This window comes from Enoplosus armatus, chromosome 3, assembly GCF_043641665.1.
Source record: "Enoplosus armatus isolate fEnoArm2 chromosome 3, fEnoArm2.hap1, whole genome shotgun sequence".
Classification (NCBI taxonomy): domain Eukaryota; kingdom Metazoa; phylum Chordata; class Actinopteri; order Centrarchiformes; family Enoplosidae; genus Enoplosus; species Enoplosus armatus.
The window spans coordinates 12,881,558-13,024,167 of NC_092182.1; the positions used below are offsets into that span (position 1 = coordinate 12,881,558).

Consider the following 142,610-nt stretch of genomic DNA (forward strand, 5'->3'; position numbering starts at 1 on the left):
AATCACGTCTTTACAAATAAGGAGTCAGGGAGTTTAAATTAAGATGTTAAAGAAGTACATAATTATTTAAATATTCTATTAGATAAATTATCAATGTAATACGAGAATATGGTTACCTATAAGATGCTACAGTTCTGAATTTCTCCATGGACAATTTTATATTTGTTTTATTTTGCATTCATTCATTTATCAACAGAAATTAAGAACAATAAATTAGTTAGCTTATATATATATCTGTCTGGCCAGAAAAATAAAATAACAGCATTTCTTATATATATATAAGACATCATAAATATCATGCACAAGATAGTTTTTAATTTAGCTGCATCTGAAAGAAATTTGAACGCATTAAGGGCGAGTATTTTCTTATTATAACTCAAATTTACATTTTATGTGTAGTTGAGAAAAAGGATTTCTGTAAATTTAAGGCATGTAGTGATGTGATTGTATTACTTGACAGATGTGCAACAGTTGTGACATTTAAAAGTTTTATGTTATTATAATGGCACAAAATTAGCTGTTATTATATAGCAATTATGGTATGTTATGGTAATCTAAAAATATTTTATACAAACACAAATGTGTTTCATTAGACAGGTGAACAGACATAAACTTTCTGTCATATCTGTCAAAAATGCATTTTCAAGATTTCCCATGAAGGAAACGTTTCTACTAGCCCTCCCACCAACTACACACACACACACACACACACACACACACACACACACCAGCAGAAATACATTTTCTCTCATGGACTAGCAGTCTGCAGACAGGCTGTAAAGACTGACCTGTTTTCACATCTTACCACTGTGTTTTAGTGTTTAGGGGACAATTACAGCATTTCAAGTATCACAGAAGCAGATCACTCACCCACCTTAACTCAGCACAATGTCAACACCACAGAGTGCTACATTGCTCTACAGCGGTCCAAAAACATAACTGTAGGCTCACAGTTCACTTGGTCCATTCACTAAAAGCAAGTTGACGCTGTCCTCTAGTGGTGGATCATCACAGCTCTCCATTTTGACTATAATTCACAATAATTAACCACACTGAAACATCACTATCATCTCTAACATGTCATCTTGATGATATAAAGATGAAAAGGCATCACTGGTGGGGGAAGTGATTAAACTAAGTCAGAGTGGTGAAGTGGTATGCACACACAAGACATCCAAACGGTCTGGAGTAAGGGACATCAGAGACAGATGGATGCTGAAAACTATGATCAAAAGCTCCAGAAAAGCTACTTAATGGACCTTGAGACACTTTTCTCAACTGTGCTTTCCATGGTCAAGAGTGAACTTGTGAACCTCAGCTTTTAAAGGGACACGCCACCGATTTTACACATGAAGTTGAGTTTACTGGTCATGTGGAGTAGTATATAACCCAGATGATGTCGTCAGGTCAAGACATAAACCTTTTAACAGAAAACTTGCGTTTCAAACTGGGGCTGTGGGGTTTGAAAGAAGTGGGCCTTTAGGAGGCAGTTGCATTATGGGAATTGTAGATACCAGCGTTTTCAGAGTTGGACCCATAGAGACTAAAAACCTGGATATCAGCCTCTGCTGCTTCGAGCTTGACCATTCTTTTTGTTTTAGTGAGTCCCCCAACTATACTGGAGTGAAATACTGGATCGCTGCAGTAGCCCTTGAACACCCACATGTACAGGAATCCAAGCTGATCCCATATATCAATACTAATATTAAAAACACGACATATCTCTCTTAATTCTTCTCAAACGGTGGCACTGATGACAAACCCCTGAAAACTGCAGCTGAGCCTGAACATATAAACCAAGACCAAAATAGCTATTATTTCGGCAGAGATAAAGCAGGATATTTAGTCTACGATAAATATTAATGAAAGAAGTCATAAATGGGCTGGGATTATTAGTTAGCTGCGTCTGACGTAGGACGCAGGCGTTGTTTTGGAGGAGGAAGTGAAAGGGGAACAGAGAAGCTGAGGGCTGCAGATAGTTAGCTCGCTGGCAGGCAACACTTCAAGCAAAGTGCCAAATTTACGTACCAGTTGTAGATAATCTGCCTCGGCAATTTACGACACGGTGTTCACGCAAAGGGCAACACATTTCTTTACGATTTTGAAACGAGGTATTGCCAAATTAACGCAAGCTAACCGAGTTCAGTGCCAGCGAGCTAACGTTAGCTAGCTAACCAACGTAACGCCTAGTTAGCCACTAACGCTAACTGTCCTGAACAATAACAGCTAGTTAGCTCGCAGACAGCTCGGTTCCCGACAAGAAGTCGCTGCTCCGGTGTGTTACAAGTTGAAAGTAAGTTCTTGAGACAACAACAGTCTGTTCATGTGCATAATATTTGCTCAGTCATCAATTGGTTTAGTGTCCTATTAACGCCGACGCTATAACGTTAACTGCTAATGGTGGTGCAATGTTTTTCGAGAAGCTGCTTGGCAAAAACAAGGCCGGCCTGTGGCTCCTTTGGGTCGACTCCAATAAGGAAGGAGAGCCGAGGAGGCAAGGTCGGTCGGTCGGTCGAACACAGGTTTGATGAAGATGCCCCCTTTGTTTGTTGTTGACAGAGGGATAGTGATTTCTCTAAATACTTTATTTTTTGTTTGGTGTTTATGCAAAACGGTGTCGTAAAGGAGGGGGCGCGGGGCACACTCAGCCTTTCACCGCAAAACTACCAATTTCTGTATGGTTGATTAATCATGTGTCGAGGTGGGTTTTGGTAACATGTCTTGATGCTGACAAGTATCGAGTTTTATTCATGTCTTCTGTCAACAGGCTGTGTGAGAGAAATGTCCCGTGTCTCTTCCTCAGTGTTGCTAGGCAGACGGGACTTGTCCTTTTTGTTTTTGTGTGCTGAATAGTTTTTGTTTCTGTTGTGACTCACAGATCACGCAGGTACACGTTTATCTGTTCTGTCACATGTACTTAATATAATGATCTGATGTGGCTACAACGCCCATTACTTTGTGCCAAAAAGTTTGCTGGGATGAAGTGTAACCTGAAATCTATTGCCATCCAAATATAAAAGTCCTGTATTTCTTTGATATTCAAGTACCAATGTTGTCGGTGATCTAACTTTTTTCCTTTTCCTTTTTCTTCATCACTTTTCAAAATCATACTTTGAATCGTATATAATAAGTATGAAGACTGAGACTGCTGTTACTGCTCTCTGAGTTTGTTTTTAATTAATAATTGCAGTAGTTGGCAACTGTTCCTACAGCGCAAACAGCTCTTCTCAGGTTACTTGATACTGGAGATTGACATTGAAGTACCTGTTTGGATCAGCCCTACTTTGAGATTTACTTGTATCCCTCAAGTTGACAAGAATTGGTTGATTCTTTGAGTATAGTTGTTCTGTCATGGTTAAAATGCCTGACATTTCTTTTCACAGTTGAGATTGTAGCTTACACAGCTGCGTCTCATTTTACGTTGCGCAGTGTACCTTCCAGTTTGTTACGCTCTACTGGAGTGCTTCAGTGTTTATAGTTGGACGTCTAGATTTGTCTGTAGGCTCATGTGGGAAAAGCAATCTTTTTCTTCAAAAGATTTGTTTTTCCATTTGATACGATCCTGGTTTACGACCACCACAGGGTTAAAACGATGTATTACTGTGTAAATATAGGGAAAACATTCCTTTTGAAAGTATTATTTTGTAGAAATCTTTTGCTGCATGTGATATTGTATACTACTTTCTAACGCTGTAGTACAGTGCTTTAATCACATTATTTTAGAATGATTTGTTTATTGCCTTCTATACTGTTGATACGCTTGATTTTGACCATACTGACTGTAACCCCAGGCCGCTGGACCATCTGCTTATCACATGGGCACTAACCAACCAGGAAACATAAAGATGGCCCAACTTTATGACGTGTGGAGATGGGTTTGAGCTTTGAGAAACATCTGAACTCAGCCTTCCAAATCTATATTTAGTCCGGAGTTTGTTTGTGTCTGTGGGTGTGCATGCATAATCCATATTAGAGGTGATCTGTGAATTCCAGCTGCTTGTGCCAGTGGTTTACGGACAGAGGGGGAAATGTGTGGGGACTTTTACTTTAGTCCAACATGTGACAGTTTTGAACACACACTTCTCAATATGAATCCATGAACAGTTAGAGTCTAATATTTGCTAGTGCAGTGACAGTTGCCACTATAAAAACAATTGTTTAACTTTCTTTGTTGACACAGTAATTTATATTTGTGTCATTTTAAGGAACTCATGGAGTAGTTATGCACCAAACTCATAATAGTAGACAGGATATAAAAAACTACCTGAAAGGAGAAAAGCACATTTTAGTACCAGTGCTCTGTGCAACACTACTCTAAACTATCTGACTTTTTGGCTATTTTAATGCAAAATGAAAAAAACGCACAATTACAATTACAGAGCTACATTGCAAATGGCATGAAAATTGACTAAACAGCCTATGAGACATGGGCTACTTTTAAACCAGCAAAACACATTTCTTAGCACAGAATAAAGGCAAATGTATACATACAGACACAACAAATAATTTCATATACATAGTGCATTTTTTTTCTTTATCTGTATGAAGATTCATTCACTTTGTCACACAATGCTTACACTAGTATCAATGAAATCTGCCAGTTAATGTTGGTGTATTATTGTCTTTTTTCAATACTGACGGGATGAATTCGATTTGTTTTTATTGAGAGGCATTCACATGACTTCCGACTGAACCTCCTGTCAGAGATGATAGTCGGCATTTAGCAATCAATGTCTAACGCTCTGCTCTTTGTCAAAGGGTAAAGATCTGAGTTGAGTTTCTTCTGTAATCATGTGACTGTGGTCTGAGTATGCCCAGACTTCAGTGTTGTGCTGTTGTTTCATGCAGCTAACCTGCGGTTCACAGTATGGTAGACATTGGAGTGCTGTGCTTGTTCCATTCAGAAATAACACAAGTGTACTTTCCAGCTCCTGATGGGAACTGAAGTATGGCGTTGTTTCAGAATTTGGATTTTCTCTAAGGGCTCATGATTCCTTTGAATCAAAGTTGTGGTTTTTCATCTTTTTTTTGTCTTTAAAATTGTAAGTATTGCTTCAGTTCTATAATTGATTTACACCAAAAACCTGTTTGGGTTGGTGGATCGGCACGTCTAATATGTCCTCTGTTCTTTGCGCATAATGTATGTTGACTTACGTGAAAAGCTGATGGACAGTGGTCAAGTTTTCTGTTAAACCGTTGTCATGTCAGGTTATTGTGCTTCACTGCCAAAAAGGCTTTTTGGTTTCCCCAAAATAAGGGACAGAGTTGTTCATTAAAGACATTTGTTTACAAATTGCAAACAAATATCACACACGTATCACAAATACATCGGTATTGTTTTGTATATTATGTACTGTACATACCCATTTGGCCTAAGCCACAGGTCAGATCATCTTCAGGAAATGCTGTATCATAGGCTACATATTCCCATCAGACAGCTGCTATTGTTGCCATTCACACTGAGAGTATGCACACACTTACAGTAGACTTTCTGAGTTGCATTGTGCTGGACTGTTTACTTGTCACAGATAACACACGTGTGAAAAAAGATAAAGCAGCCTCTTATGAAATCAAGGTTTATTTTAGTCTGTTTAGCCTATTTGCTCATGGATAAGGTTTACAGATAACCCTTTAAGACTGGAGCGTAAACATTTTTAGTTTATTGTCTCACAGTTCATTTTGTAATATGAGTTTCCTCCATGACAAGCAAAGTCAAATTTTTGAAAGATAGAGGGAATACTGTAGATAGATAGAAGGCTGAATTAATAACAGTAGGAGGAACTAAAGATGAGCCTCCGTCATGTTCCATATCTCAGAGACCAAGGATCAAGATCGTACCTTTTTAGTGAAGAATTTGCTTTATTCCAGCAATGTTAAGAACACAGTAATTGACCTAATGTCATATATGATATCTTGGGAACCATCAGCTTCTACAATTGCACTGTTAACTTTATCACTGAATCACCACTGCTAGAGGGGGACAATACAGACTTTGCTCACTCATTCATGTGCTGGGCAATATCTTCATTTTGACGAGACGCGGAGGAAATGATACACTTCACTGCTCATCGCTGCTTTTGAGTGTTCAGAAATTACACATTTTGCCTAACGGTGAATTACAGTTCTTGCTGAAAGTAAGGTCACATACTGTATCTATAAGTTTATTGTTGCTCTGTTGGGAACACCAGAATTTCTGAATTATTTGCACACAAAAGTGCCTGAGTTTTGCATATTCAGGTTATTAAAAAAATATATTTTAAGGTGTTACATAGAGTGTTCACTTCATAGTTTTAGATTTGTATTAATAAAAATTGTCACGTGTGAAACAATTAAGCTTTAGATAAATATATATACAATGTACAGGGTCTCTCATTTCATGTTGTATATGCTGGTAATAATCATCCTATATTATCAGACAGACGCAGTGTTTGGTGGTGTACTGAGATCAAGCTGTTGTAGGTTGTCTGCTTAGTGATAGCGATATCAGAAAAAAGTGCCAGATGTGTCACTTCATTTGTGTTGTACAGGAAAGGAGTTGGTCCTCTTGGAGGTAACTTCTTGTGTTGCGTGAGAGAAAAAGAATGATGTGTTCCTCGTGATTTACCCAACAGCTTAGAAAGCACATGACTGGTATGAATGGTATTCGAACCTGATTGGTCCAGGAACTCTACTCGCAAATTTTTAGACTAATGTTTTCCAAAGGGCCTGTCTCCATAGAAACAGATTTACTTTTGCATTGATTTTATTGTCCCTGAGCAATAGGAAACTGGCGATTAGGTTGTAACTTGCAATGAAGAGTTTAGGAAGGCATTGTTGAGTGCCTCTGTACACTAAACATTTTGCTGTTTGTTTTTTGTCATTTTGCAGCTGTGGAAATATGACATCCAGGAAGAAAGTGCTCTTGAAAGTCATCATCCTGGGAGATTCTGGGTGAGTCTCAACGTGGCATTTTTCTGTCCTACATGTCAAAACCAGCAGTGCAGGGGAGGAAAGCATCAGTCAGGTCTGTTCTAAAAATAGTTTGGTGGGAAAAAAACTTCAATGCCAAGGTATTATTTTTGTTTGTGAGTAGAATCATTGAAGATTATATATCTGCGTGTTTGATCAATTTGTGTTACTTCCTTGTTGGCAGGAGTCATAACACTGCCATAAGATGTCTCCAGGCAGACCTCTGCTCCTTACAAATGCACCTACTGTTTTTCAACCATACTTTTTATCTGCAGACTTGGCATTCATTTTCATGCCAAGTACTGCACGGGATTGTCTGTGGAAAAGTAACGCATTGTGATGCAAATACTATTTTTAAGGACACTTGATGGTTAAATAAAGATTGTGATATTGGATACTATTTTTAATTTGATTCTCTCTACTGATTATGTGACAATGTTTTGTCTGTGGCTGTTGGTGGTTCCCTACATTAGGTACCATATTCTAAACTATGGCCATTTCAAGTGGCCCATATTTGGATAAAATCCAGATGTGATGTTTGCTACATACAAATCAGTGTCAGCATTATTCCAGCCCAGTGTGTCAGAAGAAGAATAACATGCACTTTAGCAATTACGTTACAACAAAAAGCGGTTTAGCTAGGGAGCTAACAGTTATCCTTAAAGTAACACAAACACATGGGTGAATGCCATGAGTGGACCACCAGAGAGACAAACATTTTGCTCGTCTCCACAGATACTCACACACTTCTCTCCCTCACCCATACAGGTCAATGCTCTCTCACCCACACAGATCATACAGTGGTTGCGCTGATAAGAGATCAGATTGAATTTGACATTTTTCTTCCTGTTGCTCTATGTGAGACAAGAATAATGATGGGTAATCTCATTACAGTACAGTTGCCATTATCACAGACTGCTTACTAAAGTAGTTACACCTGGGAGGTGGTGTGAGCAATCAGATTTCAATCCATCTGTAATACTTCTGTATGCATTAAGTGGCAAAGTCTAAATGGGGTCTTGATTACATCCATTTATCACCCAGCTCTAAATGAATCTAATTACTCCATATTTCATATTAGCTATCAGTCAGCCTGTACCACCTTGTGTTTTTGCTCTTGGTCTGCCATCTTCTGTTATGCTGCTGTCTGTTCTCTTGTACTCTCAGTGTTGGAAAGACCTCCCTAATGAACCAGTATGTGAACAAGAAGTTCAGTAACCAGTACAAAGCCACAATAGGAGCAGACTTTCTGACCAAGGAGGTGATGGTGGACGACCGGCTCGTTACAATGCAGGTACAGCACAATGACAACTGGAAAAGTTGCATCTTGGTGTTTTGCATTATCTCCCCGGTTGTTGATATTTGTTGCAGTCTTCTCATTTGTTCTGTCCATCTTGTCCAGTAGACACTAAACTTTTTGTCTGCTTGTGGTTGTCTAGATCTGGGACACAGCTGGCCAGGAGAGGTTCCAGTCTTTGGGTGTGGCGTTCTACCGTGGAGCAGACTGCTGTGTGCTGGTGTTTGATGTGACTGCACCCAACACCTTCAAAACACTCGACAGCTGGAGGGATGAGTTTCTGATCCAGGCCAGCCCTCGAGATCCTGAGAACTTCCCCTTTGTGGTGCTAGGCAACAAGATTGACTTGGAGAATAGACAGGTTGGTGTCAGTGGATAACGATGACCTGATTTTAAATCAGTCATTCCCCATCCTGCATTCAAATGTCAGATGCCTCAAACACCAAGGACCGTTTCCAATGTCCACCTTAATAGATGGTCTTCACCAGACATGTTTCAGCTGCGTTATTTATTCGGACATGTTTCACTACATGAATGGGCTGTGAGTGCTGTTGAAATGCTTCTGGCAACACAGCAGTACTATGACTGCTGTTGTGTTATTTTTGTTGGCTGGTGTACACAAGGTCTGATGCCTCAAACATCATAATCAGCACAAGTACCTGAGTGCTAGCGTAGGATTGGCAGAGCGCTTGGTGAAAACGAAAGATTCACTTCACCTGAGCAATAATAATTATAATATTAATAATAGCATATTATTCATTTTTGATCAGATCAGATGCAAACAAATCATACCTTTTTGTAGAACAAAGACCTTGCCACAGTGCTTGCTGCAAGGTACATTTAAATTTGTTCTTGCCAGCTTTTTTCTTGATAAAGTGTGCAGACAGATGATGACAGAATGTTAGATGTCTTTGTCTTTCTGCACTATGTTGACCTTATTTCTTTTATGGCATATGATTATCTTAACCCACTTAACTCAAAGAAGAATTACGTGAAATAACATTTAGTTTAACATTCCTGACTTAAATAGGATTTTTCTTTTGGAGACAACCTTGAACCCAGCCATATGCATTTCAACTCGTCATATTGATTAATGTCTTCCTCTTCATACACACAGGTAACCACCAAAAGGGCTCAGGCTTGGTGTCAGAGTAAGAACAACATCCCCTACTTTGAGACCAGCGCCAAAGAAGCCATAAATGTAGAACAGGCATTCCAGACAATTGCACGTAACGCCCTCAAACAAGTGAGTAACAGTTGCTCGAAATACAAAAATGAAAGCCAGCTGACATGTGAGCTTTTTTATTAGCATATCTTAATGCAATGTCAGCAGTAATAGATGAAATCACATTGTATTACTTTCTCATTTGAGTTTTCTCCTGTGCTGATTGTTTTCTCTCTTCTGATGCCTGTCAGGAGACAGAGGTGGAGTTGTATAACGAATTCCCGGAGCCCATAAAACTGGATAGGAATGACGGAGCTAAACCTTCAGCAGAAAGCTGCAGCTGCTAAAGGACAACTTGGACCATCTTCTCTCTTGGCTTTCTGAAACACCCTGACACCGGTTACATCACCCGCACCTCGCTCCCAGGGAAAGGACTTCCCTACTGGTCTTCCTCCTTCACGCCACTGTTCATTCCGTCGGCACAACCCCTCACGCAGTACGCTGCACATGGATGTACCCCCCCTCCTTACTTAGTACACAAATTAATACACTAGCGTACTCATAAAATACGCTGACACATCCAGTGCCCAAAGATCACACAAGAGAAGAATGACACCCCTTCTGACCTCACAGCCCTGACTCAATAGTGAGTGATCTCCTGCCCCGCCCACCCGTTTTTCTGACTGTGGCCCCTGACTCTCACACTAAGGGGGCAAGATGGAGCCATGTTCAAAGAGTGCAATTGGGAACTCTAGATGGACTGGCTGATGCTCTGTAATGTGAGATGATGTTGGCTAATGTCAGCATCCCAAGTATCTTATTCTCTCTTTCTGTTTCCTCTTTGCTTTCTAACGCCTATCTGTCATATATATATATATATATGTATATGTGTGTATATATATATATATATATATATATATATATATATATATATGTATATGTATATATTTTAATTGGCTAATGTTATTTCTGAAGCCAATCTGAAACGCATACTTTTTTTTTGCACTTTCTTTTTATGTTTTTGCCTTTAAATGTTCTAGAGGGATGACTGATTTTGGGCAACGTCTGCTACCACACGCCTTTTGGTAAGCTTCAAATCACTTCTTTTCCCTGTCAAATATCCCCCGAGAATCTGTTTAACACTTTGGTGATTGTACTGCCTTTCCCCTTCAAGGTTGTGTGTTAATGGGTTTATAAATGCCTCACACTGCAGAAGAAAGGTTCCTAAGTAGACATTAAGTAAAGGCTGATAACACAGTCACGGTGTAAAACATGGATTAATTCCTTGATATATTAATATTTGCCTTTTATGTAACATTACTTGTACTGCTACTATTACTGCTCTATGGGTTATGTCCTTCATCAGACATCTTTCAATGCTATGGAATTACAATATGTGTCACCAACACAGCATACACCTGTCTTCTGTCATGTCTTTGTTATTGCTGTTCTATCTGCTTGTAGCTCAGGTTGGCTAAGTACTTAATATTTTTAACGGATTGTGCATTACAGTGTATAGATGGTAAAGGTAAATGGCTGATGGATTGAACTGAAATGGATGTTCTCTCTTTCCATTTAAAGAAAAGATCCAACATTTTGCCCTGGTATTACTCCTCTTCCTTATAGAAAAAAAAATCACTGCGATGCCAATGATGTTGTCAAAGAAAATTGGGACGTCAAATAATAAAACTCTTGAATATATCAATGGTCTAACATTATGTGTCTCAATTTCTGTTTGATTGTTTGGTTTATTTCTGAGGTAAACAAGGTGCTTGATTGGCAGCTCCCTGACTGTCCTATTAGTCCAGCTACCTTCACCTGTACACCTTTTTATGGTTCTGTTAATTATATGTATTTGGATGACCTCGGAAAACTCAAAGACTGTTTAAACTCACTCCTTGTTCACCTATTCCATATTTCCTATGTAGTAATCACTCAATAGTTCACTCTATGGTGCCTTGAAGAGCACAGCCATGCATCCAATGCATTTTGACTTGCCATAATGGGAAAAGCACAAGTATTTGTAATTACATAAGTGAATCATGACAGTAAGCCAGCATGCACAATGCTAGGACTCTGAAATTGAAGGAGCTAAATGGAATTCAGCCATCATTCATCTTATTCCTCCTGTGTTGTTCCTACTGTGAGATATCTTCTGTGTCAAAGGCACTGCAGACATTTTGGATTATCAGCAGGAAAAAGCATTGATAACATTAAAAATGGCTGCATTCCATTGAGGTGAGCCAGTTCAAGGGCCCTGGGTTTTTGTCTTCTTATTCACTGTCATGGCTGACTGGGGTGTTTCCTAATCAAATGTTTTATCTCCTTCCATTATGGGTAAAATAGCTTTAAAAGCTTTTCTACATGGTACATTGTGGTGGAGAATTCTAAATCCATTTTTTGTGCCTTGTCACATTTAAGATATTTAGTCTATAAAATATCAGAGACATCCTTAAAAAGCATGTGTAATATGTGTGTAATCATAGGATAACCCCCTAGATAGCTAAGAGGGTTAGGGTTAAATTCTAAATGAAAACTTGGCTCACATCTCAACATCATTCAGTTGTTCATTTTATAAGAATTTGACTTTGGGCAAGACTAGTACAGAAACTCAAACTGAAAAATGAAAAAACAAATGTTAAACAAATATTTGATTATAGCACGTTTGTCTCCAATGAGCTTGTTATTCTGTGGTTAGGAAAAAACGAATTATTCTGCTTTTTCTTTCATTATATTGCAGAAAAACAGGTTAATTACATTTATTATAGATTCATAATATTTACTGCTAAATGGTAATCATATAACCTCGGTAATATATATTTTTTTAATTTCCCCTCTTCATAATTTGCCTAAAACCACAGTTGCTTTACACCAGAAGCAGCTCGGGGGCAGAGTTGAGTTCCGGTATGTTCACGGAAAAGCCCTGACAAGTGTAGCTACTTCCGCCTTTAGCCGCCTGTCATCACACAGAGAAATGGTAAGAGAAATTAGACATATGTGCTGATAAACCGACGTAGTTTAACGATTACATATATCAGAAATGGTCGATATTAAGTCGTTACCGCTCCTCGACTAACTGCATGCATAAGGAAGGTGTAGCTTCCTCTGCTCTTATTTGGGCTAGCTAAGCAGGTAGTTAGCTAACAGGCTAACGTTAGCTGGTCTTTCCTAGCTAAAAGAGAAAATATCCGAGATTAATTCGTCATAGTGCAGATCCCAGATAGAACGTTACCATTATGATGACGCGTCAGGTTGTTTTAGCTCTGTAGTAATACTTTGTTGCTAAGTAACGTAGAAGGACAGAAGAGGGCACATCTGGTGAACTAGCTCACTTTATTGTGTTGAACCCAGTGGAGCTTCTTTGTACATTAGCTTTAAAAAAAAAAAAAAAAACCTCGCTGTTAAATGAACATTTGTTTGCATTGGTCAACACTTTTTAAACTTCTACCAGTGTTTCCTGCCATTCTCAACACCAACACCTGGTGAACTAGCCGACTCTGCTTTGCTGGTACCAGCTGTCCAGATGATGATGATGTTGATAGACCAACAATCAACACCAGTTGCATATTCCCTCAGCTTTTAAAAATATCGCTGCTAAATCAACATTTGTTGATATTGGCCACCACATTTTTAAAATGGCACCTGTCCTTCTCAACAGCTTGTGGCTTATGTTCCTACTCATGGTATTGGCTTCTAGTATAAGTATTGTGTTTTTGTTTGCTGAGCTACAGTGAGGACAGATATGAGGGTCAGCTAAAAAAACATCATAGCTTGGTTGTCGCTGGATTTGTGAGGGCAATATCTGTGATTGACAAAAAAATCAGTTACAATATATTGTCTGATATTACATCTTTTACAGAAACATTTCACTTTAAATCTGGTTATTAAAGAGTTGTGACAAAGATATGAACTAAGCATTTCAGAGTTGATAAGTAATGTAAAGGAGACAATGTTTATAATTGAATTCACCTCAGTCATATGTTTGGCATTTCAGGTTTGCATTTTGTTACATATTGGCTGACATATATAGCAATAATAATGTAATTGATTACCTATTGCTGGTTGATAATATCGGCCATTGATTTACCCATCGGGCTCAGCAGAATGTTCTGCTCAGGGTTACTTCAGCATAGTGTGACAACATAACACTTTATATTCTAGTAGTTGCAGTAATAGTATTAATGTCTACTTTTGGCTTATGGTTGTTTTAGCTCTGAGGAAGCAATTAAGCAGTTGTATGTTGCAAAATGCCTAACTAGACAAAAACAATACAAATAGTTCACTCTGTGACTCTAATGTGATACAACCAAGTGCAATAGTGGACAGAATCCCACACATGTGATAGTCACACTTGAAATAAGATGTAGGTTATTTCTATCAATGTCAGCAACTTTTGCACAAGTCCAAGTGTCTAAGTAAGCCCTTTTATATTTTAAGTAAACATCTACACATTTGAACACCTGTCCACTTAGCCAGTTTTACATTTCACCCACGGCAATCATTTGGATGCCACTTTATTTCTTCAGAAATTGCACAGATGTGACATAATGTGACTTCTTTGTACATGTATCTTTAAAAAATTGGGTCATGCCATTATAACTTGTAAGGTCATTTGAGTAAAATCTTCAAATGTATAAACTGTTCAATTAAATCCTATGTGACATGTTGTGATACTGTAGACATAGAGTGAGGCTATCTAAAAAACAAAAATCATGTCAAGAGTACTTTCCTGGCACCGTAGAGTCCAGGCTCAGTAAGATGAAGTGCTAGTGTGTCACAAAGAATAGAAACAACCAGCTGCCCACTCTAGGTCGAGAGTCAGGCCAGTCAATGACTGTGTACTGTACACTGTTATCAGGTGAAGTGAAACCGGGGGAAGACTGTGTATTTGAAACTTGTTGATCCACAGGAGCTCTCACAAGTCAGTCTTAGTTGCACCTGCCTGTAGATTCAGACATTCTTCTTTAGGAATGATTGTCATCTATTCTTTCTGGCCTTCCTCCCTCAGACGGCAACCTTGCGCCCATATCTCAATGCGGTGCGTGCAACTCTGCAGGCCGCCCTCTGCCTGGAGAGTTTCTCCTCGCAGGTGGTGGAGAGACACAACAAGCCAGAGGTGGAAGTACGGTGAGTCTGTCACCACAACTTTGAGTGTGATTGTGTGAGTTTCACCTCCTAATGACTTATTGTGCGACAGAAAATGAATTGTGTGTGTGTGTGTTTCTTCCACTTTTAGGAGCAGTAAAGAGTTGCTCCTCCAGCCTGTGATCATCAGCCGTAACGAGAAGGAGAAAGTCCTGATCGAGGGCTCCATCAACTCCGTCAGAGTCAGCATTGCTGTCAAGCAGGTCAGTCAGTCCGGGTGCCAATGTGTTTAGACCTTGATACAAAACGCATTGTTGCTCAGCAATTAGTGACTAATATGAATGATATAAAGGTAAGAACTGTATCTGTAATCCTGACTCTTCCTTTTAAATAATCTGCTGCTGCAGGCAGATGAGATTGAGAAGATTCTGTGCCATAAGTTCATGCGTTTCATGATGATGAGAGCTGAGAACTTCTTCATCCTGAGGAGGAAACCAGTGGAGGTAAGTGGCCAGTCACATTTATACACATACTTATTATTTATGGAACATTGCCCAAATAGCCTGATACACAATGAGTTGATCTGTAGAAGATAATGTGGAAAAAACATTTAAATTATTTTGTTATATGAACTATTGTAATTACATTATAAACACCATCATTTAGTTCAGTTAATGTAGTCAGGGACAAGATAGGCAGGGGTACGAATGACAATTGCCATTTTATCTTTTAAGCTACAAATGTCTTCCACAAATATCCAGGAATAGTCCTGGAATGTGATAACGGGATTGTTGAGACTCCTCTTTTGTCATCCATTTTCATTCAACAGGGCTATGACATCAGTTTCCTCATCACCAACTTCCACACAGAGCAGATGTACAAACACAAACTGGTGGACTTTGTCATTCATTTCATGGAGGAAATTGACAAGGAGATAAGTGAAATGAAGCTGTCCGTCAACGCCAGGGCTCGCATTGTCGCCGAGGAGTTCCTCAAAAATGTAAGTTTTAGTTTTTTATTTTTCTTTGTCTCACTGCTCACTATTCATGCAGCATTATTTGGCATAAGTGGTTTAGTTTTTGCATTGTTTTTTTACAATCGGCTGTCTGACTTTTGTATGGTCATGTATTATGCTGTTATTTTAGTGCTAGAATGTCATTGATTTTATAGATGATTTAAGTTACATTATGATAGGGGAAAAAGTAATAATTCTTCTTTGTGTTTTAGATTTACTGTAGCTTAGACATTGTTTTTGTTTTATTCTTGCAGTTCTGAGAGAGAAAATCCGGGAATACATTCCTTTTGCGATCTTTGCCGTCACTGTGGAGCGCCCACATCGCAGGACATATCAGCCGAGAGAAGTTGCGAAACATAAGACGTACAGTAAAGACATACAGGCCGATGTGGTTTTGCCCTTTAACCTTAAAATGCCCCTTTGCTCAAAAATATTGATCTTTGTACATAATGAATATTGACACCACACATTCATTTCTGCCTTTAGAACATAAGTCAGGGCAGGTCCTTAAAAAAGATATTTGTAATCAATATTAGTGAGCACAGGGTAATATGACATTTTTAAAATAATTTAAATGTTTTTTAAAATATATTTATATTATATGCAAATAAATTAAATTTTGCTGTTTTGTCATGACAGACCTTAAACCACGAGGGCAATCAATTGGTGCGCGTTTCTTGTCACAAGTACACAGAGTTAACCCTACTGTAAATGGAAATAATTAAAATAAATGTACTTGCTGGCAGTGAACATAAATAAATAAAAACGTTATCCTTTGTATTTTAGTGATTTTCTTTTTTTTTTAATCTGCTGTGTTGTTATGAAGCACGAACAGCAGCTCTGTCTTTACTCCAAACATTGACGGTTTATTGAGATTTTGACAGCTGGAGACAAACAAGGCATTTGGAATTATATTCCCAGTACAGTAATATACAATATCAAATGTATAATATTACAGAAATTGTACAGAGTTTTCTCCAAAAAATGACATAACGTATAATACATGTTGATTTACACATAAAACTTTCATCAAACAAACATGCGTGTACAGTTTGCAAAGTACCTTTATAACAGGCATCCATTTGAACAATAAAATCATTTGTCAATCAAACGCAGCCTTTTTAAGTGACAGACTTACAAATGAAGATTTGTCATAGCATTTCACCTTAAAAACTTGGACCCCTGTCGGACCCAAGTCCATCCCAAAAATCCTTTTGGCTGTACCATAATAATTTCAGATTAAGGGCCTCATCTCAAGATTTTGGATCACAGAACATAAGCGACACCTTAGTGAAAAAGTTGCATTTATGATGCTATTTCTGTCCTTTGTGGTGTAAGAATTTGATCATTACATCTGGAATGTGTCAGATTGATCTTAATTGTAGATTCACCGAGCACACCTGTCTGCTTTAGGAATATAATTCAGCAAATATCAAAGAAAAACTGTTTTAAAAGTTTCTGCTCAACAGTCAGGGATTAAGGACGTTGATTAACCAAAGTAGTTACAGTCTCCTCACTGTTTTTTTGTGGGGTCATAATTTTTGTTTTCATACAATAAAAACATCTTCAGAAACACTGGAATCACATGGCAGTATGCAGAGTACATACTGTAATATACAGTAGATATTAAATATTATCATGGAACAAGATGCTGAAAGTTAAGGGAATATTATCATTGCAACAATAACAGTAAAGTCACATATAAAAATATTGGCATTTAGTGTTCCTCACTGGGAGTCGAGCTACAGTAGCCATACAGTTCACAACAGAACAGATGTATAAAAATGGGTTACATTAACTGAAAGTGCTTTACAGTCTGGGAAAATACTCATTTCTCCGTATCAGTGAAGAAGCTGCCGAGGCGGGCAGTTGAACAGCACCGTTCCCATAATGCTGTTCAGAGGTCCGAACAGGAACTCGGACGAGGTCTCAGTTGGAACAGGAAGTGCTGGGGATTAGAAGTGAGCCGGGACCGTTTGCAGAGCGTCGTCTGTGGTGCGCTGCACATTCACATTCTGAAACAGGGACGAGAGGAAAGGACTGAGTTATAATCCTACATGATTTACAAGTTGACTTGTCTTCCTTCATATTCATGTCTTCATTAACAGTAAAATGACACAGATACTTTTAGTCTCATGAAAGTATTTGAATGAACCTTGTGGGTGCCGTTACAATAGTTTCAAAATAGTTTGTGTAAAAAAAAAAACATTATGGTAGATTCTTAATACATCTAAATTATTCATTTCAAACAGAAAAGACTGTCAGTGTTAAGATGCACTTTACTGTTGATAACTATTCATACGTTACTTACTAATCATTCAGTGTCCTATTCAAACCCACTGACGTGTCACATATAGATAACTGCACTTACAGACACATTATAGGCAGCGTCGACAAAATAACTGATTGCTGATGTTTTCACCAGAACAAAGTAACAGGAGAAAGAGAATGAGGTGTTTTTCAATTTGGATTTTTATATTTACAATAATTAAACCTTGACAAACACGAAAAATGTGAAAAAAAGTTACATTTGATGAAATAATTTAAGCATGTGTGTTATCCAACAAGCGATTTTAGAGTAAACAGCGTAGATCTTGATTGGAGTGGAGGTCTAGTCAAACTTTTAGATGTTGGTATTCCAGATTAACACTTCACATTTAAACAGTAAACAAATGTTAAAATAGAGACAAAGTTTATCAAAACTAAAATATTACTGTAATGAAAAAGAATATTGTTCATCAATTAATATGCAGCAAAAATGTATTTGTATATAAGTATGAAAAAACAGCTAGGTCATATAACATACATGTAAATGGGTTCATATTAATACAAAACACAATCTGGGTAACATTCATTATTTAAAAAATGCCCTATGTTAAATTCTACATGGTCTTCAAAGACAGATTTAAAAACAATATTAATGTAATGTGCTTTTTCTCTCATTCATTCACTATATTTATTCCACCACACACACACACACACACACGTTTGTACTTCTATACTTGTGAGGAACCCCACTGACATTGCGTTCCCTAGTCCCTTACACTAAACTGAACTTAAACATTAGTCTAACCTTATTAACTCTAAGACCACGTATGAACCCTCAAACAGCCATTTGAAGGTCCAGCCCAAACGTCCCTCACTCCTATGGTATAAAAGTCAAAATTGGTCCTCACAAATATAGACATATAAGTACAGACACACAGCTGAGTGATTTGTCCTGTAACTGGATTCCTGTTATGTGGTTCCTACAAAGATGTAAAACTGAGGAAAATGCGGTGGCCCTGAAAGCTCAACACACTGCAACTTAAGAAAACACGCAAATAATCAAAACACATGGAGGAAACATCTTCACATATTTGACAACACAAAGTTTCCACTAAAAAGTGATGAACACGCCCTGGCACACTTGGGACAAGTTATTTGTTGCCATGGTTACTTGTTTTGCCATGGTTTGAAGTCAATTACCTATGTCAGTTGTGTTGGAAAATGAGCAAACAATTTTTTTTCCATTTTTAACATTCTGATGCATTAATCAGATATTATTTCAGGTATTAGCTGTTAATTGTAGCATTAACCTTTTGCTGTAGCTCACCAATTCAGTTCTGAATTGTGTAATCAGAATGTTCAAACTACAAAAGGTTTATATTAGTTTAATAAAAACAGTTTTTTTCTCTTAGTTGTGTTCTGTGTGACTTGCAGTTTATTTCTGAATTTGGTTATTTTTGCAGCATGTTTCTCTACTTTGTGTTTCCTAACTGTGCTTTTTACTCTAAATGTGTTGTCAAATTGATGTTTTCTTCATAATCTTGTGTTTTCTTAAGTTGCAGTGCATTGAGCTTTCAGGGCCAACATAGGAAAAGAACAGCATGATGAGAGAAAAAGTGATTGCTGACAGGATGGAGGTAGGAGTGTCAATGCTAAGTGTTGTCACAGTTGTCTTGGTTACTGTCAGGGGTCACCACTGGACGGAGACTGAACACGGCTTCTCCTGCCATGCGTGAAAGATTTACATTCTCTGTGCAATAAGAAGAGAGGGACAGATCAGCGCTGACTGCTGTTCGGCCTGCTTCAGGAGGGAGATGCAGACTAAATGCGATGGAAGACAATGCGCCTCTCCAGAAATCATCAAAAGAAAGTCACACGCAGATTTTACAGTTACACTGAGAGACATCCTCCTGATTCAGACCCTCGTCACAGATGAGTTGGATGGAAAACGCAGGGAGGTGAGTCACCCTTGAAGTGGATTCAAGTTGTCTACGTCGTCTCCTGAGAGACATTTCTGTGTGCTGCCTGGGATACCTACCTCTGGTCTGTCTCTGTGTGTGTTCACAGAGTCCACACCTAAATAGACAGACTCCACTTTACATCCTGAGTAAAGAGAAAACAAAATAATCAGAATAGTTAGTAAGTGGAGAGAACTCAATTTATCGTTGGTCAACATAACACAATTTTATCCTTTAAATGTTTCAGACTAAATGGTGCTACAAAAAAACTTAATGTGGAAGAGTAATAATAGTCAATATTATATGTCAATATAAGCCTAAAGAAAAGACAGAACCCACCATAAGCCATGGGGGTCAACTTCAACACAGCGTGCAAAGGACACTTAAGATAAGGCAACTCATCTGTGGAGGCAGAGACAGAAAGTTTCAGGGTCAAGGTGTACAGCATGTTTTTATTTAAGGCTGCAAATGAAGCTCAATACTTTGATGTATGTCATAAATCGGCAAAAGATCAGAAAATGTTCATATACTTTAAAACTTTGTCCATATCACCTCCTGTAAGTGCTTCATACCTGCAGTCTTGTCCAGGAAATATGCAAGAAGACAGCGCATGACGGCCTGGTGACAAACGACCAGAACGTTCTCCTGTCTCTCCAACTCCATCATCACAGGCTCCAACCGCTGCACCAGGTCTTCATAAGACTGACGGAGAATCATAGACCCGTCAGAAACACACACTTTTGAGGACACAAACAAATCCATTCAACATTTCAAAGAATCCCACTCTCACCTCTCCTTTAGGATAGCGGTAGCGGTACTTGTCTTGGTCTCTCAGTGCGAACTCCAGAGGGTAGTGCTCCTGGATCTCCTCATACATCATCTCCTCACACACACCCTTTGTAAAGAGGGGAGAAGATTAGTTTAGCCCGAGTGCGCGAACTCCTTAAAAAGGCTGTTGTATTCATGTTGATGAATGCAGGAATCGACATACAGCATCTATTTCGTTGAGAGACTTCCACTGTTCGTACGGCACTCCGAGGCACTCTGCCGTCTGGATCGTTCTCTTCATCTGGCTCGTCCACACTTTTAGATCTTTAATGTTCTGGTCCTGGATGAACTTCCTCAGGCTTTTGGCAAACTATAGGGTAAGTGAATTTATTTTAAATCCATCGCTTTTTAGACTGCATTTAAACTCACACGTGACGCAGTTATACACAAACACACACCTCTTTTCCTCTGGCAGACAAGCCAGAGTCTCCTCCGATCCGCCCCTTGATGTTGAGGTCACTCTCACCGTGGCGACACAGGTAGATGGAGCGTGGCGTAATGTGGATGTTCATCAGGTAGTAGACGATTCGGCTTTGGATGTGGTCCAGGACACGGTTCACCAGGTAACGGCGGCCCACATCCACGATCTTTATGTAGGACAGATCTCTGAAGAAAGAGAGTCAAGTCAACTGTCTGCGACAACGAGGAGGCAGTTTAATCTGATCCAAGTCACGTTTGTTTGTTTGTGTATCCTCACCTGTCCAGAACCTCGTCCAGAGGCTGGTAGGAGGACTCGTAACACTTGATCCTCTCCATGAAGTCCTCAATGGCCTCGTCTGTGTTGCAGTGTATGTAGTCTGGGCTGCCCAACTTCACTTGCTGCAGAGAGAGGAAACACAGGGAGAGGATGTGAGCAGAGAGAAGAGGAAGTTAGCTGTCTGACACAGCTTTAGGCCTTTTTCACGCTGAGTTTGGTGTTTGGTTTACACCTTTTTACCCAAACACTCAGATTTTTTGCAATATCACATGATCATATGTAAGGAGTAAATATATACAGTATATTGTTTGCTTATTGTAATTAATTAAACTGGATAGAATAAAAAGAGACAAAACTTACCACTATATTTTGTGCAATGACATCTGGGTCCTCACACACAGACTCCACAAAAAATACCTGGATTGACAAGACAACACAGTAAACCCGGAGGTCACCAAGTGATAGGTGGTTTTTACATGATGACACAATGTTATCACAGTTAATATGGTTTTGTATCCTTAGAATCATTTAATATCAACGTTTATATCTTGTATATATCATTTATAAGTTGTGTGACTGTGGCTGCATTTCTCTTCTATGTGGTGAAGTACAGAGAGGGACCAGGAGGGTCCCAGGGTTTGCTGTAGAACCATACAAAGAACATCTGGTATCACTTAGCCTATGTTTGTCCATATAATGGAAGAGAGTATGGACTCAAGCCATGTATTGTATGAATGTGCATTGTAGCCTGCATAGACTTGTATACTTGCACACTATAAAAAGGGTTGGTTTTCTTTGTTCTGTTATACTCTTGGTCTGACCACCTGGGTGAATAAACAGCCTGAACTGAGAATCAACTTGTGGCTTGATAAATTAAATTTATCGTCTCATCCAAAACAAAAGAATGTGCCTTCATCAAGTCACTGATTGTGACTGATTGAACTGGATAAAACCCTGCCTTGGTTAACACACCTTAAACCCATTCTGCTCAGCGAACTTGACGATGGTCCCTCTTCTTTCTCTTGTTGTATTTGTGGCATCAAAGACCTGAAACAGCAGGAAAAAAACACTCATTATGCAACCCTGATGTACAGTGCTGTGAAAAAGTATTTGCCCCCTTCCTGATTTCTTATATTTTTGCATATTTGTCACACTTAAATGTTTCAGATCATCAAACAAATTTTAATATTAGACAAAGATAACCCGAATAAATACAAAATGCAGTTTTTAAATGATGATTTCATATATTAAGGGAAAAAAGCTATCCAAACCTACCTGGCCCTATGTGGGAAAGTAATTGCCCCCCCTTGTTCAACTATACACACACACAATCATGAACTGTGATCAACCACATTTTTTGGAAAGCTGAGTTCAATTTCACCAGCCACACCCAGGCCTGATTACTGCCAGACCTGTTGAATCAAGAAATCACTTAAATAGAACCTGTCTGACCAAATGAAGCAGGCTGAAAGATCTCAAAAAGCAAAACATCATGCCGAGGTCTAAAGAAATTCAAGAATAGATGAGAAACAAAGTCATTGACGTCTATCAGTCTGGAAAGGGTTACAAAGCCATTTCTAAGGCTTTGGGACTCCAGCGAACCACGGTGAGAGCCATTATCCACAAATGGAGAAAACTTGGAACAGTGGTGAACCTTCCCAGGCATGGCCGGCCTACCAAAATTACTCCAAGAGCGCATCGACGACTCATCCAGGAGGTCACAAAAGAACCAAGAACAGCATCTAAAGAACTGCATGCCTCACTTGCCCCAGTTAAGGTCAGTGTCCATGATTCAACAATAAGAAAGAGACTGGGCAAAAATGGCATCCATGGGAGAGCTCCAAGGCGAAAACCACTGCTGACCAAAAAGAACACAAAGGCTCGTCTCACATTTGCCAAAAAACATCTTGATGATCCCCGAGACTTTTGGGAAAATATTCTGTGGACTGACGAGACAAAAGTTGAACTTTTTGGAAGGTGTGCGTCCCATTACATCTGTGATGGTCTGGGGCTGCTTTCCTGCTTCAGGACCTGGACGACTTGCTGTAATTGATGGAACCATGAATTCTGCTCTCTACCAGAAAATCCTGAAGGCAAATGTCCGGCCATCAGTTCGAGACCTCAAGCTCAAGCGCACTTGGGTTATGCAGCAGGACAATGATCCGAAACACACCAGCAAGTCCACCTCTGAATGGCTTAAAAAAACAAAATGAAGGTTTTGGAGTGGCGTTGTCAAAGTCCCGACTTAAATCCAATTGAGATGCTGTGGCATGACCTTAAACAGGCCGTTCATGCTCGAAAACCCTCCAATGTGGATGAATTAAAACAATTCTGCAAAGAAGAGTGGGCGAAAATTCCTCCACAGCGATGTAAAAGACTCATTTCCAGTTATCGCAAATGCTTGATTGCAGTTGTTGCCGCCAAGGGTGGCACAACCAGTTATTAGGTCTAGGGGGCAATTACTTTTTCACATAGGGCCAGGTAGGTTTGGATAGCTTTTTTTCCCTTAATAAAATGAAATCATAATTTAAAAACTGCATTTTGTATTTACTCGGGTTATCTTTGTCTAATATTAAAATGTTTGATCTGAAACATTTAAGCGTGACAAATATGCAAAAAAATAAGAAATCAGGAAGGGGCGAATACTTTTTCACAGCACTATATATGTATTGATATTCTGATCATTTGCCATGGAGAACTTAGGGACAGCATCAAGGACTCACCGCCACCTGTCCTCCTTCAACACTCAGGTACTGCCGAACATCATTAAGTGCTGCCATCGCACACTGACTGTGGAACGACAGCAGACACAGAGTCAGTGTACTGCCAAGATTTGTAACGCAGTGTTTGTTCACCAACTAGCTGGATTTTCATTTTGGCAGACACTGTGTAAAGACTTTAACCCTATCTTCTGACAGTGTGTGTTGTAGAAATGTGTCACATCACATGTGAAAAACAATATGAGATAACCTTGGTTTATAACAATGGTTTATCTACTATGAATAATTAGAAGGGTTTTGTTTTTCTAAAGATGGAAACATCTTGCACCCAACAAGCTCAAGTCAAAAAGAAGACAGTAAAAAGGCTTTCACTGATAGAAAATGACCCCTCACTTTAAAATAATAACAAAGAAGAATTAATTAAAAAGCAGTGTGTGTGCCCAACATAGGTAAGTACAATAAGTCAAAGTTAAAGCAGAAAGAAACTTTGGGTAGTTATCAGAGGGAGGAGTCTTTGGGTGGAGTCATGGTTGGCCAACCCTGCATGCTGTATAGGCTGACAGCCAGTGAAGTCAGTGTAGACTTACCGTCTGATTTTTAAGCCCTCTTCATTATCTGGACGGAAGAACTCAAAGGACTTGTAGATCTTCAGACACTCCCTCCGGTACTGGCCAACATTGAACTCTGTTACAGATGAAGATTTTGTATTTTTAAAAAGATGTAATTAGAGCTGGTTTCTACTGTAAATATATATGTGTGTGTATGTATGTGTGTCTGGGGGTGTACAGTAGCTGGTACCTTTGGTTGGCACACCGATCCAGTTTAAGTAGCGCGTGAGCTTCTTTGAAATGTAAGTCTTCCCTCTGGCAGGAAGTCCCACAGTCACAATGAGGGTCGGGCAGTTTGTCATACATACTGTGAGAGAGGGAGAGAAAGAGAAACAGACTTTTAATGCATTTAACTCCTCACACTTCTAATTTCCGGAGCGTGGGTTGTCAAAATATTGTTCCATTCAGCGCGAGTTGAATTAGTCTTGAAGGTTGTTCTCATAATTACACCAGACACTGTGTGTGATAGTGACACACATTACTACAGAACCCCCCCCCCCCCCCCCCCCCCCAGAGAGCAGAGATATCATCACTACAACAGCAGAAACACTGAACTGACTGAAAAAACATGCTGAAACGTCTTACAGCAGTTATGCTATGCTTTTATGTGAGAGCTCTTTCAGGAATTTTATTTATTTATTTATTTTTATATTTTTATAAAAACTGTAATTTTTAATACACTAGCTGAAAAGTATTGGCTCAAAGTGACAAACCCCTGCCTATAGAAAAAGATTATAAACAGTCAGAACCCTGAGCACTTCTCCCTGCAGGACAGTGTCCTCCTCATCTTCACTGAGACACTCGCTCATGTCACAGACAATGATGTCTTGGATTGATGTGGTGTATTGTAAACCAGGCACACAATGATGAGAGGTAACGTTGAAGAGGATAAAGTGTTTTAGTGCCAGACACAGAGTGCAGGACTGGACAAGCTGCAGCCTGTTTTAAAAGAAAAGCAGCTCTGAAGAAGGCAGAGCTTGACTCAGCAAAAACAAGCCACCTGCAGAGAGAGATAAAAAAAAAGCTGCTCTCTCTCACATCCAGACTACAGTGCTAACACCATCAGACATGTTGGCTGTTGGTTACGGTCCTGGGTAAATTGATGCATTTGAGTCATGTGTGTGTCATATGGCCAAATTAATTTCAGCTGGCTTGCAATTATTCCCTTATTCCCCCAAGCGCGTTTCAAATGTAGCTCCATGCATGTGCTATTAGGGGGACATCAACTATAAACTGAACATGATACAACATTGCCAAGCGCTAAAAAGGCACGGATATTCAGCACTTTATTAGTGCGCAACATCTCAAACAACCGAGCGTAAATGCCACATAACGGAATATCTACACGTTCAAAGACAGACTGGGCTCAGGAAAACACGCCTATAATAAAATATAAGGGAAGAAATCCCCAAAAAGAGAGAGTATTAGCCCCCACATCACCCCCAGTCCCATCCTTTGCAGCACTTGCCGGCCAGCTGCATCTTACCCCGTCTCTGAGCTATGTGCCCGTTCTTGCACGGCATCCAGATCTTCCTGAGCGGGTTCTGGGTGAGCTCCCGCGGGGAAGTCTCCACCATGAACTCTTCGTTGTCTAACATCCTGGATGTTGGATCATTGATGTTTCCCTCCTGGTGTGATACTGAGGCGGTGGGCTCTAGTCCTGGCAGTCTGATTCAGCAGGCTGCAGGGGGGGGGTGGATGTCACACATCAGCTGAGAAACAGCAGTTTCTCATTACCGTAACGACTGGAGACTGAGCGCGAGAGAGCGACAACAAGGATCCACGTACAGGATGTAACTTGGATTTGCCAGCGTTTCAGAGATGTTATTTCACCTCTGCCAAATGCCTCGAATAGTATTATTAATTATTTAATAATGTCATGTTACAGACATGTCATGACAGACTTGTTTCCAATTTAATTTATCAGCACACACTTTGTATCATTGATGAAAAATGTACTCAAAAGATGAATAGAAATATAATGTTTGACAAAATAATCCTACTTACTAGCTTTTCCAGATCTTAGAAATATAATAAAAATTGTCAAATCAGTCCATGATTTGTTAAAATTTTTAAATCCCAGATGAAGATATCGCTAAATTCACAAATGTTATCTTTTTATTGCACGTGTTGTTTTTGTTGTCTTTTCAGTCCTTTACTGAACTCTCTGTTCGGTAAATGCAACGAATTCCTTGAATCCTTTCCACAAATACTTCCAGACTATGAGCAGACACTCCTTTCTTAGAAAACTCCTTTTCAAATGTTACCGTAATTATGCGGGGAGGGAGCAAGAGGAGCGTGGGGAGGGGGGGGGCAGAAGTGAGGAGAAAAACAAGCGCTCAGCTGTTCACATGCAGCGCACATGGGCAGTGAATGCAGCGCAGAACTGAGCCAATCAGAAAAAAGACGAGAGAAACAGCAGCCAATAGGAGAGGCCGGTCGGGGATAAGGAGGGCGTGCTGACAGCAGGGCAGCCTCAGGTTTTACACGACCCAGTCACGGGCCCCTCAGAATCCAGATCACACAGTCTTCTTGTGGTAAAAGTCATCAACAACTTCAACTATACACACACACACACACACACACACACACACACACAAAGTGCAGGATGTCCTGTATGTGACTATGTCAATATGTTGTCAACCAACGATGTTAATCAGCTGCTATCACACTTAAAACATGTTTACTATTATTATTATTATTATTATTATTAATAACAATACTATTTAAAAGTGAGCCACACGACAAAACAGTTAAATCTATTGTAGGGCTGCAACTAACGATTATTATATTAATCCGCGTATCATTTTCCTGTTTATTGATTCATTGGTTGGTCTATATTGTCACCTTCCTAAAATAATGGCCTATGTCATTTTTTGACAAAAATGATTTTTTTGCCTAAATCATCTCCTCATGATGCTGGCCACCTCTGGTAAAATCACCTACATCCTCAGTTGAACAGATCATGCGAGTCTACCCCTGTAGTATAATGGCCTATGTCAAGAATGTGACTTAGGCCGTTTTATTTTGCCTATGTCAAAAGACAATGTGACTTAGGCCGTTTTATTTTGCCTATGTCAAAAGACAATGTGACTTAGGCAATTTTACAAGCTTTTCAAGATGGCGGCTGCTCCAAGAAGAACGAAAATCTACCTAGCCACTGAAGTTATTTCCATGATTCAGGGCTCGTCCCCTATTAGTAAGTGAGTAATGAGTGATGAGGTTTACTGTAATATAGGCTAGACTATAAATATTGCATAGTTATTTAGTCTTTTTATTCAGTCTTTTTAGTCAGCAAAATAGCTAAGTCCATGAAGCTAGCATTTAGCAAAGAGTGGAAAGGCTCCAGAATCTGTGGCTGTTACAAGCTTTCTGTTAACTCTTTTCATCTACAGTTTTTGTCTTATTTTTTCCACATTACATGATCTAATTAAGAAAGATTTGAATACCGTATTGTAATCTAACAGCTAGAAATGATGTGTATAACTAAAGAATTACAAAGGATCCTCTTTACTTTTGTGTTTTTATTTAATGAAAATCTCACTTAAACATAATATCAGTAATCAGAGTTGAAGGTTTAAAATTGCTTAAGTCACAAAGGCATGTTCAAAAAATTGCCATCATTTGCAGTCATTTATTCCTCTTATGTTACATAATTGAAATTATTAATAAATATCATATATTCAATATTTGGTTCAGTTTTTTGTGTTTTCTGAAAAACCTGAAAAAATGACGTAGGCCATTATTTTAAGAGGGTGTCAATATAATTAATAAAATGCTGAGAGGATTAGTTGACTAACCAACTACGTACAGAATATTAATCAACAATTATTTTGATAATGGATTTTTAAAAAGAAGCAAAATGCTGGTTTCAGCTTCTCAAATGTGAGGATTAGCTGCTTTTCTATATTTAATATATTTGTAAATTTAATATATTTGGGGTGCTGGACTGTTTGTTGGACAAAACAAACAATTTGAAGACTTCACATTGGTTTCTGAGAAATGATAATGGGAATACTGTATTTCCTGACATTAAGAAAAAGATTAGTTGAGAAAATAATGTGACCAACAGTCCAAGTTTCAGTTTGCAAAGATATAAAAACACAGAAAAGTAGCAGATCTTCACATAGAGAGACTTGAATTCATTTTTGTCCCTTTACAGCAGTGTCGTCGTCCTAAGCCAAAATATGTGCGATTAACATTTTTACAACCAAAACAATAGATGAAACTGAGAAAAAAAGTCCTGCGCAACACAAGAAAAAAGACACTCATCAGAAACTCTCTATATTCAACTGGTTCAAGTTTCACTTTCAAGCAATGACAATGACTGAAACATCCTGACTCTGATTAATCTGGAAACCTGCACTGTGGGGTTCTTTGTTTGTTCTCTGTCTAATGAGACTTAATGTGGTGTCAACGTTGTAACAGCAGGTGGCACTGTGTACTCACTTTAAAAGGCCACAGTGAAGTAGACAATGTACTACTACAGATATATCTCACTGGCAGCTGTGTTATCAGTTCAGCATCTTATGTGACAGTAAACACATACAGAGGTCAGAGGTCACTGCTGTCAGGGCCAGTCAGCATGTCAGCAGGGCTAATCCCATCAGCAAGAAACTCCACCTCAGAGCTTGTAGCAATAATTCCCTTTCTGGCACATACATCCTTGCTGTCTGTGTATTCCACGACGCTAACATACATTATCCAGTTCATAACTTTTATTCGCCCTCACTCATCTATTCCCAGACTTTAACCAGCAGTTACACAACACAGATTCCTTCAGCCGCCATTAAAACTTTAAACCTCAACATCTAATGTGGGCTGGAGGGCACCAACAAAAGTTCACATCACAAACAAGGACTCTTTCATTTTGTAAAGTAACTTATGTAATGATGGCAGACACTGCTACAAAAGGTGGGTTACATTAGGCTGAGGGCCAAATTGCAGCATCAACCTCCTGTCACGTTCACTCTTTGTCAGGTTTTTTTTTTTTATTTATTGTGTACAAAGGTTTTCAGTATATGCTCCATATATTAAATCCATTCCTCTTCAAAACATAAGGGGTACGAGAGACCCCTTATTTACCCGATCTTTCTACCCTCCTGCCCTTACTGTACCGACCTCTGGCATTCGTTCGTCCAGTCAGTATTCAGTCTGTGTTATGCTCCAAAACCATTGACACTTCCTGTTCGACCAGTCCAGCCTGCTCTCCTGCTAATTGAATCTGTTCTGTGTTTAGCTTGTTGATTTGTATTAGATTTACAACTGGTGATTATTTTCATTATAGATTAATTCATCACTGATTTGAAGTGAAAATCGTGAAAAATAATGATTACAATTTCCCAAATGTCAAGGTGATGATTTAAAATAGTTGTACCTAATCAACAGCCCAAAACCCAGAGATATTCATTTTACAATGATAAAAGCCAAAGAAAACCAGCAAACCCCCACAGTGGAGAAGCTTCGAACAGAGAATTTTTAAATGATTACATGATTACTTGATTATCAAATATGCAATTAATTTTGTGTCGATCATCTATGATTAATGGACTAATCTTGCCAGCGCTAATTTGTATCTGGTGTGATCCAGAGATAGGATCCTATTGTGTTACATGCAACAGAGGATGAGAGAGAAGGCGGTGTCATCTGAGCCGGAACAAGCGATTAATGTCTCCATTGTACAGGAATGTTACTACATTTGCAAGCATACCAAAATAACAACTAACAATCCTTAACTGAATGGTCCCTGATGCAAAAACATCAGCCGAATCGCCGTACTGAGCAAGCGTACGACTACTGCATAGGCATCACACACACACACGTACAGTAGGCTGCAGCTCTGCCTGGAGCCTATAATGAGATTCTGAGTGAGCGGGTGAACTTTCCCCCAGATAGAGAGCAGACACAGGGAGGGAGGGAGCTGCAGAGAGTGAGGGAGCGAATCCCTGAACAAGGATGAGAGGGAGTGATTTATTGTGAATATTGAGGATCTGGCAGAGAGAGAAAAAATAAGGATTATTGAGTATAATAGAAAGGTGGACAGAGAGGGAGAGAGAAGGCAGATTTACTGCAGCTGGCAGCGTCTGAGGCAGCCTCTCAGGCATGGAGATGAATATCCTGTGCGGTACAAAGCCACCGTGGAGTGCATGTAGGGATATAATATGTGTTGTTGGGTCTGCTGCACCCACTAAAAGCATATTTCACTCCGTCTGCAGTTATAAACAAATATGGGCAATGTGGGAACTCTTGAGAGGAAGCTAACTTGATGCTTTCACAACCAAATGTCTTCATAACATCATATTTACATCACTGTTAAGAGCAGGGCGGCTTAATATACACTGTTAACTGTTGTCACCGTACTGAAAAGCTAAAATACAACATGGATGTTTGTATTGTTCTTAAAATAAATACACCAGTGTCTGCAAACACACAAGTTTGTCAATTTCTAGCATGTTTTTCCAGTTTCTTTTGCTCAGCCCCACCTCTCTGTGTGTTGGCACACAGACAGCCAGCAGGGCACATCTCCTACTCACCAGCACAGCCTGAGCTCTGTTCATCCCTCGTACATCTGCCACAACAGCTCGGGCTACGGGCATTTAAACCACTGTGACCATAAGGAACAGCAGCGAATCCCTCCCTTTAGGATACAAAGTCTATCAGAGACTTTCATAGAGTTTGTCCTCTCTGCATGGCAGCACAGTAACACAATGTTGAACAGGCCCTCCGGGCTACATGACCAACAGCATTACGTAATAGACTATTCTTATAATAACCGAGTCATTGGATTATATAGGCCATAGTATTAGCATTGGTTCAGACGCCATTCATATGCACATAATCCTTTGTAGTATGTGAAGTAGGCCTATTTATCGAGGACCCTCAACAACTGGGAAAATGTAGTTGGGTGGGTTTGGCAGCATGCAAAAGTAAACACACAGAAGTTCAGACTGAAGTGAAGCAACATTCAGGTACCTTTAACACAAGGCAGCACCTGTGAGACCAGGAGCTTGGATCCAAATTAACACTGAAATGTCTTCTCCATCTGTCCCATCCACTGCTACACATGTTGTGAGAGAATGAAGCAGACTTTACAGTAGGTGTTTGCAGTAAGCAATTGATTAAAACTAATCTTTGTGATACACGTGTGGCTACAAGACTCACTAGAACAACCAAATAAAAGCCCAGATAATAAAAAATAAAAGCAAGTCAAATCTACAATTTCCATTGAAAACAAAGCTGTTGTGGAGTTTCATTTACAACAATTGTGTGAGCCATATGGGAGAGCTGCTGAAAATGTTGTGATAATGTTTAAAGACCTGCAGGGATCACTGGAAATAGTTAGGTAAAGTGTAGTTAAGTAAAATGAGCCTGGAGGTCAGAGTATGCAAAGATGACTGTCTGATTATCAGTTTTACTCTCTCCTGCTGCACAGGTCAGACAGTATTTCCTAACAGTAACCCTTCTGTAGTATGAGGACTACACATAAGTGACATGATGTTTGCAAACCTTTTTGAAAGCCAGTGTTTACCTCTGGTTGACACTCTCATAACTGTCAGCCCACCAGCTAGCTTACTGACTAGCTAACCAGCAGCTGCAGCCAGGCTTAGCAGCAGTCAGGAAGGTGCTAGCTATCAAAATATTATCTAAACTATTTCTTTGCCACGTGAAACCTGAAATACAAAGTCTTTCCCACGTTTCACGGCTGTGTGCCGCAGTCTGTTCCGCCTCTCCTCGGTAGAAAGCCCTGTCAGCTCTGAAGCATGCCTACGTGACACAGACTTGTTTACTTCATCCGCTTGCTAGCCCAGCTGCTCTGTAGCACTCACTGCACACAAATGTCGACTGACGGAGAGTGTCCAAAACAACACAAGACAACGAGAAGTGAGAGGTCAGGTGGTAGTTTGCACCCTACCTGTCCTGTCCCGCGTGTTTCTCGGGCGGCAGGAGCCCCTCATGGTCCTGGTTTAAAGCCTCTTCTCCCCAGCGTGGTGAGCAGTGTGAGTCCCGACAGCAGCACAGGCAGCAATGAATGAAGCGAGTGAGCGACGGCAGAAAGGCGCGCGCTCATTATCGCGTCCATACGCACTCGCGCACACCCACTTGTTATTGTTTAGCTGTACTCATGTACCTCCATCTTTACCTCTGTAGCCTGTCTTAAGATGTTCTAAGCCTTTTTGCGTCTGAACCATAAGCAGTCACACATGCACCAGACAGCATGCAGCTGCCCCTGGCAACCAAAAAGCCTCGGGTTCACCTTGTCAGTTGGTTTTGGTAATTTCATTAATTGCACATTTGTAAGAGAATTTGCACCACTTAAGTACAATAGCAACTAAGCTGAGTCCTGCATTAACATCTTGAGACCCTGTCTTGAAGGGGCTCATGTGTCAAAATGCAGCTACAATGCGCTGAGATGTGAGAACGGTAACTTTTGCCCACAGCAGGTTAATCTGGTCATGATGTTTTTGTGTGAGAATCGGATACAAAAAGCAGCATCTCAGGTGTATCACACATTTTTAATGAGTGTATCATGCACAACACAGATAAAACCATCTTTAAAGGTGCCCTTCGCTGTCACGGTCCGACTCTGTTTGACTCTCATCTGCACTTGTGGTTCTCTGGAGCAGCTTCTTTTGTCTGAATACTTCTCTCAGGGCAGTCAGGAGAAGGTCACTGTTGTCTGCAGCTGTTGAGGAGCCCACCTAATACAGCAGAGACAGGATAAGATCATTCAGTCCACACAGTTTACATATTCAAATGGGTGTTTACAGAGCTGTAACAGCGTGCGTCCCAGTCCTCTTACATGTTTGAAACTTGCAGTCTTTCCAAATCTCTCTGGGACAACTGGAGCAGGAGTCACTGGGGGAGGAGGAATCCAAGGGGGAATCGGACTCTGGGCTAGTGTGTCTGTGCTGCATTTGATGGAGGGAACAGGAGGCAAAGGCCCTTTCTTCAGAGCGAGGGAGATGGACGCCCCTGCAGATCTTGGCAATGTCTGAGATACTGGGCCTGTAAAATATACCAGAGCACTGTCTCAAAATGTCCTGTATTACGTTAGCATAAGTTAAACTTTTTTTTAAAAACAACATAAAAGGAGCATACACTGCACAACATTTTTCCAGATATAGTACCTCTGTTCCTCAGCTCTCTCTGCACAGCCTTTAGTCCTCCAAATTGGTTGATGATGCAGTCGACAGCTTCAGCAATGTCTTTGTCTTTCAGGTCTTCCTCAGTGAGTCTTGCCTGCATCAATAGCCTCCCCATCACGGGGTCCTGATCACTAAACTTCACCAAGCAGGCACGTCAGGGAACAGACAGATTTAGTATGTTATTTCCACATGGACTAATTACAATTTGACAGTGTCATGATTTGAATTTCTGCCTGTTTGACACTGTTTGGCTCACGCAGTCTGTTTGCATATCACTGTATAATTTGACTTACAGAACTGGTGGTTGGTGTAGCTGTCGTGGAGGGGCCGTCCATAGGGAAATTTTGCTCTCCGTCCAAAAGGTCAAGTGGTTTAACTCTATAGAGAACAGAAAGAAGAAGTAAAGAATCACTTTATTCTTATGTGTTCTTCTCCTCTTTACGTCGATGAAGTCGTAACATTTCGTCACCCTGAATCAGGTGGGTCACTTGATGAGCTGTCCTCTTTTTCAGCCTTTGTGGTTTCAGTCATCCCGGTCATCCTTTCTGATAAGCAGAAGAGGTAAGATGAGAGGAAACACATCTTTGAAATTAGTTGATATACATGAGGCATCTATCTGTTGTTATTATAAACCTTGTTTTTTTTGGATGGCCTCCACAGCGAGATGAAATTCCTCTGCCTCTGTCTCACTTGCAAAGTTGAGACCGACCTGGTGGCCCTGTGCAAACACAGTAAATCCACCTTAAACCAACTCAGTACACTTGATACTCTGACGAGCATGTTGCATACACTGATGCTTTAAAAACAGGGACACTCACCTCTGCAGGGAAAGTGTGGAAGAAAGTGTGAGTTGCAGTGTACTTGAATGGGATGTACAGCTCCTGCTCCCACAGTAACTTTGCACGCTGTGTTAAAGGAAAGATAAAGGGAGGATGAAAGGACAGGAGGAAAGGAAATGGGTTAGGAGCAGCCATTACAGTAGGTACGTAAGGAAAAGTACAGGCAAACCCATCAAGATAAGTCTCATTATTGTGACTGAAGGAAATTGCAATTCAAAGGAACACTTCATGCTGTCCCAAGCGTGCGACTGAACTCATACACACAAAATGAATCTAAAACGTGACTCTATTGAGGGAAGTGGTGTGTTAGTGGACGTGAGCAGCTCTGCAGTTCCTCTTACCTTGACACAGTAGAGACGCAGGAAGTAGGAGTGAATGGCCTCGTCCTCCATGAGACACAACGCACCACAACCCAAACAACTCCAGCCTGGACTCTCACCCTGGGTCTCTTTGGCCTCTAGTAGCTGTGCTACTGTAGTTTTGATCAGCTGAAATACACCACTAACCATGAAAATCACGACAATGGAATACACATGTTCAAACGTGTGCGGATATATTAAGAAGACTGTGCACAAGCCTCTCATCAGCAGCGTTTAGAAGTTCAAAAATGTCAAGGAAATTCTTGCCTTTCTGCCAATTTCCTTTTTAGTTTCAACCAGTTTCCAAAAGCCCTGCTTTTTTAATGCATGAGATTTTAAACTACGTGATGTCTTTTGTGACTCAGAGTAACCTTTGAGGCATTCTGGTTTAGTTTCAGAGTCTGTCCTCAGAGAGACTGTGACCTCATTTTAGAGGCTGATGATGCTGAAAAAAAATGATCCATTTAACTTGTGAGCTTCAGGAGAACAAACCACTTCTTTGCATCCTGCCCAGGGCTCCTCACTCAGGTCCTACATCAGCGCCTAGTTTTCAGTAACCACAGGCATATCATCATCATTATCCATAGTACACTGCACATGTGGGGTCGCAGGATTAAGGTCTCATATTTTCTGTCTGGTGATGTCACTGTAATGTTGATGTCTGTAAAACAACTGAAATCTCTTCTTTCATTTAGGAGTATTTTCAAGTAGTTTTTGTTCTGTTTTTTTTTTTTTTTTAAATGAGTGCAACTCTCTGTAGTCCTTAAGAGTCAACTTTGATACGTCATCTTCTTTATCAAAGACAGCAGTCTGAAGAAGTCCTGAGGCTGGCTAAATCTACATTGCTGCTGTTAATTTTAATGGACTTGCAGTTGCTTTGTTTTTATTGATTTCATTATGTACTTCTTTGGTCTGTTTAAAAGCTGTAAAAAAGTGTCACATGGAAAAAGATGATTATTGTACATTTTTACACCTTGCAGCATCTGCTCCGGTTACATGGTTACCATGCTATACAAACAGAAGATACTAACTGTAAACAAAACAGCCCCCACAGAAAGCCCATTCATCCACCAGGCCTCATCTGATAGAAGTTACTGATAACATGAAAACAAACCCCAGTAAATAAAGTAAGAATTAAAGTGACCAGGTGCAGAGGACTGTGATTTAGAGAGACAGGCGGCAGATTAGAGATTAGAGATTGTAGACTAAAACAAAACTACATTCATATCATCCACATGTTCAGTTTAACAGATGAAAGTATTACTTTTGACTTTCTACCTTCATAACACACATAAAATGTTCATTTATGACAATAACAAGTATATATCAGTCTCAGATGTCCATTTAATCTGGCTGTTACACTGGTTCAAATGTTAAAATGTTAGAAAACCTTGAGGTAAATTACTGTTAAGTTGTATTTTACGGACATGAATTTGAAGTGACAGAAATGAACTGACCTTACACTGAGGTTCGACCAGAGTGAAGAGGACACCTTTCTCACGGATGGTCAGGAGATCACTCATTACATGACACCCAGGAATCAGATTTGACGCCATCACAAGACTCTTATTTTCACCTTCAACTCACCACCACTGTCATTACCTCGTCCTTTCATTCTCTCCAAATATATCCACTCAGCCTGAGCACATGCAGTCCTGACCCTAACCGTAACTGGTTTGAATGGAAATGTTTCCAGTACGGCTCGTAATCATGCAAATTTATTTGACGTAGTGTACATTGTGTATGCACCGTGGCTTTCCTTCCCTAACTAAACAATCGTATAAACAGATAGCAAGAAGACATGTATTAATCAATCAAAGTACATGATGTTAAAGGTAGGACGTGTCACCTCTGAGCTTGCATGTTCATACACAGATTGTTTTTAACTCGACTTAGTTTCTCTTGTATTTCTCAATTACAGATGAACTGCGAATAAAATCAGCTGTAAAGGGAAACTTCTAATCACGTATACGTCACCCTGTCACTGTTTTGTCCCAGCATGAAACTCTTAAAGATAAACAGACATAATCTGCAACCAGTAGTGGAAAATTACTATCTACATCTACTGAAGTACTGTACTTAAGTTCAGTATTGAGGTACTTGTACTTTAGTTCAATATTTTCATTTTATGCTACTTTATACTTCTACATTATATATAAATTACTTTTGAGATTCATGTTTGACATACAAATCCTATGATGAGTTAATAAAATATAATACATTATTATAGATTAAACTACCCAATAGTATGTAAAGTAATTATAATTAGCACCACCCCAACATGCAACATTAAAATGATGCTTACATGTTAATATACTGTGAATAATATATAATAATGTAACAATGACAGGGGCCACGTTATGACATTGGGGTGCTTTTATCCTGCTATTATGCTGTGCACTTGAAAAGTTAACAGTGGGTGTTGGGTTTGCGGGTTCAGTGCCACACGTCCTGCTCACTGAAGCACTTAAGTTTTCATTTTCCTCAGTTTACTCAACATTTTACTAAAAAAGTGAACATTTATCTTGCAGTCAAACACCCAACAAGATGAAGAGGAAGACATTTCAAGTGAGCAGAAATGTTTGGTACAGTTGATGGATCACAATGTGCAAGAGGCATGTTAACACCTTGAACTCTCTAAATTTCCTTTGATTGTACATGTTACAATACCCATATAATTAACCATCTTAAAAGTCCCCTGGACTTATCAGCTGGAAGTAATCGTGCCTAATAAATATCTTTTACGACTTCCACATACAGTCTTTCTTTGTTTACAACATGCAGAACCACTTTCTCACACTGCCACAAAATCTCTTCCTGATTCAACTCTCTCTCTGTTTTCCACCTGACAGCGAGTTTTTATAATTCTCTGTGTCAAACAAACTGTGTAAAACGATGTTTCCTGCACAAAGGTGACAGAACACAGCTGTAAAACATAAAAAACAAACTTTTATTTGAAATGTTAGAGTAGTAACAATCAAAATAAATGACATTTATTAGACGTTTGAGTGCAGTGATACAAAGGAGGAAAAGTGAGTCAAATACTGCAAGTGACATATAGATGGGAAAATATTGCTCACGCTTCAATAGTTTTATACTACTTTTGTCAAATAATCATTTCCCCGGGCTCTTCAGAAAATGTAACTTCTCTGTGACTATTACACACCACTCCTCCATCTCCTCCTGAGTCGGCTCCTTCAGGCATGGGCCTCTTCCGTCTCTTATTGAGGAGAGGGTTGTTGGACATGTCCAGGTCTTTGATCTTCACCTGGTCGTAGTCAACACGCATGGTGGCCAGGGCGCTGGTCATTTCCTCCTGTTGGGAGACGGAGACATTTTGTGCTCTAAACCTGATGCTTTACTGCCACCTTGTGGTCATATTCTGAAAGTAAACACGTCTAAACAGAGTGGGTCCCACCTTCACGTCGTCCCACAACTCCTTGTCCTCTGTCAAAACACGAGAGGTGTGGAGGGGCGTTGGAGGGACCACCATTGACTGCTGCAGTATAAAAAACACAAACATCTTCTGAATAAAAGGGGGAACAACATACAGGTCTACAGACTCACGGCATGCAAATTAACTTACACTGATCCAGGGATGGTTCACGAACTGTCCAATGGTCATCCTCTCACTGGGGTCTGTCTTCAGTAACTGAATGATGAGCTGCTTGGCTACAGAGGACATACATAAAACACAGTTAAACAACATCAAGCATTTAACCCAATACGTCCTCTGTGCATTGTTGACCTATAATGATAACTGCAGAGGCAAGTTGTTCAGAAATGTTCAAACATGCGATTGAGTCAGTGGAATAAAGCTGTAAACACAACACTGACATATTATCCCATTTTAAGTTCTTATGGTTCACTTTTTAGCACACAGTTGCTTATTTACACATCTAGCAGATACAGAACAATATTATCATTCATTCAGAGTTGTGTTTCTAGCCACCTGATGAGTAAAATGTAAGTTTCTCCATTTTCTCCATGTTTCTCTTTAGCTGCTAAATGCTGCACTATGTCCACCAGCTAGTCTCTGACTTTGTCTGTCTGTCGTGTGGTGCTGGGCAGGTAGTGTACAGTCGATTTATCTGAGCTTTTTTTTTTTTCCTGAAAACAGCTGCTTGTGCCTGGAAACAAGGTGAAAGAGAGAAATCAGACTGAACCAGAACAGCAAAGTAAAACCAAAACAATGAGCTGAAAGTCACTAAAACGCTCTGTTAATCTGAGGGGAACTGCATTTGGAATATTAATTTGCACAACCCAGTTACAGTTTTGAAATCTTTTCCTTGTTATATATGAATCTTATATCTAAAGCCTGACCTTCCTCAGAAACGTCTGCCCACTCGGGGTTGGGGAACTCATATTGGCCCAACCTGATCCTCTGCTTCATGCCTGGAGAGATGGCCTGACCTGTGTTTGAGTAGAACGGAGGAAACCCGCACAGACTAGAAAGAGAGAGAAGACATTTTTACCAGAGTAGCTATACATTTTATAGAATTAAAGTTTCATTAAGTTGAATCCGCTGCAGACGCACATGATACTCACAGAATGTACATGATTACGCCCAGAGACCACATGTCACATGATTTGTCATATTTCTCTGGCCCAAGCACTTCTGGGGCTGAATGGACAAATAGATACAGGAAAAAAACAACACAATGAAGTGGAGAATGAAAGACACACTCACACAAAAGCAGCTCAATATGCAGACACACACATGGATAACACGAGAGTGAAAGACAGCAACCATTTCCAAAAACTACGCCTGTAGTAGCACATTTAGAATACTGGCACAAATGCAGTGTGATTTCACTAAAACTCCTACTGTCGCATGACAGTAAACACTCACCAACATAATATGGAGTGTAACATGGAGTTTGAAGGGAGTTGTGCAGTGTCGTCTCCTTAGCAAAGCCAAAGTCGGTCAGTTTTAGTGTCGCGTTGCTCTCCTTGGTGGTATAGAGCAGGTTTTCAGGCTGTGAATAAGAAAAATAAAACAATTAGAGAGTCAAAAGCTAGAAACTGACGTTCTTACATCCTCTGTGAAGAATTTGACAGCTGCAGTACCTTTACATCCCTGTGAGCAATGTCCATGTGGTGCAGGTACTCTATGGCCGTGCCGATGTCGTGCATGATCTCCGACGCCTCTGATGGACAGACATGACAGAGATGTAACATGTGCAGGACACAACACAGACACCCATGAATTTAAACTGCTTCATGTGAACTCTGCCCCACCTCTCTCTGTGAAGGCCTGGTCTCCTCTGGCCTGAATGCGACTGAACAGTTCCCCTCCCTCCATGCTGAGACAAGATTAACAAAGAGATCAGAACTGGGGCAGTGAGGGGACTCTTGGCAAAAAAAACACCAGTTCTCTGCTGCGATCATGGTTCGACCACAAAGCGAGTCATTGTGCCTCACAATTTACTGCTCAGATGAGTCCAAGCTTCGGCAGAGTCAGATGACTCACACAGTAAGGATGCATTAAAGGGAAAATCCACCCCAAAAACAGAATGTACATCAAGCTACTGTGTTAAGTTTACACTATAAAGGTAATATAAACACATAAGATGTAAATGAGATAATTGGTGTGACACTTAGTTCCATGGGCTCAAAGTTTGTTTTATTCAAGACGTCACATATCCAAACAAGCTTTACTTCAAAGTGCATCAGAAAGTGTTTCCATATTCTAATAAAACTGGCTTCTGTCAAAGGCCACGGTGACTCATAGCGTTAAAATATGTGGATGATGCCAAATGCAGGTGTGAACGCAGCCTAAACAGAAAGCATGCAGATGAGCAAATGAGAGTGCAGATGTGTTTTTGTTTCTGTTTTTGCAGCAAAATCCAATGCAAGCGCAAAACTACACTCCATTCCTGAGCTGTGACTCAAGATCTATTTGATTTGCAGTCTTATGCCAGGTGTGAGCTGAAATCTAGCTCAGCTGGATCCAGATATCATCCAGACATTTCTGGATACAATATGATAGTTCTGCTTTGCTCCATTACTCACATATGAAGCAGCTGTTCAGTTTAAAGAGAGACTTTTTCAAATGCATAAATAGACACAAAGCTGCACTACACTATAGAAAAAACACAAATCTATTTTAGCATAAAGGCCTAAGTGCTGGTGATGCTCACCACTCCATTATGATGAGGAGACATTTCTTCCCCTGGTGCATGTTCTCATACAGGCTCAGTATTCGGACAATGTGGGGACCTCCGGAGACTCGCCAGTGCAGCTCAACCTCCCGTCTGGCTTTAGGAGTATCATACAGGATCTGCACCACGTCACAAAAACACACATCAGTGAAATGCTTCTGTCTGTTTTACGCCTGCATTTGTCTTTGCAGATCACAGTCTCCAAGGCAGATATACTCTTAATTGATTCTTAAAAAGGTTAGTTTGACGTCCTTGTCAAGAAATCAAAAAACACACACAGAGACAAACACATGCCCTGCTGTGAAGACACTCACTGTTTACAGCTCTATTAGTGGTCACTATTAAAGCCATTAATCCGCAGAGAGAACATTAAGAGTGAATACTTCATTTAGCAGCATGCTTTCTCTTTAAAGACTCAGTGCTGCAGGGCTGCTGGGGTATCACTCACAGGGGAGGATATCCTATTTTCCTAGACATGCAGACCACAGCCCAAATCCTTGTGGACTTTACAATGCATGTTGAGCACTGGAGGAGGAAAAAGGCTCGGATGTTTATAAATGGTGCGTCCTCCAAAGCCTTTATACACAAAGCATCACCACACACAGAACACAAGGTTACTCACAGTTACTGCTAGCCGTTCACATTTCATCATACCTTTTCGGCCTGTGGCTCACCACCAAAGGCACCACACAGAAAACATGTGGAGCCACTCTTGGGGCGGCTCTTCCTGTTTGTGTTTTCTTAAGGCTTTGCTGCAACCCTACCGTCAGGTGTTTATTGACTTACCAGCTCTGAATTTATCCTCTTATTTACCAAGCTGGCTTTTAAAATTCACTGTACACATTTAATGAGCTGAATACTTCAAGATGAGTGAAAAATGCAGGTTTCTACTTGTTTTCTACTTGTTAAATGTCAGAGGCACAGATGATGATGTTAAGTGTTAACAGAGCAGAGCATTGTCCACATCAACAATCGTGGAAACAGTGTCAAAGCATCCCAGACGGCACATCACTGTCTGACAGACACATCCACTGTCTGGGCGGCTCAGCCACTGAATTTGCTTTCAGATTACTGCCACACGCACGCATGGTTGAATTTATATTTCAGCTGCGTCACATATAATGCATCCAACATCACAAAGCGTCACAAGAACAAGATTATAATTCTTGACAGATTTTCAGTACAAGACTCAATTAAACTGGGGAGATCACAGAGAGGAGATGAATAATTGATGGATGACAGCAGCCTCCGGAGGGCTGTTCACATCACACAGGATAAAGAAACAGAAAAACACACACCTTTAGGGCACACTTCTCTCCTGTTTTCTTGCAGTAACATTCCAGCACTTTGCCATTGATTCCCAGGCCGAGGACCTGGGCTGTGATTTTATAGTCATCTGTCACTGCATTTCTCCTGAACTCCAGTTTAGAGTACGCGGGTGGCTGGAGGTCAGTGAGGCCGCTGCCCACCAGGCTGTGGGAGCCGCTGTGGTGCGCAGTAATTGGATTTACCGACTGTTCCTCCTGGTTATGATGCATGTTTTTTTGTTTTTTTTCCCCTGTAAAAGCCAAAAGTGATTCGGAGCAAATCCCATCAGTCTCTGCCGCAGAAAATATCCGGTGTCATCTTAGTTCATCCGCGTATAAGTCCAGAGGACTTTCGTACTTCCCGACACAACATCTCGACCCACTTTGAAAAACTGTGCGAGCAAAATGAGGTATGCAATCTATAAAACCTCCTTGGAGTACAGAAAAGGGCGGAGGTCTGAAATCGCACCCGTTATGTTGGCATAGAGAACTTGAAAAGACTCCACCTCATCACTGGATGTATGAGATTATAAAAGCACACTAAATGACTGAGAGGAAAGACAATGCGAAAGAAATCTGGTACCCCTGCCTGGTCCTCATCACGGTTATCTGCCTCTTCCTGCAGGGCACACCAACCTCTCCAATTCCCTTACGTCAACGCGGAGCGGCCCAAAGTCATTTTCTTAAAGGAACAACCACGCGTAAAGACGCACGGCAGGGTACCAGAGGAGAGAGCAAAAGACCGAAAGCAGCGATCAGCAATCAATGTAATAAGGACATGGTTCAACTCCAGGGGCGCAGGGAGGGAAACTGGACCCCCTAAAAGAATATTGTTTTGTCCCCTTAATACAGTTTTTGTGGAGTCTCCTCCAGCTGTGGGACAGTAGTATCCTCACCACATTTCATCCACTGCCCATGTTAATGCTGAGCCACGCAGGCAGGAGGTAAACTGTGCCCAACTGTGTATGTTAAACGTCAATAAAGCGGATCAACCAGGAGATCAGGATGGCGTCTCTGGTTGCCTGGTAAGGTGCTTTTATTCAGCACCAAAAACTTGTTTGAAGACTGTTCAGTCTTTGCCTGCTGTTTTTTGTTTTACTCTTACTGTGTTTAAAATAACATTTTCCTTTCCTTTTTGCACAATACAAAATAAACAATAACAACATGTATCCACCATCAACCTGACTTGGTCACATTATATCTGTAGATTGTTGACATACAAATGACTCATATGAGCTTTATTGTTTACACAGATGTGTACTTTAATTTTCAGCACAAAAAAATAGAGAATATATTGCAGATTAAATTATTAAAACAGCCTACCACAATACAGTAGCCTACACTTTGGATTCTGTGTATTTGTGGCAAACAACATTGCCACTCATTGATTGAGAAGTTCTGACTAAATGTTTTGCAGGTTGTCTTTGTGTATAATTTCAACAGATGAGGCCTGAATCTGACACTGCCGAAGTGATTACAGCTGCAGGAACACTTTGCTGTGTGGCTGTTAACTTAAGCCAAAGTGTTGGCTAGCCCTGCAGGGCTCGGTCCAGCACGCACTCATCCTGTACAGGAAAGGGCATGGTGACACGTAGCTGCCTGTTCCCCTCCATGGTGCGCTGGATGGTCTCATAAGCATTGGAGTTCCCAGACCAGCAGCGACGGGCCACCTGCAGCGCACAGAAACAGATCAGAGGCAGCCAGCAGTCGTCTGAAATTTCAGCACAATGTCAACAATAAGTGAGGCTGGAATCTGTCGCGCTGCTCTTCTCTCTGCACTCTCACCCCATTGGAGACGTCCCAGTTGAGCATCAGACTGGCGCGCTTTGCTGCCTCCTCTGAGCCGTCCAGTAGCAAACCAAACCCTCCGTTCATTACCTCGCCCCTGTAGGTGAGACAAGAGACAAAGTGTTGAACACACTGAATTGGTTATAAGTATTAATTCAATATATGTCTTTGATGAATTATGATAACCATTCACACAGATCAGTATTTACTGGAGGACCAGCCAGCCTTACCAGCCAACACCACCACCGTTGTGCAGGGCTACCCATGTGGCGCCCCTGAACGCATCACCGACAAAGTTCTGGACCGCCATGTCTGTAAGGAGGAGACACTGTGAGCTGTCACTTTGACTTTTTAAAATGATCCCTCACTGGTTTACATGAATGAAGAGAGACGTTGGGAGAGAGGAAAAAGAGGCTGTATTCAAGGTTATGAGTTTGTGGGCAAAGCAACAAAACCTCAATCACAGCAAACGTATTTTTATGTCAGTGGAAACTCTGAACAGCTCCTGCGTGGGCTGTAGTGCTGCTGCCTTATGTTTGATCATCTGTCACAATGTCTCCACTCCCAAGTCAAGTTAAATTACATCTTTGTCCACAGAACAAAGCATAAAACTGACAACACATGCTGAAAGTTGCAGTGTCTTTGTCCTGTGTACCATCTGAGCTGCTGGATTCCTACAGAGAGAAGAAAACCTCCAAACCAAGCGGCGAGTGCTCATCATATGTTCTTAATTTAAACCTGCTTGAGGTCATGTATCACGTTTTCTTTTTTTTTATATTTTACGTTGGTGTTGCATTTTAAAGTAGGACCTTCTTGTTTGTGTCAGTCTAAAATAGAAAAATTGAAATTCACCTTGGAAAGTTTGTATTTGTGTACGGCTGTAGTGAACGCACCACATACCTGCACAGAAGGCAGATCCATCATACACATTAGAGGTTTCTCTGAAGGGGCTGTCTGTGCCACTAACGTCATGATGGTCTCTGCTGATAACCACAGGAGCCTGACCAACGGAAACAACACTGTTGAGACTCCAGTGAAAACTTGATATCATGCAGACCAAAGTAAACATGAAATAATCTTCTTAGCAGACACTTTTATCCTCTTACTGAAACTCTTCCATCAGCGATAGCCCGGTTGATAGCCAAAGCAATGCAGACTCTTCCTCTCTGGTCGGAGTAGAGGATCCTGGCTTGGGATCCCACAACCTAAACAAAGAGAATACACTCAGCTTATTGCCGCTACACATCTCTTCATCAGATTTGAGGAGGAGGAGTTGGCTGCTGAGAAAGTTACTGACCATTTTGTGTTTTCCAGCCTCTCTGATCCAGCGGATGTTGTCATTGTACTGCTGTCTGATGCGATCAGTCACGTTGGCACTAATTTCCTCCAGGACAGCAGCTGCAATGTCGTCCGTTACGGCGAGATCTTGGGGGTCGCCAGATGTGCACACCCAGCGAAACGGGCCAAAGCCCAAAGAGAAAATATCCCTGTGGCAAAGGCAGGAGGAGCGAGACCAAACTATTTATCGCAAGGAGAAAAGACAGGATTAAAGCTAGATTAAATAAATGAGAAAATGTCTCACCCCATAATGTGCTGGACATAAGAAGGATAACGGAATTCTGTTGCTCCTCCACCAACCTTTTCTACCTCTGCTCCTATAAAAACAAGAAACACAAGCCTCTTTATTTTTCTGACATGGGCTGAATGATAATGATGACACACTCTGAGTGTGTGAGGGCTAAGTTACTGACCAGCTCTCTGGGCCTCCAGGAGAAATGCGTTGCCATAATCCCAGAAGAACATACCAGCATCCGACAGCTTGTTGATGGCCTTAATGTGTCTTTGGAGGCTGTGATCGTATGTAAAGCGCAAGTTATTTCAGCTTAATAGATATCTGCATACATTGCTGAAAATATACCACAGCAAAAGTCCATCTGTGTGATTACTTTTACCTGTCTTGGACCATGGTTCGGAAACGAGTAGGATCAGTCGACATGAGCTGATTCGCCTGGCGGAAGCTGAGCTGGACCGGGTAGTAGCCTCCATTATATGGGTTGTGAAGGGAGGTCTGGTCTGATCCCAGATCCACCAGGAGCTGCCCAGTCCTCTCATACTCCAACAGCAGCCTCTCCCTGGTTAGAAAGTAGGACAAAGAAGTATGTAACAAGAGGTGGCTCTTTCACTGTGGCTGCAGACTTGTGTCGTCGTGTCTGGGTAGCAGAAAGTTTCCCCCTCTCACTCACCACAGGTCTACAATGTTGCCATGGTAACCCAGACTGAGGGGAGTCTTGGAGGTCTTGGCCTCTCTGAAAGACAAAAATAAAATAATTAATAAGAATTACTGTATCTTACAGCAGACAGGTTCTGTTATGGGATACATCATCACAGCAATGCTAACACGCTGAACATGTAACATATAACAATAGACTTCCCAGGTAGCAGTGGTACATTGTAAATACATTTACTCAAGTGCTGTACTCAGTAAAAAAATTGAGGTACTTGTACTATACCTGAGTACTTCCATTTCATAATATTTCTACCCCTCTACATTTCAAAGAAAATATTATATTATATACCATACTACAATGAGCTTATAAATTATAATACAGTGTTAAGTAGATAAAAATAGCACCACCACCTTTAAATATGAAGCTACAGCCAGCAGTCAGTTAGCTTTGCTTAGCACAAAGACTGGAAACAGCTAAGCTACTGTCAGAAGATAACAAAATCCACCAGGAGTTCAGCACACAACCCCTGTAAAACGACAATTTATTGACTAAACTGACTAAAGAAATGTCTTAATTCATATGTGCATATGTCCTCCACCACTGCCAGGCAGGGCTTTGTTTTAGCTAGCAGGGCTGCCGATTAATACTGCAAGTCTGGACTTTTACTGGATGTAAGTGACAATATGATGTCTTACACTCATACAGAGTAACACACACACACACACACACACACACACTAAAGGTTTGTCATATCAAACCCTCATGGCCATTGATGACAGTCAAATAGAAGAGTAATAGTAATACTACTTTTTCTCTTTGTTACCTGATGCGTTTAATGCAGTCCTCTATGCTGCTGGTGACCTCCATCAGCCAGCCCTGCTCATGTCTCTTCCTAAGAGGAGCCTCATCCACCTACATAGAAATCAAATTCACAACAATCACACTGACAGTCAGTATTTCCTTCATTCTTGCTCAGTCAGCAGTGAGTATTGACAGAAAATGACTGGATACCAGCTGACCTCTGCAATCACGCCAACACAACCGGCGATGACGGCAGCTTTAGCCTGAGCTCCACTCATGCCCCCCAGGCCGGACGTCACAAAGACACGCCCCCTCAAGTCATCAGAGCCCAGGTACCTCCGGCCAGCGTTCAGCACAGTCAGCTACACAGAAAAACACAAGAAAACTAAAAAACAAAACAGGAACTACAACAGACAGGCAGTGTGTACACTAAATGTTAAAGCAGTGGACCCCAATCTTTTTGACATGTAACCTGTTAATAGAAAGAAACTTAGATTGTTTCAAGAATTTTTACAGGTGTGAAGAGGTGAAACTATCCAGTATTTCACAATAAAAAAAGCAGAAAAGCAAAGACTAGAGAAGAGTTTAAAGAATAATTATAATTTTGGTTGGAAGAATTTGTTTTCTTGTTTCTGACACGGTAATCATGTCGTGACACTCTCTTACGACCTCTTGGTGCGGGTCCTGGTCCGCAGGTTGGGAACCACTGTTTAAAAGTCGGCCATATTTTGTATGAGTGAAATACTGGAATGCTGTGTGAACCTTTTTTTTAAACATTTCACAAACCATAGTGCCATGAACAATCCCTTGAGGTCCAATGTAGCAGTAGCTACCTGCTGTCATTTGACCATACCTGAAAAAGGACAGAGATTACATAAAGACATCTGAAACCCACATAGGAGGCTCAATATAGCATAATTTTCTTCCTGATTAAAAAATAACAGTAAGAAAAGCACCTTAAAAGACTTACATTGACACACCAAGGGCAAACATCTTTTCATACTGCTCTTTAGAGGAGTAATTTGGAATAACCTGAGTGATGCAAAGAAAATTAAGTGAGTACATTAGTACACAGGGATGAAAGTATCACTTTATTAAATCAGATGTGTGTTGGGCAGTTACCATGCCGTTGGTGATGATGGCGCGAGGCGAGGAGGGCAGGCTGGGGAACAGGCCCATGGGATGACCGCTGTACATGACCAGAGTTTGCTCCTCTGTCATCTCACTCAGGTAATGCATCACCAGGCAAAACTGCACCCACACACACACACAAACCATTAATATCCATCTAGACTCTATAGATCATTACCAAATCCACTACATGAACACAAACACACACAAACTCAGGGCTTACCTGGGCCCAGTTACTAAACACCTGTCCATTCCCTCCATAGGTGACGAGCTCCTGGGGGAACTGAAAGACAGAAAAATGAAGCCGTCACCGAGACAATAAATTAAACAGAAGACTGAAGAGATTCTGCGAGCTTAGTTACCAAGTTAACACAAGCTGTGTTGGAGGCTCACCTGAGCGACCGCTGGGTCCAGGTTGTTCATGATCATCAGCATTATGGAGGCTGCTTGACGTGTGCGGCATGGATACTGACCTATGGGGTAAGCTCTGAGGAAACAGAGGGGAAAGTCACATCGCTGTTGTGGTGGAACGAAGAAAAACTACACAATACCATCGTAAAGCGAGACTATGTAACTTGACTATGACTATGTAGCTGCTGTGGTCACAACTCTCAATTACAGGATGACACGTTGAATTTGTATTTATTTTTGGCGAGGTGCAGTGATGTTGTTTTACTTGGTGGTAAACGTTTATCTGAGGTCATGAAGTCAGCAGAGGTCAAGCTGAGTCCGGCAGTGTTTGCTAACATTATCTGACATTAGCCACTATAAGCTACTGGTCATACCAGACCAGTAAGGCTGTAGCAGCAAAACCCCATAATGTGTTGAATTGAATAAGGGTGCATCTTATAGCTTTTGAATTAAACTTTTTATTTGTAACAGTAAGACTGTGCTATTTCTTCTTTGAAAAGTTCCAACCTTGTGTAAATGCAAAAGGCTTGGTGTACATGTTGTGCAGCAGAAATGATGACAGATAAGTTAGCAGGTCGATAATGTTGGCCGATGTTGCATTAAGACAGACACGTCAGTATCTGTGTTGTAGCTTTGTTCTATTGTTTTTATTTGCTGTTATTATTTATAAGGATTTCATTTACTGTGACTGTCATCTTTAATTTAAGTTTACAGGTTAACTGTAAAATATTCTATTTTCTCTAATAACCAAATTTGAAGGATTATTTTCAAAATATTCATATTAATTGTATGTGCAAAATATATGCAGATACATATTTATGACATTTATTTTACTCTCAAATATCAGTATGGATATCGGTTGGACTCTCATTGTCAGGTTGCCTCACCTCAAGCGTAATGTGGGGCAGAAGCGGTACATGTAGATGTGCCCGTACTGCCGCAGCTCTTGAGCAAATTCGGGTGCAAGTGTTGCATGGTGGGAGGGGGGGAAATAACGCAACGCATTTCTCAGCGCCAACTAGAGGGAAGAGGCATTTACAGTAGGTTAGTGAACACACTCGGTACAGTGCAAACCAACGTTTCAATAAAGTCAGATACAGATGAGTAGATGTTTTACACTTCAGGCTCCTCCTGGTAGAACAGCGAGAGCGCACACTGTGTCTCTTTTAATTATTGACTAAAGCCTTTGCTCTAAGTTTGGGTAATCAGTCGAGGACCTGAGAGAATAATCAATTTTTTTAAGGCAGCCCATGAGCCAACAATGGTGATGCAATAAGTCAGAGTACACAGCATGGTATAACAGTTGTGCTTCCACTGACACATTTATAGTAAAGCAATTGCCTGACGTGAGCTGTAACCTGCTTTAGATCACTCACGTTACGTCATGATAAAAAAAGTAGCCTATTTTTTTTTCTTTTGATAGTCTTTCCATATCATTAGACATATAATACCTACATTACAGGAAAAGCATAGATGTACTTAATGACATTAATGATTGCTTTGTTCCATTTAGGTGTGCAAATAAGGTGAGGACAAATAGGAATGGAGCCATTATTAGTTAGTTGTTAGTTAATTAATTTATAAATTATTGTGTGACAGAGTGATTATAATTTTGAATGCACAGAAACTGTTGTGTATTTCACTCACCCGCTCCTCCTCTGTCGTAAGGTTGGGGGTCCGCATAGGTGCATGTGGCAAATTGGGGTCTCTTCCCCGATTAGGGGGCAAAGGGTCCAGGGGTAAACCGCTGCATATGTCCTTTAAAGAAAACATCCTTTTGAGTGTTTTCTGTCACACACTTGAGTAGAGACCTGAAGACTGAAGGCAGCTCTCACCCCTCACTGCAAATGGTCCACTAATGGAGAGGAAAGACCGTGTGCTTGTGAGGATTTCAGGGCGATCACTCTTCGGCTTATTGTCTCATTGGCTTTTTGGTCATCTTTGCCCTTCGCAATCCACCAATGGTACGGCACGGATAGAAAACGGAGTTTGGTAATTATTGATCCCCTAGAAGTGGCACATGCCTCAGAGGACAAACACTGCCACAGACCTCTGACCCCTGATGCTCAGACATGTAACTCAGTTAAACACAAGTGCGAGCCAGAACCTTTGGACAGGTCAACAACTGTTACGTAGAGTCATGTTGTTTCCCTTTTCAGTTTTACTGGCACTTAATAATAACACAGAGCATCATCACCACCTCCTCCTGCAGATCCATCCATCTTTAACTAATCAGGTCTTGTGTAAAATACGCACATTTACTACAACTCAATATCATACTTTTTGGTGAGGTCCAGTAAGTGCATGTTCAGACCCATTATGTGATTATATAGAACAATGTGACATGAATTATAGAAAACTGTGAAATAGCTAGCCTACTCACTCTAAAGGTTTAATTTTTAATTATATTGTGCTACTGACAACACAGCAGATTTAAAACACAGTATCAGCACAGTAGTCATTTTTATAAAACAGAAAACCTCAAACTCAACCTGAAGAGATGCAATGACAGGGATCCTTTTTGTGTTTAAATCTATCTGTTTATTTGCTTTCATATATTAAATGTTTTAATCAACTAAGGAGGGTGGAATACACAAACGGAATAACAAAGAGGTTAATCATACTTAAATTAACTAATATTAATATGAATTAATATTAATACATTACACCTCTTTATGAAATCCCTCCATTACTGATATTTGAGTTTCTTGTGTAGCTCATTTATGGTCAACACAAAGTTACCCTCTGCTATAGCTGCTCATGAGTTCTGATGATGCTAACACATGCGCTCTTTGTCTTGCAATATGGTGATGAGGACAGTATATGGTCATTATTGCAATGTCAGGAGACATAAGGGGTAAACTACAATAATACCTCACAAGAGCCAAAGAGGTACAATACATTTTATTATAAAAATTTCAACAATATTCACTTCAAGTCACTCCAATCAGTCCTTTGTTGCTCACAAATGGTTCAGTTAAGTTTGGCTGAGGTAAAAGTTTTAAGTGTGGTTATAAATTAGCTGAAGAAATGCCACAGGACAGACTGTGGAAACACACGACTCAAGATAGTCCACAGTAGAAGGTTGCAAAGTATTCTTCAGTACATTCTTCACACCTCTGAGAATTTAGCAACTTTAATCAGTAACATTACTAATATAAGTTTAATATTAATATAAACTTTGTATAGCACATCATGTACATGTAAAATGCAATATGCTGAACATCATAAGAAAATAGCACAGATACAAGAGATTGGAAATTAACAATGTATGAGCCTAATAAACTGTAATCTTACAGTTTCAGTAAATCACAGCATGAGCACATGCTTAGTGTGTACACTAAGCTTGGTCCTCTAAGATCTTGATTGAATTAAATATTCTTCAATCTTGTTTTGCATGAACCCAAAGGCAGGATTGAACATGAATTTAAACACTATTTTTTTCATTGATAACATTAGTTTTACAAAAGTATATTATAATATAATATATAACTGAAATCACATTTTTGACAGCAAAATGTTCAGTTGGACTTTAAAGCCTTGTGGCTCATGTTGCGGCTCATCATTAGCTTTGCACTGAGCTCTCTGTGTTGGGTGGTGTGATATTAGAGTCCTGCTCGGTAGCAGATGTTGAGTTTGCACCTGATGTTTCTGCAGAGGCAGAGTCTTGTGAGGTCTGGTCTGTTTCTGATGATTGTTCTTGTGGCGCCTTCTCATCTTCTTGAGGATAGAGCTCTGGGTAAAGCTGCATACACTCTTGCATGGCCCTGAACTGCTCCAGGCACTCAGAGCCCTTCACCTCCTCCTTACTATAGTGGAAACAGGAGAAGGCGTCCTTAAAATCAGTTCCACAGGGACCACTGGCCATCCCACCCAGGCAGGGGCAGTTCCAGTTGATCTCCCCACTGGGAAGAATCAGACCTAGGATGAGAGAAGAGGCTTAAGTTAATACATGTTTTTCAAACTTCACCTGAGCTACAATTTAGCCAGACGACAGGTTCCTCTTGGTACTGCTCCTCACCTCGCTCCTCATATGGGTCATTAGGATCTTCCTCCACGAGCTCAGCACTGCTGGGTGTTGCATGATCCTCTTTGGTGACAAAGATGATTTGGTCTTTACCTGTCGTATAACATGTGGAAGGACAACGCAAACAAATCGTCAGTGATAAATACTTTGGCACCTAATCCAACACAAGGGCTTACTAAATTACATCTACAGCCTCCATGTAACTTGATATTCTGAGAAGAACAAAGTAATAACACAGGTTCTGGACATACTGAAGCTGAAGTTCATCTTTTAAACAGTGTATTTTTGGGCCATACTAGCTTGTGACATGCATGTCAGCCGATAAGGAACAAAAAACTGAGGTTTGAGGTGATTTAGAAACAATGTTGACATTACATAGTTTGTCCACCAGAGGCAGCCTCTGTACATTTAATGATCAAGATTCATTATTAAACCAAAAGCAAAGAATCCTTGCATAGGATAATGATGCTAAAAACCAACTATCAGCCAATATGTGAGTGTTATATTAGTATAGATGATAGTCTTAGTTTGTTAATGCTGATGCTTCAATTCTGAGGTAATGTTTTACTGTCTTAGCTTAGATGGAACTGGTTTTATCTACTCTATTTAAAGTTTGGTATTAGTACATTTGTTGCCAACCTGGCCCCCTCACAAATGACAAACAAATCCAAGCAAACACTGCTTTTTAGACAGGGATCACCAGCCAAACAGGATAGTGTCTCTAATTACTTTCCACCAAAACGAGGACAGTCAAGATGTTTTCATGAGAGAGAAAATCTTCACTTATAGTCATGCCTAAGACAACCACTCATGACTGGACTTTCTATGAAAAACGAGTCACTGTAAGAAGTGCAACATGACATCCTGTACTATTGCCGCTGGTCAAGGTTAAACACTGGGATGGTTACAGTTCGCTAACAATCCTGTTCCCTGATGATGTAGCATGCACATGTTATAACAGTCCTGATCTGTATCTTAGCAAGAGGCTTGTTAATGCACTTTAAGAAACTGGGTACTACGTTGTTTTCTTCATTCAAAAAAAAAGATCAACTTCAGGGTTAGCTTTCCAGATAAGTTGGCTAGCACAGCATGGTTACCTTCCTGTCTGAACGAGCTCATTTCTTCACGCTGGGACAGATTAAATTCCTCCTTTTGAAGTACTGCGACAGGGGAAAACGACTCGTATTGACACACGGCACAACACATGAAAATGTCACAGGTTTTAGTCCCGTATCAGCTAGCTTGTTTCATAACTATCCTTGCTTGAGCGTGGAGTGTTCTTCTTCTCCTTTTCTATTTCCGGTCGCGCAGACGCTCAGGGTGCGCTTTGCTGCCCCCAACAGTTCAAAACCTTGCATGCAAAAATGTCAAAACAAACACAAAATGATGCTTGTTTTTTCGCACAAAATGTTGATAGGTACGATTACCCTTTAACTTTCTGATTAGATTTGATTTCCATTATGTTTCTGCGTCAAGAGAAGTCAACCACGAAAGGAGGAGAAATGTGACATTCAGAGGGAAATACAAACAATCCATATTGCTCCTCCATTCTATTAGCTATAATCTATTTATTTGTATTACGTACTTTTACAATCTTATTTTTTTTATTTTAGGGAGGGCCGATTAGGATGATAATAACAAGATCTATCTATAAATGTTGCAAAGATATTTACTAACATACAATCGCATTGTAAAAGTTGAATAAACTCATTCGTTATTCAGTCAAATGGCTTTTACTCACAAAATTCTACAATTATCAAAAAAAGTTCTCATGTATTGTAGATCATAATACATGGAATCACACTGCTTATATGAAGGTGATAATTTTCAATTATTGCCCCGCCCTAGTAGTAGTTACACTCAAAATTTAAGCAGTGTATAGACATTTAATAAATGTTTTTTTTTAACACACTACAATGTAGATTTAAGCAGATATAAGTGTTAATGAATGCTTTTGTACTGTTTGTATTACTATATATAGTAATAATACACACTGTCTACATATGAGGTTATAATTTGACAAAAAACTGTACATTAACACTTTTATATCAGCTTACAACTACATTATAGTATGTTATATTATAAAATCCTTATTGTGCTTTTACATGATTAATAGGGGAGTTAAAGTAAAGTGTAATACTGCTCTTGCCAAACTTAAAGTTGACCTATCACAATAAGTCTTAAAGCTGCAGAAAAATATGGAGCAAGTAAAATTATCTCAAATTATCTGAAAAAATGTTGGCTAAGTACATAAACTGCATAACATTAACACCACAAGAAAAAAAGCCCCAGAAACATAAGTGTGTAAAATGAAAATTCATCTGGGACACTTCAGACAAGTAGAAGAGTCAAAAGATAATTTTTCCACAAAAAAAGTTTTATTGAGAATGTTTTTCTATAAGTTTGTTCTGAAATGCATTTATTTTGACATATTCAAAAGACTTTTATCTTACACAAAGACAAATTCAAAGTTATTCAATGCATGGTCTATGTACAGAAAATCATAACTTGTCAGTTGTGGAAAAGTGATTAATGCAAGTATGCTTAGAGCAGACAATTAAAAAACAAAACAAAGGAAGTGGGTAACAAAAATGAATGTGAGTTAATACTGCAGCTCCCTGGGAATGCCATACAGTAAAACAGCGAGGACCCTTTTTCTTTTTTTTTAATGATTCATCAGATGACTGTTCACAAAAATAAGTTGGAACAATTTGTTTTGACAAGTGGACCCCAATGTGAGCTCCACATCCTCTCCTTCTCTTACAAGACCCTGTTCAAATAACAGCTATAACACAGGGTCACGAATCAGGAAAATTACAGTACTTGACTCAGCGTTTGACAGTTCAGCTTCTGGTCCACACCTTCACGTAATTGGCAGGTTGACAGAAAAATAAAATAAAGCTGAAAGTAAAAGTATAAACTAAGATAACACCAAGCAGAGCATCGAGTGCTTTTATACACACAACAGGCAGTTGACGTCCGTCATCCGTGTCAAGTATGCCTGCATACTGAAGCGTTCTACTGTCAGTCTGAAAAAAGGACCGAACTCCCCCAGGACATGTCGGTCTTTGTGGTACTCTGGGAGATACGTGGAGGGAGTGACAAGCTGTGCAGCCCCACCACCTCGCAAAGTCCCATTTCAGCTGAGATTCCTGAAGATTCCTCAAACATCGTGAAACTGGAGAGCTGATGATGCAGGGGCTTCACATAGATGTAAAATAAATGCAAGGTTGGTGATCTCAATAAAAGTTGGTAGAAGGTGGGAGGATATTGGCTTTTCTAGAAGAGCAAGGCCCCCATGCTGCCTACTTCGCTCTGTTCTTTCACAAAGATCTCAAAGTACTGATAGATGATGGTGACGGCCAGCAGGATACCGGTGCCAGAGCCAATGGCTCCGAGAAAGTCAGCCATTACTGATAAACCACCGATACACAGTCCGCCAAAGGCAGCAGCAGTGGGAATGTACCTATAACACAAAACACAGAGATTGATGATGAATATTAAAGTGAATGAATATTAATACACAGAATTTCACTTTACAGTTTGTCAGCAGAAATGCTAAGTAGCAGGAATGGCACATATCCAAATACATTCATCATGATAGTGGAGTAGTGATTAATGGAACAGTTTGACATTTTGGGAAATGCACTTATCGCGTTCTTGCCTAGAGTTCGATGAGGACGTCAACACCACTCTGAAGTCTGTGGTTAAATATATGGCCACAGTCAACAGCCGTTAGCTTAGCTTAGCATAAAGACAGGAAACGGGGATATTGTTAACCTGGAAAAAGTGAGTAAATGCATTTTCCAAAATGTTGAACGATTCCTTTAAGCAGTGCAGTCACACTCTTGAACTGCTGCCCTACTTTTAATTACTTTAGTGATGCTCAAGAATTGACATTTGTGCACTTCGTGCCATCAAAAAGGTACTAAACCTATCTTTGTTTGGGTGGAATAGCATTTCCACAGACACAAAATCATATTACAAAAAAACATAAAATACGCAGGGGAGGAGACTCTAATGCAAAAACTAAGGGATTCTATCTGTCTCAAAGATAAAAATATATACGTAGGTTTGAGCATGAGAGTTCATTGTTGACCTTGGGATCAGTATGTGTGACAAAACAATCAACTCAAAATCATCACTTGAGCTGTGACATGCTGTTGAAAGCTTTCAAAAGGGTGGACCTTAAGTTGAGATTATTAATAAATGACTTTAACCGAAAGTTTCCTCTGGTTCTTTGAGACTTTTCATGTACGAACAGTACTAGACCAATCGACCAACTATGAGCCAACATGCACAATAACAGGATCTTGAAACTGCAGCAGCTAAATGGAATTCAACCATAATTCATTTTATTATTTACACCTGTGCTATACATGAAAAGGGCCTATTGTTGTTCAGACTGTGCTTTTCCAAAACTGTGTTTGCAAGAGAGAGTACATAGACTCGACATGGAGGCTGAATTTCTTTACATACTGTATGTCTCACGCTTTCTTCCTAATAGCTGATGCTAACAGCTTTGCTCTACCCTCATGATCCATTTCCTGACAGACAATCAGAAGAACATTTTATGATGAGCCAAAAGGCACTAAGTTTAATTATAACATGGGAGTTATTCTAACCTGTTCAAGGTATGGCTTACGCGGCTCTATGTGAATGAAAAGCAAAAAGGATCTGTACATGAAAAGGTTTTTGATTTTACCTGTTCAGCTCATGGACCATTGAGGTTTCTCTGTGTCCCCTCATCACCATCTGCTGCTCCTTCAGCTGTTTCGCCACCTGGATGAAAGCAGAGAACAGAGCTCTAAAACACAGTCCGTTTAAAATAAACCCCAAACAACACCTGCTTCAAAGTGGTTACAACTTACATCTTTCGCAGAGGAGCCGGAGACTTCAATCCAGGTTTTGGAGAAAAAGGCACACGATCCGAGCATGAAGACAATGTAGATGAGCGCATGGACTGGGTCGTCCAGAACAGAGCCAAATGACTCGGGGGGAGAGAGGTAGTAGCAGAGTCCACCTACAGGGTAGGCACGGGCTGGACCCCCTGACGATGTGTCCTACAAATACAAGATGTAGTGAGCTGAAAATTGTTCTAGCATCTGGGGTTAACAAAAACAAAAAGAATGACTATAATACACCTGGAGGCACCATGCCCAAAAGTCATTCTTTGAGACTCATTCTTAGAATTAAGTTTAACAAACTGAACGGAAGGTGTGATTAAATGTATACTTACAGACCAAGTACCGAGCAGATTAACCAGGAAATTGCCACTGAAGCGCGTGGAAAGCATCTGGGAGATAACGTACAAGTTGGAGACCAAGGCAGACTGCAGGATGATGGGGATGTTGGAGGTGTAGAAGAGCTTGATGGGGTAGGTGTTGTATTGGCCACGGTAGCGAGCTGACTTGATGGGCAGATCAACCCTGAATCCCTGTGAGAAGAATGAATGTGTAGGACAACGGTGAGCAACTAAACTGTTTATGTTCCCTAACTTCATCATGTAGAGAAAGGCCAGCAACTCACCTGAAAGTATATCACTACAGCAAAGACGAATACTGTGGCGATGAGGTTCATGAGGTTGGGCAGGTTCTGTCTGTAGAAGGCCTCTCTCAAAGCACGCACTTTGTCCGTGCGAGTGGCCAGCAGATGGAAAAGCGCAATGATTGCACCCTCAAACTCTGTGCCTAGAAACATAAAAAGTCACAAGAATTTAGCACAGTTCTGTGGAGAGCAGAGGAGCAACAGGATGGACTTCAATCACTGCTATGCCATTTATATTTATTAATCAAATCACATATTCACAGACAACTTTGTGGTTTCTTACCTCTTCCTGTGTTCACAGTCGTGGGGCTGAAGGCCTTCCAGACGATCGTCTCACAGATGTTGGTGGCAATGAACAGTGATATTCCTGAACCGAGACCATAGCCCTTTTGGAGCAACTCATCCAGCAGCAGCACAATCATCCCGGCCACAAACAGCTGCAGGAGAACACAGCAGATGCAGTCAGCCGAAAAAGGACTGAGGCAGTCATGTGAAAATGTTTCACTTAGCTATAAATTCACATTTCTTTGTTTGTAAGTTAGACCAGTAAGTTTTCATAGCTGAACTTATAATAACGGGTTTAAAGAGCAGCACTTCCTGTTCCACTGGAGCACATTTTACTTTGCAAGTAAACTCAATAAATCCAAACAAACCTGTTGGGCAAGTAATTCAAATCATAACCTATGAACAATGGCTCTAAATTTATGAGTAGACATAATGAGACGTTTCTCTGAGAAATGACCTTGATGCACCTCTTGCACTCCAGTAAGACGTCAGTTTATTAACAGTGGTGTCAGTTTCACGCTCTTTAATTCAAGGAGAATTATATGTTTGATAATGAGTAGAAATAGAAAACTAAATGTCAACACTATTGTAGGGGATTTGTCTGTGATCATAAATCACCAATATTTGGGAAACTTTGGAGAAGCAAAGAAGCTGATACTGTTCCAAGCTAACACAGGCCTTAATTCAAAAGGACACAGAAAAGAAAAATGTTGTCATAATCCCTGATAATAATAATGTTAGTTTGTTCTACATTATGTTCTTTTATGTTTTCACATTATGATATTTTCATTGTAGTGCACACTGAAAGCCAGTTTCGATGATAAAATATATATATTTTTTAGAAGAAAATGTCTGTCCTCACCTGAATGATGATGAGCAGACAGATTCCTGCACCCATCTCTGAGGGATCTCCGTACATGCCGGTCATCACATATACGATGGCCTGTCCGATGGTGATGATCATTCCAAATACTGAAAAACATTAACAAGGGTTAGACAAGCCATGGACATAATTATGAATTCTAACCATATGTTCACAAATCTCAAGCTGATGAGAGTTTACTTACATTTCTGAGCTCCATTGAAGAGAGCTCTGTCCTTCGGTGTGTCTCCAACTTCAATGATCTTAGCTCCAGCAAGCAGCTGCATTATCAGGCCTGAGGTGACAATAGGCGAGATACCCAACTCCATCAGGGTACCTGGAGGGAGATATTCAAGTTAGGATATACCAGCAGGAGAGCCGACGTAAATGTAATATTTTATTTAGTTATTAGGTAGACAAATACCTCTGTTGGAGGCCAGAATTACTCTCATCCAGTAGAATGGATCTGCAGAGTCTGAAGACATGATGCCAAAGAGGGGGATCTGGAGGACAGTTTTCACAGTGTCAGAGAATTATATTTTTTCAGTTATGCATGAATTTAATTGCTTCCAAGTGTTGAGAATAATGGCTGCATGACAAGTCCTACTTTAAGGCTTTCATTCACAAAATGTAATCAAATCACTGGTGTAAATGAAAACTACTTGGTGCAACACTACGTACAAATACAGGGTATTTAAGATAAGAAAGATAAGAAAGCTCTATCTTATCAGTTTGGATAGTTTGACAATTGATCAAAAGACACATATTCCTAAATAGACAACATATTCAAATTGCACAGTGCTAATTTCACTGAAGGTGGTTAAGTACGGCATCAATTTTTTATTAAATGACAGATTAATCAGCAGAAACTTAATCATGATGATAGAAGGACACTATGTGCAAACAAAATAATTATTTAAAACAATTGATGGATTAAAAAAAATAATGAAAATAACAGCTATCCTAAGTCTCAATTTTACATGACAAAAAAATATGTGGTCCGTTAAGAGGGTATATGGTATTTTTACTACAATGTTCGTTTACACCATAAACATTGGATCAAAAACTATGAGTGTGGGAAAAAAACAACAAATAATAAATACTGCGACCACTTTTACTCACTTTATTAACACTATTTTGGTCCTCAGACCTTTTATGAAGGTCATTCAGGAATTTTATATGATCTGGCCTGAGGACCAAATGGTCATTAATAAAGTGAGTACACATGATCTTAGTTTGTGGGATTTGTTGTTGTTTTTTTATTTTTCAAAATGAGCAAAATGTTACAAATGGAAATCATATGGATTTCCACTTCCATTTAGAGTAGTTGGCTAACAACTAAGCTGACTGTAGCAGCAGATTATGTGAAAATACTGACAGTAATTAATAAAGACACTTACCTGGCAACACACCAGGAAGATGAAGAGAGTGATGGCAGTCCATAATACCTTCTCTCTGAACTGGATCTGTTGTACAATCACATTATGAGAGTATTTATAACAAATAGCTAAAGCAACGACAAATTGCAAATGTACTAATAAAATAAGCGTAATACACACCTTTCTTTCAGGTTTTTGGATCTCTGGCAGCACTGCACAGAATGGCTTTATCACCTCCAAGAATTTGACTGGAAACAAATAAACATGAGTATTTATGCGAGTTAACTGGAAGTAATAGCTGGTCACCAGTGGGACGTGGCAGTCAATGGTGGGCGGACTCAAGACAGATTTGAATTTACAATAACCAGAACCAAACATATTTGATTGTCAAATACGACATTTTGTATCACGGTGTTTTTAGCTATTCTGCCAGACCTTTACATTATAATTGCCACGTGTTTCTTATTAGCATGAGGCAGATTTTTTAGGGACAGCAGGCTCGAGATAACACCGGTTGTGTTATGCGTCGTCATCACTAGACTGTCAATGTCTTTGAATGAGTGGCTAACAAGTTAGCTTGGAAGATGTTTCAACGAGAACCACGGTGGCACTTCGAGGATCTCCCTTCAAGCAATAAATCCAGCTTACAAAAATACTACCTAACTGTTTTACTGAATCCAATAACAGCTTCTAATCACAAAAGGCTCACAATAGTATAAAAGCAACTGCCAACTAGCTAGCTAGCAACGTAAGCTAGCCTGCTATCAATGCCAGCGCTAAATCCGTTAGCTAAGCTAGTTAACTAAGTTGTCCAAAATAGTTACAACGGCAACACAAACTCTAGATGTAAAGCCTCGTAAAACTCATGCGCCAAAGGCATACTCACTGCCCATGATGTCCCAACTGTCCACCTCTGTGCCCCTTTACAGTGTAAATCTGTCCGGACTGAGTCTCACTACTGAGCCACCGGGAGGAGGAGAGGAGGAGCGGAGGAGGAGGAGACACGTTAGAGACACGTCACCACTACAGACACGAACATCAACGACTTAAAGTAGCAGCCTCCCGTGATTCATACTGTATGACCGGCCTCTAACATTAAAGATGTTATTTTTTACTTTGAAAACTCAGATATGAGTATGAAGAGTATGGAGCATGTAGTCAGTTTTTTTTAGGAAAATGATCTATACATTAGTGTCAATTCAATGCGACAGCTCACAAATTCTCCTCCATTAAACAATTCATTGTTTTTTTCTACTAAAAATGTTAAAACACACAACAACAAATAAAAACCTTTCCACAATGAACCGCCATTACATTTTTATTTTATTTTCCTAAGTAATACCACCGATGTATAATTCTTACCCATGTCTCCGCTTTTCTTTAGATGTCCTCTTCTTATTTATTATTATTAGGCCTATTATTATATTTATATCTTTAACTTGTGTATTTCGATTTATGAGCTGCCTTAAATACCTTATTTGTAAAACGTATTTTTCATGTCATCATCTTGTCATTGTTGTTTGTTAATATGTTGACTTCAATAAAGTTGTGTGGAGGAAAAAAAAAAGGATTTAAAGAGCCAGCCACTCGTAATGGCAGATTACATGGTTAAAGATATTTCTATCTCTGTTTTGCAGTAAACGATGTGACGTTCCCGAATAAGGATAATAATAATAATGATCAATGTCATCATCATCATCATCATCATCATCAGAACCATTATTCCTCCTATTATTATCCATCTCTTTCTGTTTAAAACATCTCAGTTTGCGTAAAGTCACTACTGACTTAGTACGTAAATTTAATCATGTAGTTTACTGTATATGTATGTAGATACATTTTTTTTGTACGTCTCTTGAATATTACATTTGATCAAGATTGGACTACCAACTGGGCAAAGCAACTCTGGGGGTCTTACTGTGGGGCCCTGTGTCAATATCTAGTTTTTTATACCTTTCTTCAGTTGATACTATGTTTTCTGGGATTTTTGCCCAGCGGCCCCAACGCTGGTTAATCCCACATTTATTGCAACTTTACACTTCCTCTCCATTTCATTTCAGATGGAAATATTGTGCTAATAAATGTTGCTCCACTACATTTATTTGACTGCTGTGGTTACTTGTTCCTCTGCTGATTAAAGGTTTGCATTCAAAACATGTAGTCCAAATAAGGCGTATCGTTATAGATTAGCTAACCAACAATATATAAAGCAGTTATCATAAACTCCACTTTGAGCAGCTGCTACATTAGAATGTAAATTATATGTTGATTACATGTTACTGCATTGATAATAATCAATAATACAACATGTAACAATTTAACACTCAGAAGAGAAGAGGTCATTCAGCATAAAGAGTACTATTACTTTTGATGCCTTGAGTTTATTTTGCTGATGATACTTTATTTTTACTTAAGTCAAATTTTGGATGCAGGAACTGTATCAGAATTTTTACACAGTATTCCTACTTTTACTTAAGTGAGGGATCTGACTACTTTGGTTTGGCCACTGCTGAAATATGAATAAAGGAAAAAGAACAAGTAGCTGCCAAACTATTAAAATTTCCCACAGTAACCATCACTGTAAGAAGCTACACTTCTGGCTTGGGACAGCAGATACTTGCTGTTCCACTATTCCTCCCGGCATGGACACGTGCATGTCTCCACCAGAGAGCAGCAGTGGCCTGAAAATGATCTAGTTCAGGCAATACAGGCTGGTGAAGACAGTTTTGAGACAGAGCTTCTCTCAAGCCAGCCTGACTGTCAACAAAGTCAGAGTCACACACGCATGAAGGGGGTTGACAAAATAACAAGCACACTTTACAGTGTCAATAAAATGCTTCATTTGTAACTGAGAATAATGAATCAAACAGCATTCATGTCCAACATATGTCTCAGTCTCAATGTATCTCTGAGCCCTACCTTAGACTCCTTCTTTGATACTTTGATCTGAAGTCCATACTCCCTAATATTTGAAAGGAGAAAGTTGGAATGGATTCATTATGTGGAGATTTGCTCCAACCACTGATTTGTGCTTAAGTACCATATAAGACCACAGAGCCTTAGCACAGCTGTAGTGTACATGTCCTAAAAGAGGACTTTGTGAACTGGAAGTGCTTTGTTTGTGAGCAGCCCACTTTCCTACTGGCCGGAGACAAATTTAGCCAGTTAAAATGGTGGCTGTTCAGGTGTGACCTGAGGAAAACCAAGGTGGTATTACCACTGATGATGGATCCAGTATTGTCAAGGCAGTGGCCACAAAACTCATTCTTTCTTTCTAAAATGTAGTATAAGACGACAGAGTATCAGTCAACAGGATGTCGTAAAAAGTTGGTGAAGCATTTCTCACATAGTTGAAAGACAAGGATGGCGCACACAGCGAGGCAGAGAAAGAGCTCAGTCTTCCAGAGTACTCCCTGATAACAGAGTGCCCATAGTGTTAGGGCACAAGGGAAATGATAAGGCTGCTCCAACAGAATAAAGACTTATCTAAGGCTCTGTCTGTTGACAGTGAGGCTCTTCATTTGGTTATACACTGCAGGACACAGGTGTGTTAACAGAAACCAGTTCTTTGTATTTTGAGGACATTAACTCCAGAAGCAGACAGAACTTCAACAGCCCGAGGCTACATGGATGGCAAATACAGAGCAACAGACTTTTAGGAGTCTCTTGTCATCACCAGAGTGACTGTATGAGTAAAGTGAATTGTGGTACCTGCAATTAATTACAGACAGAAGTCTAAATTAGACCAAAAAAGGTAATTATATACATAGTTTGGTACGAAAACATGTCACATGCTATTCCTTATAGAATTTTATAGAAGCTACCCCTTACAGCCGGTTAGCTTAGCTTAACACAATGGAAACACAGGGAAACAAACTCCACCCACCAACGTTATATATATAAATCATATCTAGTGTGTTTAATCTGCACAAAAACCAAAATGTAAAAACCACAACTTGCTAGGCAACCAGTGGACACTCCAGGAAGTGCTCCCAGCCATAGTCAGCTACGTAACACCTCGGATTCAACAATTTTTAAAAACAAATAAACAAACAAGATATGTTCGTGGGCGAGCTTTAGAGGTGTTTGTAGCCGCTGGCTCCAGATTCAACCTGAACAGACATGAAAATGGTATCAAACTTCTCGTCAAATTCTCAGGAAGAAAGCGAATAGGTGTATTTCCAAAAATATCAAGACTGTATTACATAAGAGACTTTGACTTAGCTGTAACGTGAAGGAATGCTGAATTCCTTCAATTGTTACTACTTTTCTTTTATTCCCCTGCCTTTTTTTTCTCACATTCATCTCATTCCTCGTTTTGTCCCAGAGAGTTCACCCTCCTCTGATGAAAGAGATGAGTGTTTCACCCTCCATCCAAGCCAGGTCACTCACATTCACCTCACATTTTAAGTGTTTTGTGTGTGTTTGAATTGTTTTGTTTGCAATTCAATTACTGCACATCTATGTGTGTGTAAAGCAGATTAATCTCGCTTGTAGATTATTGGGAATCCTGAAGTAGGGGAGGAAAAAGCAGATGTCAGGGAGCTTTGGAAAGGCCACGCTTCGATGTTTACAGTGACAGGATAATACTATGTTTCACCTCCCTGGATTGTTCATTAGCATTTTAGAGGGGAGGGGGGAACAGTGGGTGCAACAACACAAGAAACTGGGTGGGAGTAAAGAGTCACAAGATCGGCATGAGACTGAGCAGTGTGAGTCACTCCCTGTTCAGCTGTCTTATCCCGGTTTCTGTCTTCTGCCACTCTGGGAAAGACAGCTGATATACTCCACCATGACAGTCATATGGTGTATCTAGAGTACTAGGGGTCAGGGGTTAAGGTCGGTGGGTTTTAACTGGTCGATTTGATTGTCCCTGTAACCCACGATGGTGATCCCGCAGACAGAAGAACATTGCGTACTCGACCTCATGCACCAGGTTACATAAACATCTACAGATCAGAGAAACTCCTCCCTGCAGGCATTTTCTCTCACAGCTTTAGAGGGTTAATGAAGAACAGCTCGGCTCGTCAGCTTTAAATAAACATCGCAGGTTTGTTACAGTAACTGCATCAAATATGGAGGAAAAATCTCTCAAAATAAAGCTGCCAGTCGGAACATTACCAATATCGTTGTGTCATTTATATCCAAATCACTGGGATTAGAGAGGTAAAACACAACAAAACTGGAAAGAGTCTACAGCCATGCTAGCAGCTCTGTGACGCTGTATTTAGGTGGATTAGGGTGGTGCTTTGAGCTAAATGCTCAAAAGGTCAGCATGCTAACATGCTCACACTGACAGTGTTTGCATGCTGATGTTTAGCAGGGTCACCAGCTTAGTTTAGCATGTTAGCATGCTAGCATTTGCTAATTAGCACTAAACATAAAGATACAGCTGAGACAGAGGAGAATGTCATTCATTTTGCAGATATAAACCAAAGCATCAGACAAAAATCAATTTTTGACCTGATGACGGCACTTGATGAAATGTTTCAGTCTGGAACAAAGTGGTGGACCAACTGACATTGCCATCCCTAAAACCACGCCGCTAACATGTCTAAAACAGGTGTCACTGTCCATAAACCTTTAGTCCTGCTCAATTTATAGAAAGACAGTGTAAGTGTAACAGTGTAAGAGTGTAAAGAGTGATGGATACAGAAAAAAGTGACGTGGGATGTCTAAATTGGAGATAAAGCTTTGTAAATAACAGCACCTTCAAATCCCAGAGGTGTAGAGTGGGGAGGCATTCGTTGTTTTTGCTTTTGCCATCCAGCTAATCTCTCAGTCTAACAGCTGTTCCCAGTGCAGTTTCTCTTTAACTGTCTTATGTAACCAGTTCAAAGGTTCCCTGCCAGCTACGCTCTTAACATAAACGCAGCCACGACAGCCACTTGACCCCAGCGGAGATGTGTAGTCTCTCGTTTTAACAAAATGAATCGCAAAGTGTCTTAAAAGGCCAGCTGTTCGTTGATGATAGCGTTAATGCTTAGATTACGAGAAAACAGCATCCTATTGCAAAAGCCTCAATAACTAAAGCTTAAAGACAATCAGCAGAGGTGTACAACTTTATCTCACTTATCAAATATTTCTAAAAGATCACTTGAAACAATACATAATGAAGAGCAAGACAACCTGCTGAAAAATTGCTTCCGCGAAGAGAAATGAACAACCCAACATGACACTAAACCATTGTGTTCACTGCTATAACCTTAATTACAGTAATTAAAAGGTATTCAGTGACATTTTTGTGCTGCAGATGAATGAAACACACCTCCTCCACCCACATACAGACACTCATTATAATCCTTCTACGGGCAATGCATATATGACATGGAAAATGTATGTGAGGAGGATTAATGAAGCCATGCTTTAACCAGTAGAGAACAAAAACAATCCCACTGACGGGAGAATGTGGTGTGAGTGACGAGCCATAACCCTGCAGGACTGTGGTCATCAGGCTTAATCCAGATTATTCCGGACTACGCACTGTACACTCATAGCTCTCTCTGCCTGACTTGTCCTGTCTGGGTTATTTTAAGCTCACATACTCATACACTACACTGCGGTTGCTGCAGGGAGAATGAGTGAACGTGTGCTGTAATGTGGATAGAAATACCCCCCCCCCCCCACACACACACACACACATGTATTTTATTGGGTTGTTTGACTGACTGAGAAAGGGCTTTCAAACGCGCACAAACAAGACTCACTCAGTCATGCACATCACCCCTTCACGTGCAGGCCCAAAGGTGGTGTGAGGTGTCAGCATCAGACACATCACTCTTTTAATTTTTCATTTAACTACCAATCAGAACATACAGACAGGTGGCAAATTAAGGATCTGAAAATCTGAATAAATTAGTGGAGAAACATGACAAATACAGATGCTTCCATGCATGTGAACTGCATGATGCAATTAAGTAATTAACATCCTTTCATGCTAATGTTTACAAGAGGGAAAGATGTGAGTGACTTTGTAACATGGTTAATTATCGGGGGAACAGATGGCGAGAGGCTTCAGTCACAAAGACTGCTCAACTGGCTGGTGTTTCAGTGGGAACAGTGCCTGAAGTGACATCATTTAGGTCTAAAGGAACTGTGTGTGTGTGAATCATATACAGTCAGATCAGAAAGTGGAATCCATTCTCAGGAAATAGGCGGTGCTGCGTGGAAGCTTGGTGCACATAGTATCCACTTGTTTGACCACACAATAAGTGAACACAGTTGATGAATGAATGTATTTGTACTATCCACTCCTGTCTCACAACTGACTGCAAACCATACCACATCTGTTTTTTCCCTGAGCAGATTCAGCTCCTGCTGAGTACGATTACATAAAATCTGATGGTGAGCTAATATCTCCAGGTCTTCATTCTCTCAGATCTAAAACGATTAACTGGTTACTCATTTGATTATCGATTAATCATCATAGTCATTCATCAAATGTTTCCAGCTTCTTAATTGTGGGAATTAGCTGCTTGTCTTTGTCATATGTGACAGTAAACGGCGTATATTTTTGGATTTTTGGGCAAAAGAGACAAAAACAATTTAAAGGAACTGCTTTGTGAATGGACATTTGTCACTGTTTTAAACCAAGCAATTAATAGATCAATCAAGAAAACAATTCTTCAATCTATAATCGCAATAGTTATCAGTTGCAGCTCTAGTCAAGATGGTGTGCTATTTGTCAATGGCAACATTTGAGCTTAACATTTACCAAATGTAGATTGAATTGATTTTGTTCCAAACATTTGCTGCTGTAACTGATATTCATGATGGTGTTCATCCCTCCAGTAGAGTTCAAGAGACTTGGAGAATCTCTGCCAAGGAGCACTGAAGCCGTTTTGAAGGCTCGTGGTGACCTTACTTAGACACTTTATGTTGTTTATTTCTTTAATTTATCACCCATCTGTATAAATATGTGAAATAGACTATGTGGTGTTGGCTCTTGTGGATTTGGTGATATAAATAAAGTTTGAGAACAGCTGTTGATGGCCTGACACAAACCCTGATGGCAGCTGCTGGGAAATAAGACAAAACGTTCTGTGACACCACTGAGGAGTTATATAATCCCCCCCCCCCCCCCCTCACTGGGTCCTGTCCAAACAAAAACTGACAGAAAATCAGAAATCAAACCCATCTCTGTACGGATACTGCGTATGTAACCTCAACATTCAGGCCTTCTTTATCTTGTTCACCACATGAAGTTTGACAGAAAGTCAGTGAGATATACTATCTATCTATCTATCTATCTATCTATCTATCTATCTATCTATCTATCTATCTATCTATCTATCTGTCTATCTGTCTGTCTGTCTGTCTGTCTGTCTATCCAGTCACACAACAGATTCCTTGCAAGGTTATACATTTCAGCTAATGTTCATTAGGCCTTCAGGGACGAAGGTGAAAGAGGTGATAAGACTCAACATTAAGACAGTGCCAGCAGGGTTACTAAGTAAAACTGTGATACAAGTGGCCTGATATGAAAATGGGCAGCTGTAAGGACATAGTGTGTTCAGGTTTATTGTATCATGTAATCTCCCTCTGATCAACTGTCTTTTTATTCCCCCTGGTGGCCGTGTGTTTTGTTATCTGATCGATCTGTTGACCAGGGTTCAAGGAGGGTTGCATAACAAGCTGTGACATCGTAGTCTTTGAACACATGACATGTTGTGTAGAGGTACCACACACGTCATATATGTATATATATTTTGGGTTTTTTTTGTTGGACATGTAAAATTAAAATGCAGGACTTATTCAACTGGTCTATGGCTTAAAAACGGATTAAATGCGCTGTCATTTTGATGCATGGGTACCTTATATGATGTTGATGTTAATGGATCAGGAGCCAGTTCACCTGTTCGTAGTTCCATCCATCCAGCCGTCTTCGGTGCGTCTCCGGGTCCTCGTCGTGATGGCAGCAGACTCAATCTGGGAAAAAAAAGTTAATTAATTAATTAATTAGATTAAATAACTAAATAAGTTAAATATTAAATCTTGTATGTAATAGGTTCTATTTATAAACTCAGAGGCAACATTTTGTGATGTCAATGATGATGTCACAATTCCTGTGCAACAAAGAACTGGTTTAAATGGATCCTTATGATGTCACTAGTGATTGAGCCAGCATTTGTCGCACAAAAATCGTGACATCATCAGTGACATCATCATTGACATCATATAATGTTTCCTCTGAGTTTATAAATACAACCTGTTACATACAAGAATTCATGTATCGATTAACTCACTTGTTTTTTCCTGACTGAGTCTGCTGCCATCACGACGAGGACCCGGAGACGCACTGAAGACGGCTGGATGGATGGAACTACGATCAGGTGACATTACCAGATAAATTCATTCATCATCAAAAATAAGGGAAGGTTTTTTTCAAGTTTGTTTAGTCTGATTGTCAAGACTTTGTGACAATTGTACTGTTCTATGTGTCAAATATCTGGCACCAAACTGATCTCAAAGAAATAGAGTTGCAAGGTGGTAGGGGTCACTAATGTTACGATCCTGCAGGTTAATGTTCTGGCCATCAGTTATTGCTATTTCAACTTTGTATAGGAAAAAACATGCTTTATTTGTCAATTTGAAATGGCAGACAGCTCTGCCCAAAAGCCATGAGCTTATGCTATATTTGCAGTGGATCAGAAGCCAGTTCACCTGTTCGTAGTTCCATCCATCCAGCCGTCTTCGGTGCGTCTCCGGGTCCTCGTCGTGATGGCAGCAGACTCAATCTGGGAAAGAAAAAGTTAATTAATTAATTAGATTAAATAACTAATTAATTTATATATTAAATCTTGTATGTAACAGGTTCTATTTATAAACTCAGAGGCATCATTTTGTGATGTCAATGATGATGTCACAATTCCTGTGCAACAAAGAACTGGTTTAAATGGATCCCTATGATGTCACTAGTGATTGAGCCAGCATTTGTCGCACAAAAATTGTGACATCATCATTGACATCACATAATGTTTCCTCTGAGTTTATAAATACAACCTGTTACATACAAGAAGTCATGTATCGATTAACTCACTTGTTTTTTCCTGACTGAGTCTGCTGCCATCACGACGAGGACCCGGAGACGCACCGAAGACGGCTGGATGGATGGAACTACGATCAGGTGACATTACCAGATAAATTCATTCATCATCAAAAATAGGGGAAGGTTTTTTTTAAGTTTGTTTAGTCTGATTGTCAAGACTTTGTGACAATTGTACTGTTCTATGTGTCAAATATCTGGCACCAAACTGATCTCAAAGAAATAGAGTTGCAAGGTGGTAGGGGTCACTAGTGTTACGATCTTGTATGTTAATGTTCTGGCCATCAGTTATTATTATTTCAACTTTGTATAGGAAAAAACATGCTTTATTTGTCAATTTGAAATGGCAGACAGCTCTGCCATAAAGCCATGAGCTTATGCTGTAGTTGCAGTGGTTCAGAAGCCAGTTCACCTGTTCGTAGTTCCATCCATCCAGCCGTCTTCGGTGCGTCTCCGGGTCCTCGTCGTGATCGCAGTTAGTTAATTAAAGTTAATTAATTAATTAGATTAAATAACTAATTGATTTATATATTAAATCTTGTATGTAACAGGTTGTATTTATAAACTCAGAGGCATCATTTTGTGATGTCAATGATGATGTCACAATTCCTGTGCAACAAAGAACTGGTTTAAATGGATCCCTATGATGTCACTAGTGATTGAGCCAGCATCTGTCGCACAAAAATTGTGACATCATCATTGACATCACATAATGTTTCCTCTGAGTTTATAAATACAACCTGTTACATACAAGAAGTCATGTATCGATTAACTCACTTGTTTTTTCCTGACTGAGTCTGCTGCCATCACGACGAGGACCCGGAGACGCACCGAAGACGGCTGGATGGATGGAACTACGATCAGGTGACATTACCAGATAAATTCATTCATCATCAAAAATAGGGGAAGGTTTTTTTTCAAGTTTGTTTAGTCTGATTGTCAAGACTTTTTGACGATTGTACTGTTCTATTTGTCAAATATCTGGCACCAAACTGATCTCAAAGAAAAAGAGATGCAAGGTGGTAGGGGTCACTAGTGTTACGATCCTGCAGGTTAATGTTCTGGCCATCAGTTATTGCTATTTCAACTTTGTATAGGAAAAAACATGCTTTATTTGTCAATTTGAAATGGCAGACAGCTCTGCCCAAAAGCCATGAGCTTATGCTGTAGTTGCAGTGGTTCAGAAGCCAGTTCACCTGTTCGTAGTTCCATCCATCCAGCCGTCTTCGGTGCGTCTCCAGGTCCTCGTCGTGATGGCAGCAGACTCAACCTGGGAAAGAAAAAGTTAATTAATTAATTAGATTAAATAACTAATTAATTTATATATTAAATCTTGTATGTAACAGGTTGTATTTATAAACTCAGAGGCATCATTTTGTGATGTCAATGATGATGTCACAATTCCTGTGCAACAAAGAACTGGTTTAAATGGATCCCTATGATGTCACTAGTGATTGAGCCAGCATTTGTCGCACAAAAATTGTGAAATCTTCAGTGACATCATAGAACCTTTTCTGGGAGTTTATAATAGAACCTGTTACATCCAGCAGGTTGTTATTTGACCATGCCACGCAGACGCAGACAGGCTTCTCGCCCCGTTCGCAGACGTAGGAGGCCTCTCAGGTCCTCTGCTGTCCGCAGGCGTAGGAGAGTTGTCCGACGTAGACGCTAGGCAACCATATTAAACATGTAGCCCAATCATCAAAATGACAGCGCACTTAATCCATTTTTTAAGCCATAGAACACTTAAATAAAGTTCTACTACATTTAGTTTTTTATATTAACATCAACTTCATGTTAGGTACACAGATGCAGACGCTAGGCAGCTAGGCCACTACCAGATAAATTCATTGATCATCAAAAATAAGGGAAGGTTTTTTTAAGTTTGTTTAGTCTGATTGTCAAGACTTTGTGACAATTGTACTGTTCTATGTGTCAAATATCTGGCACCAAACTGATCTCAAAGAAATAGAGTTGCAAGGTGGTAGGAGTCACTAGTGTTACGATCCTGCAGGTTAATGTTCTGGCCAACAGTTATTGCTATTTCAACTTTGTATAGGAAAAAACATGCTTTATTTGTCAATTTGAAATGGCAGACAGCTCTGCCCAAAAGCCATGAGCTTATGCTGTATTTGCAGTGGATCAGAAGCCAGTTCACCTGTTCGTAGTTCCATCCATCCAGCCGTCTTCGGTGCGTCTCCGGGTCCTCGTCGTGATCGCAGTTAGTTAATTAAAGTTAATTAATTAATTAGATTAAATAACTAATTAATTTATATATTAAATCTTGTATGTAACAGGTTGTATTTATAAACTCAGAGGCATCATTTTGTGATGTCAATGATGATGTCACAATTCCTGTGCAACAAAGAACTGGTTTAAATGGATCCCTATGATGTCACTAGTGATTGAGCCAGCATCTGTCGCACAAAAATTGTGACATCATCATTGACATCACATAATGTTTCCTCTGAGTTTATAAATACAAACTGTTACATACAAGAAGTCATGTATCGATTAACTCACTTGTTTTTTCCTGACTGAGTCTGCTGCCATCACGACGAGGACCCGGAGACGCACCGAAGACGGCTGGATGGATGGAACTACGATCAGGTGACATTACCAGATAAATTCATTCATCATCAAAAATAGGGGAAGGTTTTTTTTCAAGTTTGTTTAGTCTGATTGTCAAGACTTTTTGACGATTGTACTGTTCTATTTGTCAAATATCTGGCACCAAACTGATCTCAAAGAAAAAGAGATGCAAGGTGGTAGGGGTCACTAGTGTTACGATCCTGCAGGTTAATGTTCTGGCCATCAGTTATTGCTATTTCAACTTTGTATAGGAAAAAACATGCTTTATTTGTCAATTTGAAATGGCAGACAGCTCTGCCCAAAAGCCATGAGCTTATGCTGTAGTTGCAGTGGTTCAGAAGCCAGTTCACCTGTTCGTAGTTCCATCCATCCAGCCGTCTTCGGTGCGTCTCCAGGTCCTCGTCGTGATGGCAGCAGACTCAACCTGGGAAAGAAAAAGTTAATTAATTAATTAGATTAAATAACTAATTAATTTATATATTAAATCTTGTATGTAACAGGTTGTATTTATAAACTCAGAGGCATCATTTTGTGATGTCAATGATGATGTCACAATTCCTGTGCAACAAAGAACTGGTTTAAATGGATCCCTATGATGTCACTAGTGATTGAGCCAGCATTTGTCGCACAAAAATTGTGAAATCTTCAGTGACATCATAGAACCTTTTCTGGGAGTTTATAAATAGAACCCGTTACATCCAGCAGGTTGTTATTTGACCATGCCACGCAGACGCAGACAGGCTTCTCGCCCCGTTCGCAGACGTAGGAGGCCTCTCAGGTCCTCTGCTGTCCGCAGGCGTAGGAGAGTTGTCCGACGCAGACGCTAGGCAACCATATTAAACATGTAGCCCAATCATCAAAATGACAGCGCACTTAATCCATTTTTTAAGCCATAGAACACTTAAATAAAGTTCTACTACATTTAGTTTTTTATATTAACATCAACTTCATGTTAGGTACACAGATGCAGACGCTAGGCAGCTAGGCCACTACCAGATAAATTCATTGATCATCAAAAATAAGGGAAGGTTTTTTTAAGTTTGTTTAGTCTGATTGTCAAGACTTTGTGACAATTGTACTGTTCTATGTGTCAAATATCTGGCACCAAACTGATCTCAAAGAAATAGAGTTGCAAGGTGGTAGGGGTCACTAGTGTTACGATCCTGCAGGTTAATGTTCTGGCCATCAGTTATTGCTATTTCAACTTTGTATAGGAAAAAACATGCTTTATTTGTCAATTTGAAATGGCAGACAGCTCTGCCCAAAAGCCATGAGCTTATGCTGTATTTGCAGTGGATCAGAAGCCAGTTCACCTGTTCGTAGTTCCATCCATCCAGCCGTCTTCGGTGCGTCTCCGGGTCCTCGTCGTGATCGCAGTTAGTTAATTAAAGTTAATTAATTAATTAGATTAAATAACTAATTAATTTATATATTAAATCTTGTATGTAACAGGTTGTATTTATAAACTCAGAGGCATCATTTTGTGATGTCAATGATGATGTCACAATTCCTGTGCAACAAAGAACTGGTTTAAATGGATCCTTATGATGTCACTAGTGATTGAGCCAGCATCTATCGCACAAAAATTGTGACATCATCATTGACATCACATAATGTTTCCTCTGAGTTTATAAATACAACCTGTTACATACAAGAAGTCATGTATCGATTAACTCACTTGTTTTTTCCTGACTGAGTCTGCTGCCATCACGACGAGGACCCGGAGACGCACCGAAGACGGCTGGATGGATGGAACTACGATCAGGTGACATTACCAGATAAATTCATTCATCATCAAAAATAGGGGAAGGTTTTTTTTAAGTTTGTTTAGTCTGATTGTCAAGACTTTTTGACAATTGTACTGTTCTATGTGTCAAATATCTGGCACCAAACTGATCTCAAAGAAATAGAGTTGCAAGGTGGTAGGGGTCACTAGTGTTACGATCTTGTATGTTAATGTTCTGGCCATCAGTTATTATTATTTCAACTTTGTATAGGAAAAAACATGCTTTATTTGTCAATTTGAAATGGCAGACAGCTCTGCCATAAAGCCATGAGCTTATGCTGTAGTTGCAGTGGTTCAGAAGCCAGTTCACCTGTTCGTAGTTCCATCCATCCAGCCGTCTTCGGTGCGTCTCCGGGTCCTCGTCGTGATGGCAGCAGACTCAACCTGGGAAAGAAAAAGTTAATTAATTAATTAGATTAAATATCTAATTAATTTATATATTAAATCTTGTATGTAACAGGTTGTATTTATAAACTCAGAGGCATCATTTTGTGATGTCAATGATGATATCACAATTCCTGTGCAACAAAGAACTGGTTTAAATGGATCCCTATGATGTCACTAGTGATTGAGCCAGCATTTGTCGCACAAAAATTGTGACATCATCAGTGACATCATAGAACCTTTTCTGGGAGTTTATAATAGAACCTGTTACATCCAGCAGGTTGTTATTTGACCATGCCACGCAGACGCAGACAGGCTTCTCGCCCCGTTCGCAGACGTAGGAGGCCTCTCAGGTCCTCTGCTGTCCGCAGGCGTAGGAGAGTTGTCCGACGCAGACGCTAGGCAACCATATTAAACATGTAGCCCAATCATCAAAATGACAGCGCACTTAATCCATTTTTTAAGCCATAGAACACTTAAATAAAGTTCTACTACATTTAGTTTTTTATATTAACATCAACTTCATGTTAGGTACACAGATGCAGACGCTAGGCAGCTAGGCCACTACCAGATAAATTCATTGATCATCAAAAATAAGGGAAGGTTTTTTTAAGTTTGTTTAGTCTGATTGTCAAGACTTTGTGACAATTGTACTGTTCTATGTGTCAAATATCTGGCACCAAACTGATCTCAAAGAAATAGAGTTGCAAGGTGGTAGGGGTCACTAGTGTTACGATCTTGTAATGTTCCGGTCATCAGTTATTATTATTTCAACTTTGTATAGGAAAAAACATGCTTTATTTGTCAGTTTGAAATGGCAGACAGCTCTGCCCAAAAGCCATGAGCTTATGCTGTATTTGCAGTGGATCAGAAGTCAGTTCACCTGTTCGTAGTTCCATCCATCCAGCCGTCTTCGGTGCGTCTCCGGGTCCTCGTCGTGATGGCAGCAGACTCAATCTGGGAAAGAAAAAGTGAGTTAATTTATATATGAAATCTTGTATGTAACAGGTTGTATTTATAAACTCAGAGGAAACATTATGTGATGTCAATGATGATGTCACAATTTTTGTGCGATAGATGCTGGCTCAATCACTAGTGACATCATAGGGATCCATTTAAACCAGTTCTTTGTTGCACAGGAATTGTGACATCATCATTGACATCACAAAATGATGCCTCTGAGTTTATAAATACAACCTGTTACATACAAGATTTAATATATTTTTAGTTTAGAGGCAACATTTTGTGATGTCAATGATGATGTCACAATTCCTGTGCAACAAAGAACTGGTTTAAATGGATGCCTATGATGTCACTAGTGATTGAGCCAGCATTTGTCGCACAAAAATCGTGACATCATCAGTGGTATCATAGATCATAGACAAAATGTTTCACTTCACTGCACATCCTAACATTTTCTTTTCTAGTTATTCCATATTTAAACTTTTTCTTGTTCTGCATCATGTTTAATGTAAATTATCCACTCATCCCATTTCCTGTCAAAAACATTGAAGACATTTTTTGAACAATCTCAAACCATTGCTTTTTCCCTGGAGGATCAGCTTCACACCATTTTCTTGTCAAAGCTTTTTTTGCTGGCTATGAGCAAAATGTTTCAGGTATTTATCTCTTCTTTGTATGACCTCTAATAACCTGGCCTTTAACCTTTAATGTTCCCTATGGGTACATCACACTACAGTTGCTTGGAATGACATATCCCATGATGTCTTTTATGGTTACATTAACATTGTCCCAGAAAGACTTCAGTTTATTGCAGCTCCACAGTATGGTTGGCCTCCAGGTCGCCACCATATACTGTATATATAATATATTTATATACAGTCTATGGTCGCCACAGAGCCTCCAACATGGTTGTTAGGTGGTTAGCTGTCTCCTGATTTGGTTTGTTATGAGGAACCTGGTTAGAGATGTCCAGCCAAACTCTCTCCATACTTGTAAGTTTGTGATAGTGCACTATTTTATACATACACTTTATATACCACGCTTCATCTAAAATTACAATATCTGATCCCTGATCTGTGTTTTTTGTGTATGTATTGAACTACCTCTACTTTCCCCCAAGGCTTGGTAAAAGGCTGAGATGACACAAGGTCTGCCGCGGTGGTATGCATCCACCATAATTTGAATTATACCATTCATATATGGATTTTCCAGACCACATTTACGTCTTGAAAGCAGTGATACCAGTTTGAACCACAACATTTCATATGGCATAAATTCACATCTCCTTCTGCCTTTTTTCTCCTGTCTGGGTTATTTTAGCTCACGTACACTTCTGTGCTGTTGCTGCAGGGAGAGTGAGAGTGCATGTGCTGTACTGCAGATTTTCACATCCTACTTCAGTGGCTGGTTTCACAGAGAAGTGGCTTCTCTTTGCTTGCACGAGATTATGTCTGCAACAGAGCGCCATTTAAAGCCATCAGGCTGAGAGGCTCAGGTAGCCAGAATAACAATCAAACAATCAGATAAGAATTTCTAAAACCTTTGAACTGTGACGACTGCCATACCATGCGCTCATACTCCGTAATGTATGCACTATGGGCCTCCTTGTTGCAAACACAAACACCTGCGTGTGCACCTCCACTAAAGAACTGTGCATTCATGCATTATCAGAGCAATTAATCACACCGGCTGTTACATCGTAACTCACACCTTCCCATGTGCTATTGGGGTCAATCAGGCTTTATTAGTTCTTTTAGTACATTGCAAAACCACTACGTTGATCCAATAACATTCAATCTGATCACACTTACAGTAAACCTATGAGCGCAATGCTGTGCAAACTCATGTTTTCTCGCAAGATTTTGAAATCCAGCAAGCCTCCTAATGCAGTGAAAACAAAAGGATGCTTTTTTGGTCGACTTTCATTTAACCCCGCAGCATGACATTAGCTTAAATGTACTTCTATGCCAGGTGTCATGCATTCAGGTTATGTGAATATTTTTGTATGAGCAATGAGGCCAATCCACCCCTGTATTTTGTGCTGCAGAACTGCTAAAAATACTGGTGCTGTTGCCATAGTAATGTGTCACTGTTAAAAAAAAAAGTAATTTCAGTCACCAAGGCAACTATCTATGTCCCACACCAGCACACCCACATGCATACAACACAGACACAACACAGACAAACAAGCCCACTCATCCCAAAAATGCAAAAAGACGAGGAAAACGAGCAAATTAAGAGAAGAAATGTCTCAATACACGGGACAGACTACTGTCTTCTTTCCTAAATCAAATATATTTTTGGGCTTCATCATTCAAACCATATGAACAAGCTTGAGTCTATGCTGAACAGTGAAAAACACATTCCTCTAAATCTGTTTTGTAGCAGGCATGAGCAGGGAATGTTTGGTTATTTCTAGATCTGAAAAGAGGAAACAATAATCCCTCTGATCTCAGGCCTCATGCTATCGTGTCTCCCAATCTGCCCGCCTCTCCCTTCGCTTTCCTTTGATGATGTTCACTGCAACAAACCCCCTCACATCCTGGACTGGCCGACAGATAAGAGACTGAGTGAGATAGAGCTCCATTAATATCAAAAGAATGTCTTGTTAAGAAACCTGTGCAGCCATGACTGGATTTGATATTGCTGAATCCACTTAACCCATAAGAACCCAGACCCATTTCCCCTCAAAGGAAAATTATGGGGAATACACCACAGACCAAGTGGACCACATTGAAGACATTTCTGATAGGTTTTTTTTATACTACCCCTTAATGTCAAAGATCTGTGATGGTACATATACGTTACATTGGGCGTTTATGGTAAATTTACTTGTTTTATTGTTTCATATTAATTTGTTCAAGAAAGATGGTCAAAACAGGTTGACTGTATACAGGACACACTATTAAAGCATTAGAATCGTTAAATGGGTTTTAACTTACCTTTAGTATCAAAATACAGGCTTTTTGAAATAAGTTGCTTCCTTCACTTGTGTTTACGTGTCACACCACCATTTTGAAAAGGTCCTGACCTGTCACAGTCACATGACTGTGACATGACCACCACACCAGGATGTTTCGTATATGTCGCTTAGGGACTTAATGAGTTAAGATCAAGCACAAAGCTGTATAAGGAAGATTCTGGGGCCTTTGAAGTGTGTGTTACACTGGTGTCACCATGGGTTCTTATGAGTTAAGATCAAAATCCACCCATGTCCAGCCATGCTAATGCATTTTTGTCAAGTTACTTTTGGGGGACATGCATGAATAATCTCATATCTGAATCTTGCAGATAAAGAGTGGGTATGTGGGTCACCTGAAGGCTATGAGTCAGTCTGATCCAGCCAGTTGGAAATGGATGTGGATGCAATGATGATGTGTGGTTGTGGCAGGAGAGTGCTGCGTAATGCCACTGAGGGCCTGCAGTCTGTTAACTGAGCGTCATTAATCAGACCAGTTTGTCCTGAATGCTAATGTTGACAAATAAGTCTCATTGCACATGTACAAACACCAAGAAGACTGGAAAACCCAGAATCACATTTCATTTTTCAAATATATATACATATTTTATTTAGAAACATAAATGTTAATTAGCCACTGTCTCTCACTATGACAAAGTAATTTTTGTTTATTCTTAAACAGCCTAAACCACCACTGTTTCTTTACCTACTCTACCTATTTCATGCAATTGTCCAGGGTTAGGCCTTTAGACATGCACTGTTCTGTCACCTACAACCCAACCCTTCATGTGGAGCAGGTGTGCCAAGTTGCTGAAAAGTGACAAAGCATTCTATGCATACTTTCCACGCAGCTGGTGTTTCCGTGATCTAGCTCAGTGTTTTCCGCTGCTGGAAAGCCGATTAGGCTGACTTACAAAGCTGCTGGTTTTGAGGCAACCACTTTCACTACGGAGTTCAGGGTGCATACAGTGTGTTGAACACTGGTCATCTGAGGTCACTGCTTTGGAGCTGTTGGCTAACACCTTGTAATGCTTCCTGCCTAACATTACAGCTCTTTTTCATGTTTGAAGTGTATAATCTGAGCCCGATGCCGTCCTAGTGCAGATCAGTCACCAATGTCGCCACTGAATGGCAACCAGCCCAAAAACCTCAACTAAACTGCTTAATAATGAACTCTGTAACTACGATGACGCACGCAAGAGGTTTGCGATCTTTGTATTTACAGTCTCAAGCATATTTTTGAAAAACAAAGGGAAAATCCCAAATGAGGAAAGCCTGTTCCCCTGGCAGAGACTTCCCTGTGGATCAATTGTGTCTAAATTATGTAACTTACAAACAGAAGAAGTAAACTGTACCAGGTCCTGATGTTTTGGCTAATAATCAAATTGTAACTCCTCATTGCTGCATCAAAACTCACGTCAGTGTTCAATTACAGCGAATGATCTATAAAACTGGCATCTATCTCAGGACCACGTGGTTTTATATTTCAGTTTGTTTGAGAAATATTCAGCCACCGCTGCGTCAGATGTCACTGACGCAAGACCTCAGATCAGCGTCTATCAACCTCACGCAACATGATCACATTGCATTTCACAGCGAAGCCCAGAGTGGTTTTGTCTGTCTCTTCATTTTGGTGTTAGAGCTCTCAGCAACTATAAAATCTCAACCTTCAGAATTCATCTCACAGAGAGAAACTAATTTTCTGATATAGTGTAATATTCTCCCAAGTTGTGTAGTGAGATTTTCTTCTGCCAGATGAAGCATCGCAATAGACTGATCTAAAGAGGATCCACAGGTGGCCTGAACATGAGTTTATCTGTTCTAATTTAGTGCTCCCTAATGTGGACAGACACCTTGACTCAAATCAAATGTCTCTTAAAACATGAATCTTAGTCAGCAGTCAGCTTGAAATCAGATGTTTGGACCACTGTTGGAGTGGTACATATAAAAGTCATTAATGTCCCACACTCGTTCATTTTAGTACTGAATCCTTCCATTGCTGACTGTGACTAGTGTGTGAGAGAGATGTCACTGTGGTTCACAATCGGAAGTGTTGTTTGTAGTTGTATTGTGTAAGGTGAAGGACGACTAGATCATGGAAATGTCAGTATTTTCTATATAATTCAACAGAAAGGATGACTCATGTTTTCATCAGCATTGCATCCTTTTGCAACACTACACAGCTGCATTCACAGATCTGGTGTCAGCATCCTGTTCGCATTTCATTTCCCTTTGCCCACTTCCTGTCCAGTGAATGCATATTATTCACAAACACTATTTGGTGTAAAGGAACACAACATAAGACAGTAGCTTTTACCACAAATGAATGCCTTTATTTTCCAAGACACTGTTAACACACAGGTATACAAGAGAGGTATCAGCTCTTGCAATAATAAAATAAATCAAAGTCGGTATCAGAACAGAACACTTAAGAGTGGTAATATGGAATGTAGATGTTTCCATTTTTTTTAGTTTTTAAACAATCCTTTCAAATAAATAGTCTCTATATAGTCTTTGTAGCTAGTGTTTTTAATCAATATATTCTCTTAGTTTAGTCGACGTTTCAGGAATGAAGAGGAGAAAATCAGACGAAAACAAAGACAGTGACAAAACAAGGATATTATCCCCTTTGCAATCCCCTTTTCAAAAAGTCTTTTCATTTATAGGCAAGGGGGTACAGGGGAGAACTACTGTTGAAAAAAGGCAAATCCCTTCTTCTAGACCTAAATAATCTTCTTCCACCAAAAAGTGTAAATCCGAGCACCCGGTGGACACACAAACCATGTTTGTTACGAGGGTCTTAAGAGACACCAATATAAAACACAAAATGTCCTCATCAGAAGCTTAAGTTGTCGTTTGCTACAAGGCTACTGACCTTGTACAGTCAACTTCCCCTCTAATAATGTGCTGTGTTGGGGACCGGCAGTCCAAACTTCATCCAAGAAAACAAAACGTATGTCATATCACAGGTAAAGCACCACGTCAGGCTCCTAGAACTACTCTTGAGCTTCAATTATCTGTGCCTCGCTCTTTCTCTCTCTCTCAGAGAGAACTTAACAATAAAGAAACTCGTCTGTACCAGAGGAGGAGGGGGGAGGAGGGTCCTAGGATGCTACAGGAGTCCCTGTGTTTGTTGAGAGACCGCCGTCTCATACAACGTTTCTCCTACCATACCAAAAGAAAAAGGAGCAGTCTCAGAAAGAGAAAAGTGCAAGTAAGGGCACAGGCAGCCCTGTCCTCTGGCAGGTAAGAGAGAGCGCAGGGACGACCACACAGACTCTCTTCTGACCCCGAGGTGTCTGAGGTTCCCTCCGAGCAGAGGAGGGTCAGACCCCTGTGTAGGCATAAGGACGATGCACCTTTGAAGAAGCAGGGTTTCAGCTCAGTGAGCTCTTCCCATGCTTAAAATGTAGACCATGTTTGCTCCGGTGCAGCCTCAGTCAGTACTGTGATCCTCCAGCTGGGAGATGATGGTGATTAGGTTCTGGAGGCCGAAGATGAAACCACTGTCCTGGCCTTCGTGCACCACACTGTCTTCCCCGTAGTGCCGACAGGTGGTGTGAGCAAAGTCAATCATGCGCACGTCCACCGCGGGGCTGCTGGCCTCTCCTGTGCTGTGGGATGAGCGACTGCTGCTGCTCCCTCCGGCCACACCGGCACTGCCGCCTGCTGAGGAGGAACGAGGGAAACCAAAGGCCCCTTCCTCCTCCTCCTCCTCCTCTTCATCAGATGGCTCATCCTCATCGCCTTCTTCCCCACCACGGTGTCTTGGTCTAGTGGGAGTCCTGGGAGGATCTCCATCGTAGATGATGAGCAGGGAGCTGGAGTAGAAGCGATAGGACTCGCAGGCCTCCAGGGCAGCTTGCATTTCCCGGAGTCTGCGCAGCACCGGGGACAGCAGCTCTCTGCGCAGGCGGCGCCCGTTGTGGAAGAACTGGTAGAGAGCCTCCTTGAAGCCTGCAAGGGTCAGCTTACGGCCGTGGTACTTGTTCATGAACATCAGCTGGCCTGAGTCCGACTGGTACACCTGCAGGTCACACAGAAACATGAGCACTACAGCTCCACATGTAACCAATACACAAGAGCGTCAATGCGGAGGAGTTGTGTTGCATCTCTGCTTTACCTGCATGCCACAAAGTCGCACCCCAATAGAGGCAGATGTGCTCTGTTGACACTTGCGAATCTGATTGGCTTTCTTCTCCTCTGATGCATCATCCCCATGTTGGCGAGTTCCCATCTTCAAGTCTAAGACACACGGTACTGTGTAGCGCCATGTCAGGTTCTCCAAAAGGATAAATTCTGCGAAAGTGGGTCAAGGATCACACAACAACGAAAGACCTATAAACTAACACAGTATGTACGGGCTTCTATTAACATTTAAGATCCATCCCTCTACGTAACTGCACACTGAGACGCTCGTTCACGAAAGGATACTGTATTGGTTACGGTGCTTTGCGTTCTCCTTCATCCTCTGTAGGTGCTGCTGGTGGCATTTGAGACTCCAGGGGTTGTGTTTGATCTGTGGCACAACATTTCCTTTCTCCAGGCTGAAGTAGAGAACCTCTGCCTGCTGCTGCATCTCATCACGATTATAACTGCAAAAGGTGACAAACACAGAAAATAGTCGGCTTTGGTGTTACAGAAATTATTCATGAAGTGTCTTGTTGTTTGTGAAAGCATTACGCTGCCATGACAAACCATCCTCACCTCATGATCTTGTCTTCTTTCCGGCTGTGTCGAGCTCTGTCTTTACCGTAGTTGTCATTCTCCAGAAGCAACGAGGATTGCTTCTTGTTGCTCCATTTCAGCATCTTGCTCTTAGGCTCGCAGTCTGCTGAGGGATCTTTGTTTTCCAGGTCCCCCGATTCGCTGTGGAGTGGGTAGGCGATGAGGCACAGGTTCCCTTCCTCATCCTCCTCGAAGCTGACTGACACTACACCTGAGAGAAGGAGCACCAGAGAGTGGTTATCAGCACTGAGCGCTACAGTTATTTCTATTGTGGTAATAATGTATAATAATAATGGGTATCATATTACGTAATCCAATGAATCAGATAACCTAAACACACCTTACCAAATCTTTTTATTCACATCTAAAAAACACATTTCCACAAAGATACTGACACATTCATACAGCCACTTTCATACCCACACATAAACATGTTTTTATATGAGGCTACGAATGTGACAGAAAGATGGAAGAGGAAAGCAGGACAGTAACAAATAGAGCATTATATATCAAGAGCAACTTATGTCAGAGCATTTATATGACTCGTTATTCAGGAAACAAGAGACACAAAATACCACGCGAGACTGAAATGTGTCAAACTGAGCAAGACATTTATTAAACAACTGCTAAACGTCCTCATGAAAACATGACTCATAATACAGAGCTTCAGGCAGTCGACAATGACATGAAAATGAAGTGCAGTTCTCTCTTTCCACATACAAAAACATACAGCCAACAACAGCTAAATAAGCTACTATAGAGAAGAGTTGCTTGACCACATTACAGATAATCAGCACTATACCATGATTCAGTGACCAGTCTGTCTACACAGTTCATAATACAAATGAAACAAGAACCGAACCAACATTTGAAGATGTCTCATGTTTAGAAGTGTCAACCAACAAACCAGAGAGGGGCAGAGGGGCTAACAGATGTTCCCAGAATCATATTAAGGATAAAACAAACGGAACGTACTTTAATGCAAATGCTCATTTATAACACGATCCACAAACAGGCACCCCCGTAGACCCCCCTCCCAAGCCCCTAGTAGAAGTCCCTAGAAGGGCCTGCGTGTGTCGCATGTCTCTGTGTGTGTGTGTGTGTGTGGGGGGGGGGGGTGTCGCACTGAGAATAAACATCACAGCTGCAGCGGCTGATACAGATAACCCACAGACAGCAAGGAGGGATGTGGTCGAAACTGATCAGGAGAAAGTGGCTGAGATGCGGACACAGCATCCGATACGTGAAACACTTTGCATCTGATAAAACAAGCAGCAGTAGTCGCGTTACAAAACAGCCACTGAATATCAGAGCCTAAACAGAGAAAATTGAAGAAAATGCATGGTAGTATTTTTGCATGTTAGACGGCGGGCCTGAGGACCCAGCATTCACGTTTCTTCCGCAGCCTGAGGCCCGGCTGATGTCATGGGCACTGACATCACCATCCTGCAGGAAGCCCTGCCTCTCAGGTCTGTCCTTATGGACTGTGCTGTCCACTCAAGAGCTACACTGTCATCACACCACCTCAGTGAGTGTGGGAACTTGTGAGTCACTTTTACAGCCCAATAGCATTGATTGACCTTAATATACTAAAGGGATTTGACAGAGTTGCAAATCATAATCAGTGGCTATTGTTTTATTAGGTTCAATAGTTCTGGTTGTCCAATCCTGCTTTCATGCTTGTATCTTGAAATTAAAACCATCTACTCTGTCATAATCTACATCTACATAGTCTTTGTCTTTGCTCCCTGAAAAAATTAGATATTGCTGAAATGTCTTTAAGCAAATTTAATGAAGACCAGAAATTATTTTAAACTATCTAAAAAGGCAATACAATGGCCCTTCATCTTACTGTTGTGTGAAATGTGTGAGACAGAAGACCGTCACTGTTGAGGATTCAAGAGGCCCCAGAAGTCCTCTACTATCTGCCCACTCCAAATCCCACATCCTCCTCATCCTGGGTCTTTTTATAGTCCCACGCTGCATTTCTGAGGAGTCAGATACCAGACGTGTATCTTACCTCCGTCATATTGCCGCCTAAAGACGTCTGTATCGGCACTAGGTGTCATTGTCTGTGGGTGAAACCATGAGAGACTGTGGACGCGACCAGGACACATGATATTCCAATTCCAACGTGTGTGTGGGTGAAAATGTGTATTAGTGTCCATGTTTCTGTGATGGACCTGAAACCAGACCTGGAAATCTCCTCTGGCGATCTGTCCCATTTATTTTTGATCCCAGTGGAACTCAATCTCATCCTGAAACCATAGCTGTCTTGAAAAGCCAGGCACAGCAAGTAAAAGACCTCTGGCTACTCATCCTCCTGGTTGGTAGCCAGGCCTCCAGCTTGGATGCTACTTGACCACCACCCCCTCCCCCAAACGTGAGAGTCCAGAAAACTCCAACACGAGTGACCCTGTACCCTGTCACATTTTGATGCCATTTTAAAAATGGGACGTATCTATCTTTAGATATGAAAATACATTTTGCAGTGTGTTGTGTACAATATGTTCTTTGAGTCATTGCAATGATCCATTACGACCACTTCACCCAAAACAATAACATCCTTATGAACTCAACAGGTTTTTGCCATGTAATATTAAATGCAACCAAGAGTGCATTATATATTGCAAGCTGTGAGCATGAAGATGAAGAAAAAGACAGAAAAGATTAAAGCTCGGTACCACAACAACATCTCACATGGGCTGTTTTGACAGACAACTCGACGCCTCCTCCATATTTGGATTGGGGTCTTACCTTTATACTGAGGGGTGAACTTCCTCATCTCTGGGGGGAGGCTCTTGTAGAACTGGTGCTCCCGGGGGATGAGGGGCTTGCAGATTGTTTGTTCCCCAAATCGTAGCACACAGGAGTGGCCTCCCACCTGGTGCACGAAGGGCTCAAGCATCACCCCTTTTCCGGGATATGGAGTCCCGTCCGCCTGCATGAGGGCTTCCAGAGCTGGACTCATCCTCACTCCGCATCGGACAGCTGAGCTGGGGGGACCCACGTCGGTCGGGAGGCAAGAGGCTCGGCAGCTCCCTATCCTCGAGCTCTTTTCTACTGGCTCGCACGGGGGCGCTGCTGGTCACCTGCTCGAGCGCAGCAGTGACAAACAAAGGGCTGAACAGGAAGGACAGAGGCAGCGACAAAATCCCTTATTCCCTTTCTTTTCCTTGTAGGAGGACAAACTGTAACCCTACTCCGCCGGGCTGGGTATTCTCCGTGTTTGTACGTGTGATAAAAGGCTACTTGTGAAGCTTAAACGCTGCTTCACACGTTTCAAAGCAATCTGCGTTTTCGTCGTCCTCGTCGTTTGTCTGTTACCGAAGCTGACGACAGAGCTGCTCCTCAAGCGAGAAAAACAGCAGAGGCAGCCAGTAAGCCCCGCCCCTCCCCACAGCCAGCCAATCACAGGTCCGCAGCTGTCGCTGGGAGGAGACAAGGCACCTAGCAGAGGATCAAGCAGATCAGGCAAACAAAGAGGAAGGAGAGAAAACAGAGGGGGAGGGGAGAACAGGAAAAATACAAGACCCAAAAACACAACACTGACAGCATTTTTCTCAATGTACATGCAAGTTCATCGCTCTTGTTATGTAGGAGAGCTGCACGTTGCATTTTAAGTTTCATCTGGTTCTTGCATTAACAATCAACATTAAATATCCTTGGAAGCAAACTGCAACAGAGGATTTAAAATGCAGGCAAGAAGGAAATCGAAATTGCACATAAGCCATTTGTTTTTCTTGCCACAATTTCGACTTATGTTTTCATATCTCAAATGTGTAGATTTTAAACATCAATATAAGTGATAAATGAATATTTTGTACAATTAGCCTTGAACAAAAAACATTCAACGCTTAAGAAGATAGACTTTGTCTCTCACCAGTGGCACAAAAAGTCAGGAACTACGTCAGAGACTAATGCAATGTTCACATAATATGCGATGGATGGCAGATTTGGGAAAGATTCCCATGTTTACGACTTGGAAGCGAACAAGTCATCAACATTATCAAACAACTCTATCCATCTAATTGGGTTTAATTACACTGAACAATGAAACCTGAGGTTTGACTTGGTTATTAACGTAAACACTCTTTACAAGTTTGACACAGTAATGGACGCAACAAGAGGCCGTGTTCGGACCAATAACTGCATTAAAAAAGCACAAGGGGCTGAATTAGTGTTACCATGTTTACAGGTCCTCGTGAGAATTATTACATACGCTTCAGGAAGTCCAGTTGGAATAATACATTCATGAGTTTGAAGCATCTACGGTACCAAGATAATTCCAGTCAAAGTTGCTCAACCAAAGAATTTGTCAAAAACTTCTCCTGGTATGCGGGTTGTACAGCCCACTACACGTGCATTACTCTTTCCCTCACCCCACCCATAGACTTTACATCACATCACTTTACATGGGAAAGTTTTATGAATATCAAACCTTCTTTACTGTTTGAGGTGTCCTGTCAGGCAGACGTTTTTTTACATGGTGGTCTGTGGGGACAATGCACTTTGGCCCGCAGGAGAGTTTTGTGTTGCAGTCCACTCCAAAAATTAGCACCAAGGCTGATGGTGGGAACACAGCCTAAGACCTGAACAGGATCAAATGTGGTAGATAACCTAGCCACTGCTATATAACTAACTAACTGCAATTCTAGAACATTTTTCAGTGGTGTAAAGCCCTAGATCTAGTTTGCATCATTTTCCCCCCAGTGTTTCATAATGCAATGTCAGGAGACAAAGATCTCTGGTGGGGGCTGTGAGTAATATCTGCAAAAATAAAATGCAGGTTAATGGGTAAGGCAACTGTGAAAGCTCCACATTCTGGTGCGTTGGCCTTCAAGCTTAACCGTGTTTCAGATGTACAGACTGGAAACTGGAAATTTCTTAGTGAGTGGCAGTTGACCTAATGGGTCTGACTGGTGTGCCAGGCCAGACAAGGCTGAGGTACTGTAGGCAAGATCAGGTCACTGGACGGTTACAGCCTAATCACACACTAATCTCTGATGTTCCAGTTTTGCACTGGGATTACAAATGGGAAGAAAGGATCCCAGACCCAGGCAGGGAGGGGATTAAATGATCAGCACTTGAACAGGGCACCCTCTCTTCTCTTTCCACCAGTCTCACAGGTACAGGCTCCCTGGTGGCCTTGTGAGAAATGTGGAACAAAAGAAAAGAAGAGATAGAGTGTGTGTTGATCAATGTGTGTGTGTGTGTGTGTGTGTGTGTGTGTGTGTGTGTGTGTGTTACGATGTGCACTGTGGGCTTCCCAGACGTCCTGATCCCAGGATCAACAGAACAATACCGACTTAATCATGCCAGTCCATCTTTCGAGAAAGAAAGCTGTGGCCGTGTCGTGTTACTGTGTGAAGGATTTACTTGTGTGATTGCAAAGGTGGGTGGGGGGGGCTCAACACTGTGGTCAGGGATGAACACGAGTGTTTCTGTGTGTGTGCTCTAAACTTTGTCACATGATGAACTCTCAGTCAGGTATTAAGAAGCCCAGAGATTTCATTCTAAAATATATATTCTTTTAGATATTGTCAGAATTAGAAATGCCAGCATACTGTTGGTCCTCAGTGGAGGAAGAGAAACAACCAGGCTTATTCTCTGTCTATCATAGTGCTGCTAATCTTAAAACTGAAATAAAACTCTTGAACATTGTTTCTTAGGACAAACCATGACTCCACAAATCCAACTAAAATGCATGATACTGTATGAAGGACGCAAGAAAGTGTGTGTTCATGTGTTTGAGTTGACGTCTTTCTAGCCTAGTCACCCTGGCCTCACTGATAGCGTCAGTGTTATGTCAGCTTAGCATGGCTTCCCCTCTCATGTCATGGGTCCGTGCCCCAGGACAATAGGTCCAGGCTGTGCCACAGGGCCCTCAAACCAGCTATGAAACAGAGCAGTGATGCAATGCCCAACAACCACCTCCATGCACATTGTAATAATGCGTGGCCTTCTACAAACACAGTAGGCATTGTAAACTCCACCCATGAGAGTTGCGGCAGAAGTCTCAAATGAACAAATGCATCAGCATTCGCAGAAATAAAATGGTGAAATGTTTAAATTTTCTTTTAAATCAAATACACCAGACAAGGTACTTATTAGGGATGAACTAATCTGATGTAGCTGATCGGTATCGGCTCTGATAGTGACCTTATTACTGACCGATCTGCATTAAATACTTTTTGACAATGTCATTGTAAAATTCAGTGTTCCTGCTATCACTTCTGACTCTGTTTTTTGTGCCACAACAATCCCTGGCCTCATAAAAATTATTCCAATAAGTTCTACACAGTGTGGTATAGAGATTTTAAACTTGGAAAAAAGAGAGCGTTGTTATTGGATTGGTACTATGTATCTGCAGAGACCCAAAGACGAGGTGTTGGAATCAGTATTAGGAAAGAAAAAGTTGGGCCGGTGCATCAAGTACTACTGACACAACTCTGAGGAACATATGGTTGATACACTTTTATGATCAGAGTCACACAACATTGATAAGGAATCCATAACATACGCTGACTCTGTACGTAAGTGGTGGGGCTGCTTTTGTACAAATGTGCATTAGTATATAGAATAATTGATATTGTACTTTACTGTTGTAGGTAGTGTGACCTAGAGAGCGTGACCTACCTCGCGCTGCCTTTTTACCGCCACAAGCTTAGTGATCACTTTAGTCGATCGCTCATCTGTCTGCGGTGTGGCCCAGTTTGCTTAATGGATTATTCTGAATATTGCATAGTCTCACGCAAATGGATGACTGCTATTTTCCTAGCCTTTGGTTCCCATCAAAAAGCTCAGGGAAGCAGCTGTGCACTGCTTTTAAATGGAGGTGGGGAAGACATACATATATTTGCCAAACCAACCAGTTAGTTTACATTCTGGTTCTTATTTTCTCTAAAAAATAAGACTGAAAATGCTGTTTGAAAACTGTTAAATAAATAAGCACTATCAGGTTCATAGGAAAAAACTAACACTGAGATACAGATGAACAAAACTCTCAACTTCTCAAGTAAGTAATTTATTCTTAGAATTGCAGAAAGTACATTAAAAACCTGGAATACGAAGGGTCTGGATTCAGAAGACATCGACAGTTTTTAAACCTTTCATACTAAGATCCTAGGATCCTGTGGTAGGACGTGATGTTCCTGATTGGTCCACAATCAAAACACGGAAGTCACTGAGAGTCTGTGATTGGTTATGAATTAAAGACGTGATCCTATGCCCACTTGAAGGCTCTATTACACAAGGAAACCTTCTGATTAGGAAAATGTAGAGTCACGGATTATGTGCCATTTCAACTGTTGCCAAGCGACACACCTGTCTACCTGAACTTGTGGAACAGGAGGATCCGGACACATAGATGCAATTCTGAATGACTTTCACTGTTCACGTACAAGGCAGGACGGCCTTCTCTTTCACTGTGTTATTCTCAGTTAATCATGTTTTCTTATGATTAACTCAACACACACACAGGCTATGCATTGACTATAAATTGATTATGTCAAAACACAATTTCCTCGAACAAAACCTTTCTGATGAAGCATAAATCTCACCTTCTCATTCTTCTCATGAAGGATAAATAAATCTCTTGTGTTGCTTGTCCAAGTAAATTTTCTATTGTCTTGCCTTGTTCGCCCCATTGTGGTGCGTCATGTGGCGATGAGGTCGTTACTGCCTCCTGAGGCCGATAACATCTACTGGTACTTGACAGTTGGTGACAATTTCAGTCGTTGCAGCTGTCCCCGCCCCCCCCCCCCCTCCCCCCCCCACCAAGGGGCAACAATGAGACACACTTGAAAACAAATGTTGACAAGCGACACAAAGGTGAGATTTAATGTTTTCAATCAGTGTTTTTTGGTTGTACAAGAGAAAAGACTTAAAGGATGGAACTTGTTGGTCTCAAATGGGGCTACTATTTACCATGCCATGCACTGCCGTGCATTGTAGGTAAGGACTGGATGTCTATAGTCTAATCATGGACTTTTAATGGACTACTTTTCCATTGAGGTAATGAGTGAAGGATGTGAAAAGCTCTCTCCATCTCAAGAGGACACAGTACAGTTATAGTACAGCTGAAACTGGGGAATAAACATTGTGCTGTGAGCCAAGGAGTGGCTTGAAATTCCTGTGTGGGGGAAAATCACAACAGTGTAACTCCACAAACTTGACATCCTATTTTTCAATGTATCCATAAGCCCTCCCCCTCATTCCCAGACACGTGAGGAAGCAAAAAAAACAGGGGCGAGTTTGAGAGCTTGCCACAGAGAGGGGATGGGCCCATATGCGCCGTCATTTAAGCTACGGGCCACTCTAGTACATAAAAGTGTGTTGATAGTGATGAGTGTTGCTGCCACTGTGACACCAAATGCCAAGTCAAGGACAGCCGTGTTTACTCCTGCATTCCCCACCACCACCCACCCTCCTCATATCACTCCTTTTGACTTTCCCTTTTGACTACCAGGTAAAAAAAAAAAGGCTCATCCGATCACAAGACACTGACTGCTTGATAATAAAAATACAATCAAAGCACCTATTTGTCATCAGGTGTATATCTGCCAACATCATAAAAACACACCACAGGTTTTTACAGGTGAAATTGAATAGAGAACAACTGAGAGATAATTACAGTTGCAATTTCACTCATTTCCTGATATTTCTTCAAATAAAAGACAGAAAAAGATAGATTGCTGCACTTGTGTCAAGAAAATTGCATATAATTCTATAATTTGCAATTCAACAATTCATTTTGCATCAGTCAGTGACAAACATGATGATTGTGAGGTCCTGGATAGCCATCAAGATGTTTGGTGGAACAGTAAATACAACCATAAAACGTGAGTCAAGGCAATAAACAGTAAGTAAATAATCCATTGTGGGGATAAGACTTCCTCTATGTCACACATTTTCTTGCAAATATCGAAACACGAGGCTTGGCAGTAAACCCTCTTACAGCCAACAGTCAGAGACTAGCCCATTACACAGGGGAGGGTTAAAGAGTGAAAAAATAGACATGCCCTTTACACAGACTGATAATATTGGGGGGAGTAGGTTTATATAAACAATATAATTTTGATGCCAATGGTCTTCAAGGTAAGTTTAATTCTGACAACATGGATAAATAAACAAAAACAAAATATAAGAAATTGGAATATGCACAGAATCAAAATGCCAGTTACATTAAAACTGCACATTTAGTCGTGTAAACTTGAATTAGTTGTTGTAGGCCTAGATGTGTCAACTTCCTTGGGTGATAACTTTCTCAAACCACGGCTTTGGAGTACACCTAAACAACCCCACAAGTTGAACTTCTTCAATCGGCACATTCCTCAAGAGCATTCCTGGAGCCCATTAAATTGTAACATATAGATGTGCGCTGGCTTGTGGACAGGCATGTGCTACAATGGTCTATAGCCGGAGGGGAAAAGCTATTGGCCTGGCTGATCCTCATAAACCTCTGGGTTACAGGCAGTGGGAGAATCGGAAATCCATTTACGTACTCTTGGCTAACTCACATTTACCTGAAAACACTTACACAGCAAAAACCAGACGTCAAATCTGCTGCATATCATGTGCATACGGGTGAAAGTGACGAGATGCAGAACGCATGCAGTCACGAGACACCTCGTCACCAGATGATTGCAATCTTTAAAAATCGCTGCAGCCTCCATAGGTTTGCTGGAGATAATGCCATGCTATCGGCCATACACGTTCAGCCTGTCAGTGAACTACTAGACCCTGACCCACTTTGACGGAGGGAGCTGACTGCTTCTCTTACGTCCGCAGCGGGTGGGTCTCGTTTGAGGTGGGGGCCCTCAGGATATCTGTTTGTAAACATATGCGTCTGTAACATGAGGCACAGAGAATTATCAAGGAGAAATGACTGAGTGTGAGGAAACAAATGGCTGGGAGTAACAGGGTTTATGTTGCTGTCTATTGTGCGGGCCACCACTCACATCGCTCACGTGTTGCCTCAGTGTTATGGCCCAGTTTCTACACCCTGCGGATCAATGCTAGTTCTGCACTAGCATATCACCATGGGAACAGTCTCAAGAGGACAGCATGTATGTGAGAAGTGTGGGAAGAGATATTCAAGGTTGTATTGGGTTGTGATAAGTTAGGACAAGATGCAGAATGGTTTAGGGAAGTCGGGTTTACATCTCCAAAAGAAGTGCAATGCTAGCATATTACACAAACTGTGTGATGTTGGATGGAAGTGTGCCACCTACTACTACCTACTACTTCTCTGTCATTTATTTCATTCTTCATGTAAACACAGACACATATCATCTATTGCCTCAGGTTATATGTAGCATCCAAGGCTCCTGTCTGGTGGACTATTATAGCTCTGCTGACACATTTCTACACACTTACACCCTGCCAAATTAGACAACCTTACCCTTGACTCCTGACCCCCCAATAAAGGTTGGGATGTTGTGCATTCATAGTGGCTCCCAGAGCTCTGATTTCCCCCAGACCTGGAGGCAAAATTGGGTCAGACTCCCCGTCCCTTGTCCAGGATTTGGGTGGCCAGGTTCTGTCTGCACGTGGCCTTTGGGTACTTTCCAAGCCGCCGCACCAAGTCTGTTTCACGTGCTCGGACTCAGACGGACACCCGCGGTCCCACCCCCTCCTGCTCCACATCCCTTCAAATTCAAACGATAGCAGGTGTCACTCCAGGACAAGTGGACCAGAATGAATCGGCGCTGGCAGGGAACTACTGAGCATATCTATGGCTAGTGCAGCCTTTCACACATCCTATCCGCTGCTATGTAAATCCTTCGCCATCCTGTAAATCTGCAGCTCATTGCTAACAATGTCCCTCCATCTAGCCTTAAAATCTTTCTGAAATCATGTTTTTAAACTGAAAAGGTTGTTTTCCATGTACAGTACACTGCAAATAACTGCCAACATTTTGAAACAAGAAGGATATGGCATTTGACTTTCTAATGGAAAATGTGCAGTTTTCTTTATCTGAATGCACATTCTCTTACGTTTTTTTTTTTTTTTTTATAAAAATAAGATTCAAACAACCAATACTAAATTAAGTGAAGGTTTAATGGATATTTCATAGTAGAAGATAGAAAGTCTGTCCATGTCTGTGTTTCTATACACAGATTGTACTTAAATCAAAGTTCCCTTTCGTCACAGTAATCCTTGCTCTGTGACTTCTCACAGTCCAACTAGCTGTCAACACCTCCACTATTTAGGACCAGGCTGCAGCACTCATATAGTTTCCTCGGAGTAACAGACACACATGCACGCACACAGATACAGGGATAAATCAAAGCAAGATGCAAACTCAAAATTCCCATCTTTTGTACGCATGAACATCTTTTCCCCATATTGACTTGCGAATCAACCACATGCGAATGAACATTCAGTACCAGCACTGTGGTTCACACGTTTAAAGCCAAGCGGTCGCTGTGTTTCTTAACCCAGTCAACAGACCATGTACAGAACAAATCAACAAAACATTAAGAGCTAATTTTGGTTTTATGGTGGTAAAATAAGCACTCATCCAGCTTATTAACAAAGTAAAGGGTACAAATGTGTTTTTCATGAGATGCAACTTAGTGGTGGGTTTCAATTTGGATCCTGTCCAATACTGACAGAGATACTGAAAACCTCAGTGGGTGGAGTCTGCTGAGAAAAAGAAAACAAACTTTCTAACCTCATGGCCTACGTCATTTATTTTTTTATCAGGGAGAAACATGAGCTGCTTTATCTCTGGTATCTTCCCTGCAGCTTTCTCAAAACCTGGAGTTAATAGACAGCGACGGAAAGGTGTAAATATTGCTGTCAGCCTGGAACTAAAACTCATAAATCAAATTTCATGAATGCAGGGGTTTACTGTGAAACTGAGTGAGGTTTGCAATAGAATAAATTACTCAAAATGATCTGAGCTGTTAACTATGAGAGTGTGTGCAGATCGTGCAGCTTCCCCCTGCAGCTCACTGTACATTAACAAGTTCCATATGACCCAAACATGCAGAGAGTCAGCCAAAAGTCCCCTCCTCCTGCTCTCCACGTGTTACACAGGACATCACGTGGCCCCAAAGACTGCCAAAATCTAGAACCATAATATTTTGATTTTCATGCACGCGCACGCGCACACACACACGCACACACACACAAAACATATATTCTGTCTGAGCTCAGACTCATGCACACCGAAGATTCAGCCCAAAACAAACACAGCAGGGAGACAATCACCATTCAAGGACTTCCATGGAACCGAAGTTCATCGGGTCACATTGAAGTACTCATGGTTAAAAGGTTCAAGGAGCAAAACTGAGCTTTAAACAGCGTCTTATAAGTCACAGAAATTTTCACTGACCTATTGCCCAATTTCTACAGTGTAGCTCAACTCCTGGAGATTAATATTCTTTGAAAGTGTTTGCAATCCTCAAGACACTGTATAGGATTAAATGGAGTGGAAAGTCCCAGAATAGTTGAGTCAGGGGTTTTGTCTTGTATCTGGGATAAAGAGTACACCTGCTTGTCCCTGTGATTCAGATTAATGTGTACAGATAAAATGCTGCCTCTGTTTGTTTTGTTTGTTTGGTTTTTTTTCCTGGTGGCTGGTGAAAAGTGCAAGTAAAAGCCTTTTTTAGGTGCAAAGGTCATGAACATGAATGTCCTCACTGTTGTGTGCAGTGGTCTCACTGTCAACTGCACTTTGCTGTACACTAGCTTTCTTTTTCCAGGAAAAGTGGGATAAACATCATCTGTTGCAAATCAGAACCAAGACTCCTCCCCACTTGGCTGAACATGGAGAGCGTGTTTTTGTTTTCAGTCTGCAGATGTAAGGGCTTTTGGAGTTCCCTCACATATCAGTGTGGTGTGTGAGCATGTGTGTGTATTTGTGGCCTGGGTGTGTATGTGCATGCGCAGATGTGTGTGTTTGAGAGAGAGGAAGGAGGGAATATAGGTCCTGTGTGCTCCTGCTGTATTATGTAACAGCCCAGTGAGTCCAATCTGACTACATTGAAACCCCATGACATTATACTGACACAGAGTACAGGCTGTTCATGAGATGTGGCCCTGCACACACACACTGTCCATCGTATTAAGGAGACTCTAGTTTAAGAATGTAGTTCCTATTTTGTGATAAACACGGTATTTTATATTTTGTTGGAAAATTAAAATTAGAACCCAAACCACAAGCAAACATGAAAGCTGTGAAAAGGAAAATATAAGTTAAACAGCTTCTTGCATAACAAACGTTGCTGTTCTGCATTTGGCTGTCATGTCTCAGATGTCAGAGCTTCCCACCATTTTGTCTTGTTTGTGAGATAGTATTCAGTGGAGAGTTGGGGAATTGCAGGTAAGAGAAATGGGATAGACATGCGACAAAGATCATCAGCCGGATTCAAAATGGGGATGTTGCGATTATTTAACTTTTCTAATCTCAATAACTCAAGACACAAGAAACGCAAGAAACTAAATGCTAACTGTGATAGGCCGCCTATTTCATGCAAGTTCAAAGATCAAAGTGAATATTTTCATACCTTCCCGGACTGAAACCAACTGCCTTGAAAATACTGAAAAATCAATTATAAATACTTTGGAAAATGGTCTGCAGTAACACAGTACAGTTTAAACAGGAATGCGTTCAATTCATAGTAAACTAACTTAAAAGTTGCGCTGTGCATGCTCAGGGTTGTCTCCAGGAATTACATAAGGCCATGAGTCTAGAATGTAAATTACCTCCGTGTAGACAGGCAGCTACGGCCCTGTGCATGCTGAGTGGAAAGGTTATTAACATTGTACTGTGATTACCAGCGTAAAGTTAGCCTGAGACAGTTAGATTCCCGATGAAAAAATGCTTTAGGTGTCTGTGCTTTCATTCTGCTAATCTTTGGTTAATAACTCAAATAAGGGTGAAATGTGGATCTTATTTGTTGCCTACTTGGAGTGAGCAGATTAACCTGCAGCACCAGATAAAAATGGTGCTTGACTGTAGCTGAGCTTTGCTTTGGTTTAAGTAATAATGACTAATATACAGTCAGATAGGTCAGTAAAGTTTTGAGGTGAGCTAACAGATAATAGATGACTACAGTAATGATATTAGTGTTTGTTAGGTGCCTTGTCTGAACAAATAAAGATAAATGTAAATGAGACTTTTGAGATACTGACTAGGCCATACAACGTCTCTCTGCAACCATGTAAGACCTCTCTGTGTTACTGCATGGGACATTGTGTTAGCTTGAACTTTACTCGGGCTGCTATGGCATGTGGATCCCGTAATGTGGACCACAGCTGTCACTATGGTACCAACTTAGACAAAATCAAACTGGCCGCCACACACCAGTTTCACTTGTTTTTAATTAGCACCCTGGCCAGCCAGTACATCAATACCGCTGATTAGTGCTATCATGGTGACAAACCATCAATATCTCACACTCAGAAGCGCTTTAGACTGGGCTGCTATTGACTCTGCTGCTGCATTCACTGTCTGTCCTGAGAAAATGGATGCTCGAGAGTCGAGAGATGTTATGCAGTTCACAAACTGCCATTTCTGATCCAAAAACGGAAGTAGAGTTGCTGGTATTACATTACTCAGAATTGCTATTGAGATACAGTGTGTGGATGTGATCCAGAGCTGGATGTTTGTTCATCAGGGTCTCAGGGTTCATGAGTGATCAGGTTAAATGTAAACGAGTTGAAGTACGTGAGTGCCTACATTAGCCCACACTACACACTGCTTTGCTTCTCTATGCTTATAATAGGAGGGGATTGGAAGTGTTGCTCAGTCTAGACTCCAGACATTAATCAGACATTTCTCAACAGACTGAGCATCTCTGAAAAATGTGGACAGACTGTCTCAGAAACTAAGATTGGTTTGTAAAGGTTACCTGTAACAAGAGCTTGGCTGTTTAAGTTTCGGAGCACTGCTGAAGTTTGAATAATTCACAGCTGTTAACTAGAGGCTGAGCAGCATTTCCATGATGCAAACACACAAATGCATACACAGAAATAATACGGTTGGATTCCAACAGCTAGCTTATACAATCTTTTATCTCCTATTTTTGCCATTAAAGAGAAATGTACAAAACATTCAGGTAGTCATTTAGATAAATATCTAAAATTACTGTGGCATAACTTGAGTTTTAGTTACTCGAATGTCAGTGTTTGAGTTTCAGTTCTTATATATCAAGGATTTGTTTTGTTGTACCTGAAAGTGAATCTGAGGGTGGCTCATACTAAAAATGAACTGAAATTTACAGAACAACAGATAACAAACCCAAAAACATAAAGCATTGCAGCTTGAGATCATAAACCCGCAGATATCCTACTTTATATTTCCAGCGTGTACCTGAGTCATAGATGCAGCTCTTTCCCTGCAGTAGCATCACAAAAAGTTTATTAATTTCCCCGAACAAACCTGAAAGTGCTGACTCAAAAAACAGACCTGAACTTCCCTGCAGCACGAGTCACTCTTTGCTAATTAAATCAGGCCTTAAACAGCGCTGCTGTAAACTGGAATGAGTGGCACTTAGGACATAGCCTCATTATAAATAGAAGTGTCCCAAAATGTGGACTGAATATAATGAGCACCATAATGAACGCTTCTAGCACACGTCTCCTATTCACGTGTCACAATCTTCCCTAACTTTCCAACCACTTGTCAGTTTATCTGTAAACTGCGTGCTGTCGATCAATGACACATTAGGCTCGTTGTTTTGAATCAATCTGTATGGAACAGATCCCCGAGGCAGGCTGATTGATTTGTAGCATGGTGACGTTCGTTTTTTTTGGCACTTAGCCTTGAGTGTGTTTCAATGTGACATTGGTATCTAGTCTGTTTGAGTTGGTGAGTTATGTTTACTTTGAATACAGGATACTTAAGGCGGCTATTATCTATATTTTTAGCAGCAACCAGCAGCTCTATAGCTTGCTCTGTCAGTTGGTCGGCCCACAAACATTTCCCCACCCTTTGGCGGCCATAGCTTTCAACCCGAGGACGCTGAAATCGCTCATATAGATGAACCTGCAAAAAATCATCACCCGAGTCTGCAGCTCCACTCATTTTATGGAGCTTTATAGTGAGTTGCAGCTCATTGTTTAGCAGTCTGTTTTGGTTCACTTGCACTGCTCTCATCGTTTTCGGCCGCAGCAGGCAGCTGTTTTCAGCTAAAAAAGCTTTCGAAACCCACTGTACACTCCCTGCTCAGCACCAAACAACTAACAGACACAGCTGAAGAGCCAGATGTGTTCCTCAGGAGTTGGTAGAGACCAAAAACAGAGCTAAAAAAGAGTGAATATTGGACTTACATTCATCAGGTGGCCAGAAACACGACACCAAATGATGATGATGATGATGATGATGATGATGATAATATTGCTCAGTAACTGCTGGATGTGTAAATAAGCAACTGTTTGCTAACAAGTTCCCCATATAAACTTAAGAGGTGATGGTCCTGCTCCCAAGAGGCGAAAAAAAAATCTGTTATTGCAGGTTTAAGTTTCTATATTAATGTAAATCCAACAATGGATTCAGTGAATTGACAATCAAACTGTACCAGGTAGATGTAGGTTATGATATAGTAACTTGGCTGCAATATCATTCATTTTAGTCATTTCCATATATTTACACTGCTAACTAGAATAAACCATTAGCAGTTTTGTATTTGAATAGACATGAGAAAGTAAAAGGAATAGTAGTGTCAGCATCATTTGTATTTAAATACAGTATAAAGCTGTGGCTCTCAGTTAAGTGTCAGTGGGTGCCTGCTCTAAGCAGCAGTTTCGGGGTACTGCAGTGCTTTTCTGCTTATTCTCAGCGCACGTGACGTTGGATGCACGTTTCTGCAGAAGTTACTACGACCAAAGAGCTGCGCCTCTCCATCCCTCTATCACTCCTCTCCAACTCTCTGCATAAACACATCTCTCCCTCCTCCATAACATATTTACATAGCTTATAATATTAACCAGCACATCATTATTACTTTCCTCGAAGCTATAAGTCTGTCCTCATTGTGTCCTCGTATTTTGTTAGTTTGCTGTGGAAGTAAAATCTTCCTCTGTCTCTCTCATCTCACATATCTCACTTACAGTGTTTGCATCATTCAAAGTGTAAATGTGTTCCTCCTCCCACAACACAGTGAAAAACACACATCATCGATTACTTCTCTCGAGCATATTCTCCTCCCTTCCCTCCTGCATCCCACCTGCACCTCTCCCTCTCTCTCCCTCTCTCTCCCTCCCTCTCTCTCCCTCTCCCTCCCTCTCTCTCCCTCTCTCTCTCTCTCTCTCTCTCTCTGCTGCCACCCCTCTCTTTGCTGCAGTGTGGAATTTTCCAAGCACAGCCAGCTCTGCAGTGCCGGGGCTCAGATAGATGGCGTAAAGGAAGATGAGGAGGCAGGAGGAAGGAGGCAGGATGAAGGGTGAATGCTACTTAACACAAACCACACACACAAAAAAAAACCCATTGTGATGAAGGACCTGCCACTTCATCTCCCTCAACAAATTCAGTGGAAAAATACCAGACAGACATAAAAACACAGAGGCAGCTAAGACAGAGAGGTCACAACACATGCTGAGGACGTTGATGTGTTCAAGTTATGGTACAGAATGTTTTGTTAATTTACTAATTAATTTATAAATATTATGAATCAGAACCAAACGGCTGTATTAGCATTATATACATGTATTAGCATTAGCATACTATTGTTGCCTCAGCTGAATATACTGAATATATATATATATATATATATATATATATATATATATATATATATATATATATATATATAGGCCTACATTTGCCCAAATGCCTCACAGGAGAAATCACTTCCAGGAAAACAATTGTAGCTGTTTAGGCATTTGCAGAAGTAAGGAGTCTCTCAAGGCCAATATAAAAAAGACAACGCTCTCATGCCGTACAGTGAAGTACAGTGAATGGGTGCAACTGGATGATGTGCGAGCATTCTCTAGATAGATTGGTTGTTAAGGACAAATGGTTCCCAGACAAACAGTCAGATACTGCAGCGTTTCTGGTGTGAACGTGGAGGAGGTGATTGCAAATGTGCTAATGACATTCTGTGATTGTGACGACTGCGTGGAAATGGGCTTCTGTGGTAATGGCTGCAGTTGAGGTCATTAAGTGGGTAAATGACTGGGGCAGGTTTTTGCTGCAGTCTGTCGGGACAGCGTGAGAATGATGATGTTGTAAATGGAGGTGAGGGAGATGGAAAGTGTGTGTGTGTGTGTGTGTGTGTGTGTGTGTGTGTGTGTGTGTGTGTTACTACCCCATAGATCATCGCCCTGCGTCACCGGTGATGTGTAGGACATGACAGCATTTTCCCTGCTACTGGGACTGTTCAAGACCCCTCATCTGCAGTAACCTCAGCAGGGACATACACACCAAGACACACAGTACTCACACTCACTCACTCACACACTCAGTATAAATGAGTACAGCTCAACCATAACTACAAATAACAAATAAATAACAATAATCTACAGAAAATGACAGTTGATTCTGGGAAATTATTTAACACAATTTGAGCAGTTTTACCCTACTGGCTGATTTCTTTCACTTATTTTAAGAACATTTAGGACTCATGATGTACTTGTTAAGGTGGATGGATGTTTTTGCAGTAAGTGTACTTTGTGAATTCTGCAACATAAAGTGGAGTAAGTGGTTCAGTGGGTGCAGAGTAATATAAAACTCAACTCAAAATTGGATTGGAAAATGTCAGCGTAATTACTTGGCACCCAGCCCAGCTTGTGAACATATCAGAGAATGGAGTTAGAGGTGTTGGCCAACACATAAGAGGAACATTGGCAGCAGGTTGACAAAAAAATGTAATTAAGCAAGTTTGACATGTATGAGATCTATCAAGGGTAACAAACTCCAACCAGCGTGGGTGTGCGTGTGAGAAAGCTCAGCCTCTCCCCCCTGAATCCTCCTATCAGTTTGTGGCTCTCTTTCTTTCAGTCACTTTCTGTTGCCAAAGGAAAACTAGACCGAGTGAGCCTTTGAGGGGGGTGTTATGGGAATCCCGAGGGGCCTGGGACCTGGGCCAGAGTAGGCCACTGCCACAGATGCCACTCATCTGTCCTTGTATGCACAAGCTAAGGGACACAGTCAAAACAAACCATACCAAAGGGACGAGGAGGAAAGTCTACAAAGGTTGCAGTTGCATAACCAGTTTAAAACTATTGGGTAAATCATTTACAGGGAACAAATGAAGCATCCTCACATCAGACACTCTCTTCAACCTCAACTTATCCGCTTCTAATATGAAAAATGAAGTTCAGCTCTATAGGAATGTGAACCTCTGGCCTATGTACTGTAGTTTCAGCCTGTCTGACTCAATTTGTCCCATAGAATAATCCCGGGGGTTGCATAACGCTGACCCCAGAGCCCACCATCACAACTACCAGCGGTAAATCCCAGAGATCAAGAAAGGGATCGGACAGAAAGAACAATGAGGAGACAGGATGAAATAGAAGGGGCCGTGGATGTAAAGCTGTTTGACTGGCAGGCAGCAAAGGGCATTTGGCCCCTCTGCTCTGAGAACACACACTGGCTGAGAGCCCTGTGGTAGCACACGGAGGGCACTGCCAGAAAAGACGGTGGATTACACTGTGAAAAACAAAAGTCAACACAAACCCCCAAATGAATGCCGTGTCCGTTTGCCTTGAGCTGTCAGGAACACGAAGGTGGCAGGGCTCAAGCAAACACGTCAAGCGAAGAGTTAATTATGCCATCAGGAGCTGCAATGGTATGAGATAATGAAATGAGGCAGATGAGAAGTCAGGAGATTTTCTAACCTAATCCGTCTTTCCCACCTATTCTCCAGGATGGGGCGCACAGGCTTCAGAAAGACATTCTGCCAAAAAAAAGAGCTGGGAACGAGGGCAGGCCTCCCAGGGCAAAAGGTGTGAGTATCTGAGAAAGTTAGAAATGGAATAAATGAAAAAGATCAACCCAGAAATGCTTGAAGGTCTTGCAATATGGTGGAAGGGATGGTGGAAGTAACCTTCAGAGACAAAGCTAAAAACAGCCCAGCCTTTTAGTAGGAGAGAAACAGAGGTAAATTACAGCCTGCGCCAGAGGATAAGAGGACACATTTGCTCTTAACTAGAACAGCTTAAATATAGCCAGAGAGGAAGGGGGAGCTGAGACAGAACTCTTAAGAGTTTGCAGTCACTTCTCTCCTATACATCTCTTGGAATATTTACCACCCTTGCTAAGATACCTCATATCCTATGTCAGTGAACTGACACACACACACACACACACACACACACACACACACACACACACACACTGTGGTGGAAACACTGTGAATCATACTGTGATTCAAGACATGATTGTTGAAAAATATCCACTATGATATTATATAATGTCCGCAAGGATATTACACTGCAGATCATTGAGACAACGATTTGAAGTTTTTTTTCACAGTATTAACGCGCCAGTATACTTTTCGGATTGTCTAAACCCCCCCCCACACACACACACCTTTCCAGCGCTGGAAGAGGAGGAGCATCCGACAACGTGTATAACTAATCCAAAAACGACAACCAACTGAAAATGTGTGCTGCTATCCCCATATTTGAACGATTATCGCATCTCGCCCCATCGCCTGGAGCAGCTATCAACATCATTGCATTTCAATGTGGTACAAACTAGCCCAGCCTTAAGACAGAGAGGTCAGCAAAAGTTGGGGTATTTACACATGCACAGCTCCATCTCCTCTTTCCAGTCCTTACGTATGTATCCCTTCCTCCTTCATTCTCTCCATGCCACACCTTCCTCCCAGAGAGCCCGCTCAGACCCACAGAGAACTCCCCCAAGTCTCTTGCGTAACACGGAGGTGAAAAGTGAGATGTCAGATATCCTGTCACCAGCCAAAGTCAACACCCACTTCTCCTTGCTTTAGAAGACATGAAAAACACTTCATGTGAGTTGCATTTATTCACGTGATCTTGTTAAATGCAACAAAAAAAAGGATGCTATGAGCATGAATACAGTGTTGATGCCTCTGCGTGTGTGTTTTTTGCGCGCTTGCATGAACAGCTCTTTATCAGCCATTCATCATCTGTGGCGAGCTGGTGTGTCAGCAGAGCTTAGCTGACCTGAAACCCCTGCGAGCATTACCATTAAGGAGCAAACGTGGAGCAAACGTAAGCACAAGCAAAGGGTCAGCGACACCGCTGACATGAGACCTTCTGCTCACGTAAGATTCAGGGAAACTTATCTGTCTGCACGGCAGAGCTGCACGAGACTGTTGACTCTTTTAAAGAGTTACAGGCTCGAGAAAGAAGAATGAAGGCAGAGCTCGTGCAGAGGATGAGTAATAGTTATTCTTTCCTACAGGATGAGAGATTATTTGAATGGGATAATTACGTGTAAGATATGTAAGGCTGTCTAATGCTGACATGCTTGAAGATAATGATTATGAACGCTAGAACGTGAAACATAGCTATGAAAGAAAAACTATTGTACTACTGGCATGTAGAGACAAGAGCTTTTTAAGAGTCACACATCACATTATACACCTGTGATATAATGGGTTTGAATTCATCCTGAGACCCCTGTCACATGTAACCCCCCTCCTCCTCTTCACTGTGAGCTCTTTAACAAAGGTGGGTGGGTTCAGGGACCTTCCCACAGGAAGGTTTTGTTTCTGACCATTACATAAAACTAACATATTCTTCACAGTTATAATTGTTCTTCTGACTGAGATATAATAATCTAAATCTTAAACATATCAAATGGAAGGGAATGTAAAGTTCAAGTTTAGAAAGTTCAGTGTATGTCCGTATGGAGTAGGGCTGTTTATACACAAGCTAGACTGTTCCATTTTTATTTTCTTAACTCGGTTTGTGGTCTGCAGGTGAAATTGTGTCACTCTGGCATGCTATATGACGATATTCAGACTACACGTGCTCATGCAGTAATTTGAGGAAATTACACATTTGTTTACACACAATTTAAATCAGACAATTGAAAATGATTAAATGTATATACAGGTCTGATTACTGTGCATGCTTCCAATGCAGTCTGGGATCTCTATAATGTTGGTGTATTTTATAATAAGGAGCTGAACATTACCAAACTCATTATGAGAGGGAGGTGAGAGATACAGACATCTGTGAAATGCTCAATTTGCATGTCTGGATTCATTCCGATAAATATTTTTCTCCAACAGTTACAGATTTTACAAATCAATTAAACACATCTTGGAGCTAATTTACTTAAAACTATAAATTTGAACATATAGTATGTTGACTCCATGTGATGTGAGTAGCTCCAAATGTGCCTTTTGGACTTAGTGCTGTCGTGCTGCAGGTGACACATGATAGTGTGTGTCTGTGTGTCAGGGCTCCTCAGGGCCTGAGCGCTTCACTTATTCATCCCAAGCACTTCCTTGTGTCCTGAGACGCAGGGATGTGGTAACCTAACACCAGGCAACCTCTGACGTGTGATGGCTCAGTGCATCTAGTCCAGGCCATGTAACACTGTAGAGCACCTCACGCGATCAATAAGCCTGTGTACTACTGATGTGTGTGTGTGTGTGTGTGTGTCAGTGAGAGAAAGATAGAATGAGTTCAGAGAGATAATAATACCGACCCAATAGAATTTTTTGAGGCTCCCAAGAGAAACGGTAAGAATAGAGTAAAATGATCTCATCTCACTCCGACCTCAGCCAACACGTGCGACAGACGAGAGGACCTCGAGGGTTTGACAGTTAACCTGATAATTTGGGGCATCGCTGTTGACAATTAGTGATCTTAGCAGAGGATACTAATTTCAAAGGAGGATGGATCAAGATGTACAAGCAACTGGAGCAGGAATTTTACTGGCTGGAGTTGATGTTTTGCCAACTTGGAAATTGAAGCATAAAATCTAAGAATGTCTGCGGTCAGACTGAGACTCTAAATTCACTCATTAACTATAGCAAACTTGTAGAGTCTATTGCCTGTTGCTGTGTTTCATTAGACAGCGTGTTACGGTCTACTGCAGCAGTGTAGTCACGTCCTTTTTGGCAAACTTAACCAAACATAACTGAACTCTCAGCCAACTCTCTCCTTCTTTCCCCCCGGATCAACTGTCTGATCTGTGTAAACAGTGGGCAGGGCCGGTCAATGCATGACATTAGGTCTACATAAACACACACGGGGTGGAGGATGATTGGTAGGCTTGCAAAAGATGTGGTTTCTTCACCTGGTGTTTATAAAACCTCCAATCTGCTGAGCTAACAGTCCTGCCACACTTAATGTCACCTGGCAAAGGCAGTGCCAAACGCTGCCAGTGACTCCCTGCTGGCCACAGGTGTTTAACAGATGACACCCCTGTGTCTGCGAATCCCTGAAACATCAGAGCTAGAGTATCATTGGGCTTTGGTTGGACCAGGTTCCCTATCATCAGAGGACTTACAGGAATCATCAACCGCTTACCTATGTTCTGTCAAATGGTATGAAGCACTGTGAGGGCTTTGAAAATATTTTTCTTTTTGCTGGAGTCAGTGCTGAGTAGGACAAAGACGTGCACACTGCCGACACCCTTGTTGTGTGTCCTCCTGATCGGAGCAACAGGAAACAGCTACAGGACGAACATGGTGATCCGGGGGGGTCACAGCAACAGTAACCCCCGACACATCGCAGCAGCCCCTCATGCCAGCACTCTTTTATGGTTCACTCCCATGCTATAAATAAAGACTCTCCAACACACTGGTCAATGGGAATTCTTACCCTCATATAGATGGTACTGCAAGTCCTTCTCTGTAATGTCTCTGTGGTATTTGTCTCAGTGGATTGCGTTACACTGCTGTCCATCAACAACTAGAAAGAGAGGAGACAGCCTGATATTGCCAAGAGCGTGACAGAAGCTGACAGTAAATCAGTTGCTAGATTTGCTGGCTAGCAATCAAGAGACAGTTCGGACCAAATGTCCGGGCATCTTCCCAGCTTTCCAGAGGTGTTTCAGCACACTGCTATGCGTTCTGCAGGTTGTGGTTTGTACATTATATTCCTGAAAGGATATTTATAATCCTTAAACGGACTCCTTGTCTAGACCAGAAAAATGCAAAAATTTTTCGACACACTATCTACAAACATTACAAAAGGCAAAAGCTCCACATTCCTTTGGTTTAAGTGGTCTTCTGTCAATCTTTTGATTAAGAATATTAACCTGGGGTTCAGCTAATACAAAAACCAAATAACACATTCTTTTTCTTAAGGAAAAATTGTGATATTTATACTTTCATTTTCATGTTGAGGTGGCAACAGAAGAATAGGAGCTGCAGCTGTACTGCAATCAGAACTTAACTACACCTCTCTCTTCATTGTTTGATGCTGACAGGAAACACTTGAGCTTATCTGTAATTGCAATCCTGAATGCACTGAACTTCCTGCTGTTTTCCACATCAATTATGCCAGGACATTTTGGGCATGTTTCCAAAGACACAGGTCTAACGCTGAACTAATGGAAAGATCTGCACTCTCTTCAAGGGAAATGAAAGGGAAAGCAAAATGAAAAGGGAAACTTGATTGAGATTGTTTTTCTCTGATATACAGAGTTTTGCATATAGACAACAGATGTATTTTTAATTTTTGTGGCTGTCTGGGATGAGTGGAATATAACAGACAAGAATGGCTGGAAGAACACCAAGATCTCCCACACCGTCCCCTCTTATCTACCACATATGTGAGAAAAAAGCAAGTCTTTTAACAAGGGACCAAATGTACCCACTGTGGAAATTCACAGCCTTGAAGGACCTGACAGTGATGCCCAAAGTGCTTTTGGTTTGTAAAATAAACCAAATTGAGTCTTATCAGACAAGATTTGGGTCACAATCTGAACCTACTACACACTAAGATATGACACAGGAAAAGTGCTCAAGGCAAATCAAGAAAAAGTGTCACTGACTACATTTCTGAAGTAAGGATTTCAATTTGAGGGTCAAATTATTTACCTGTTGCTACCATTATGTATACCATGCAAAGGTCATAACTACTCACACTTTATACTAGTGTCTGGCTACTAAAGCATGAAATGTATGAAACATACATTTTGGATGATTAGAGTTCTCATTAGAAGTAGACATAAAAGTGACATGAGGAAATTGGTAATAAAATGTCCTTCTGATATTGAACTTGTCTGATCAACAACATACATGATTTTTCAAGAGTGAGAGAAAATTAAATTCAGTGAAAACATCTCCATAGATTTTGTTACTTTCTCTTGTTCACAATTGCGATTTTGCATTTGTGGTCTCTAACACAGTAGCTGATTGTAAGCTGCCTGGGACAAGCAGGACTGGAACAGGTAGAGAGGCCTTATTCTCTCCTGACATCAGGGAATCAGACCGGTCTTTGTGTATTTGGCAGCAGGCCTGAGACTACAGTCTGCACTTGATGACAGCACATTTGAAAGCAACAATATCTGTCCCTGGTTCTTTTTGTGAGCCTGTCTCTGACTTTCTGTCTTCTTTCTCTGACTTCAGTTCAGGAGTTACTCTCGGGCGCCAGTCATCCTGTTTCCTTGTTCAAGTTCAATGGCCATGTGACTTCTTTAGACCGGCACACTAAAGGCTACAGGCGTGCACTCTGAGGTCTGAAAAGAGGAAGTGCGCTGGGGAGTGGGGCTAGGTAAATACAGGAAGTGGGCCAATTTTGAGTATCTGTACAGTGAAACAAAGCTTTCATCCTGTTCTCTGCTTGTATGGAGCTGAGCCATCGTTAAAATAATTAGTTGCACCTGTGCTTTACCAGATATAACACGTCAAAATGTCTCCAGTGAGAAAGGCCAAGGCTGTGTCTGAAATAATTTCCTCCAGACATAAATTATAAAAAACTTCACTTACAGTTGACACACATATTAACACACAAAACTGCACTAAGTCTCTTCAAAACCTCTGCCTGAAGTGTCAAGGTGAGTTGTATCTGAATCATCAACCGCCACTGTGTCATTCAACTCACAAAGCATTTATAAGACAACTCTTCATCCTCAACTGTTAATGCAACAATAAAATAATTATGGGTTACGATACCACAAAACATGCATTTATTTTCTTGTTTTGCTGGGTTGTTAATAAACATCATGGTGTGGGATTACTGCCAGACTTTTGCAACCGCTGCCTTGTAACATGGTCACAGTCTGTTACATGATAACATTACAGTTACATGTTAGGAGTTATACTTTGACTCATAGCACAAACATTTTATACAGGTAATCAAGAGCGTCAACTTTTTCTGTATCCTTTTTCTGCTGAATTCCTGCATGTCAGCAAATTATTAACACAGAACTTGATACGCTAGTCAACATTCAATCTGCATAAAACAAAGGACATTACTTTTTTACAGCATACTACTTAGCCATTATAATTGAGTTGAGTAATGAATTAGACATTTTTTAGGAAGAAAAACATACACAAACACAAAGAAACAAAATCCTGTTCATGAAGGTTCCCTAACCTTTCATCTTTTGAGGACGAAACCCTGTAAATAGTGTTAAATATAAAAGAATAAAAGTAAGCAGTTTCTGCAAGTTCAAACACACCCTCTCCGTGTCTGCTTCACAAACACACACAAAAAATGAACACGTCACATGTCATGATCAGAGTGCACCGGGTTCAATCTTCCCTGGGAAAGGTGTGTATAAATAAACTAAGGAGTGGTATCTTAACTGGTGGACTGTCACGGGCTAAGAAACATGTCTGGGAAGAAGTTAAATACTGAAGGAGAAGTAAAGTACATGAATAGACAGAGACTGATAAAATGTCTCTGTTTACAACGTGGGGGATAGAGAGCGGGCAGTGAGAGAGTGACGAGGAGGTCCTGGAAGAGCATTTCCACTGAAACGAATGTTTAGTTTGTGATTTAAGATGTGCTACAATAGATAGACAAATTACCTTGTTTCTTTAATGAGTTTTCAATATTTATAGGACAACTTATAAAACCAAACAAACAACACTTGTGTAAGGAAATACTGAGAGAGGGGCAACTACTAGAGCAAGTTAAGGGGTAAATAGAGAAAGAGATACTGGGTGCTGAGGGGGAATGCATACTACGAAATATGTGTGAATTGAGGTATATGATGGCAAGTTATCTAATGCAGTTTGATCTTGGTTTTTGTGTAGCCTTCAGAAATGCATTAGCCGTCATTTGAGCCCTGTATACAGTTACATACACACACACACACACACACACACACACACACACACACACACACACACACACACACACTTTCACACACCGGGGGAGGACCACAACTATATTCATCAAAATCCATTTTGAAAAACCCAAGATCAGAAACTGTCCAAACAGTAAACAAATGTCTAGACTTATTCTATATTCTAAGATTCAGAAACATGTCGCTACTTATCCAAAAGGTTTCATCAATTCCAAGCATTTAACCTCTGTGGGTTATTCACACCATGACATCACACAAGAGTCACTGAGGTCACATGGCAGTCATATGAGTCTTTGAATTTGCATGACGCTGTTGCGATGAGGGTGCCTTTAAAACAACAAGAAGATGGGACGACAATGCCGAGAGGCTGCGTTGGTTCGGGTAAGTCACAACAGAGTAGAAGACGAAATGTAAAACAGGTCGTCTAATTTGAAGGCTCATCAAACACCAAGACACAGCAGGTTTCTAGTCTTTTGAGGCAGGATTGTACAGCTCTGGAAAGATCACAGGAGAAATAATTGTTCACAAGGTAAAAGGTAAATTAGCACCATTATTCTACCTGGTGTGTGCAAGTGCACCAGTCTGATTGGCCAAAGCAGGTACTCCCCTTATACTATACTTAGTATGTGCTCTCTTATACACTTTATATACTATTCCACTACATTTCCCGGATCAGGTTACATTGTGCAGCAGCAAAAGACCCGGGATCAACTGTCTTGTGGCACTATCCTTCATTTTCTTGCCAAATATCTCTGTGACAACCCCCCCCCCCCCCCCATTCTCCCAAAGCATTGGTCTGAATAAACTGTGGCTCTAAGAAAAAGCCTTTAAAACCCCAGTAATGTCCCAAGTGTCTCTCTCTATATATATATATGTCTTACGTATATAACATGAACGAATGCCACATACCACAGCATTTGTAGTCTAAGCTCATTTCCATTGTCCACCTCTACATGCAGAACAGCACAAAACATATGTCAAAGAATGAAAACACATGATGTTCCATATATGTTTAAGCTCCAGGAACAAAACTCAGGGATGAACTCTTAAACTATTTTCTTCAAAAATTTGTGCTTGTTTACTGCCCTACTACCCTCAGTAGTAGTAGTCATTTGTATATTGGGGACATATCCTGGAATAATAATACAAAATTCAATGGTCAAGTATATCCACTTGTTCAGAGTCTATTATCATGAACACAGTCAAATTTTCAGATTCAGAAGAAGCAACTACTAATTTGCCTTTTGAACTTCCTGATTGTTTTTCATCTTCGATGACGCTCTCCAGTTCAATGATTTATTGGACAACATCGCCCCCTGGTGAAGAGCCATGAGAACCGGTTTCCTTTTGGTGGTGAGCGCTGATGCAGTTGACATGTATCCTACATCCATGCTTTCTAATGGTCGTGTCAGGCCAACTGTTAAACACTGAGCACAAGAAACAGTGAACTCTAAACCCAAGTATTTGACAGAGGAGGAAAGTAACAAGGTAAATTAGAGAATTTAAAGTACAAGCATGAGGTAGTGTTGTATTAATTGACTATAGAATTACATTAACTTCTCAACAAAAATCTAATAATGAGTAATGTTTAGGGCAGGAGTAGCTAGTATTGTATGTCACTGGACTGCATCACACTGTAAAGGGATTGAATTCCTTAACGTTAGATTAAAATGTCAAACAATAACTACTGTAAAAGTACGTGCTTTTTGATTGTCAACTTTAACGTTAACTTTAGTTAGTACATTTTGCTGCTAATATGTACTTCACGATAACTAGGTAAAACGTACGGATTTAGTTATGTGATGGACTCGTGTTTCCATTGTGGTATACGTATTTGTGAATGCATGCTTACCATGTTTAGAAAAAGAAACCCACAGACTGCCGAAACCCGGGATCGAACCAGGGACCTTTAGATCTTCAGTCTAACGCTCTCCCAACTGAGCTATTTCGGCGCGTATACATATGGGTATGTATGTTATCTTCATATATAAATATATAATACCTCAAAAGATATGTAAGGTTTCTCTGTAATGACGATGAATATTGTTTTCCCCCAACAGCCAACGTCAATCTAGCTCAATCTAGCTAGCCGTAATTTACCTAGCAAGCTAGCTGCCACACATGTCTGACAACGCCACAAATGCTCTTCAACAGTGCCGTGTTCAGCTAGAGTTGTTCTAGCTGACGTTTGAACACAAGATGGCGCCCTTGGTGACCACAAAACTACCATGACATATTGTTCAGTGTGGACCTGTCATCTGAAAAGAACAATGGATTATTAATGATAAAATCCTATAAGGCACGTTTAAAACTAAAATTCTCAACTAACTTTAACTTGTTATTTCCTGTTTCCACCTTGCCATAGTTGATGTATTATCAATCTAAGCCTCTATCTCCACCAGTCCTACTTAAAGACATTTTATTGTCGGTGTGACGGTGGAATTAGGTTGAATATCTATTTGACTATATGTTAGTACATTAATAGTATATTGAAGTTATTGTTTTGTTGCTTACCATTTGTTTGTTCCCACAAACAAAATCAAAACATTTACTTAATAGAAAAAGTAAATATACTTAACACATTTTGTACCATTACATCTATATAATGCAGACTAACAGATATGGAAAGCAAATACCGTCATAGGTTTTAAATGCAGTGTATTAAAATATTTACACGGTAGAAAATGCAGTGTTCCATATATTTAACATACTTACGGTATATATGTTTATTGAATTACTTTTCTGTTATTTGGGTTTTGCAGGTGTTTGAATAATCACCATGCAATTCCTGCCACTTCTGAAGACTACGTTTCACCATACATAGAGTGCTCCTTGAACACACCAGAAGGATATTGATTGAACATCTCAGCATCAGATGACATTAAAATCTATTAAATATTGGTCAAATCAGAAGGCCTCTGCTAAAACTGGGACCAGCAGGGACAGTAAGTCATGTCAGAGCGCTGCCAGTCTATTGTACTTTATTCCCATCCATCACTGAGCTCAGAAAATGGCCAAAACATTTGTCACCATGGGTTCAATGCTTTGCCATAAATCCCCAAATAGATGGAATACGTTTATACTTACTTGTTGGCTATTCTGACTTCTGTGGTTTTTTGGACGAGACCCAAATGTGAGGACATTTTCACAGTATGATGGGCAGGAGAAATATTGTGAGTCTCTACTGGGCCAACAAAAAACAGTAAAACAGTACAACCAGTACCAGTTTACAAATAGTAAATAGTAAAGCTTGCTGCTCTTATCATTCTGCACTTAGTGTTTGTTTTTCTGTTTTTTTTCTAATGGTGCTCTGCAGTGATGCAGTGCTGTCCCTTTATTAGTCATCTGATGTCCCGATGCCAGCTTCTCCCTTCTCTTCTCCCTTTTCCCCCTAATCTCCCCTCCACACTGCCTCTCTCTGTCTCTGTCTCTCTCTCACGTTTTTGTTCCTCTGTCATCCCCCAAGGTGACTTTCCTTCCTTCACAGACACTGCAGCTGTTCTCCGCTTTGTTCTGGAAGGCCTGAGTGTGGATAAGAGATGAGAGAGATGCAGACCGGCGGGATAAAGAGAAGGAGAACCAAGGGAGGAAATGGGGGTGTGAAGGAGGAGGGGGCTGATGAGATAATCTAGCAGGATGGAGGAATCCACAGTGTTGATTCAATTGACAAATCAGTAAGGCGGCAAACACTCGCACCACATGCGACAGACAGATTTGTTCTGGTAAAATAAAAAATGAAGTGTCAACATCAAGAGATTGAGCTGCCTCGACAGATGCTTACCTGACTAACAAGTTTCATCTTCATTAGCACTGGTGATTAGCACAGTTGTCACATCACACTGAGGCATAGTGAGGGTTCAGTACAGTCAGCACTAAATACCGCAAGTATCTGGGACAGAGTTTCTAAATTTAGGGATCAGAGAAATGGGGAGCGGAAACAGGAGATGTAGAAGAGGAGGGACAGCTGGAAAAAAAGGGAGACAGATTTGGACAGTAAGGTCCAGAGGAAGAGGGATGGAGGAATTCCCAAGATACACTGAGCAGCATGAATCCAAGCAGTTCCCTGTTTAGACTGTAGAAGTACAGCTGCATTTGTGATGGAAGCCCAGTGACAAAACTATATTTAAGAGTAACATAATTGTCATATTTCATTCATCCATTTACAGATCAGATTTGTGTGAATTCTTAAATCATCAGTCATAATGATCAGAGACATCACGATATACAAAAAGTTGCCCTTTCAGTTGGCACTTTTCTGTAAATTTATTGTTATTATTAAGTCTGTAATATGTACACGTTGTGAAAATCTCCCAGGTTGTTAAATTGAAAAATAAGGCGCAATTTCTTCAAAATCCATATAATTTCTTGTTCTTCTTGCCTTTGTTCTCTTTTTCATTTCCATTCTGTTAATCATCTGAAAGGTAATGAAAGCAGAAGACACCCGTATCTTTGTTCTTTCCAATTCTTTACACAGACAAGTTTCCTGATAAGTAAAAAGTTTACAACAACCCACAACACACTGAACATAAAATGTGTATGAATTGAAACAGTGAACTGAGATAGATCAATTCTTAGATAGATCACCGTTTTAATACAGATTCTGTTCTGTTCTATATAATAACACGTAATATAAATCTTATACAATACTAAGATTTCTCTATACACATGGTCATAAATGTACAGTACAGTGTACACACATACAGTATTAACACAAATACACTTACTTCTCTTTACAGTAACTGTCCACCTCGCTCAGAGTTTATCACAATGGCTGATTTTCTGTCCGGCAGATGATTGTGACCAAAAGAAAAACAATTCTTTTGACTAAAACCTAAAACTTCAATATTTACATCCCTGAAAAATGTACATGAATACACAAGAATTATTGTCTTCTGTCTGGCTCACAAATAGTGTAAAAGGGGTGAGGATGAAGGAGATAGCCCAAAGCCCAAGAAGCGCTCCAAGACTTGAGCCCATACAAAGTTTAAAGTGTACTCTATCTACTTACTGACATAAATCTTTACCTACTGTAACACCCATAATACAACAGCTGATTGAGGGCTGGTTTATTGTTTTATGTCCAGCACGTTTGGGAATGAGACATGAGGCCCTGAGGAGAAGAAGAGATGTCCAGGACTCAGTCCAGAAGCTGACAGCAGTGGCTCGGCCCTCCAGAGCAACAAACAGCTAACAGGAGGAAATGTCCCATGTCAGAAGTTGTGATTTCTCTGGTTTAAGATGGTAGTTTACCTGCAGTGACTACAGAGACAGTTTTCACAAAATGTTGCCCTTTGATTTCCACTTTAAAACCGAAGTGATAGAATTTCAGTAGTATTACAGTGGCCTGTGTAGTTACAATTGCTCCACATAATTTGCTTTTGTATTATGCCCAGTAGCCCCCTGCTATTAATCAGAATATGAAGTCCCCTTTCTTCTCTCTTCCCCCTGTAATCTAAACCATATATAGAAAGCCAGCAATTCTGTGTTCACATTCTCTTTGTTCACATCCTAGGGGTCATTGCTTTGCTCAGGATTTATTGCACATGATCATGGACACACACGCTCGTTTATTCATTTACGCATACATGCACACATGCAAACATACGGACATAATCACACATTCTCGCCTGCATTCTCATGACTGTTACTCTTGAAGTTTATTTTAAAAATAGATAGATAAATAAATAAATAAAGTCATGCCTTTTAGCTTGAACTTGCACACATTCTTCTAAAATATGGTGCTCACTGGAAATGAAATTGGAATCAGGTTTTTTTTTGCAGTTTCCTGGTAGTTTCACATATGCCTGTAAACTTTGAATCTGAATGCTTGCATTTACCTGCCATTAATTTGCTATGCCATATACAGTATGTGCAAATACTGTCCCTCTGATACATTGTTGTAAACATACAGCAGGACATTCAGCACCATGAGAATATATTAATAAATAACTCAATTAAGGCATGAATAAATAAGAGAAAGAAAGAGAAACATAGACTTCCATTAATATTTTTCTCACTGAGAATATCTGTGCAGGTAGATATTGGTGTGCTTTCACAGATAATGACTAAATATAGATCAGTGTGTGTGTGTGTGTGTGTGTGTGTGTCTGTCTGTCTGTCTGTCTGTGCATATGTACACGCACATGCAAGTTAAAAGTGCACGCAGGAGGAATAATGTATACATTTGCTGTCATCTAACCTTTACCGTACTTGTGGGGTGTATACTAGTATTTCCAGTAGCCATGAATGGTGTGTGTCATAATGCTTGGTCAGTGTTGCCATGGAGACACAGTGGCCACTTTGTCAGTCAGGTATTGGACTAATGAGGGCCTGAGTAGAGACAGCAGAAAGTAGGCTCTAATTAGAGCTCCGGACTCACCTGTCTCCACATCTACATGGGACCAGAGGTCATGGGATTTGTCCTGACCTTTGTAAACTAACTGGTTCTCATTTTTCTCACACCCATGCACGAATATACACACCAACCATCTCTAGCAAATTGGTAAGATACATACAATTCTTCAAATCTTCAAATTCACACACACACACACACACACACACTCACACATGCAAACACACTCTGAAGACCAGCCTCATTCCCTCACTGCCTCTGTGAGACATCGGTCAGTGCCATCACTGGCCTCCACCCGTGGCTTGCGGCTCTTCCTCTGGCCTCCCCCTTCCACCCAGGAGTTATGAATAACTGTTCCCCCACTGGGAGCTGGGTCCACCTGCAGAAGGGACACCACCCTCTTCTTGACACGTGTTTTGAGGGCACGGCGCAGCTTCTGCCTGGTGAAAGCGTAGAGCAGAGGATGAAAAATAGTGGTTCCATAAGCCATTGCCAAGAACCAGAGGCGCAGCCGCACCAGGCTGTCACTGGGACCCAGACACAGGATCAGAATATTGACTGCAGACAGAGGGGCCCAGCAGCCCAGGAAGGTGGATATGATGATAAGGGACATTTTTAGGACGCGACGTTGACGTTCTCGGCGGTCCCTGTGCCTGCGCACTGCCCGCCTCAAGGCAATGATAGCAGAAACCGAGGCCTGTACACCCATGGAGGAGGCAGGCAGTGGTGAGGTGGCGTGGGTCTGGGTTGAGGCTGAAGCTGGGGTCGGAGAAGCAGGGGTGGCCGGTGTGGTGGCGATGGGGGTGGTGGCAGCAGTACTGACAGTAGTGACTGTTGCTCCACTGTCGGATATCCCCTGGGGCATGGAGGAGAGTGGTGGGGGCGAAGTTGGTGTAGGCGTGGCGATGAGAGGGGGATGGGTGAGGTTCTGGTTCTGGTTGGAGGACAGTACCTCTGTGGGCAGGCTCAGTTCCTTCCTCCTCTGCCTCCTGCAGCGTATCCTGCAGCCGGAGTCCTTTGCATGCGTACCCCTCATCATGTGGGAGCCAATGCGAATGTTGAGGGCCTGCAGGATCCTGGAGTAGGTGAACAACATGACGACCACAGCGATGAAGAAACATGGCACTTGAAGTAACAAGTGGTAATACATAGCCAGGCCTGTGTAATACCCCTGCCCTCCTACACACAGCAGCGTCCTGTTCTGCCATACTGGATGCAGGTGGTGTGAAGGGGAGGAAGGATGAGTTGAGGGTAAAGAGGAAGGAGAGATGGAGGAAAAAATGGGGGTCAGTCCAGTGGTGAGCTCAAAGTCATGGTTGTGCCCTTCCGGCTCCTCATCCTCACCGTCCTCAGCCCTCAAAGAGAAGAAGTCCCCCTCAAGGAAGGGCAGGAAGAAGACAGCCAGAGACACGGCCCACACTGCTGCCAGGAGCAGTGCTGCACGCCTGGGGGTCAGCAGACGACTGGCTGGACGCACTGAGATGTCGTATCGGTCCAAGCTGATCACCAGCACATTGACCGCCGTGGCCACACTTGTGAATGTAACACAGGCCTCATGAAAGCAGCACAGCGTGGCCAGGCTGCCGACTCCACTCCCGTTAGCTGGCAACAAGATCACAGCCACAGTCAGTGGCAGACACAGCACACAGACCAGTATGTCCAACACATGGAGGTTGACTGTGACCAGGTTGCTGACTGAATCCACCAGGTTGGACTGAGCACAGTAGAGCACAAGTACGGTCAGGTTGCTGCTGAAGCCCAACACCAGCTCCAGTATCAGCACTGTGGTCAAAGACACCTGGAAGCCCAGAGGGTAGGGTGTGCTCCAGCCCTCCTCCACCCCCACCTCGCTCCCTCCATCCAGCAGGCTTACCCCCTGACCATCGCTGGTCTCCAGGAGGTCACGATAGCCTTCGGTCTCCATTGACGACACAGCACTCCTTCACACATAGCAACAGCGGCCACCACACCAGACCATGCTCTGTCTTGCCTTTTCCTCTGGCTCAAATGAGGCAGTGATGAGGATGATGGCCAGATCTGTGATTGATTCTAAAAACAGACAAGAGACAGAAAGGAGAAGAGGAGGAGAGAGACAGGCAGAGGGCAGAGACAGATCAAGCAGTTATCAGTCAGCTTGTCTCATATTTACTCAAAAATAACAATGTAGAACAAGTACAAGTCAAACTTGTCAGATTTCACAAGTAAGGGGAAGCTAGGAGTTGCCACAGCGAGGCGAAAGTGATCTTGGCAGTCGATTGGAGTCATGGGGTGCAGTTCAAGCTGCTGCTGATGACCCATGATGTCTCACTGGGCCCAGGCAGACAGACAACAACATGCTTTGCATAGACAATGGCAACAGTTCAGACAGGAATTGGAGCAGGAGGTCTCTTGGGGGACATTTGCAGGTATGAGTGCATTAAGCAGGGACTCAGCAGAGAATCAGTCTACACGTTTTAACAAACCAATGGGGATTTATTTCCTGACTGTGCTTACAGTTCATGTGCTATGCTGAATTCTGATAAGATGTAACCGTGCTTCTCATGAGCATGAGTGGGTGGATGTTAGATTCATTATTACGCAACGTACATTATATGGGTCAGAAATGAAGCTTGCAGGATATAGCATGTTTAAAGATATAGAAACCAGTCACACTGTTGATGGCAGTGACATACTACATGTTGTCTACAGTGGTAAGATCTACCTGCATCTGTTCCTCCATGATTGACAACCCGCCTTGTGAAGACAATTAAAGCCTGTACAAATCCAGTAAATGCCAATTTAAAAGGCCCCCGTTAAATCCTCCGTTTCTACAAGCAGTATAAAACTGTCAGCTTCTACCTCCAAGAGAAGAGGTGGCAGGGACATTGGTGGGCTGGTAGAGAGACCGTGCAGTGCATGTCAACACAGCAGGCACCCAACTGAGGGTGGCAGCAGTTAATAGTTCTCACAGTGAGACGTAATGAAGACAAATGGATCAATGATTCACAGACAGTGGCACATAAACAATGCTATCAGAGAAGGACCAGCTCCCCTGGCATCCTGTCTCCACACCCCCTCTATCTCATCTGCTCTCCTACATCCCTCACATCTCTTCCTACTCTGTTCCTTTTTCAGTTTACTGGCAGAGACAGACTACTTTGCATGTAGAGCATGTTTTACATGGCTGACTGGATGCTCTCCTGTGCTTGGGAAGTAATGTAAAGTGGTGGTTGATTAGATGTAAGTCCCCATGGCTGATATACAGTAAGAGAAATATATTCTCTGAGTCTCTGAACAAAGAGCTACAGGTGTGTCCTTACTGGCAGCGTTGACCCCAGCCTTTGCTGTCAACCTTTCCTCTGCCACAGCTTTTGTTCTCACCCTCTCATTTGCCCTTTTCCCTTTGCTTTATTTCACAGTTTTTTCCTCCCATTTGTCATGTGGAAAGGACCTGCAGGCAGAACAGGACTCAGTGTGGAACAGTGGTCTATCTTAATCCCCTAATGGGTTCCATGGGGTTTGCGGTGTAGCTGGAACATTGATTTAAAGCATCATCGATCTGCCAATTTAACAAGCCTGAGGCAAGGGAGCACACAAACACACTCCCCATCTCACCCTCTCTCAGGTACCTGTGGTCTCATTTTGAGCGCTGCATAAAATAGTTGTGAGCCAATTTGTTGTATTCCTCCCTTTAATCACCAACTGCAGTTAAAGAATTGGTTTTATTCATTTACTTGAACACAGCATCCGACTTCACGTTCACTATGGTGGACAACACGATGCTACAGAGAATCATGGAGCAAACAAAGGAACACTTTATATTTAACAGTCAATCACTTACACCAATCACAGAGGCAACATACATGTCAATAATGCATTGACCAAGCAGTGTCTTCCATCTCATGAGAGGATAAATAACTTTGTAAATGTAAGTGTACCATGAAACTGTGATTATGTAACACAACAATCAACTGTGATCTAAAGGTTCATGTTCACAGATAACGTGAAAACAAAACAGAGACATGTTCATTTGTTCTTTTTGACAAGAGTAAAATGATCCGTGGTATTCTGCACTCACTGATTTGATCAGTTTCATCAAACATCAAGCCATCATCTGTTTCCCTTAACGGTCCTGCCAATAATTACAAGGGGATGATTGTGTACTGGTGAAATGAGCAGGCTGAATAGAGAAACAATGAGCCACAATCACTCCTGTGATGCTGTGTGATGAACTGGTAAGAGATACAAAGAGCCACAGACAAAAGAGTAGAAAAAAGTCTGTATTAGCATGTGGTTTGGGGGCAAGACAAAATGTCAGAAGCCCTTCATATGAACAGCTGTGACTGACCTGCGGTCAGGAAAAGTCACAATATTCTATATATAATATAAGAAGAAGATTAAAATGTGTAGACAGGGTGGTGAACTTTTGGTTGTTTTTCCAATGATCACCAGTGTCGGTGTCTTTCAGGGGGAATTGTAAATACTCATTTGAGGTTGTAGATCAGTCTTACACAATGTCTGGTCCTGGTAAGCAGAGAAGTTCATGTCAGTCTGCTGTAATAATGTTTTGGTTCTAATAAGTGCATTGTGTTACTGTGTACGTATATTTGTGTGGTCATAAGGGGAAGGGGCAGAGGGAGCTTAAGGCATGTTCTACAAAACATGTTATATTAAGAAATTATCCAAACGGGCAAAAAATCTTAAATGACGAACAAATTTGAAGCTCAATTTCTTTAAACATCAGTTCTGTTGAGTTCTGTTGAGTGATCATCATAGGGGTGACTTCATTTCAGGGTCTTAAATTGGCTTAGTTAAACCCACGTTCCCTCCTCAGTCATCAATCAACAGCATAATTTCCAAGCATGTATTGAAAGCTAAATAATGTGACTGGTTGGTTTAGTAAGGAATCAAACGAGTAACCGGCTTTGCAGACGATTTTATCAAATCTGGTGTCTCAATTACTGTAGTTTCTGTGCTTTGCGACAGAACAACAACAACAACAACAACAACAACGGAGAGTGTCCTAGACTGCACAACTTCCTGGAACCTGCTGTCAGGGTTATTATAGGTGTCGGCTAGTAGATGACAGGTTGGCAGGCCCCTTTTCACAATATCAGAGGGTAAACACTCAAGCGAGATCCTGTTGTCAGTGAGAAAAGTTCAGTTTCTCTCTTACTTTTCTAACTTTTTCTTTGCACTTTGCACACACAGTCTAAGCCATCCATGTATTGAGTTTTCTCTCCTGACGACACGTTTCCTGCCAGAGGCTAAATCACTTCTTCCCAACACAAAGACAAACAGTAGGTCTGCTTTCGACTCAGACAGTGTCTGAAAATAGTGTAAGGCATTTTATTATCCTGGCATAGGTGTTTGTGTATGTCTTGGTGCAATAACACACAACATTAACTACACTGAGAGTATATGCCAGAGGGAGAGGATGGATAACGTCCAACCCTGCATCTGCTATAGTCTTCTAAAGAAATTAAGACAAGGTGCACCGACATAAAAGGATGCAAAAGGATGTAGATGGCACTGATACGGCTGATGTCTCCCTGGACCCCCAAGATAACTGCAGCAAAACACTGCAAGAGTTTTATCACAAGAGTGCAATCAACATACATGTTTTTATTATTACTGCTCTCTTTTTCATTCAAAGAAGCTGTTCATTCCAGAGAATATACCACACAAAACAGACTCTCACAAACCACATGAACTCGTAAATGCTCTATCATGTCATTTCTGTAATCCTACCTCAGTGGATAGAGGCACACTTCACTTATTTCACACAAGATGCACCTCAGATGACAACTGCACTTCCAGGCCAGTGCACCTGTCTGATAAAAAAACACACACCCACACGTTTCCCGGCACGTCTGAAATGAAGCAGAAACAGTTTTATTAAATCTGGCCCTTTGTGTCATGACTGCTGTCCATCATGATGCTGCGTGCTGAAAGTGCTGATCCTGCACCGGGCCTGAGGGCACTCTTCCATTTTCACCACAGTCTTCGGCAATCTGGATGTGACAATGTGGTCAGTACACGTGATATTTCAGTTTGCTAATTATTTAAATGTAAGCACTGCCTGGTGCCCTCTGTAAAACTTTATGTGCTCAGTTTGCATATTTCTGAGGGTGTAGCAACTCTCCACAGAAGACATGGCCTGCTGAATCTCTGTCTGTTATAAATTATTTGTGTAGTGATTTCTAAGTGTTAGAGGAAGTATGGTGTAGTTTGTTTCTGGTTTGTTGTTTTCAGGGCCTGTCTTAGCATTACTGTGACAATATAAGTATAATAGCTTGAATAGGAAGCAGGAGCACTTCAAGATGATGTTTCGAGCATTTAATGTTTATCTGAAAAGTCTTGTTTAGTAGTAGTGCATACCTCCCTTCCGGTTTGAGTAAGCCACACAATGGATTGCTTTAAGTTAGTCTAGTTATTCTGTCCTGTTGGCAGGAGTTCTTTCATTTTAATCAGTATACCTGCTGCTGTGGTTTATATTCAGCAGTTGGAAATTATCCAGAGTCTCCGTGCTTGGGTCCACCTCAGAGACAGGGATCGTCAGTGCTGTTTACATAAGGACAACAATAGCTAAAGTAGATGTGTATCACTTTTCCAAAAATGAGATTGGTTATCTGTTTCTTCTTTGATGGATTTTTCTTTGTAAAACTGTAAAATGTCAGTACAAAATGGGGAGACTGGAAAGAACCCTTTGCTCTTTGATTCTATGGGACTGACACCAAAAGTTGACATTTAGGGAAGAAAGAGAAACAGATGAGAGAGGCAGGAAAGAAGGGGAGTGAGGGAGAAAAGAGAGGGAAAAGAGAGAAAGCAAACAGGATGATGGCGCATGCAGCACGCTGACTCATGGCTGTCTTAGGTATTCCTAATGTCCGCAGTGAGACAATCGATCAAAGGCTTAATTTTCCCACTCAATTCATCCAGCAGCGCTAACAGCAAGCAGCCACCAGCTGGGCAGCAGCATCCCTGGCAGGCTTCCAACAAACCAGCCTGGACTGGCCGACAACACAACCCGCTCAGCGAGATCAACAACAGCCCAACCTATCTAAAGTGTTTCTGATCAAGACAGCTTCAGGAACTTCAGGAGAAATGCAGCTTGATACAAACTGAATACTGTACTTTTATTACAGGTGTGAGTGTAAAAAGCCAACACTGCTACTCCTTATGTGAGGCCAAGCAACACTTGACCCTGTAAGATTTAAAAATGGGTTATCATAACTCCTGCCAAGCTCGCCGAAGGCACACGAGAACACTGTGCAGTCCACAATGTATTTCTAACTGCCATCCACCCACCGCCAGCCCACATCTCTGCACGCGCTCCCTGCACCCGTATGCCCTCCGCAGATACAGCGGAAGATGGATTGCTATCTGAGGTGAATGACATCTTGTGTGTTTAAGAAACTGCTGAATCCCATCCGCACTTATGCCTGAGACAAGTTAGGGGGAGAGGGACGGGGGTAACGCAAGGTAAGATGAAAGCGGGGAGGTAGGTGCAGTGAGGGAGTGATGGATGGGGGGAGGCTCAGGGGTGTGCAGATGGATGCTGAGTCTCGTGCTCGCTGGAGGGGAATGTTTGTTCCCTGCTCACTACCTCCATCCATCTCTCTTTTGAATAGTCCCAGTAGAGCCGCCTCACCTCCCCTCTTCAACATCCATCTTACAACCAGCACATGGCTCTCTGCTGTTACACCGTGCAATATCTTTGTGCAATCCCCCCAGATCGTATGGACAGACCATTTCTGTGATTTTGAATATTAAAGTAGAGCTTCACGTTGCAACAGTGGCCACAGATTGCTGTCACTAAAGACACTCCTTGGTATACTATATCCAGCTATGACGTCCCGAGCCTGTAATTTTGCTATTACACGCGCCACCCATCAATAAGCACTAATCAAGGCTGCCATGCAATCACCGACGTTTAAAACAAGAAGAAATCAGAATCAAGTGTGAAAGCTGGCGAAATGAATTAAAACTGAGTCAGAGAGAGAGTCTGTTCTGTAAATCGGCACTTTGGCAGGCTGTTCACTGGCCCACCGAACAGAATAGCAATGATTAGTGACAACGATGATAAGACAATAAAACAGGATAAAATGGAGAGGTATACCAGCGTTCATTATACTTTCATTATACCAGTAATTACTCCTTCATTCCTTGTTTCCTAAAGTGATTGGTTGTGATTAGCAGCGTCTCCCTCCATCTCTCCATTTCAACAGCTCGTCATCAGGAGTTAATGGACTGTCCAATTGCAGTCGTCAAACTGAAGTAGCCATGTACCCTGCAACGCTTTTTTTTGTTGTTGTGTTTTGGATTGTTGCGAATAAAGAGTCAAGTCACAGCGCGAGGTCACTTTAATGCTGCTCTGGTGATAAAGCACCAAACCAACAGCTTGTTTGTGTGATAACAGGCCTCAATGACTTCTAGCAAGGAAAAGCTTTGACCCGTGCTCACATGCACAGACCTGCATGGCTGTGCTGAACAAATCCACTCACAAACAGGAGATGTGGACTCAAAATGGTGGAATTTCTTTACTTTATTTCTTTGTCTTATACATTTAAAGGTGCATCCACCAATTTTACACATACTTGTCATAAGGAGAATTACTGAGCCTGTGAAAACACTTTTTTGAAAACAGATTTTTTACAGAAAGCCTTGGTTACAATCTTTTGGCATGGACTTTCAAAGACAGGGAGGATCAAACAAAAATGCTGTTGAGTTGCATTATGGGAAGTTAAGTCTCGAGTGTTTTTGGAGCTTGACTATTACAAGAGGCTAAAAGTCAGGATGTCTTGGCCTCTGCTGATTAGATTTTGACCATTCTTTTTAAAAAATTTGTCTTTCACACGTGCTTCAACTTAACAAAAGTGCAATGCCAAATCACTGAAGTCATTTAAGGTATTCAATAAACTCAAGTCTCTACTTTCAGGTGTATACCTCTAGCACATTATTTGGTTTTCCAGATGACTTACCTAATTGGAAATTTAATTTCCAGAGTAACCACATACTACAAGTCATAAATCTGCAGAATGTAGTCTAAATGAAAAGAAATCAAAGTATCCCTACACTTATCCCTATTGCATGCACCCAATTTATAGTCTAAGCTCTCAGTTTGAGATGCTCTGACAGTCTGTTTGATCAAATGTGTAGACAATACATTTGGTGTATGCCATGGAGACAAGTGTGCAGCTGTTTTTATTCATTTTTGTTTACCATATGGAAAGATGAAGATGAGAATGTCTGTCTTGAAGGTGCCCTGTAATTGTCAAAGATTCTGTTGAGGCCTTGCAAACGTATTGAAAGCATTTTCTTCCTCATCCCTGTTGACTTGCTAGAAGTCCTGCCGTTGTTGGTGCATTGCTATGTTTCTAGGTGCATTGCAGCCGCATAGGATCAGAGGAACAGTGTGAAACCTTTAACAGCATGTGTATTTCATGCGTGTGCACCATAGACTGTATATAAGAAGTGGACGTAGCTACCATGACGTCACCCATTGGTTTGTGGACTATTGTTTTGAAACCTAGAGTTAGGCATTTTGGCTGTCACCATTTGGGGGTTTTTTTTGGAACCAGAAGTGACCATATTTGGACGAGAGGGTGGAGCTGGGGATCTGAGAACCCCAGGCCACTATGCTTGCCCACCTAGACCCGGCAACCTGACTGCACCAGGCTACTGGCTACGCCATGCTAAGTAGCTGCTAACAAAGCTTGCAAATGTACTTACTGGGAAATACTTACAGCCGAATGCCTCTATCCTGATTGACAGGTTGCTGTGGTAGCGACATTTATCATCTATTTTTAAAATGAAGCTCCATGGCACTACTAGTGGTCAAAAACTCCAATGGATACCTTTAACAAGGCATTGCAGTGAAACAGCGAATCATCACTTTTGTAGTGTTCACCTTCAGCTTCAGCAGATCAGTGCCTGCAGAGAGATGAATATCTCTATGTACCAAAGTATCAAGTTCTCTGTCTGAAACAGCTGATGGACGATCGGGCTTAAGAGAAGTGGAAAGCATATGAAGAGGTCTGAAAAACTAGAAAAAATAATTTTCAGGCAATGGAACAAGAGCAAATGAGTAAGTGGAACTGAAGGGGTACTAGAAAAAGAAAGACTGAAGTTGTCTGCGGCAGGTTAAAATGATTAAGCTGTTTCACTCCAGAAGGCAATTAGAGCTCAATTAATGCCATTTATCTCCTGCAGACAGGACATCATTGACCAAGAGGGGAGAGCATCACTGCAGGCATCTGTACTATCGCACCATAATGGCAGACAGAGGTCTAACCTGAGGGAGGGAAAAATCAGGGATTCATTTTCTTTGCCGGCATGAGGAGGTTTCATAAGAAAACCAGGAGGGGCTGATGAGACACATTTACACTTAATGTCTGTCAGCTTCCAACTAATACAGCAAATGTGTCAACAGCAAGGAAATATACATGTAATTATATCAAAAAGAATAAAAATGCAAGACAGCAGCTGTATTTCTGTTTAACATCTATAGGAGGCCACACTGAGTCTATAAAATCTCTGTATACTGGTCTCCTCTTCCATGTTGCCTCTGTCTCCCTCCTCTTGATAGTCTATTTCACCCTGGTCACTCCTCTCTGCTTGTCTAATGATTTATCGTTCCATCTCTTCTCTCTATTTGCTCTTCATGTGTCTCACTTTTTCACCATCATCCTCCTGCTTTTGTCCTGCCTAGCTTCACCTCTATGTTTCCCTGCACTCATGCACTTCAGGCAACATTGTTATTTACCATTTGGGAGTGAAGCGCAGTGTGCTTTTAATTTCACACGGTGAACATGGGCGCGCTGACGAGAAGGATGAGCAATCCCAGCCATCAGTAATCAATACATCCACGTGCAAGGCAGTTACTAGTTTATTAAGTTCAGAGGCTGCTTCTTCTTTTGTACCTTTAATGACTTTATACAAGGACGTGTGCACTTTTATGTTTCCAGTCGAAATATAAAATATGCTGTTATCACTGTTAAAATTCCTTAAATACAGCTGCTATTAAAGCCTGTTGCTAGAGGCTTTTACAGCAGGAAATGTGAGGGACAATAAAAAATGAATTAACATAAATAAACCTTTGTTAACGATTTGTGTTACAACATAACTGTTAAATACATTATCAGACCTTCAAAATGTGTGCAAATCACAATTGTAGCTGTGCTGTCCTTTATATGTACTGGAAACCTATAATGCATTCATCTTCTCATGTAAAAGGTCTTTAAGCCATTAATTTATATTCAGAACAAATCCATCACAGACAGAAGCTTTATAGGAACTTTTCATGACAGTGGAAGCAGCTCTTACATAAATCTCGTGTGCCTGTCCCACACTGTCGTTGTCCCATAATACCCTCAACGAGCCTCTGTGATACATGAAAGGTAAATAAGACTTCTCAATCAACTCGTCAGATCAGAGCTACAGTACTCCTTTGCTCATTGCGCTGAAAGAAAATATGACAGCTTCCTTTAAGTGCGCTGTGGCATCTAGCTGGAGCATGACACGTGTGGTGGAATATTTCCCCACCAGCAACATCAAAGCTCCTCTATAAATACATGCACAGACGCAAAAACACAATGACCCACATGCAAAGCAAACACACAGCCGACACCATGAGAGGGAAAATGGGAGAACATTAAAACAATTGTCGCTTTGGGATTCACAGCAGGGGTTCTACATGGAAAAGAGATGGTAGCACACACACACAGCCAAAGGAAATGATCAGGATAGGTGGGCTTTAACTCACTCAGTCTTTAATCTTCTGCATGTTTCAGTCTCACCAAAAAAGTTCACTTGGAGGTGAACAGTCTACTTCAAAACAAGATGAGGTGGTCAGTGCTTCATAACACAGAGTAGTTCATTAACCGCAGTGTCAGTTAAACAGACAGACTGCTAGACAATCAAATGGTCTTTTTTGTAAAATATGGTTGCGTTACCTTACATTACCATCCTCCTTTCAAGCTGTGCTCTCAACATTTAATTTATTTTTTTAATTTGACCAATTATGTTACATTCCTCCAGAATATATATTGTATTTCTTTATGTCAGAAAGTCTCCAGATTCTGGTTGTGCACATATTACATAACCACACTAACTAAAACAATAACACTGCATCAGTATTTTAGGCCAAGTTGAAAATTCAATAAGATGACACAACGTTGTGGCATAGCAGTGGGTGTTACAGGAGGATATAATGAATTCAGAGATTTCGGAAAGTATGTGAAAGTTGGAAAACAATAATGTGAGAGAGAATGTAATAAGTGTTATGAGGGAACACATAAGTAATGTGAGCAAACAAAAAAAGTTAATATTAAAGAAATATTTTTAAAAAAAACTTTTACAACTTTAACAGAGGCTGTCACCTCATGCCAGGAAGCAAAACATTTTGCAGCACTTGATACCAGGAATTTGATTTGTAATTGGTAACGAGAAGCACCGTCCCTTCCTTCATATGCAGACAGACAGCAGTTTGACATTAAACTAAATGGAACTGTAAGTGGAGAATATGCCATCACAGAAGACCATTGTACCACCAACATATTCCCATTTCTCATCAACAACAGAGCTCTGAATGAAACAGTCTTTGTCACACATGACAAGACAGGGCTGGATTACAAATAATACAGTATTTGTAGATTTTAAAACCATTACTGTGATTACATTGGAGGAAACAGTGTAAAAAAATAGAGAGCTCTATGAACAGCCACATTGTGACACCAATCATATTTCAGATTTAAAATTTACATAAAAGCAGAATTCAGGCCGAGAAAATGCAAATTTCCTCTCAAGCTCCAAAAGAAATCCCATCAATTTCGGTTACTGGCTGTTTTCCTCGTCTTTCTAATGAAGGTAAATAAATGCAGAGCAGCCCCGATAAACAACCCTTTGAAATCGTGGTCTCGTGGGGTTATGACAGTTCAGGACCAGCTAATCGTGTGCAGCGTGGAATCATTTCACCTGATTAAAACGTTACATGTCAAAACATTAGTTGGTGAACTGAGCAAAAATGATCAAACGGGCCACCTTCATGTCAAGCGTGGCGCATCCATGTGACTGAAGCGTATCAACAATCACTGTGGCTCTCTGGAAAATGGGAGACTTGCAGGATCAGATTTACTACAAGCCCACTTGGATCAAAACACATCACTGAAGGTCTATTTTTTCTAACCAACATATTTACATTTTCTTTTTTTCCCCCTCTGAGGTACAAGTGTTTGTCTGATTGTTGCTGCACAAAACGTGAAAGCTAAAAATGGTCAGTAACTACTGGAGGATTTTTTTTTGTCCCACAGACGCTTCGTGTGCAGAAATAAGCAAACAAGCGATTCAAATCACAAGTCCGGAGGCTGTTTTTCTGGCCCCTCATAAGTGCTGGTCTGACAATGAGGTGATTTGTTATTGTCGCCTCCAAGTCCGGAATCAAAACAGGTTTGGACTGTCTTGTCCCTCCACTAGACAGCCCACCATTTGTTTCATTTTGCAGAAGACTGTAACCCACTGAAAGCCAAGACCCCTTAAGTCCAATCGTCTTCATGTAAATATATGCTCATTTATTGTAAAGACATTTTCAAAATCTTCAACATTTTTTTTTACTTGAAATAAAAAAAATGAGAAGAAGTGCTGTAAACGAGTGTTAAACTTACCAGTTTGGTGAGTGGGAATTCCCTTTACATCCTACTGCAGATGTCGGTGCGCTGAGATATCTCCAACACTGGACCGCGATTCACTCCAGCGCTCTTCAGGACAGCCGGCTGTCAGCCAAAAACGTGACCAGAATAATTTGCCTCCGTTTTGTCATAAATATTACAGCGGGAGGGAGGGGGGGCTCCACGGCTGCAGATACGGAGCTACAGCAGCGGCTGGTGAACGCTCAAAAAAATCAGGTAATATCACTGTGTTTTTGGCGTTTTTCTTTCAATCCCCCACTCAACACGGCGCGCTACACCTGTCCACTTTTACGCAGCGGACTTGTACAGCATCCCACACGCGGGCCGGCCAAACGCACGATTCTGCGCTAACCGCTCGCTGGAGCGCAGTCGCTCATCTGCAAGCGGAGGGGGCTGGGGGGGTGGAGAGGGGTTTTTTGTTGGAAGGGGGAGGAGACACAGGGATGCGGGAGGAGGATTTGGGGGGGAGTTGTGTGTGTGTGTGTGTGTGTGTGTGTATGTGTGTGTGTGTGTGTGTGTGTGTGTGTGTGATGGGTAGCCTTTCACAAGGACGACCTGAGATTCCTCAAGGGTGAACGCTCCTCTGTAGTAATTCAACGAGATTTCCCAGTTACTTGCGTCTGCCTCTCTCAAAAAATATTACACGCACTTCACCTGATCTCCCTCAAAGGAAAATGAATGGATTCAGGCTGGAGCTGAAAATACCCCCCCCCCCCCCCCCCCCCCCCCCCCCCCCAACTGTGGAGGAGGCTTTTGGAGGCTTCTGTCTATGCTTTGCTGCACACTGGGGGCTGTACAGTGAGTGTCTGCCCTGCTCATGTCAAACTTGAAATATCCATGCGCTGACCTCATCGCTGGTGGATGATGCGCTGGTTAAAGAGCAGATTCATGAGGTTTGAGGCCATATTTTACCTGGGATTATCATCTCATTGTAAGGTGCATCCCCCCACCTGATGTACCATGAGCAGTCTGTCACGGTGAGCTGTGTGCAGGGATCAAGGTCACTGACTGTTAAATTTGTGACCTTGGACACACAGTAAACATGAGGTCCCTGTCAGTGCAGTTCTCACACTGATTCACAGACTGTTGCTTTAGCAAGGGGCGTAAATTACTGTGCAAGTGAGTGTGTGGGATAAACTGTGCGGAGGGAGATTTAGATAAAAGGTGTGAACACCTGGGGTCTCTGAGGACAGCCGGGGTTGCTGATGTCAGCTGTTCACCGTTCATAAACTCCCATGGAGAAAACACTCATTTTGAATTGGTAAATGGCTCCTAGAACCTGTTACACCTGCATCTGAAATTTCCATGTTTGACCCTTGTATGCTGATCAACAGACGGTGGAATAATTTCCATTTATATAAATCTGGACAAGAAACATTTCATGCCTCTAAAGCTACATTAAATCAGCGTAGACCCTCATTTAGCATTTTTCTTGTTGGTAACAAGATTTCTAAGTTATATGTCCTATATGTCTGCAGAGTGTTTTCTGTTTGAAGCAATAGTATGACAGTTTGGGAAATACATTTATTTGCTTTCTTGCCAAGAGTTAGAAGAGACGATAGATACCAGCTACAGCCAGCAGCCGGCTAGCTTAGCTTAACATAAGGACTGGAAACGGGGCTCTGTCTGAAGGTAACAAAATCCGTGTGTGGACTATTTCTTGGCTGGGTGCAGTAACTTCCTGACGTATCCCCTGGTTGCCTGGCAACCTCAAGACCACAAGACTATAGCCACATAACTGCAGAATAAAACGGTACCATGTCTTTATTACACTTTGGTTTTTGTACAGATTGAACATGAGAGATATAAAATGTTAATTAGAGCGCTTTAGAGGTGCTGGTAGATTTTGTTACCTTCAGACAGAGCCAGGCTAGCTGTTTCCCCCTGCTTCCAGTCATTATGCTAAGCTAAGCTAAGCAGCTGCTGGCTGTAGCCATATATATATATACCATACAGACATCAGAGTGGTATCTTTCTTCTCATCAAACTCTTGGCAAAAAAGCGAGTACAGGTATTTCCCAGAAGTATTCCTTTAAAACCTGAATATTGTTACTATTATATACTGCTATATGTTGGTATTTGTCTGGAATATGATACAAACTGTATTATCCAGGCCCAGGTTTGGTTCAAGGTGGACTGACCTACTGCTGTGCATAAATCTATAGCTTAATGTGTGTGTGGAAAAAAGAAAAGAGTGTGAAGGGACCTCAAGTACTGAGGAAAACACAGTGGAACATAATGACTTTGTGTGATCCCTCACAGATACAGTTCTAAACACCTCATGGTCTCAGTCCAAAGATTTTAGCAGGCTTTCTGCACATTTGTCGCCCGCCCTAACCCACTTCACACCCCACCCCCTCCATCACCATGTTTTCTCTGTAGCCCACCTTTTCCCTTTCTCTGCACCACACATTTTACAGGACACCAATGCCCCCCAGTGCGCCTGCAGCCGCCCCTTTTTTTCAACAAACACAAAAACCCAGTGAATTGCCCTTGCTACCGATCTGAATCTCTTGTGAAAACAGTCACATACAAATGCAAAGCTAGCCAGTGATTAGGAGCATCTGCCAAACACCCACATACCATATGCCCGTGTCACTCAGCCAAGGAAAAATAGAGAAAAACATCTAAACGTGCACACATAATACTAGAAAGCACATAAAAACACACATTATGTGGACAGAAAGGCTCAGAAACAGACACAACAAAAAGCACACGTACAAACACTCACAAAGTATTCATACAGTAAACATTTATGTGCTGAGACACACTGCAGCAAGATGAAAAATTGGGGGACCCACATTCAAGCACCTGTCACAACAAGAATCTGTGCAACATAAAGGAAAACTGTCCTCATTGTAATGCAATTTTCAGCACATTAGAGCAGCTTTCTGATGATAAATGCTGTATATTTATTGTTTTGATGTACACATCTGCCTTGTGTACTCCATCGCCTCATCTATTTTACTGATTTCCTATGTTTCCCAGAATGCCTTTTAGCAACACCAAGACAAGGGGCATGAACATGCTGCATGCAACAGTGGGGTTTAGGTGCGGCAGCAACAGCGAAGCACGAGGCTTTCCGGTCAAGAAACTCCAAATGCAACATGTGACTGAGTCGATGGAGCATCTCATATTGCTCCTTCCTCTGCAGAGGATTCCTTCCCATATGGTTGTTAAATGTCATTACAAAATGTTAAGACTAAAAAGAAAACCTTGCTCTTTGATTTTAAGGGGATGTGACCTTTTTCTCTGATGTGTTAGAGCAGTGAAATGTTTTCTGTCAAGCCTCCATTGTAGCTGCTCTGGAAACATCTCAAGTTGTCTGTAAAAAACATACCACCAAACTACAAGATACTAAATAGAAAGAAATAGAGGTCCAAGGATGTTTTTTCCCATAATGTATAGTACTGTGATGCCCTGTTTCATCCCTGGAGAATCAGATCCCTTTTCTCCCTGCGGCTTTATTTTCATGACAAGGTAGTGAATGTAAACAGTCTGCAGTCACGTTTCCAGATCAATGTGGAAATGAAACATTTATTGGAGGGATAATATGCATTGGCTTGTGTATTTACTGTAGCCTCTGAGCTCTGAGGTGTGGGTTATTGAGTAAGCCCCTGTGTCCTGTCTCACAGCATGCCTGGCCAGTGAGGAGGTCTGTCTCTCCGTCTGTCACAGACCCCGGCTGTGAGGACGGGGGACCTTGGGGGCACACATGGTTTGGGGTTGGACAACTATGGGAAAAATGATTCCAGCCTTGAGAATCTGTTCTGAGAGGATATTTTTATTTCCAGTGCAGGGAGGTTACAACAGTCAATGTGTGTGGTTCTGAAAATTCACAAAGGAAGAATATCTTTAAACGCAATTCTTCCAAATGATAAGCTGGTTCTACAGTTGAAGAAGCATGAGCAGCTTCTCACCTTATTCACTCACACAAAATCACGAAGGAGAGGTTAATTGTCCCTGCTGAGTAAAACTGAACTGTCTGTCACTGTCCTGAAGTTGGTGCTGGCAACCAAAGTACCAGCCATCTAGGAGCGCGCAAAGGGGCTTTTGTACACCGGCAGAACCTCTGGTAAACCTGGACACATGTCAAGACCTTGGGTCTAGCCTGGCCTCAGTCCTACTGACCGGGACTGGTTGCACCAAAGCCACCACTCACAAACTCACATATATGCATGCTAGACCCTGAAAATGCAGTACAATAATAATTAAATGATTACATTTGTGCTTTGCTTTAAAATCATGAGGTGTACACACAGGTGTAACTAATAACATTGTTAATTGCTGTGTCACATTACAAAACCCGCTGAAACCAAGCCATCGTTAATGTTATTCATTCAGCACACCTGTGCTTTTCCTGCTATGACGAGTTAAAATGTGTGAAAAAGGTCAATGAATCTGATTCATTTGATAAATAAGCAAGAGCGCTGTGATGTTAGCACTGCTATCAAGACTTAGGTTAGCGAAATGTATTTTAAAAGCCTAACAATATTTCAAAAAGACGAGAAGAGTCTACAGACATGCTAGCAGCTCTGTGAGGCTCTACTTAAACACATCAATGCTTTGAGCTAAATGTTCACGTTAGCATGCTAACGTGCCCACAACAATAATGCTAGCATGTTGATGTTCAGCAGGTTTGTTTACCATCTTAGTTCAGCATGTTTGCATGCTAACATTTGCTAATTAGCAAGTACAGGCTAACAAGAATGCCACCGGTTTTGCAGGTTTGTGGTCATAAACCAAAGTTTTCAATAAACTCAAATTTAGACCAGATGGTGGCACTAGATGACTAGGGGATCATAGTGTTTACAATTCATCCTCTAGGACCCATGAATATCTTTACCAAAAAATCTTTTTCCATTCAATAAAAAAACAAAAATGCCAACCTCAAGGTGGCGCTAGAGGAACAGCCAGGGGAAGTCGATAGGCTACATTGTCTGGAAACCATGAATGTATTTGGTGCCAATCCATCCTGTATATTGACATATTTAACTGAATATTTGAAAAATTTGACCTAATGTTGTCGCTAGATCACCAAAGTCATCAGAATGAATACTCTAGGGACCGTGGATGTACGTACAAAACTTCATGGCAATCCATATTTCAGTCTGAACCACAAATATCAACCTGCCGATAGGATTCATTATATGAGGACCATGAATGGCTGTATAAAATTACATGGCAATCCATCTGATAGTTAAAGACATTTTAGTCAGAACCAAAGTTGTGGACCGTCCAACATTGCCACCCCTAGAGCCATACCACTAGCATGGCAAAAAACTGCTGATGCTCATCACGTGAATGTGTCAGTCAGATCCAACGTAGCCTATTTATATGTGAAAACCCCGAAACATTTGTAAAAAGAGACAAGCTGTTTGTGTTCTTGTTTGTGTTATTTCAATAAAATTTGGCTACTTTTGTTACTTGTTTCCCCAGTATTAACTGTATTATATATTACTACCATCCAAAACTTCCTCAGAGTGGAGCTGCCAGTAAGGATGACAGCCACCTTCAATTTACCAAAGTCTGAAAACTGACTTTAAATATGTAACAGGTATTAAATAGGTAAAATTAAATATGTCTAGAATATAATTGGGATATGTTTAAGCACTGATTTATATTCAGACACGGTTAGGCATGCCCTTGAATGCGACAGAAACATGGTGTGGACACATACTTGTCGCTGACCTTATTATAGTCACAGACAGAAAGATGGCCAGCTGGAGTGTCCCATAAAACCGAGACAGTGCAAATTAAAATGTCACGATGCCTCGCCATGTCACCTACTGACTCAGCTACACTTCCTGCTCAAATGAAAGGCACTCGAACATAAGAGGCAAGATTGATCAGATAGACCTAAGACGAGAAGAAGCAATAAGACCGACATGAACAAGGAGTTCGCATTCTTTTCTGATCTAGAAGAGCGGACAGAAGCGCTTTGATGCAGGAGTCGACACAATACTGACACAAGAGACGAGAAAATTAACTATCAAACTGTTTGACCTGATAACCGTATGCATGAGATAGCATGAGGAAGAAGAGGGGGCAACGAAAGGAAAGACGCATTGTAAAAAGAAAATCTTTGTGAAGCCATTGTGGCTTGACAAAATGACCTTGAGCTGAGGTTTGAGGGAGGCAAACACTGAGCACGGGGGCACGGGGCAGACAGAGAGGATTATGGGTGAGGTGGAGGGAGAAAGACAGCCAATGAAAAGAGAGAGAGAGAGAGAGAGAACAAAATAGATAAAGTGAGTGAGGGGGAAGAAGACAAAAGACAAGAAGATGTGCAGCAGCTGTTTGATCAGAGCCCAGTCAATTATGATCCTGCATTATGAATGAGGAGAAACGAATGCACCTTTTTCCAGCATAAAGGACGGGAAGCAGGGCAGAGAGAGGTGCTTCACTAAATGCCACCTCTGAAGTGTGTTTGTATAACCTTATGGTGTCCTGCCTTAGGAGGGGGTAGACTGACAGCTTGATTTACCCTCTCATTAGCGTACCCAGGAAGTAGCCCTGGACCTGCACACTGGGTCTAATATTGACTGTGTCACCATGACTGCGTGACCCGCTACGGCTGGCCAATCACCTTTAGCTGATATTTGGTGGTGGCTGTAAACTATAATTTTCTTGATGCTGAATGCCCCACCGTGAGTCTACTGGCTGCTGCTTTTCAAATAAGTCTAATGGGCTGTGAAATTAGTTTTATCTCTGCGCACAATGTGGCTACAGAACAGTCGTGGGCTTTGTGTTCTGGTCTCCCTATAGGCTGGGTCTGGAAATTGCATTTTCATTCTAAATTACATACAAGATACTCAGATCCTCAATTTACATATTCAGTTATAAAATAACACATTTGTATTAGGTTTCACTGAGAGGGAAATGCGTCTTTTCCTTTGATTGGAGGATATTTTTGTCTGGTATATGCACAAGTGGGCACAGGTGTCTGCATGACTACGCATTCACCTGTGCTCCTGCAGTCAAATTCAGTCAAGGCATTTCTGGTTTGATTGAACCACAAAGGGACTGTGTGATGGATGGAAGATGAGACGTGCACTGACCTGTCACTTCAACGCCACCCCCCCTTGCTTCCACTCTCGGCTCCTTCCCTCCTGACCCCCTTGCCTGTGTGGTCTGCTCTCCCTGAGCGGCATCTGACATCCGCAGCCCTGTCTTCAGCCCAGCCCTCCTGTGCCTCATCCACAGCCTGTCACTTCCCTCCCATCCCCACTCAGCTATACACTTCACTTCACTCCAGCACAGTGACAGCAGGGCCTGTACCCCACCTGCATGCATGAATTTGATAATGGCTTGTGGTTGTCATCCGCAAACATTTTAAACGAGCGACCACTTCCACAAACTGCTATCTGTGTTTCCTTTTTCTTTTTCTTTTTTTTTACACTCGAGCCTTAGGGTGCCATTTGATTCAGAGTGAAGATATTACTTGAAGCCTGCCAGAGATAATGTGCTGAATAAGAGAGAAGAAGCCCTCGAGGCCAGTAATCCAAACTGATACATCCTCACAGACAGCTTCCATACATCCATCTACAGAGACAAGAAATAATCTTCTGCCTCACCTCGCCTCCATCTCCACTGAACCACAATTTCTCTGCATTTCTCTCTTTTTTTTTTTAAAGTTGAGTTGTTGCTACAGCAATATTCAGTCAGCTTTACTTTGGGAAAATCTTAATGAATCAATAGGCAATTACTTAGGGAGGCTGTAGTGGTCGCATGAGGCTGGTTAGAGAGCAGGACTGGAAAAGTCATTCAGGTAATGATCCCATGGGTCCGGAGCAGCAGCACGATCTGAGTCATTAAGGGAATGAATAGTTGAATTGAAGATCATTGCTTTTTTCAAAGCCTTTCCACCAAATTGACGTATCAGTGAAGTAGAGTTGAAAGCTCAGGACAAACTTTACTTATCAAAATCAAAACTGAAATGTGAGCCGGAAACTGCAGCAGCATCTTGCTGACAAGGACTTCTGGTAGCTCAGGCTACAGGCTAAGTGGGGTCAGAGGTCAACAGACTGCGCTCTGACCATGTCTGGGAGGGTAGGGTGACATTGCTGGTAACACAAACAAACTGAGGAAGTTAAGATTTGTGGGATTATGAGTATCATAAACAGCCATGCTAGCTGCTCTGAGTCTGTACTTTAGCATATATGTTTATTTTGTGATTCCACTTGCCATATATTCAGTAGTGTAGGTTTACAGGCTCACTGGTGCTTTCTCAGTAGGTAAATGCCATTGGCAGCTGTGTAACTTTGTCGGTTTGTGGGAGTTATGTCCAGTGTAGGTTGTGTAGCTCAGGGCTCAGCTCAAATGCAGCAAATTCACATCAATATGTCCTCTGTATGAGCATGTTAGTGTTTTGACTCTGAAATGCCGCTAAGAAGTGTGACGAGGGGATGTAATGCATTTTACAGAGCTAAATTGGTCAGTACCTTAATCTCCTGGATGAAGGTCCTGTGTTTGACCCATTCATCCACCACAACTTTCTTTCCCATAGACTTTGTTGCTCTTAATACTACATCACCTGACTTCCTTAGCACTTTCTGGCAAAAAGTCTTCTGGCAATGCATCCAAGAGATATTTCAGTCTGGACCGTGCATTGCCTTCCCTAGAGCCACATGGCTCGAGAGGAAAAGACAACCTTCTGGTTATCCAGAGTACTTCCATATAGCCTTAGTTTAGGCGGAGCACTGAAGTTGCCCTTGCTTTAGCTGACTGGCATCAGTGGCTTCATTCATGCTTCACAATCACAGGCTTATTCATCAGCTGATTGGCTACTAGCTATCTAGTTACATCCAATCATAATCATGCAGGTGTACAGCGTGGCCATTATAACCTGACACTTCTCACTATCTATCTGCTGATGCACTCATGTGCTGTTTGCTGCTGCACCTCCTTACACCACCTTATGTGTAACTGATGATCTAAGTGAGATTTATTGTGCATGGGCTGTATGTGTTTGTTCAAGGAGGATTAGTTTTCCATTTCCCACCAAATCAACTGTATAACCAGCTACTATAAATTGTTAATTTCTTGACATAAGCGTCTCTGACTGCAATGACATATGACATGTCACATGAAAACGTATCATCAGGGGATCAAGCTGCAGGGACAAACTTGCCATCCTGATCCACCACACTATCAGGAGTAGGTCTAGGTGTTGCACCAGTTCCAACAAGCAGGAAGTGCCTTACAGGATCTTATTGCCATCTCCCCCCTCCTCCAACAGCCAACAATTTCCACCACTCTCTGCTTCCTAGTCAGCTGCAAAATTACAGATTTCAGATTTGCTTGCAGTCAAGAGAGGGAAGTGGATCTCTGTAGGGGAGAGAGGCGAACGATGGGAGGGAGAGAGTGATGGATAGGGAGAGCTGAGAAACTCAAAAAATCTCAGGCCATCAGTAGTTTGAGCATAAATTGAAATACAGCATGGGCTGCTGAATGACAGCAGGGAGAGATGAGAAATGGCATATGCTAATTTAGGTTTATGCGCCCGAGATATCCCAGGAGGGCCTTTTAATAATGCTGAGGCATTGTGACACTCAGGTGGCCCGGGCTCATCACTGCCATAATGAAGAGAATATGCTAATAGCTGACTCATCTGCTGGAGGAAAAATTAAAGTAAACAACACCTTGGCTGCAGACTGTTTGCTTCTAGAGGAGATGGACAGGAGAGGAGACAAGGCGAGGAAGAGGCAGAGAGGGAGATGGGCGACATTAGCAACGAGTTGTTTCATCCAAAAATCAGACGCAGTCAAAGCTAATGCCTTAATGACCTTCATTTTGGATTTTTAAAGGTCTCTTTGGACCTTGAACATTTTTTTAAACACATAGCACAAATCTGCCACGCATAAAAATAATAAAAACCTCCAAAGTCAGTCAAATATGAGTTGAGCGGAGATAAGATGGTGTGTAACACCCGTTTCTAATTGAAACTGCTTTGTGTGAAAGTGCTCAGTACAGCCAGGAGCCCAGAGAGGTTAACCCAAATGCTCAGATCAATAGACTGAATAAATGCTTAGGCTGGCACATATCTGAGTGCTCAAGTGAAAGACTTACAGGACAGAAGGAACTTCTGACGCCCCGTCCACACTCACAAACTCCAGGAGATAAAATAGAGAAAACTTGGGGTCAAAGCGTCGAGGGAATCTGCTGTGTACAGCACGCACAAGCTTTACAGTAATCCCACTGTGCATCTTTTTCTTTTTTTCTCTCCTGATGCTCCTGACACACACGCACCTCAACAGGACCCACACACAAACGATTTCTACGCTTTGCTTAATGAGCAATATGTGCGAGAAAAGTAGGATAGAAGTAAAGATAGAAGTGATACGGATCATATGCTAATACGGCTGAGGGTAAAAGTGAGATTGAGCACATTTCTAGCATGTAACATTGCTATAGCAACAGCCTTTGTACTTGTGGAGGGAAGTGGGTGGCAGAAAAAAAAGAGCAAGAGTGAGAGGAGTGACGGAGAGAGAGTTTGGCTTGCTCCTCTCTCTTGGCGAGGTTCTACCAATCCAGCTCTCTGCCAACCCAAGACCCTGGGGCTTTAAACAGTCAAGGTCACTGAAGAGGAAAAATGAACAACTCCTAAACGTGTTTCTGCACACTCCACATCCGAGAGAGGCGACGAGAGGAGCAGTTCTGGCTCACACAGACAGAGGGAGCCACCATTGTGCTCACAGCATGTGCATGATTGTCCTCCACAAGACCCACTACATACCAGCAGAAGGATCATGGTGGCTGTGAAATACCCTTGAAGGGTCACGGATAAAGAAAGAGGGGTTTAATCCTCATTATGCGTCGTAGGCTCTATCTGCCGACATTTTCAATTTTTGATTTCAATTCAGATACATGCAGCCCTGAACATGCTTCCTATTTTGTATGCAAAAGCTCATAATCTCAATAATATTCCATTCTGAGCTAAACTTTAGTCCCAGAAGTGCTGCTGTTATGGTGGGAATTACAATAACAATATCAATATAGCTCAGCACATAAATGCAGTGAGGCGGGCACTTCATATTAAATTACAGTTTGGTTGTATCCAACATCCACACACATGCATTAGCATAGATCTGTGAAGGACAACC

At 41.2% G+C, this 142,610-nt stretch overlaps 10 protein-coding genes and 1 non-coding gene across 16 annotated transcripts; 2 read left to right on the forward strand and 9 right to left on the reverse strand.

Annotated features, from left to right (window-relative positions):
* Positions 1-1,961: 1,961 nt before the first annotated feature.
* On the forward strand, positions 1,962-11,111 carry LOC139282770 (ras-related protein rab7-like). Of its 2 annotated transcripts, none has more exons than XM_070902642.1 (6): positions 1,962-2,293; positions 6,868-6,930; positions 8,116-8,242; positions 8,388-8,606; positions 9,363-9,491; positions 9,662-11,111. In XM_070902642.1, the coding sequence occupies exons 2-6, from the start codon at positions 6,878-6,880 to the stop codon at positions 9,755-9,757; spliced, it is 624 nt and encodes a 207-aa protein (XP_070758743.1). In that variant the 5' UTR covers positions 1,962-2,293; positions 6,868-6,877; the 3' UTR covers positions 9,758-11,111. The 2 variants fall into 2 exon arrangements, with proteins under 2 accessions (XP_070758743.1, XP_070758744.1); XM_070902643.1 differs by having other exon boundaries at positions 9,665-11,111.
* On the forward strand, positions 10,208-16,288 carry arpc4 (actin related protein 2/3 complex, subunit 4). The gene is made up of 7 exons (XM_070902644.1): positions 10,208-10,229; positions 12,314-12,387; positions 14,419-14,537; positions 14,647-14,758; positions 14,903-14,998; positions 15,325-15,495; positions 15,765-16,288. The coding sequence occupies exons 1-7, from the start codon at positions 10,208-10,210 to the stop codon at positions 15,768-15,770; spliced, it is 600 nt and encodes a 199-aa protein (XP_070758745.1). The 3' UTR covers positions 15,771-16,288.
* Positions 16,289-16,366: 78 nt separating this feature from the next.
* On the reverse strand, positions 16,367-32,600 carry pfkfb4b (6-phosphofructo-2-kinase/fructose-2,6-biphosphatase 4b). Of its 4 annotated transcripts, none has more exons than XM_070902641.1 (14): positions 32,502-32,600; positions 24,780-24,896; positions 24,569-24,665; positions 23,985-24,051; positions 22,234-22,308; positions 21,622-21,678; positions 21,262-21,383; positions 20,963-21,170; positions 20,728-20,874; positions 20,527-20,631; positions 20,309-20,438; positions 20,076-20,138; positions 19,817-19,881; positions 16,367-17,525 (listed from the first exon to the last, which is right to left on the reverse strand). In XM_070902641.1, exons 1-14 carry the CDS (start codon positions 32,542-32,544, stop codon positions 17,466-17,468), a joined length of 1,356 nt encoding a protein of 451 aa, XP_070758742.1. In that variant the 5' UTR covers positions 32,545-32,600; the 3' UTR covers positions 16,367-17,465. The 4 variants fall into 4 exon arrangements, with proteins under 4 accessions (XP_070758742.1, XP_070758739.1, XP_070758741.1 ...); XM_070902638.1 differs by lacking the exon at positions 32,502-32,600 and adding an exon at positions 26,076-26,187; XM_070902640.1 differs by lacking the exon at positions 32,502-32,600 and adding an exon at positions 26,075-26,166 and having other exon boundaries at positions 24,780-24,907.
* A 488-nt stretch (positions 32,601-33,088) lies between these two features.
* LOC139282454 (actin nucleation-promoting factor WAS) lies at positions 33,089-36,581 on the reverse strand. Its single transcript, XM_070902175.1, has 9 exons — positions 36,391-36,581; positions 34,916-35,062; positions 34,554-34,640; positions 34,369-34,453; positions 34,205-34,280; positions 34,029-34,113; positions 33,718-33,871; positions 33,390-33,595; positions 33,089-33,288 (listed from the first exon to the last, which is right to left on the reverse strand). The coding sequence occupies exons 1-9, from the start codon at positions 36,487-36,489 to the stop codon at positions 33,142-33,144; spliced, it is 1,086 nt and encodes a 361-aa protein (XP_070758276.1). The 5' UTR covers positions 36,490-36,581; the 3' UTR covers positions 33,089-33,141.
* Positions 36,582-37,947: 1,366 nt separating this feature from the next.
* LOC139282453 (MAP kinase-activated protein kinase 2-like) lies at positions 37,948-42,649 on the reverse strand. Its single transcript, XM_070902174.1, has 10 exons — positions 42,396-42,649; positions 41,077-41,216; positions 40,175-40,239; positions 40,004-40,083; positions 39,786-39,912; positions 39,482-39,557; positions 39,257-39,381; positions 38,520-38,605; positions 38,352-38,432; positions 37,948-38,249 (listed from the first exon to the last, which is right to left on the reverse strand). Exons 1-10 carry the CDS (start codon positions 42,633-42,635, stop codon positions 38,040-38,042), a joined length of 1,230 nt encoding a protein of 409 aa, XP_070758275.1. The 5' UTR covers positions 42,636-42,649; the 3' UTR covers positions 37,948-38,039.
* Positions 42,650-43,933: 1,284 nt separating this feature from the next.
* uroc1 (urocanate hydratase 1) lies at positions 43,934-50,536 on the reverse strand. Its single transcript, XM_070903288.1, has 19 exons — positions 50,411-50,536; positions 49,651-49,781; positions 48,746-48,839; positions 48,576-48,635; positions 48,344-48,472; positions 48,192-48,253; positions 48,008-48,074; positions 47,440-47,583; positions 47,244-47,332; positions 46,436-46,498; positions 46,145-46,324; positions 45,944-46,041; positions 45,775-45,847; positions 45,490-45,679; positions 45,299-45,397; positions 45,093-45,192; positions 44,423-44,504; positions 44,190-44,289; positions 43,934-44,074 (listed from the first exon to the last, which is right to left on the reverse strand). Exons 1-19 carry the CDS (start codon positions 50,534-50,536, stop codon positions 43,934-43,936), a joined length of 2,028 nt encoding a protein of 675 aa, XP_070759389.1.
* Positions 50,537-52,328: 1,792 nt separating this feature from the next.
* Positions 52,329-53,909, reverse strand: chchd4b (coiled-coil-helix-coiled-coil-helix domain containing 4b). The gene is made up of 3 exons (XM_070903231.1): positions 53,888-53,909; positions 52,785-52,883; positions 52,329-52,684 (listed from the first exon to the last, which is right to left on the reverse strand). Exons 1-3 carry the CDS (start codon positions 53,907-53,909, stop codon positions 52,329-52,331), a joined length of 477 nt encoding a protein of 158 aa, XP_070759332.1.
* Positions 53,910-55,238: 1,329 nt separating this feature from the next.
* Positions 55,239-61,797, reverse strand: sec61a1a (SEC61 translocon subunit alpha 1a). The gene is made up of 12 exons (XM_070902060.1): positions 61,750-61,797; positions 61,044-61,111; positions 60,885-60,950; positions 59,909-59,987; positions 59,690-59,821; positions 59,485-59,594; positions 58,621-58,774; positions 58,320-58,480; positions 58,030-58,227; positions 57,662-57,853; positions 57,496-57,572; positions 55,239-56,256 (listed from the first exon to the last, which is right to left on the reverse strand). Exons 1-12 carry the CDS (start codon positions 61,754-61,756, stop codon positions 56,070-56,072), a joined length of 1,431 nt encoding a protein of 476 aa, XP_070758161.1. The 5' UTR covers positions 61,757-61,797; the 3' UTR covers positions 55,239-56,069.
* Positions 61,798-81,799: 20,002 nt separating this feature from the next.
* Positions 81,800-87,636, reverse strand: LOC139282871 (inositol hexakisphosphate kinase 2-like). 2 transcript variants are annotated; one of them, XM_070902775.1, is made up of 6 exons: positions 87,078-87,636; positions 84,300-84,531; positions 84,027-84,187; positions 83,716-83,891; positions 83,274-83,619; positions 81,800-83,198 (listed from the first exon to the last, which is right to left on the reverse strand). In XM_070902775.1, the coding sequence occupies exons 1-6, from the start codon at positions 87,289-87,291 to the stop codon at positions 83,029-83,031; spliced, it is 1,299 nt and encodes a 432-aa protein (XP_070758876.1). In that variant the 5' UTR covers positions 87,292-87,636; the 3' UTR covers positions 81,800-83,028. The 2 variants fall into 2 exon arrangements, with proteins under 2 accessions (XP_070758876.1, XP_070758875.1); XM_070902774.1 differs by having other exon boundaries at positions 81,800-83,619.
* A 25,729-nt stretch (positions 87,637-113,365) lies between these two features.
* trnaf-gaa (transfer RNA phenylalanine (anticodon GAA)) lies at positions 113,366-113,438 on the reverse strand. The gene has a single exon. It is a non-coding gene; the product is annotated as a tRNA-Phe (tRNA).
* Positions 113,439-118,079: 4,641 nt separating this feature from the next.
* LOC139283222 (G-protein coupled receptor 22) lies at positions 118,080-119,762 on the reverse strand. The gene has a single exon (XM_070903201.1). The coding sequence runs from the start codon at positions 119,760-119,762 to the stop codon at positions 118,080-118,082; it is 1,683 nt and encodes a 560-aa protein (XP_070759302.1).
* Between the last annotated feature and the right edge of the window lie 22,848 nt (positions 119,763-142,610).

What these genes read in the sequence shown, in the direction of transcription:
- LOC139282770 (XM_070902642.1), top strand. Translation starts at nt 6,878, where the DNA reads ATGACATCCAGGAAGAAAGTGCTCTTGAAAGTCATCATCCTGGGAGAT. An exon ending in ATCATCCTGGGAGATTCTGG is followed by an intron (nt 6,931 to 8,115) that starts GTGAGTCTCAAC and finishes TTGTACTCTCAG; the next exon opens with TGTTGGAAAGACCTCCCTAA. An exon ending in TTGACTTGGAGAATAGACAG is followed by an intron (nt 8,607 to 9,362) that starts GTTGGTGTCAGT and finishes TCATACACACAG; the next exon opens with GTAACCACCAAAAGGGCTCA.
- arpc4 (XM_070902644.1), top strand. Translation starts at nt 10,208, where the DNA reads ATGTCAGCATCCCAAGTATCTT. An exon ending in GTCAGCATCCCAAGTATCTT is followed by an intron (nt 10,230 to 12,313) that starts ATTCTCTCTTTC and finishes GAGTTGAGTTCC; the next exon opens with GGTATGTTCACGGAAAAGCC. An exon ending in TCAGCATTGCTGTCAAGCAG is followed by an intron (nt 14,759 to 14,902) that starts GTCAGTCAGTCC and finishes CTGCTGCTGCAG; the next exon opens with GCAGATGAGATTGAGAAGAT.
- pfkfb4b (XM_070902637.1), bottom strand. Translation starts at nt 26,187, where the DNA reads ATGTTAGACAACGAAGAGTTCATGGTGGAGACTTCCCCGCGGGAGCTC. An exon ending in TGTCTGCCAGAGGAAAAGAG is followed by an intron (nt 20,875 to 20,962) that starts GTGTGTGTTTGT and finishes CTTACCCTATAG; the next exon opens with TTTGCCAAAAGCCTGAGGAA. An exon ending in CTCTCAACGAAATAGATGCT is followed by an intron (nt 20,632 to 20,727) that starts GTATGTCGATTC and finishes CTCTTTACAAAG; the next exon opens with GGTGTGTGTGAGGAGATGAT.
- LOC139282454 (XM_070902175.1), bottom strand. Translation starts at nt 36,489, where the DNA reads ATGGCGTCAAATCTGATTCCTGGGTGTCATGTAATGAGTGATCTCCTG. An exon ending in AGTGACCCACCTGATTCAGG is followed by an intron (nt 34,114 to 34,204) that starts GTGACGAAATGT and finishes TGTTCTCTATAG; the next exon opens with AGTTAAACCACTTGACCTTT. An exon ending in CTACACCAACCACCAGTTCT is followed by an intron (nt 33,872 to 34,028) that starts GTAAGTCAAATT and finishes TGCTTGGTGAAG; the next exon opens with TTTAGTGATCAGGACCCCGT.
- LOC139282453 (XM_070902174.1), bottom strand. Translation starts at nt 42,635, where the DNA reads ATGCATCATAACCAGGAGGAACAGTCGGTAAATCCAATTACTGCGCAC. An exon ending in GGCAGACGTTTCTGAGGAAG is followed by an intron (nt 38,606 to 39,256) that starts GTCAGGCTTTAG and finishes TGTCCTCTGTAG; the next exon opens with CCAAGCAGCTCATCATTCAG. An exon ending in AGTTGTGGGACGACGTGAAG is followed by an intron (nt 38,250 to 38,351) that starts GTGGGACCCACT and finishes GTCTCCCAACAG; the next exon opens with GAGGAAATGACCAGCGCCCT.
- uroc1 (XM_070903288.1), bottom strand. Translation starts at nt 50,536, where the DNA reads ATGTTTTCTTTAAAGGACATATGCAGCGGTTTACCCCTGGACCCTTTG. An exon ending in TTACGACAGAGGAGGAGCGG is followed by an intron (nt 49,782 to 50,410) that starts GTGAGTGAAATA and finishes TCTTCCCTCTAG; the next exon opens with TTGGCGCTGAGAAATGCGTT. An exon ending in TCGCTGATGGAAGAGTTTCA is followed by an intron (nt 45,193 to 45,298) that starts GTAAGAGGATAA and finishes TCCGTTGGTCAG; the next exon opens with GCTCCTGTGGTTATCAGCAG.
- chchd4b (XM_070903231.1), bottom strand. Translation starts at nt 53,909, where the DNA reads ATGAGCTCGTTCAGACAGGAAG. An exon ending in GAGCTCGTTCAGACAGGAAG is followed by an intron (nt 52,884 to 53,887) that starts GTAACCATGCTG and finishes GTTATACGACAG; the next exon opens with GTAAAGACCAAATCATCTTT. An exon ending in TGACCCATATGAGGAGCGAG is followed by an intron (nt 52,685 to 52,784) that starts GTGAGGAGCAGT and finishes CTCTCATCCTAG; the next exon opens with GTCTGATTCTTCCCAGTGGG.
- sec61a1a (XM_070902060.1), bottom strand. An exon ending in TCTTCCTGGTGTGTTGCCAG is followed by an intron (nt 59,988 to 60,884) that starts GTAAGTGTCTTT and finishes ACTGTCCTCCAG; the next exon opens with ATCCCCCTCTTTGGCATCAT. An exon ending in GTCTGCTCATCATCATTCAG is followed by an intron (nt 58,775 to 59,484) that starts GTGAGGACAGAC and finishes GTTCTCCTGCAG; the next exon opens with CTGTTTGTGGCCGGGATGAT.
- LOC139282871 (XM_070902774.1), bottom strand. Translation starts at nt 87,291, where the DNA reads ATGAGTCCAGCTCTGGAAGCCCTCATGCAGGCGGACGGGACTCCATAT. An exon ending in AAAGAAGACAAGATCATGAG is followed by an intron (nt 84,188 to 84,299) that starts GTGAGGATGGTT and finishes CACCTTTTGCAG; the next exon opens with TTATAATCGTGATGAGATGC. An exon ending in TGCGACTTTGTGGCATGCAG is followed by an intron (nt 83,620 to 83,715) that starts GTAAAGCAGAGA and finishes TGTGACCTGCAG; the next exon opens with GTGTACCAGTCGGACTCAGG.
- LOC139283222 (XM_070903201.1), bottom strand. Translation starts at nt 119,762, where the DNA reads ATGGAGACCGAAGGCTATCGTGACCTCCTGGAGACCAGCGATGGTCAG.